This window comes from Mobula hypostoma, chromosome 4, assembly GCF_963921235.1.
Source record: "Mobula hypostoma chromosome 4, sMobHyp1.1, whole genome shotgun sequence".
Lineage (NCBI taxonomy): Eukaryota > Metazoa > Chordata > Chondrichthyes > Myliobatiformes > Myliobatidae > Mobula > Mobula hypostoma.
The window spans coordinates 200,278,193-200,422,371 of NC_086100.1; the positions used below are offsets into that span (position 1 = coordinate 200,278,193).

The 144,179-nt window shown below is 44.3% G+C and overlaps 1 protein-coding gene and 2 pseudogenes across 11 annotated transcripts; 2 read left to right on the plus strand and 1 right to left on the minus strand.

Moving 5' to 3' along the window:
* The first annotated feature begins 2,320 nt into the window (after positions 1–2,320).
* LOC134346009 (interferon-induced very large GTPase 1-like) lies at positions 2,321–10,447 on the plus strand (annotated as a pseudogene).
* Positions 10,448–35,133: 24,686 nt separating this feature from the next.
* Positions 35,134–60,169, minus strand: LOC134345885 (interferon-induced very large GTPase 1-like; annotated as a pseudogene).
* A 5,942-nt stretch (positions 60,170–66,111) lies between these two features.
* On the plus strand, positions 66,112–97,437 carry LOC134345886 (up-regulator of cell proliferation-like). 11 transcript variants are annotated; one of them, XM_063047208.1, is made up of 7 exons: positions 70,503–70,559; positions 74,154–74,215; positions 78,867–79,004; positions 84,915–85,004; positions 85,676–85,779; positions 86,440–86,593; positions 87,887–97,437. In XM_063047208.1, exon 7 carries the CDS (start codon positions 88,416–88,418, stop codon positions 93,237–93,239), a length of 4,824 nt encoding a protein of 1,607 aa, XP_062903278.1. In that variant the 5' UTR covers positions 70,503–70,559; positions 74,154–74,215; positions 78,867–79,004; positions 84,915–85,004; positions 85,676–85,779; positions 86,440–86,593; positions 87,887–88,415; the 3' UTR covers positions 93,240–97,437. The 11 variants fall into 11 exon arrangements, with proteins under 11 accessions (XP_062903280.1, XP_062903281.1, XP_062903285.1 ...); XM_063047209.1 differs by having other exon boundaries at positions 85,738–85,779; XM_063047206.1 differs by lacking the exon at positions 85,676–85,779.
* Positions 97,438–144,179: the final 46,742 nt, after the last annotated feature.

The window sequence follows — 144,179 nt, forward strand, 5'->3', positions numbered from 1 at the left end:
ATTTACCTAACACTACTTCCCTACTAACATGTATTTCGTTCAGTTCCTCCATCTCACTGGACCCTCTGTCTCCTACTATTTCTGGAAGATTATTTATGTCCTCCTTAGTGAAGACAGAACCAAAGTAATTATTCAATTGGTCTGCCATGTCCTTGCTCCCCATAATCAATTCACCTGTTTCTGTCTGTAGGGGACCTACATTTGTCTTTACCAGTCTTTTCCTTTTTACATATCTATAAATGCTTTTACAGTCAGTTTTTATGTTCCCTGCCAGTTTTCTCTCATAATCTTTTTTCCCCTTCCTAATTAAGCCCTTTGTCCTCCTCTGCTGGACTCTGAATTTCTCCCAGTCCTCAGGTGAGCCACTTTTTCTGGCTAATTTGTATGCTTCTTCTTTGGAATTGATACTATCCCTAATTTCTCTTGACAGCCACGGGTGCACTACCTTCCTTGATTTATTCTTTTGCCAAACTGGGATGAACAATTGTTGTAGTTCATCCATGCAACCTTTAAATGCTTGCGATTGCATATCCACCGTCAATCCTTTAAATGTCATTTGCCAGTCTATCTTAGCTAATTCCCGTCTCATATCTTCAAAGTTACCCCACTTTAAGTTCAGAACCTTTGTTTCTGAATTAACTATGTCACTCTCCATCTTAATGAAGAATTCCACCATATTATGGTCACTCTTACCCAAGGGGCCTCTCGTGACAAGATTGCTAATTAACCCTTCCTCATTGCTCAAAACCCAGTCCAGAATAGCCTGCTCTCTAGTTGGTTCCTCGACATGTTGGTTCAAAAAACCATCCCGCATACATTCCAAGAAATCCTCTTCCTCAGCACCTGCCTGTAGGGGCAGGTGTGGCACTTGTTCCGTTTGCAAGGATAAATGCCAGGAGGGAGATCAGTGGGGTGAGACGAGTGGACAAGAGCATTCTCTGTGGACAGCAGAACGTGGGGTGGGGGGAAAGGTGTGCTTGCTGGTGGTATCATGTTGGAGATGGCAGAAATTACTGAGAATTATGTGCTGGACATGGAGGCTGGTGGGGTGAGAATGAGGGAAACCCTATCACTCGTAGGATGGTGGCAGGATGGGGTGAGAGCAGGCTTGTGTGAAATGGAATAGATGCGGTTGAGGGTAACATTGATGGTGGAGGAAGGGAAGCCCCTTCCTTTCAAGAGCAGTGAGGTATCTTGGTAGCTCTGTAAAACTCTAGTTAGACCACACTTGGAATATTGTGTTCTGTTCTGGTCACCTCATTATAAAAAGGATATGAAAGTTTAGAGAGGGTGCAGAAGAACACACTGCCAGAGTTTGAGATCATTAATGTGGACAGTTTGAGTGAGCCAGGGCTTCTCTCTTTGGAGTGAAGGAGGATGGGACTATAGTGAGAGTGACAGCCAGCACTTCCTTCCCATGGCAGCAATGGCCAATACCAGCAGACATCCGTTTAAGGTGAGTGAAGAGTTTAGGGGAGATGTCAGTGATAGGATTTTTTTCTACATAGAGAGTGACAGGTGTCCCAAGCACACTGCCTGGGGTGATAGCTGGGGCAAATTTATCACACTCTTTGATAGATACAAGTTACCAGGAATTCATCGGGTTCTCAGCCCAAAATGTTGGTTGTTTATTCCCCTCCATAGGTGCTGCCTGACTTGCTGACAATCCATGTTTGCAACTCACCAGTTAGCTGCTGAATTGTGGCATCACTTCGTGAATCGTGACATCACCTCAAGCTCTGTCACTGTTCTCTGTGCACGGACAGGCTCGATTGACATTCTGGCTTTTATTTATTCACAGATGCTGCCTGAGCTGCAGACTATTTCAAGGATTCTCCGACCTTATCCAGGACACCATCAGTACGATCTCTGTTACACTCCCTCCAAAGAAAGTGCATCATTCAAGAGGTAAAGGCACCAAGTTTGTACACAATTCCCCTGGTGTGCTCTCAAATAGATTAGGTACAATTGTAGTCACCAATTTGCAGGTTTCCCATGGTGACCCCCTGCTGACTGTACACAGTAAACACACTGTCAGGGCAACAAGGCCTAACAGAGGCTCACCAGCCAGAGACACAGAAACAACCAGCCCAGAGATCCAGGGACAGGAACTCGGGTGCTCCAGAGGGAGTTCCGGCACAGAGAAATATCTCGGACAAGAATCCGGGAAATGTAACAGATCCAGGAAATAGAACCCAGGGCAGATGAAAAATCCCACCACTCTAAAACACCAGTGTATCTGAGAAATTCAGGAGAAAACAAGGCCCCTTTAAGAAACAGGAACACAGAACACAGGAGTACATTCAGATTCTCAGAGCAAATGGCGAGAGTTTCACCGGCTGGAAATTATATATCTGATAATCTTAGCACCCCACAAATTGTAAAGGATTTGGGCTTACAGAATCATTATCCGCACAAACCGTCACTAATGTCCGTGCGGAAGGTATCCCGGGATCAACTAGACAACAACAAACTAACCCGACCAGAAAATCTTCCTTGGCGATTTGTCCTCAGGATCCTCACAGGCAATTCACTGGCGGGGAATAGTGAATGGCCACCTGCTCAGTACTCAGACGGTGAGGACGATGATGATAATGAACTTAAAGATTTCTTTGAAGTTACAACAGTAGGGGCCCCTGGGATGAATCCTCTGGATATCATTGCTGCCATTTTCCTCTGTGCTGACCACTTTCTCCAGCAGGAACTGATGCTGAAGATGTCTCTGTGCCAGTTTGCATTACCCTTTCTGATGCCAGACACACACAGTCACCCCATGGACAAGGTGAGTGGACACACAGAGGGGTCTGGTGCCACCCTTCTCCTCTGGGCCATGAGACCCATTGTTAAAACATGGTGCCCACATTCTCCTACAGACAGCAGCCCCATTGTGGAGGTGCCCATCATGACAGCAGCCATGCCAATGGTGTCCTTCCTCAGACTGGGAAGGTGCACAGTGTCCAAATCCCGAATCCTCAATCTCACCCTGAGTCAGGCACAGCTGCAGCAGAACATCTTCCTGCACTCCGAGATGGAATGTGGGAATGTGCCCCGCAGGATATCCGATGGAATGGCTGAGATCAGCTGGTATCTCCCTTCTGGGAAGAGTAACACGGATATTTTCCCAGAGGCTGCTGCATTCATTAACCTCCGAGGTGATGCTGAATCTTTCCAGGGAAATGCTCGGTTTCTGGCGAAAGTATCTGCTGCTCTCTTTATTTTCATTGACGTTATCGGTGAGAAGGAAAGAGAATTCCTCACCTCTCTCACACAGTCACCAGCAAAACTCTTTCTCATAGTCAATCAGCAACACATAACTCGTGAACAGGTAAAGAAACTGTTCAAAGATCTGAAGTTAAAACGTCATCAATGCATTCTTCGGGCAAATGTAAATGAGGCTAAACTTGTGGAAAAGCTCCGTTCTCAGATCAAACAAGTAATTCCAATGAGGGACAGGGACCAGACCTTGCTGAGCCTGGAGCAAATGGCTGATATTGGGATGGAAAGTGGGATTGAGGTCGATGAACGTCAACCTGAAATACAACGAGCCAAGGAACTGATTTTGAAAGTACAGAGAAATCCTAACACTGGACACCAGTGGGAATCAGAGGATCTAACTAATCCCAATCTCTGCAACAACTTACATGGAATGGAGAATGTTTTCTCAGTTGGAAATAACCAATGTGATAATCTTAGCATCCCACAAGTAGTGAAAGTTTTTGGTTCAAAGGATCATTGTACCCACAAATCAACACCAACATCGAAACAGAATGTTTCCTGGGATAAACTGGAGGACAGCAAACCAGCTCAAACAGAAAACCTCCCTTGTTCCCTTCTCCAACCGATCCCATCAGCCAGTTCAATGGTGATGAATCCTGGACAGACATGTGCTCAGTCCTCAGAAAGTGACAATGATGAGGATGAGGATGAGGATTCTCTGGATGTGAAAGGACCAAAAGTTGAAAAACATCATCTTGGAATACAAGACATAAAGGACCTGACCTCAGAAGAAAAGAGAAAAGCTGACTCTGGAGACCAGGAGGAGCCAGAGGATGCATTTCATCATAATGTATACAATATGTCAAAGGGAAGGGGAAGAGTTTTAACAGATGGAAATAACAGGTCTAAGAAACTCAGAACAACACAACTGCTAAAGGAGTTGGGATTACAGGATGATTATCCTCACAAACTGTCTCTTCAGACTGTGCAGGAGGTGTCTCAGGATAAACTGAAGGACAGCAAACCAACACGAACAGAAGATCTTCCTTGGCGATTTCTTCAAAGGATCCTCGCAACCAATTCACTGGCAAGGAATCCCGACTGGCCATCTGATCTGTCCTCAGATGGTGAGGACAATCATGATGAAGAACTAAATGACATTCTGGAAGAGAGAGGGACAATGGTTTCTGGGATGAATCCTCTGGATATCATTGCTGCCATTTTCCTCTGTGCTGACCACTTTCTCCAGCAGGAACTGATGCTGAAGATGTCTCTGTGCCAGTTTGCATTACCCTTTCTGATGCCAGACACACACAGTCACCCCATGGACAAGGTGAGTGGACACACAGAAGGGTCTGGTGCCACCCTTCTCCTCTGGGCCATGAGGCCCATTGTTAAAACATGGTGCCCACATTCTCCTACAGACAGCAGGCCCATTGTGGAGGCGCCCATCGTGACAGCAGCCATGCCAACAGTGTCCTTCCTCAGACTGGGAAGGTGCACAGTGTCCAAATCCCGAATCCTCAATCTCACCCTGAGTCAGGCACAGCTGCAGCAGAACATCTTCCTGCACTCCGAGATGGAATGTGGGAATGTGCCCCGCAGGATATCCGATGGAATGGCTGAGATCAGCTGGTATCTCCCTTCTGGGAAGAGTAACACAGATATTTTCCCAGAGGCTGCTGCATTCATTAACCTCCAAGGTGATGCTGAAACTTTCCAGGGAAACGCTTGGTTTCTGGCGAAAGTATCTGCTGCTCTCTTTATTTTCATTGACGTTATCGGTGAGAAGGAAAGAGAATTCCTCACCTCTCTCACACAGTCACCAGCAAAACTCTTTCTCATAGTCAATCAGCAACACATAACTCGTGAACGGGTAAAGAAACTGTTCAAAGCTCTAAAGTTAAAACGTCATCAATGCCTTCTTTAGGCAAATGTAAATGAGGCTAAACTTGTGGAAAAGCTCCGTTCTCAGATCAAACAAGTAATTCTAAAGAGGGACAGGGACCAGACCTTGCTGAGCCTGGAGCAAATGGCTGACATTGCGATGGAAAGTGGGATTGGGGTCGATGAACGTCAACCTGAAATACAACGAGCCAAGCAGCTGACCAAAATACTGGACGGACTTGATTCGGGAGACATTACTGGGTATAAAAGGAGAGTGTTGCCCTTTCATGGAGAGCCCTGGCAAGCATTGTCTAAAGTTGAAAAAGAGAAATCTCGGATGAAACTCCGTGGGGACAGAACCACAGAAGTGTATAACCAGGAACTGGACCGGGAGGAGAACAGAATCCGGGAATCTCAGCTCAGACAGAGTCTGTCGGAAGAGATTTGGCTGTTCGTTGAACACCTCACCCATCATGGTGGGGATGACAGAGCCATTTCCCTACAGTGGCTGAAGCTGGAGCTGGTCAGTAAATCACGGGAAGTTATGGCAGGATTGCGTAGAATTTATAAAGAACTGTGCAAAGACTCAAACCAGAAGGTGAAGGAACTGAAGGAGTTGGATCAGAAGATGTCTGATAGTTCCCTGGGACTCGAGCGTTTCATGAGGGAACTTGGCCAGATTTATGAACTTTCAGTGACTCGACACAAAGTCACCCGAAGGACACAGATCCACCCAAAGGTGTCGCAGTTCCCAGGTGTTGCTGCTGAACTGTTGCTGGAAGGGTTCCCATTGGAACTCATCGATGGAGATGTTTCCAACGTTCCCATTCCATGGATCACTGCCGTACTCACAGAAGTGGCCAACAAAGTGGGAAGAGCTTGCCGAGTGTTTGTGCTGACGGTGATTGGAGTTCAGAGCACGGGCAAGTCCACACTCCTCAACACAATGTTCTGTTTGCGGTTCGCTGTGAGCAGCGGCCGATGTACACGAGGTGCCTACATGCAGTTGATCAAAGTCACAGGGAGCCTGGCCAAGGAGCTGGACTGTGAGTTCATCCTGGTCATTGACACAGAGGGGCTGAGAGTCCCAGAACTCGCAACACTGACAGACAGCTACGAGCACGACAATGAGCTGGCAACGTTCGTGGTTGGATTAAGCAACTTAACATTGGTAAACATCGGGATGGAAAATCTGTCAGAGATGAAGGATATTTTACAGATTGTTGTCCATTCCTTAATCTGCATGAAGGAGACAGGAAAAGGGCCAAAGTGCATATTTGTGCACCAGAACGTCGGCGATGTGAGTGTGCACGATCAGAATCTGAGAGGCCGTCAGAAACTCCTGGAACAGCTGGATAAGATGACAGAGGCTGCAGCAAAGCTGGAGAAGGTAGACCGAGTAACGTTCCGTGATGTGATGGACTATGATGCTGACAAGGACAACTGGTACATCCCTGGTCTGTGGCATGGTACACCCCCAATGGCTGCAGTCAACACCGGCTACAGTGAACACGTCTCCCAACTGAAGAACAACCTAATTCAGTGTCTACTCCAACAGAGCCAATGTCAAGGAGCTTTCACTATCCTGGACTTTATCAAATGGATGGCTGGGCTTTGGGAGCAGGTGAAACATGAAAATTTCATTTTCAGCTTCCAGAACAGTCTGGTCGCAGAGGCTTACAACCACCTGTCCGTGAAGTACAAGGACTGGGAGTGGGAACTCCACAAATTCACTCACTCCTGGGGAAATGGGGCTGAAAACAGAATCAGCAATGCCAAAGGAGATCTCACCGAACTGCTCCATAATCTGGAGGGGGAGATCAGGACAGAGATGAACAAAAGGGAGGGTGACACTCTGGATAAACTACAAGCTCTGTATGAAAGTGGGGCTGATAACGTGCATCTGATGGAGAAATACAGAGAGGAATTTAAGCTCAGCATCTCCAGTTTATGCAGCCGACTTCAGCACGATTCAATGCAGAGATGTAGAGATGCCGTGAATAGACGGGTGGGGCTGCAGAGAGTGGATAATATTTGGAATAACTTTCACAAGAAGATTGGAGAACTGGTCAAGGAGCTTTTACGGAAGTGTAAAGCAGCAAATTGGGTGTTGGGTGAATAGGAATTGCAAAATGAATTTGACAGGATGTGGGAAGTTACACTCTCTCAGCTGGAGTATCAGCCCTGTAGAGAAATAAATATCGAACTAGAGATTGAAAATCTTCTCAGAGAGGAAACAAAAACTCAAGGGAGAGTCATTAATGAAAGACTGAAACGTGAAAATCTCTGTAAACTGGGGACCCAGTACTTTCAGATTGAAGAGAAACACATCAACGTGTCATATTGGAGACAGGGTGCAGGTAAAGTCATTCCATCCAGATTGAAATCAGATCTCGAAGAAGCAGCAATGATTACAAAGCTCATCGAGGATGAATGCAGAGATTGGATCACAAATATCACAAACAAGGACATGGATTATGACAATAAATATTGCATTGAACTTTTGAATATGATAGAGGGAAAAGTTGACAATATCTCACATCAACACTTGTCAATGTCTGAGGTTTTCAAGGCCAAGTTTAAACTTCACCTGTGTGGTTACGCTGTACCAAGATTCCAGCAGATGCACAGGGGGTTCATCCACAAATACGACCCACGGAGAAGACTGGAAAACATGAAGAGTAAATACTTTGATCTCTTCTACGATATTTACACAGAGCAGGATGTGAACCAGAGACAAGCAGATCGATTTGCACAATCTTGTTTCTTGCCAACTCTCCGAAATGAACAAGACGTATAATACAAACATTCAGTCTTGGTAAAGTCCCTTTAAATGGCGTTACTCAGTGAAAGACAGACAAAGGGAAACTCTCTGTCTCGGGACTGGGCAGAGTAAATCACAACATGTTCAAATCCAAATCCAGTCACAAATCAGGCCGGAGAGTGGGGTTGAGGAAGGGAGAAAAGGATCAGCCATGATTAAATGGCGGAACAGACTCGATGGGTCCAATGGCCTCATTCTGCTCCTCTGTCTTATGATCTTTTGGTCTCATAAAATGTTCTCTTTATTCCAGACAGCATCCTGCTTCGTCTCTGCACCCTCTCGAAAGCTTCCATACCTTCCCTATAGTGAGCAGCCAGTATCTCATGGCTATTGAACTCATTGTCCCGACTAAGCAAAGATTGAAGAATTATCCGTTAAACCCAGAGAGGAGTTGCTCAAAGGGTTATTCAATTGTACAAAGAAATGTCCTTTCTGTGGGGTTTTCTGTGACTCAGAGACCCCGGTACACTCACAACACTCCTGTAAACGGCACAGACCTGAAGGAGTCAACAAACGTCAATGGAGCGAAAATGGACATCTTGTCATGGAAATCTGCACAGCTTCAGTCGCTGGTGATCAGTGCTGGATCCATTGTTATTTGTCATCTATATCAATGTTCTGGATGATAATGTGGTAAATTGGATCAGCAAATTTGCTGATGATACAAAGATTGGAGGTGTAGTAGACAGTGAGGAAGGTTTTCAGAGCCTGCAGAGGGACTTGGTCCAGCTGGAAAAATGGGCTGTAAAATGGCAGATGGAGTTTAATACAGACAAGTGTGAGGTATTGCACTTTGGAAGGACAAACCAAGGTAGAACATACAGGGTTAATGGTAAGGCACTGAGGAGTGTAGTAGAACAGAGGGATCTGGGAATACAGATACAAAATTCCCTAAAAGTGGCGTCACAGGTAGATAGGGTCATAAAGAGAGCTTCTGGTACGTTGGCCTTTATTAATCGAAGTATTGAGTATAAGAGCTGGAATGTTATGATGAGGTTGTATAAGGCATTGGTGAGGCCGAATCTGGAGTATTGTGTTCAGTTTTGGTCACCAAATTACAGGAAGGATATAAATAAGGTTGAAAGAGTGCAGAGAAGGTTTACAAGGTTGTTGCCGGGACTTGAGAAACTCAGTTACAGAGAAAGGTTGAATAGGTTAGGACTTTATTCCCTGGAGCGTAGAAGAATGAGGGGAGATTTGATAGAGGTATATAAAATTATGATGGGTATAAATAAAGTGAATGCAAGCAGGCTTTTTCCACTGAGACAAGGGGAGAAAAAAACCCAGAGGACATGGGTTAAGGGTGAGGGGGGAAAAGTTTAAAGGTAACATTAGGGGGGACTTCTTCACGCAGAGAGTGGTGGGAGTATGGAATGAGCTGCCAGACGAGGTGGTAAATGCGGGTTCTTTTTTAACATTTAAGAATAAATTGGACAGATACATGGATGGGAGGTGTATGGAGGGATATGGTCCATGTGCAGGTCAGTGGGACTAGGCAGAAAATAGTACAGCACAGCCAAGAAGGGCCAAAAGGCCTGTTTCTGTGCTGTAGTTTTTTTTTTCTATGGTTTCTATGGTTTCTTTTCTATGAAGGTCAACATACCATACGGCTTCTTTTCCGAATGGCAGGTGGTGACCAGTGGGGTACCGCAAGACTCGGTGCTGGGACCGCAGCTATTTACAATATACATTAATGATTTTGATGAAGGGATTAAAAGTAACATTAGCAAATTTGCAGATGACAAAGCTGGGTGGCAGTGTGAAATGTGAGGAGGATGTTATGAGAATGCAGGGTGACTTGGACAGGTTGGGTGAGTGGGCAGATGCATGACAGATGCAGTTTAATGTGGATAAATGTGAGGTTATCCACTTTGGTAGCAAGAACAGGAAGGCAGATTACTATCTGAATGGTGTCGAATTGGGAAAAGGGGAAGTACAACAGGATCTAGGTATCCGTGTTCATCAGTCACTGAAAGTAAGCATGCAGGTACAGCAGGCAGTGAAGAAAGCTAATGGCATGCTGGCCTTCATAACAAGGGGAATTGAGGGGAGCAAAGAGGTCCTTCTGCAGTTGTACAGGGCCCTGTTGAGACCACACCTGGAATATTGTGCACAGTTTTGGTCTCCAAATTTGAGGAAGGACATTCTGGCTATTGAGGGAGTGCAAGGTAGGTTCACGAGGTTAATTCCCGGGAAGGAGGGACTGGCATATGTTGAAAGATTGGAGCGACTGGGGTTGTATACACTGGAATTTAGAAGGATGAGAGGGGATCTGATTGAAACATATAAGATTATTAAGGGATTAGACACGCTAGAGGCAGGAAACTTGTTCCTGATGTTGGGGGAGTCCAGAACCAGGCAGCATCCTATTGGGAGAAGGTTTTCTACACTTTCAATCAGCAGTTTGCTGATGAATACAGAGCAAAGCCTGCAGAGCTCGATGGAAACTGGAACATTGACTGGGATGTGGTGAGGGAAGAAATGAACAAGACATACAAAACAAACATTCAGTCTTGGTAATGTCCCTTTAAATGGTGTTACTCAGTGAGAGGCAGACAAAGGGAAACTCTCTGTCTCGGAAGGATTGGGCAGAGTAAATCACAGTGTGTTCAAATCCAAATCGCATCACAAATCATCAAAAGGATCAGCAGAGCAGATGGAATGTTTTTGATTGATAGTTTATCAAATCAGGGAATAATTGATGAATCAGATCAGAGATCAATGAGAAGTATTTCTGGAGGGAGTAACAGGTATCCAGAGGCTAGGGACTAAATGTGAGGGTGGAGGATGGGAAATGAGGATCTAGTGCTGGAATTGAGGTGCTTTCAGGGATGGGATCAGGGGAACTCCAAAGGGGGACTGACAGGTTGACGAGGGATTGAAGAATAGTGCGAGGAAGGATCAAGGGATATGTTGGGGAAATTGAGGGATAGAATGAGGTGGAATTGAAGGAGAGTGTGAAGAGGTGTTAAGGGATGGAGTGATGAGGGATGGGACGATAGAGTGAGGAGGGTTTGGAGGGATAGAGTGACCAGGAAGTGATTTTAAAAAAACATTTCAGAAGGTAGAGGAGATTTTGAGGGACAAAGCAACACTCACAAAACGCTGGAGGAACTCAGCAGGTCGGGCAGCATCCGTGGAAACGATCAGTCAATGTTTCGGGCCGGAACCCTTCGTCAGGACTGAAGAAGGAAGGGGCAGAGGCCCTATAAAGAAGGTGGGGGGAGGGTGGGAAGGAGAAGGCTGGTAGGTTCCAGGTGAAAAACCAGTAAGGGGAAAGATGGAGGGGAAGCAGGGAAGCACAGTTGAAGTGGGTGGCTACTGGGAGATCCTGTCTGCTTCCCATTCCCATTCAGATATGTCCATACATGGCCTCCTCTACTGCCATAATGAGGCTAAACTCAGGTTGGAGGAGCAACACCTCATATACCGTCTAGTTAGTCTCCAGCCCCTTGGTATGAACATAGAGTTCTCCAACTTCCGGTAATTCCCTCCCCCTCCCTTCCTTCATCCCTATTTCACTCTGCCCCCTCCCCCAGCTGCCTATCACCTCCCTCATTTTTCTGCCTCGTTCTACTACCCATTGTGTTTTCCCCTATTCCTCCTTCACCTTTCCTGCCTATCACCTCCCCCACCCCTTTATCTTTCCCCTTACTGGTTTTTCACCTGGAACTGACCGGCCTTCTCCTTCCCACCCTCCCCCCCACCTTCTTTATAGGGCCTCTGCCCCTTCCCTCTACAGTCCTGACGAAGGGTTCCAGCCCAAAACGTCGACCGATCGTTTCCACGGACGCTGCCCGACCTGCTGAGTTCCTCCAGTGTTCTGTGAGTATTGCTTTGACCCCAGCATCTGCAGAGTATTTTGTGTTTATATTGAGGGACAGTTGGAAAGTGGGATGTTCAATGTGATTTTAAAGATATATGAAGGAGCAGCAGGCTGTTCAGCCCATCAAACCGATGCTGTCATTCATTGAGGACATGGCTGATCTACATAGAGCACGTGAGAGCAAAAACAGACCCTTTGGCCCATCTAGTCCATGCCATCTACTTGCAACTGAAACATATCCCTCCAAACGGCTCCCATTCATTGTCCTCTGCAAACATCCGTTAAAAGTTACGATTAAACCCACATCTACCACTTCCACTGGCAGCTTGTTCCACACTTGCATCACTTTCTGAGTGAAAAAGTTCTCCCTCATGCTCCCCTTAAATATTTTACATTTCACCCAAAACCTAATATCAAGACACCGAGTTTCCTGCTTTCTACCTCTGTCCTTTCTGAAATGGGATCCTTACATTTGTAAACACAAAATACTCTGCAGATGCTGGGTCAAAGCAACACTCACAACATGCTGGAGGAACTCAGCAGGTTGAGCAGCATCTGTGGATCCAGGGTTCTGGCCCGAAACGTTGACTGATCATTTCCACGGATGCTGCCCGACCTGCTGAGTTCCTCCAGCGTGTTGTGAGTGTTCCTTACATTTGTAGTTTTCCAATCAGCTGGGCCCATTCCAGACTCTGGGAAATCCTGGGACATCCCAGCAAACTGGAACTCCAACACTGGAACATGGAACAGTGTGTCACAGTACAGGCCTTTCCCCCATGAGATTGTGCCAACACTTTAAATAACTCCATGATCAATCTAACCCCTGCCTCCATTTTTATGTCACCCATGAGCCTATCTAAGAGTCTATTAAATGCCCCTAACCTATTTGCCCCTACCAAGTCCCCGGGGAGTGTTCCACACACCCACCACTTACCTCTCCTCTATTTCCTCCCAAGACTTTAGACTTACGCCCCCTCGTATTACCCATTTCTGCCCTGAGAAAGTCTCTAACATTTACCTTGTACACCTTCATCAAATCACCTGTCATCCTCATTGTCTCCAAAGAGAAAAGCCCTAATTCATTCAGACCTGTCCTCATAAAATATGTTCTCTAATCCAGACAACATCCTGGTTAGTCTCCTCAGTACCCTCTCTAAGTCTTCCACATCTTTCCTATAATGAGATACCAGAACCAATCATGATATTCCGAGTTTACTGAGCTGCAACATGATCTTGTGGCTATTCAACTCAATATCCTGATGAATAAAAGCCAACCCACCATAAATGTTCCCTCTAATTTTTAGTAGTCAGTGCGTGCAAAAATCTTACGTTGTGCTATTTTTGTTTCCTGTGACCAAAATATGTGTGCACTGAATGCACACATGGCACAGTTTATGTAGGTTGACAAAATATTTGACATAAAACTGCACAGAATAACAACAAAATAACATACCTATTTAAGTCACTCAGTTAGTTCTTCTTTCTCCTGTCTTTGGCATTTACTGATTCTTTGTAAACTCTATCTAGACTAATAGAACTTCCATCCAATTGATAGCTTTTGATTCTCATTAATATACCCAAATGACATTCACCTAAACGGTTTCTCAGCTCGTTTTTGAGTTGATTCATTAGGCTAAATCCTCGCTCACAGTCCGCACTAGACACAAGAACGGTTCCCCCAATGTCCATCAACTGTGCAAGGTCGCAAAACTGTTCATTTTGAAGTACAAATGCCACCATTTGTGCAAAGTTCGAAATTGGTTTGGATTTAATTTTTTTCTTGCTTGGAAAATTTGAAATCATTAAACTGTCTAACCATTAAAGTATTTTCAGCTAGAAAATCATGATATTTGTTCATCGCCAAATGTGAAGTCACAATCTGCAATTGTGGAGAAATCAAAGGCTGACCATTCTTGTACCTCAGCTTTGATCTCCTCTGGGTTTGATCGTTTTCGCTCTCGCTCACCTGCACTCAACCGTAACATGTGTAGCACTCCTGTAACGGGTAATGACGGGTTCTGTTGCCTGAGTTTTTGTACACCGTCCAAATGTGATTTATTTGCCAAATGATGCTTCAAAAAGTCAACTTTCCGAATCATACATAAATATTTCCCGTAGCTGAACATTCATGATCTCAGGAGCTTTCAGTGCAACAGTTTCTACTATTTTGTTAAGCCATTCAACTTTAAACAAACTTGCAGTTCTTTTGTGCTTCACGCCCTTCACTTCTTTTGAATTCAACATAGTGAATCAATAACTTTTTCCAATAAAAACTTAGTAAGCTATCTACAGGATTTGAAACAGATCTTTGTAAACTTTACGATATGACCACTGTCGCCAAAGGTGGCTGCCGCCGTGATGCAGCTGTACAAACTGGAACAGGATAGGTGAGGTGACGTGAATTAGTGACGTGCATTGTGGAATTTGAAAAACCAACTAACTAGTTAACAGAAACAGTTAGCTAAAAGATTATTTTCAATAAGTGTATTATTAATTACTACATTATTTTAGGTAACTAACCTTTTGTGTGCAAATTAATTTCCTTTGTGCGCTGGTTGAAAAAACGTGTGTGTGTGCACACACTCACAGCTTAGAGGGAAGTATGCCCACCATACAGCTTCTAAAGAACCCAGTTAACTAACGGCACCTTTGGATATGGACCCCGAGATTCCTCCGTTCCTTGACACTGCTCTGAATCCTGCCATTACCTCTGCATTCTGCCTTGAAGTTCGACCTTCCAGAATGAATCACTTGACACTTTTCTGGACTGAAGTCCATCTGCCTCTTCTCAGTCCTGCTCTGCGTCCTGTCAATGTCCCATTGTAAGTTACAGCAACCTTCTGCACTATTCATCCATCCAACAAACTTCATGTCATCTGCAAAATTACTAACCCAGCCATTCACTTCCTCATCCAAGTTCTTTACAAAAATGACAAAGAGCAGGGTTCCCACAACACCACTGGTCACAGATCTCCAGGCAGATTACGCTCCCTCTACTCCCACCCTTTGCCTTCTGTGGGCAAGCCAATTCTGAATTCAAGCAGCCATGTTTCAGTTCCCCTAACTCCTGGCCTTGTGAATGAGTCTACATGGGGAGAGGGAGGGGAACAGGGAGAAGCAGGAGGGAGGTGGAGGGGGAGTGGGGCAGTGGAGGGTGGAGTGTGGAGACGGAGGGGAGAGGGTGAAGGGTAGAGGTTGGAGGGGGTAGGAGGTGTGTGAGAGAAAAAGTTTGGGATCTGGATGCTGGGAAGATTTCAAGAAACATTCTCCTGAGGAGAGGGACGGGATCTCTCACCAGTCAAATGGCGCTGAGCTGTGATCTCTGTCGAGGTCATGGCTCAGACGTAGATGATTTTGCTTTGCTTCTTGGATTTCTTTAGTGTTTGTTTTTTTGGGGGTCAGATGGGGATTTGGGGTTAGGGTTTAGGGACACGGAGCCGGTGTTGAGAGTCCAGGTCAGAGCACTCCACAGTCAAAGGTCAGTTTGGCAGGCAGCGAGGATGGAGGTTAGTAATCCCAGTCAGTGAGTCTTGGGTTGTAGTCCATCATGGCAGAGGAGACCCACAGGTCAAAAGTCTTGTGATAAATGAGTCGTGGGGTCAATACCCAGAGGATGGAAACACCAGTGGGCATGGCCCAAGGATGAAGTTCAAATATCAGAAAGTCCGTAGAGTGATGTCTAAAGGTCAAACACCAAAGCTGGTGGGTCTGGAGGTCAAGGTCTGAAGGTAGAAGCCCCAGGGTTGCCCTGTCTGGCGATCAAGGACAATATCTGTGAGTCCATGCCAGGGACTGGAGGCTGGAGGACCAATATCTGTAAGTCAGAGTCTGGGACCAAAGAAAAGCTGCCTCTGTGTGTGAAGGGGAGGGGTCGGGTGTGGAAAAGGGGCTTGTTTTGCTGTTATTGTTGTTGCTGCCGGTTGTATTTTCCTGCTGAACATTGGGTTTGCTCTCTTGGCACCGGAAAGTCTGGTGACGCTGGTGAGCTGCCTTCAGCACATCCTTCAGTGTGTTGGCTGTGAATGTAAACACACATTTCACTGTATGTTTCAATATAGATCTGATAAATAAATGTGAATGTCTGAGAGCTTTGGGAAGAAATGTATAAAAAGGTGCCGGACAAGATCACCGACAGCACTGACTCTGGAGACAACCAGTGAAGAAGACCCTGATCCAGGGACTCGGAGAAGAACTCACGGTGAACCCTGGCCAGGTTCATCTGGGGTGGGGAACACCTGAACAGGGGCGCTGGGTCTTGGGAGTTGTGAAAGTAAACTAAAGAGATGTGTAACTAAATAGTTAACGTTTGAATTGTGTAATTACTCCTTGAACAAATCCTGATCAATAAAGACAACAGTTATTGGGCAGTCATCGTCTGGTATGTTCTATCATGTGTTTAACTGGGAATAGGGTTCACCAGTGAAGTTCACTTTGTGATCAGAGAGCAGTGGAAATGTCGAGCTAAATGTGAGTCAAAATACAATAGTCCAATCCTACAGGACGTGCATTCAGGTGGGGTGGGGGTGGAGTTTAAAGGAGATGAGTCTGAGATTCAGTATTTGGGAGAGATGACAAACAATAACGGACCCAGCAGTGATCCCTGTGACACTCCACTAGTCGCAGGGCTCCAGTCAGAGAGTAACCATCCACTACCACAAAGCCAATGTCCAATCCAATTTACTACCTCATCCTGAATGCTGAGTGACTGAACTTCCCTGACCACCTTGTCAAATGCCTTGCTAAAGTCCACGTGGACAATATCCTCTGCCTTGCTTTCATCAACTTTCCTGGTATCTCCCTCGAAAAACCCCATAAGATTGGGTAGACATGACCTACCACACATGAGGTCATGCTGACTCCCTCTAATCAGTCCATGTCTATCGTAATACTCACATCCGGTCCCTCAGAATACCTTCCAATAACTGTCCTATTACTGATGTCAGGATCACCAGACTGTAATTGCCTGCTTTAATTTTAGAGCCTTTTTAAATGTGGAACAACATTAGCTATCGTCCATTAGCACCTCACCTGTCACTAAGGATGATTTAAATAGCTCTGCTAGGGTCCCTGCAATTTCCGCACTTGCCTCACACAGGGTCTGCAGGAACACCTTGTCAGGTCTTGGGAATTTATCCATCCTAATTTGCCTCAAGTTCAAATGTTCAAAGTTCACAGGTACATTTTGTTATCGAAGTACGTACATTATACACCCTTGAGATTCGTCTCCTGACAGGCAGCCGCAAGCAAGACAGCAAACACCCTCTCCACTGTAATCTGTTGTGGGTTCATGAAGTTGATGCTGCTTTGTCTCACTTCCGGACTCTGTGTCCATCTCCTGAGTAAATACAGACACAAAAAATGCATTAAAAATCTCCCCATCTCTTTTGGCTCCACGTTTGGATTACCATTCTGATCTTCCAGAGGTTCAATTTGTCCCTTGCAATCATTTTGCTCTCAACATGTCTGTGGAATCCAAAAAGACCATAGATATAGGAGCAGAATTAGGCCATTTGGCCCATCGAGTCTGCTCCAACATTTAATCATGGCTGACCCTTTTTCCATCTCAGCCCCAATCTCCTGCCTTCTTATCAGAGTAGTCTTGAGACAGGGTGGTAAGGCTTTGGTGAGAACATGTGGAGGCAAGGTAAGTAGGTAAGTTCATTCCTTATTTCTTATTCAACACTAGAGAGAATAGGGGGTATGTCCACAGAGCAAGTGTTCTCTTCTGGGTGTCAAATGTGGGATTTCCAGGAGACTTCCAGAGTCACCAGGATGACAGTTGTGGGATTTCGAGGAGACTACCAGCCTCTCTCATGGCCACACTTGTGCCAGGTGCATCGAGATGCAGATAGGGACCGAGTTAGGGAACTGGAGCTGCAGCTCGATGACCTTTGTCTTGTTCGGGAAGTGGGGCAGTGTTATACAGGAATTACAGGGAGGTAGTCGCCCCGGGGCCACAGGAGACAGATAAATGGGTGACTTTCAGGAGAGAGAAGGGAGAACGTCAGATAGTGGAGAGCACCCCTGTGGCTGTCCTCCTCAACAATAAGGCCTCCATTTTGAGTACAGTTGGGGGGGATGCTCTAAGTCGGGGAAGCAACAGTGGCCATGCCTCTGGCACTGAGTCTGGCCCTGTGGCTCAGAAGGGAAGGGAAAGGAAGAGGAAGGCAACAGTAATCAGAGACTCTATAGTCAGGGGGACGGATAGGCGATTCTGTGAACACGAAAAGGAAACACGGATGGGTGTTTGCTTCCCAGGTGCAGGGTCCGAGATGTTTCTGGACGCATCCACAATATCCTGAAAAGGGAGGGTGGACGGCCAGAAGCCGTGGTACATATTGGTACCAGTGATAGAGGAACAAGAAGAGAGCTCCTGAAAAACGAATACAGGGAGTTAGGAAGGAAGCTAAGAAGCAGGACTTCAAAGGTAGTAATCTCGGGACTGCTGCCTGTGCCATGAAACAGTGAGGATAGGAATAGAGTGAAGTGGCAGATAAACGCGTGGCTGAAGAATTGGAGCAGGAGGCAGGGATTCAGATTTTTGGATAATTGGGACCTCTTCTGGGGCAGTTGGGACCTGTACAAAAGAGACATGATGGAATGGCGGAGCTGACTCGATGGGCTGAATGGCCTAATTATGCTCCTATTTCTTATGATCTTATGGTCTTCTTCCTATGCTCCTTTATGCCCTGATGGATCAAGAATCTATCATCCTCTGTGTGAAATATATGTAAAGTATTGACCTCCACGCTATCAGTGGCAATGACTTCCACAGTTCCACCACTTTCTGGCTAAGGAAAGTCTTCCTCATCTCTGTTCTAAGAGAATGTTCTATGCTCTGAGGCTGTGCGCTCTAGTCTTAGACTCTCCCACCATGGGAAACACCTTCTCCACATCCACTCTATCAAGGCTTTTCACCATTCAGTAGGTTTCAATTAGGTCATCCCTCATTCTTCTGAATTCCAGTGAATACAGGTCCAGAGCCATCAAACACTCTACATATGACAATCCATTCAATCCTGGAATCAATTCTGAGAACCTCCTTTGAACCCTCTCCAACGTCAGCACTAGGGGATCAGCTATTCTAGATTTGGTGTTGTGCAATGAACCAGAATTGATTTGGAGAGTTTATGGTAAAATAACCTGTAACGCACTGTAAGGATTCACTGCTAATGTAATGGTTTCTCTGTAATGTTCAATGCTAGGGTATTGCTTTCTCTGTAGCAGCAAAGTTAGGTTTGTGGCTGGAGACAACAGAACTGTGGTATGCATGTTAGCCAATTGGAGATTGTTGCTTTGTCTTGTGTATCTGGAAGGATGTTTTCTCACTGTCTTTTGTTGAGGAGAGATGAAGAGGGAAGACGTGTGTGGAGAGAGTTGGTAGATGACCGGACGGAGTGGACGGGGATCTGAGGGTCTGAGGATCGGCGATGCTCGGAGGAGACTGGTGGTGGAAGAATGACTACTGAGTGAGCTCCAGCATGAAATGTTGACTTGAATTGGGCCCTTTTTTTATTTTCATTACTCACCCTATATTCAGGTTAAGATTCATAAAGTTCCATCAGTTAATTATATTTGGTGTACTGCTAGATATTTTGCGTTGTGGGTTTGTAACTGCGGGTACATTACACAGCACCCACACAAACATGATTTCCCAGTTTGACGGGGCCGAAGGCTGTTTCCCCTCGATGAACATGAGCTGGGCTAGCCTGAGGGTTACAAACCATTAGGGTAAAGTGATCATAATATGATTAAATTCACCCTGAAATTTGAGAAGGAGAAGCTAAAGTTAGATGCATCAGTATTACAGCGGAGTAAAGGAAATTACAGAGACATAAGAGAAGAGCTGGTCAGAATTAAGTGGAAAAGAACACTGGCAGGGATGATGGCAGAGCAGCAACGGCTGGAATTTATGGAAGCAATTCGGAAGGCACAGGATATTTTCATCCCAAACAAAAAGACGTATTCTAAAGGCAATATGACACGACCATGGCTAACAAGGGAAGTCAAAGCCAACGTAAAAGCCAAAGAGAGGCCATATAATAGAACAAAAATTAGTGGCATGTTCGATTATTGGGAAGCTTCTAAATACCAACAGAAAGCAACTAAAAAGGTCATTATGAGGTAAAGATGGAATACGAAAGTAAGCAGACAATAACATTAAAGAGGATGCTGGTAGTTTCTTCAGATACATAAAGTGTAAAAGAAAGGTGAGAGTGGACGCTGGAAAATGATGCTGGAGGATAGTAATAGGGGACAAGGAAATGGTGGATGAACTGAATGAGTATTTTGCATCAGTCTTCACTGTGGAAGACACTTGCAGTACGGTGAAAGTTTCAGGTGTCAGGGGGCATGAAGTGTGTGGACTTACCATTTCTAGATTGTAGGTTCTTGGGAAACTAAAAGGTCTGAAAGTAGATAAGTCATCTGTAACAGATGGTGTACATCCCAGAGTTCTGAAAGAGGTGGCTGAAGAGATCGTGGATGCATTAGTAATGATCTTTCAAGAATCATTAGCTTCTGGAATGGTTCCGGAAGACTGGAAAATTGCAAATGTCACTCCACTCTTCAAGAAGGGAGAGAGACAGAAGGAAAGAAATGATCAGCTATGTTAGTCTGAGCTCAGTGGTTGGGAAGGTGTTGGAGCCAATTGCTAAGGATGTGATTTTGGAGTATTTCGAGGCACGTGATAAAATAGGCTGTAGTCAGCATGGCTTTTCCAAGGGAAAATCTTGCCTGACAAATTGGTTGGAATTCTTTGAAGAAGTAACAAGCACGATAGGTAAACCAGAACGGGTTGATGTTGTGTACCTAGGTTTTTAGAAGGTCTTTGACAAGGTGCCACACATGAAGCTGCTTAACATGCTATGAGCCCATGGTATTAAAGGGAAGATTCTAGCGAGGATTAGGCAGTGGCTGATTGGCAGGAGACAAAGAGTGACAATAAAGTAGCATTTTCTGGTTGGCTGCCATTGACTGAGGAAGTACTGAGGGGTCGTTGTTAGGACCAATTGCTTTTATGTTATATGTCAATGATTTTGATGATGGAATTGATGGCTTTGTTGCAAAGTTTCCAGATGCTATGAAGTTTGGTGGAGGGGCAGGTAGTTTTGAGGAAATAGGAAAGCTACAGAAAGTCTTGGACTGGTGTGTGGATATTGGGAAGTAGTGTAGTTTCAGGTAGTGAGGGATATCTGGGACTGGTGTGGGGATGTTGGGAAGTAGTGTAGTTTCAGGTAGTGAGGGGAATCTGGGAACAGCTCTGAGGATATTGGGAAGTAGTGTAGGTTCAGGTAGTGAGGGGAACCTGGGACTGGTGTGGGGATATTGGGAAGTAGTGTAGTTTCAGGTAGTGAGGGGAATCTGGGACTTGTGTGGGGATATTGGGAAGTAGTGTAGGTTCAGCTAGTGAGGGGGTTCTGGGACTGCTGTGGGGATATTGTGAGGTCGTTGTCCTAAGGTGGGCATTGATGGTGGACCCAAATGCAAGACACAGACACTGACGTACTAGGAACAGGACTGGGATAGTGGAACCAGGACATGGAACTGGGAATTAGGAGCCGGGGCTTGGACTAGACTAGGAAAGCGGGACCTGGATGAGGAACAGGGAACTCGGAACCTGGAACCTGGACAAGGACTCCGAGCCAGATACTGGTCAGGGACCTGGAACCTGGGTCTTGACTCGGGCTCGGACCCCGGGTCTGGGCGAGGACAGGACGAGGAGTGGCAACAGGAATGCACAAGAGACTACAGGACAGGACGAGGAATCTCCAGCCCAGGACGAGGAATCTCCAGCACCGGGCTGGGGGAGGTACTCCTGGGTTGGGCGAGTCACAAGGACAGAACAAGAGACTCCAGCACTGGGCTGGGCAAGGTATTCCTGGGCTGGACGAGAACATGAAGCCTTGATTCAGTCGAGAGAGAGACAGGAACGCAGAGCTTTGGTCGAGGGGGCGACAGGAGTGCAGAGCCTTGGTTGAGGGAGAGACAGGAATGCAGAGCCTAGAGCCTTGGTAATCTTGGGAGACAGAAATGCATGACACAGAGCCTTGCTCTTGAGAGACAGGAACACAGAACACAGAGCCAGGACCCCTCCTTGGGAACAAGACGTAGGGCCGGGACTCATTACACAGAATGCAGAATACGACGAGATGGATCCCAACACTAGGTAGTGGCAAACGGCTGGACCTACTTAGTGAAGGCGTGGACACAGAGACAGTTCAAAACAATGATAGACAGTTTCTTATCTTGCTCCAGCAATAGAACTTGACAGCAGTGAAGGCAAGGGTTACAGGTCAGGCCAGGCGATGCAAGGCGAGGCGAGGCGAGGCGAGTTAAGGCATCGCATCATATTGCATCAGACGGTGTTCCGGGAGGAAGGTGAATGCAAGGGAAGGGATTCAGACGTGGGGTTTGGACAGGAACAATCCAGCAGCCAAAGGCTGAATCCTGAAGCTATTTATGGAGCCAACCTAATCGAGAATCAGCTGCCTCAACAGAAACGGGAAAACCGGAAAACCTGGGATACAGAACATAGACCGTACCATGAACCGGAATGCAGATTTCACGGACGGGACCATGACAGTAGTGTAGGTTTCAGGTAGTGAGGGGAATCTGGGACTGATGTGGGGATATTGGGAAGTAGTGTAGTTTCAGGTAGTGAGGGGGATCTGGAAAAGGAGATTGGGGTAAGTGTACATATTGGTGGGTGGAGGTTGGAATGAAGTTGAATCTAAATCTGTAAAACAAAAAAATATTGAAATAACTTATTGTGTTGGAGAGGAAGGGTTGGATTTTTTTGAAAAAAAGGGAGGAAACATTAAGCGACATACACACACAAAATGCTGGATAAAATCAGCAGGCCAGGCAGCAACAGATTGCAAGTAGTTAGGAAAGGGGAGAGATGGATAGTTTATCTGTATTGATTTATTTTGATGAGGTGTACCTCCTTGATAACATTATTTCTGGGCATGTTAATTATAATGTGTGAGCTTAGATTCTATTTCAGATGTTTTAAATGTCAGAGAGTTGGGTAAGTTGCAGCAGTACATCGTGGGGAACTAAGGTGTTGGAAATGTTGGGGGCAGCATAAGCATGAAGATTGTGGAGAAGGTGTAAAGTTAAATGGTTGTAATTGTGGAGGAGAACACTGCAGCTCATAGATGATGTGAAGTGTTTAAGAAGGCAGCTGCAGTTTAACAGGTTAAAGTACAGTTAGGTGGGTCTTATGCAGAGGCCTCGCAAAAAGTTAAACTGAACGTTGATAAAGTATTTCCAGTCTGAGAAGTTGATGGATGTATGTCGACATCACAGTTCTTTTACTAAAGACACTTTACTGATGGATAAAATGCAGTCTGTGATGTTTATAACAGATGTGCTGAATTGTAGAGCTCGGGCATCTTGTTGTACTGAGAAAATTAATATTATTGTGAAAGCTGCAGAAAATATCTTGGTATAACTGGTGTTACGTAGGAAGCTGTGAATGAAACTCTGATGGGCTGGGTATCTGTATCCCAGTTTCCTTGTGAAGGTAAGTAATGGGATTAAGAATATTGCACAGGAATGTCAGAATGTGATCACAATTCTATCTCCATTGCCATAGCACTGGAGAGGGAAACGTTTAACTGGAGTAAGGGGAAATATGAGGCTATCAGGCAGGAACTTGGAAGCATAAACTGGAAACACATTTTCTCAGGGAAACGTACGGTAGAAATGTGGCAAATGTTCAGGGGATATTTACGTTGGGATCTGTGTAGGTACGTTCCAATGAGAGAGGTAAAGGATAGTAGGGTACAGGAACCGTAGTGTACAAAGACTGTTGTAAATCTAGTCAGGAAGAAAAGAGTTTACGAAAGGTTCAAAAAAACTAGGTAATGATAGCGATCTTGAAGATTATAAGACTAGCAGAAAGGAGCATATGAATGAAATCAGGAGAGCCAGAAGGGGCCATGAGAAGGCCTTGGCAGGCAGGATTAAGGAATACCCCAAGGCATTCTACAAGTTTGAGAAGAGCAGGAAGATAAGATGTGAGAGAATAGGACCAATCAAGAGTGACAGTGGAAAAGTGTGTATGGAACCGGAGGAGATAGCAAAGGTACTTAATGAATATTTTGAATATTTAATGAAGACTTTGCTTCAGTATTCACTGTGGAATAGGATCGTGGTGATTGTAGGGATGACTTATAGCAGACTGAAAAGCTTGAGCATGTAGATATTAAGGAAGCGGATGTGCTGGAGCTTTTGGAAACCATAAAATTGGTTAAGTCACTGGGACGGGATGGGATGTACCCCAGGCTACTGTGGGAAGCGAGGGAGGAGATTGCTGAGCCTCTGATGATGATCTTTGCATCATCAATAAGGACGGGATAAGTTCCAGAGGACTGGAGGGCTGCAAATGTTGTTTACTTATTCAGGAAAGGGAGTAGAGATAGCCCAGGAAATTATAGACCAGTGAGTCTTACTTCAGTGGTTGGTAAGTTGATGGAGCAGGATTTATGAACATTTGGAGAGGCATAACATGATTATGAATAGTCAGCATGGCTTTGTCAAAGGCAGGTCGTGCCTTATGAGTCTGACTGAATTTTCTGAGGATGTGGCTGAACACATTGAAGGTAGAGCAGTAGATGTCGTGTTTATAGATTTCAGCAAGACATTTGATAAGGTATCCCATGCAAGGCTTACTGAGAAAGCAAGGAGGCATGGGATCCAAGGGAACCTTGCTTTGTGGATCCAGAACTGGCTTGCCCACAGAAGGCAAAGTGTGGTTGTAGACAGGTCATAATCTGCATGTTGGTCGGTGACCAGTAGTGTGCCTCAGGGATCTGTTCTGGGACCCCTACTCTTTGTGATTTTTAGAAATGACCTGTATGAGGAAGTGGAGGGGTGGGTTAGTAAATTTGCTGATGACACAAAGGTTGGAGATGTTGTGGATAGTGTGGAGGGCTGTCAGAGGTTACAGAAGGACATTGATAGGATGAAAAACTGGACTGAAAAGTGCCAGACGGAGTTCAACCCAGATAAGTGTGAGGTGGTTCATTTTGGTAGATTAAATATGAAGGCAGAATATTTTATTAATGGTAAGACGCTTGGCAGTGTGGGGGATCAGAGGGATCTAGCGGTACAAGTCCATAGGACACTCAAAGCTGCTGTGCAGGTTGGCTCTGTGGTTAAGAAGGCATACGGTGCATTGGCCTTAATCAATTGTGGGATTGGGTTTAAAAGCCGAGAGGTAATGTTGCAGCTATATAGGATCCTGGTCAGACCCCACTTGGAGTACTGTTCTCAACTCTGGTCACCTCTCTGCAGGAATGATGTGGAAACCGTAGAAAGGGTGCAGAGGAGATTTACAAGGATGTTTCCTGGATTGGGGAGCTTGCCTTATGAGAATAGGTTGAGTGAACTCGGCCTTTTTTCCTTGGAGCGACTGAGAATGAGATGTGACCTGAAAGAGGTGTATGAGATGATGACAGGCATTAAGAACATAAGAAATAGGAGCAGGAGTAGGCCATCCAGCCCATCGAGCCTGTCCCGCCATTCAATAAGATCATGGCTGATCTGTCTGTAAGCTCAGCTCCATCTACCTGCCTTTCCCCCAAAATTCCCTTACTATGTAAAAAGCTATTGAACTGTTTCTTAAATATGACCATAAGACCATAAGACAAAGGAGCAGAAGTAGGCCATTCGGCCCATCGAGTCTGCTCCGCCATTTTATCATGAGCTGATCCATTTTCTCCTATTTAGTCCCACTCCCCCGCCTTCTCACCATAACCTTTGATGCCCTGGCTACTCAAATACCTATCAATCTCTACCTTAAATACACCCAATGACTTGGCCTCCACTGCTGCCCGTGGCAACAAATTCCATAGATTCACCACCCTCTGACTAAAAAAATTTCTTCGCATTTCTGTCCTGAAAGGGAGCCCTTCAATCCTTAAGTCATGCCCTCTCGTACTAGACTCCCCCATCATGGGAAACAACTTGCCACATCAATTCTGTCCATGCCTCTTAACATTCGAAATGTTTCTATGAGGTCTCCCCTCATTCTTCTAAACTCCAAGGAATACAGTCCAAGAGCGGACAAACGTTCCTCATATGTTAACCCTCTCATTCCCGGAATCATTCTACAGAATCTTCTCTGTACCCTCTCCAACGTCAGCACATCCTTTCTTAAATAAGGAGACCAAATCTGCCCACAGTACTCCAAGTGAGGTCTCACCAGCGCCTTATAGAGCCTCAACATCACATCCCTGCTCCTATACTCTATTCCTCTAGAAATGAATGCCAACATTGCATTCGCCTTCTTCACTACTGACTCAGCCTGGAGGTTAACTTTAAGGGTATCCTGTACGACGACTCCCAAGTCCCGTTGCATCTCAGAACTTTGAATTCTTTCCCCATTTAAATAATAGTCTGCCCATTTATTTTTTCTGCCAAAGTGCATAACCATACACTTTCTAACATTGTACATCATTTGCCACTTCTCTGCCCATTCTTCCAATCTATCCAAGTCTCTCTGCAGACTCTCCGTTTCCTCAGCACCACTGGCCCCTCCACCTATCTTCGTATCGTCAGCAAACTTAGCCACAAAGCCAACTATTCCATAATCTAAATCGTTGATGTACAATGTAAAAAGAAGTGGCCCCAACACTGATCCCTGCGGAACACCACTGGTAACCGGCAGCCAACCAGAATAGGATCCCTTTATTCCCACTCTCTGGTTCCTGCCAATCAGCCAACGCTCTATCCACGTATGTAACTTTCCCGTAATTCCATGGGCTCTTATCTTGTTAAGTAGCGTTATGTGTGGCACCTTGTCAAAGGCCTTCTGAAAATCCAAATATACAACATCCACTGCATTTCCCTTGTCTATCCTACTGGTAATTTCCTCAAAAAATTGTAATAGGTTTGTCAGGCAGGATTTTCCTTTAAGGAATCCATGCTGAGTTCTGCCTATCTTGTCATATGCCTCCAGGTACTCTGTAACCTCGTCCTTGACAATCGACTCCAACAACTTCCCAACCACGGATGTCAAGCTAACAGGTCTATTATTTCCTTTTTGCTTCCTTGCCCCCTTCTTAAATAGCAGAGTGACATTTGCAATCTTCCAGTCCTCCGGAACCATGCCAGAATCTATCAACTTTTGAAAGATCATCGCTAATGCCTCCGCAATCTCCACAGCTACTTCCTTCAGAACACGAGGGTGCATTCCATCTGGTCCAGGAGATTTATCTACCTTTAGACTATTCAGCTTCCTGAGTACTTTCTCTGTCGTAATTGTGACTGCGCACACTTCTCTTCCCTGCCACCCTTGAGTGTCCGGTATACTGCTGTCTTCCTCAGTGAAGACTGATGCAAAATACTTGTTCAGTTCCTCTGCCATCTCCTCATCTCCCATTACAATTTGTCCAGCATCATTTTCTATCGGTCCTATATCTACTCTCACCTGTCTTTTACTCTTTATATACTTGAAAAAGCTTTTAGTATCCTCTTCGATATTATTTGCTAGCTTCCTTTCATAGTTAATCTTTTCTCTCTTAATGACCTTCTTGGTTTCCTTTTGTAAGGTTTTAAAAACTTCCCAATCCTCTTTCTTCCCACTATTTTTTGCTTCCTTGTATGCCCTCTCTTTTGCTTTAAGTTTGGCTTTGACTTCTCTTGTCAACCACAGTTGCATCCTTTTTCCACTCGAAAATTTCTTCCTTTTTGGAATATACCTGTCTTGCACATTCCTCATTTCTCGCATAAACTCCAGCCACTGCTGCTCTGCTGTCTTTCCCGCCAGTGTCTCTTTCCAGTCAACTTTGGCCAGTTCCTCTCTCATGCCACTGAAATTTCCTTTACTCCACTGAAATACCGACACATCAGATTTCGGCTTCTCTTTTTCTAATTTCACAGTGAACTCAATCATGTTATGATCACTGCCTCCTAAGGGTTCCTTCACCTCAATCTCTCCAATCACCTCCGGTTCATTACACAATACCCAATCCAGTACAGCCGATCCCCTAGTAGGCTCAATAACAAGCTGTTCTAAAAAGCCATCTCACAGACATTCTACAAATTCTCTCTCTTGAGATCCAGTGCTGACCTGATTTTCCCAATCTACTCGCATGTTAAAATCCCCCACAATTATCATAACACTGCCCTTCTGACAAGCCTTTTCTATTTCCAGTTGTAATTTGTAGTCCACATCCCTGCAGCTGTTTGGAGGCCTATAAATAACTGCCATCAGGGTCCTTTTACCCCTGTGGTTTCTTAGCTCAACCCATAAAGATTCTGCACCTTCCGATCCTATATCACCTCTTTCTAATGATTTAATATCATTTCTTACCAATAAAGCCACGCCTCCCCCTCTGCCTACCTTCCTATCCTTCCGATACACCGTGTATCCTTGGACGTTCAGCTCCCAGAGACATGCGTCCTTTAGCCAGGTCTCGGTGATGGCCACAATATCATACCTGCCAATCTGTAGCTGTACAACAAGATCATCCACCTTATTCCTTATGCTGCGTGCATTTAAGTACAACACCTTAAGACCAGTATTTGAAACTTTTTGCTTTGATTTCACTGCAACTTTATTGCACTGCAACTCATCCCAATGGCTACAAATTTGCCCCATCACCTGCCTGTCTTTCCTGACATCTTTACTGCTCACTATCTTAGATTTATTTCTGTTTTCCCCTTCCTCCGCTCTATCATTCCCGTTCCCATCCCCCTGCCAAATTAGTTTAAACCTTCCCTAACAGCTCTATTAATCTTTCCCGCCAGGATATTGGTCCCCTTCGGGTTCAGGTGTAACCTGTCCTTTTTGAACAGGTCATACTTCCCCCAGAAGAGATCCCAATTATCCAAGAATCTGAAGCCCTGCCCCCTACACCAGTCTCTCAGCCACGCATTCATCTGCCTGATCCGACTACTCTTGCCCTCGCTAGCATGTGGCACAGGTAGCAATCCCGAGATTACTACCCTGGAGGTCCTGCTTCTCAGCTTCCTTCCTAAATCCTTGAAATCTCTCTTCAGGACCTCCTCCTTTGTCCTATCTATATCATTGGTACCAACATGTACCAAGACAACTGGCTGCTCACCCTCCCCCTTTAGAATATTCAGGACCCGATCCGAGACATCCCGTACCCTGGCACCTGGGAGGCAACACACCATGCGGGTATCTCTATCAGGCTCACAGAATCTCCTGTCTGTTCCCCTGACTATGGAATCCCCTATGACTACTGCATTTCTCTTCTCCCTCCTTCTCTCCTGCACAACAGTGCCAGGCTCAGTGCCAGAGACCCGGTCACCGTGGGCGTCCCCTGTCAGGTCATCCCCCTCAGCAGCATCCAGAACAAGATATTTGTTGCTGAGGGGGACAGCCACAGGGGTGCTCTCCACTATCCGGGCATTTCCCTTCCCTCTCTCGACAGTGACCCCTGTAGCCTAGGGATGACTACCTCCCTGTAGCTCCTGTCTATCACCTCTTCACTTTCCCTGATAAGCAGTAGGTCATCAAGCTGCAGCTCCAGATCCCTAACACGGTCTCTGAGGAGCTGCATCTCGGTGCACCTGGCACAGATGTGGCCATCAGGGAGGCTGGAGGTCTCCCAGGGTTCCCACATCTGACACCCTGAACAAAGCACTAACCCTGCAGGCATGCTACCTAATTCTACAGGAATGAAACAGGAAAAATAAGTGTACTCACCTACTTACCTCGCCAAACAGACGAACTTTTTAAATCTGTTTAGTGAGGAAACCTCAACTGCTTCCCTGGGCAGAGAGTTCACCACAGATTCACCACTGTCTGGAAGAAACAGTTTCTCCTCATCTCCGTCCTAAATCTTCTCCCCTGAATCGTGAGGCAATGTCCCCTAGTTAATCATGTGGATAGTCAGAGGCTTTTTTCCAGGGCTGAAATGGCTAGCACGAGAGGGCATAGTTTTAAGGTGCTTGGAAGTAGGTACAGAGGAGATGTCAGGGGTAAGTTTTTTACACAGAGAGTGCTGAGTACGTGGAAAGGGCTGCCGGCGGTGGTGGTGGAGGCGGAAATGGTAGCATCTTTTAAGAGACTTCTGGATAGCTAGATGGAGGTTGGAAAAATATAGGGCTCTGGGCAAGCCGAGGTAATTTCTAAGATAAGGACATGTTCGACACAACTTTGTGAGCCTGAGGGCTTGTATTGTGCTGTAGGTTTTCTATGTTTCTATGTTTCTAAACTTATTGAACAACCCATCGATATTTGTGTCCAAGTCATTATATATGTTGCAAACAACAGAGATCCCAGCACAGATCCCTGTGGAACACCCCTGGTCATAGACCACCAGCCAGAAAAACACCCTTCCACCACTGCCCTCTGTCTATCATGTGGTTCTTTACACGGTGAAGTGTTTTGATAAGATATCCCTGATAAGAGATACAAGCTTGGCCACATGAGTGGAAGGGAGGAGACACTTCTCCATCCTTCTCCTACTCAGTCCTCTGGACTTTACCAACGCCAGGACCCAGACTCTCTCAAGAACCTTTTTAGAAATTGACAGATGTCCCCATAGAGTTTCAATGTATCCTCCATCTTCTGAGCTTCTTCTCATATCTTTTTTTTAGATTATGAAAACACTCAGCCCTTGTTTACTGTCATTTAGAAATGCATACGTGCATTAAGAAATGTTCCTCCAGAGTGATATCACAGAAAAACAGGGCAAACCAAAGACTAACACTGACAGAACCACAGAATTATAACATTTAGTTACAGCAGTGCAAAGCAATACCATAATTTGATGAAGAGCAAACCATGGGCATGGTAAAAAAAAAAGTCTCAAAGTCCCGATCGACTCCAGAGTCCCCAGTAGCAGGCAGCAAAAAGGAGAAACTCCCTGCCATAAACCTCCAGACAATGACAACTGCCGATACATTGGAAGCACCTGAAAACAGCCAATACTGAGCCCGAAAACATCGTGCCTCCGACCAGCCCCTCTGATACAGCCTCCTGAGCGCCACCCTCTGCTGAGCGCCTTCGACCTCGTCCCGGCGGCCGAAACAAGCAAAGCCAAGGATTCGGGGCCTTCTCCTCCGGAGATTCCGGTTACCACACAGTAGCAGCGGCAGCGAAGTGGGTACTTCAGAAGTTTCTCCAGATGTTCCTCCGTACTCTCAGGTCTGTCTCCATCAAATCAGAATTGTGCACGGTACCCTACTTGACAGATTACAGATATCATTCACCGGAGTGGCCGCGCGCTACGTCGCGCCACCATCTTCTCATCCTCTTTTTAGCTACTTCAGATTTACATCCCTTGCTGAGCTCAATGAAGTCATTTGCAATCGAGTAGAAACATAGAAACATAGAAAACGTACAGATCAATACAGGCCCTTCGGCCCACAGAGTTGTGCTGAACACGTTCTAACATTAGAAATGACTAGACTTCCCCATAGCCCTCTATTTTCCTAAGCTCCATGTACCTATCTAAAAGTCTGTTAAAAGACGCTATCGTATCCGCCTTCACCACCGTTGCCGGCAGCCCATTCCACACACTCACCACTCTCTGAGTAAAAAACTTACCCCTGACATCTCCTCTGTACCTACTCCCCAGCACCTTAAAACTATGCCCTCTTGTGGCAACCATTTCAGCCCCGGGAAAAAGCCTCTGACTATCCACATGATCAATGCCTCTCATCATCTTATACACCTCTATCAGGTCACCTCTCATCCTCCGTCGCTCCAAGGAGAAAAGGCCGAGTTCACTCAACCTATTCTCATAAAGCATGTTCTCCAATCCAGGCAACATCCTTGTAAACCTCCTCTTCACCCTTTCTATGGTTTCCACATCTTTCCTGTAGTGAGACGACCACAACTGAGCACAGTACTCCAAGTGGGGTCTGACCAGGGTCCTACGTATATAGTTGAAACATTACCTCTTGGCTCCTAAATTCATTTCCATTATTAATGAAGGCCAATACACCGTACGCCTTCTTAACCACAGCGGCAACCTGCGCAGCTGCTTTGAGCGTCCTATGGACTTGGACCCCCCAGATCCCTCTGATCCTCCACACTGTCAAGCGTCTTACCATTAATACTATATTCTGCCATCACATGTTATATATTATACATTATTGAGCAGATATCCCATGCTATAAAGCAGTGGTCCCCAACCACCGGGCCGCGGACCGGTATCGGGTCGCAAAGCATGCGCTACCGAGCCGCGAGGAAACGATATGATTTGCCGATATGAGTCAGCTGCACCTTTCCTCATTCCCTGTCATGCACTGTTGAGCTATTACGCATGTGAGGTCATTACCCGCGCGTCATCCATGTCAGCGCGGGAAGGAGATCAACTCCTCGAGCTTGCAAATGACAGGGGGCTGAAAAGTATGTTTGACATAACATCTCTGCCGGCATTCTGGATCAAAGTCAAGGCTAAATATCCTGAGATAGCCACGAAAGCACTGAAAACGTTGCTTCCATTTCTAACATTTTTCTGCGAAGCGGAGTTTTCTGCAATGAATGCAACGAAAAATAAATTGCGGACTAGACTGGACATAAGGAACCCCCTTCAAGTATCGCTGTCTCTCCCATCACCCCTCGATGGGACCGTCTTGTTGCAGGGAAACAACCCCTGGGCTCCCACTGATTCAGCAATATTGGTGTGTTGCAATGATTTTATATGTTCATATGGGGAAAATATGTGCTGTGTGTTTAATACCCAAACGTTACTTAAAATGTTATGATGCTATTGACTTATAAGTGACTAATACTGTATAACTATATAACAACTACAGCACTGAAACAGGCCATCTCGGCCCTTCTAGTCCATGCAGAACGCTACTCTCACCTAGTCCCGCCGACCTGCACTCAGCCCATAACCCTCCATTCCTTTCCTGTCCATATACCTATCCAATTTTTCTTTAAATGATAATATTGAACCTACCTCTACCACATCTACTGGAAGTTCGTTCAATACTTACTTCAAGCTCCCCTGTCCTCCCCTGATAATTGACTGATCACTGTATTCATGCGAGGAAAATATGCGCTGTGTGTTTAATATTAAATTCGTTAGATAAACCCTTTTAGAAATTGAGTGTATTAACCACTTATCACCGATATTCTGGTCATGATTAACAGTGCCCCCCACAACACCGAACAGAATCGCCAAAAATGATTTGCAGAAAAAAAACATCAGCAGGTACACGCCTGCGTAGGTCACGCATGTGACCTGGTGCCCATGCAAGGCTTCATGGTCATTGTAGTCTTTCTCAGGGTAAACCCAACGTATTGTCCGTTGGCAACCTACTTGCCCCCCTGGGTCGGCCGGTCCGCAAGAATATTGTCAATATTAAACTGGTCCGCAGTGCAAAAAAGGTTGGGGACCCCTGCTCTAGAATGGTACTTTTGACTCACATTTAGATTGACAATTCCTTGGCTTTCTAATCATAAAGTGAACTTCACTGGTGAACCTTATTCCCAGTTAAACACAAAACATGATAGAACATACCAGACGATGACTGCCCAATAATTTGACTTCCCTTACTCACTCTTCCTTCAGTTAGTCCAGACGAAGGGTCTCGGCCTGAAACGTCGACTGTACCTCTTCCTGCAGATGCTGCCTGGCCTGCTGCGTTCACCAGCAACTTTGATGCGTGTTGCTTGAATTTCCAGCATCTGCAGAATTCCTGTTGACTGCCCAATAATTGTTGTCTTTATTGATCAGGATTTGTTCAAGGAGTAATTACACAGTTCAAACGTTAACTATTTAGTTACACATCTCTTTAGTTTACTTTCACAACTCCCAAAACCCACCTCCCCTGTTCAGGTGTTCCCCACCCCAGATGAACCTGGCCAGGGTTCACCGTGAGTTCTTCTCCGAGTCCCTGGATCAGGGTCTTCTTCACTGGTTGTCTCCAGAGTCAGTGCTGTCGGTGATCTTGTCCGGCACCTTTTTATACATTTCTTCCCAAAGCTCCCAGACATTCACATTTATTTATCAGATCTATATTGAAACATACAGTGAAATGTGTGTTTACATTCACAGCCAACACACTGAAGGATGTGCTGAAGGCAGCTCACCAGCGTCACCAGACTTTCCGGTGCCAAGAGAGCAAACCCAATGTTCAGCAGGAAAATACAACCGGCAGCAACAACAATAACAGCAAAACAAGCCCCTTTTCCACACCCGACCCCTCCCCTTCACACACACAGGCAGCTTTTCTTTGGTCCCAGACTTTGATTTACAGATATTGGTCCTCCAGCCTCCAGTCCCTGGCATGGACTCACAGATATTGTCCTTGATCGCCAGACAGGACAACCCTGGGGATTCTACCTTCAGGCCTTGATCTACAGACTCGCCAAATTTGGTGTCTGATCTTTGGACTTCACCCTATGGACTTGCTGACACCTGGCCTTCAACCTTGGGCTATGCTCTTCTGGTTGTTCCATCCTCTGGGTACTGACCCCAGGACTCGCTGAGTGGGATTACTAACCTCCATCCTTTCCACCTGCTGAACTGACCTTCGACTGTGGAGTGCTCTGACCTGAACTCTCAACACCGGCTCCTGCTCTGTGATCTGAACACTAACCCCTAACTCCCCAAGTGTCCCCCAACACAAAGAAATGCTAAAAAAGACAAAAAGCTGGAAAAAAAAATCAAAGTCTGAGCCACAACCTCGTCAGAGATCACAGCTCGGTGCCATCTTGACTGGTGAGAGATCCCGTCCCTCTCCTCAGGAGAATGTTTCTTGAACTATTCCCAGCATCCACATCTCAAACTTTCTCTCTCACACCTCCCTCCTCTACTCCTCTCCATCCCCCTCCCCCTCCGACACCCACCATCCCCTATAATTAATGATCCCTCTCCCCCAGTATCATCCACCCTCCACCACCCATCTCCTATCATTAATGATCCCTCTCCCCCAGTATCATCCACTCTCCGCCACCCACCATCCCCTATCATTAATGATCCCTCTCCCCCCGTGTCATCCACCCTCCACCACTCACCATCCTCTATCATTAATGATCCCTCTCCCCCACTATCATCCACCCTCCACCACCCCTCCCCTCTGCCACCCACCATCCCCTATCATTAATGATCCCTCTCCCCCAGTACCATCCACCCTCCACCACCCATCTCCTATCATTAATGATCCCTCTCCCCCAGTACCATCCACCCTCCACCACCCCTCCCCCTCTGCCACCCACCATCCCCTATCATTAATGATCCCTCTCCCCCAGTACCATCCACCCTCCACCACCCATCTCCTATCATTAATGATCCCTCTCCCCCACTATCATCCACCCTCCACCACCCCTCCCCCTCACCACCCACCATCCCCTATCATTAATGATCCCTCTCCCCCACTATCATCCACCCTCCACCACCCCCTCACCATCCATCATCCCCTACCTCCTCCAGCATCCCTCATCCTCAACCCTACCCTTGTTCCTCCCCCTAACTCCTCCCCTCCTCATCCTCCTCCTTCTTCTTCCACTTCCTCTCCCCAGGTAGACTCATTCACAAAGCCAGGAGGCATGGGATCTGAAACATGGCTGCATGTATTCAGAAATGGCTTGCCCATCGAAGGCAGAGGGTGGGAGGTGAGGGAGGGTATTCTGCCTGGAGATCCGTGACCAAGGTGTTCCATGGGAATCTGTTCTTGGGTCCCAGCTCTTTGTGGATTTTACAAAGGACTTGGATGAGGAAGTGGAAGTGGGGGTTAGTAACTTTGCAGATGACATGAAGATTGGTGGAGTGATGGATAGTGCAGAAGGCTGTCGTAGGTTACAATGGGACATTGACAGGGTGCAGAGCTGGGCTGAGAAGAGGCAGATGGACTTCAATCCAGAAACATGTCAAGTGATTCATTCTGGAAGGTGAAATGTCAAGGATTCATTAATGAATTCGTCAAGGATACAGGATTCATAGCAGTGTCGAGGAACAGCGGGATCTTGGGGCCCAAATCCACAGAACCCTCAAAGTTGCTGTTACTTGACAGGGTGGTTAATAGACAATAGACAATAGGTGCAGGAGCAGGTAATTCAGCCCTTCGAGCCAGCACTGCCACTTACTGTGATCATGGCTGATCATCCACAATTAGTACCCTTTACCTGCCTTCTCTTCATATCCCTTCACTCCGCTATCTTTAAGAGCTCTATCTAACTCTTTTCTGAAAGAATCCAGAGAATTGGCCTCCACTACCTTCTGAGGCAGAGCATTCCACAGAACCACAACCCTCTGTATGAAAAAGTATTTCCTCAACTCTGTTCTAAATTGTCTACCCCTTATTCTTAAACTGTGGCCTCTGGTTCTGGACTCCCCCAACATCAGGAACAAGTTTCCTGCCTCTAGCGTGTCCAATCCCTTAATAATCTTATATGTTTCAATCAGATCCCCTCTCATCCTTCTAAATTCCAGTGTATACAACCCCAGTCGCTCCAATCTTTCAACATATGCCAGTCCCTCCTTCCCGGGAATTAACCTCGTGAACCTACCTTGCACTCCCTCAATAGCCAGAATGTCCTTCCTCAAATTTGGAGACCAAAACTGTGCACAATATTCCAGGTGTGGTCTCAACAGGGCCCTGTACAACTGCAGAAGGACCTCTTTGCTCCCCTCAATTCCCCTTGTTATGAAGGCCAGCATGCCATTAGCTTTCTTCACTGCCTGCTGTACCTGCATGCTTACTTTCAGTGACTGATGAACACGGATACCTAGATCCTGTTGTACTTCCCCTTTTCCCAATTCGACACCATTCAGATAGTAATCTGCCTTCCTGTTCTTGCTACCAAAGTGGATAACCTCACATTTATCCACATTAAACTGCATCTGTCATGCATCTGCCCACTCACCCAACCTGTCCAAGTCACCCTGCATTCTCATAACATCCTCCTCACATTTCACACTGCCACCCAGCTTTGTGTCATCTGCAAATTTGCTAATGTTACTTTTAATCCCTTCATCAAAATCATTAATGTATATTGTAAATAGCTGCGGTCCCAGCACCGAGTCTTGCGGTACCCCACTAGTCACCGCCTGCCATTCGGAAAAGAAGCCGTATGGTATGTTGACCTTCATAGAAAAGAAACCATAGAAACCATAGAAAAAAAAAACTACAGCACAGAAACAGGCCTTTTGGCCCTTCTTGGCTGTGCTGTACTATTTTCTGCCGAGTCCTACTGACCTGCACACGGACCATATCCCTCCATACACCTCCCATCCATGTATCTGTCCAATTTATTCTTAAATGTTAAAAAAGAACCCGCATTTACCACCTCGTCTGGCAGCTCATTCCATACTCCCACCACTCTCTGCGTGAAGAAGTCCCCCCTAATGTTCCCTTTAAACTTTTCCCCCCTCACCCTTAACCCATGTCCTCTGGGTTTTTTTCTCTCCTTGTCTCAGTGGAAAAAGCCTGCTTGCATTCACTCTATCTATACCCATCATAACTTTATATACCTCTATCAAATCTCCCCTCATTCTTCTACGCTCCAGGGAATAACGTCCTAACCTATTCAACCTTTCTCTGTAACTGAGTTTCTCAAGTCCTGGCAACATCCTTGTAAACCTTCTCTGCACTCTTTCAACCTTATTTATATCCTTCCTGTAATTTGGTGACCAAAACTGAACACAATACTCCAGATTCGACCTCACCAATGCCTTATACAACCTCATCATAAAATTCCAGCTCTTATACTCAATACTTCGATTAATAAAGGCCAACATACCAAAAGCTCTCTTTATGACCCTATCTACCTGTGACGCCACTTTTAGGGAATTTTGTATCTGTATTCCCAGATCCCTCTGTTCTACTACACTCCTCACTGCCTTACCATTAACCCTGTATGTTCTACCTTGGTTTGTCCTTCCAAAGTGCAATACCTCACACTTGTCTGTATTAAACTCCATCTGCCATTTTACAGCCCATTTTTCCAGCTGGACCAAGTCCCTCTGCAGGCTCTGAAAACCTTCCTCACTGTCTACTACACCTCCAATCTTTGTATCATCAGCAAATTTGCTGATCCAATTTACCACATTATCATCCAGAACATTGATATAGATGACAAATAACAATGGATCCAGCACTGATCACCAGCGACTGAAGCTGTGCAGATTTCCATGACAAGACGTCCATTTTCGCTCCATTGACGTTTGTTGACTCCTTCAGGTCTGTGCCGTTTACAGGAGTGTTGTGAGTGTACCGGGGTCTCTGAGTCACAGAAAACCCCGCAGGAAGGACATTTCTTTGTACAATTGAATAACCCTTTGAGCAACTCCTTTCTGGGTTTAATGGATAATTCTTCAATCTTTGCTTAGTCGGGACAATGAGTTCAATAGCCATGAGATACTGGCTGCTCATTATCGGGAAGGTATGGAAGCTTTCGAGAGGGTGCAGAGACGAAGCAGGATGCTGTCTGGAATAAAGAGAACATTTTATGAGACCAAAAGATCATAAGACAGAGGAGCAGAATGAGGCCATTGGACCCATCGAGTCTGTTCCGCCATTTAATCATGGCTGATCCTTTTCTCCCTTCCTCAACCCCACTCTCCGGCCTGATTTGTGACTGGATTTGGATTTGAACATGTTGTGATTTACTCTGCCCAGTCCCGAGACAGAGAGTTTCCCTTTGTCTGTCTTTCACTGAGTAACGCCATTTAAAGGGACTTTACCAAGACTGAATGTTTGTATTATACGTCTTGTTCATTTCTTCCCTCACCACATCCCAGTCAATGTTCCAGCTTCCATCGATCGCTGCAGGCTTTGCTCTGTATTCATCAGCAAACTGCTGATTGAAAGTGTAGAAAACCTTCTTCCAATAGGATGCTGCCTGTGTGGAAATTTCCCGTTGGATAATCCAGGATTTGTAGTAATCATTCACTGTTTGATAATCCTTGTAGGGATGGTATTTCCCATTTACGTCTTTATTTTGGAATGATGTATCACTTGAGACTGAAGCTGTGCAGATTTCCATTACGAGACGTTCACTGTTTTTCTATTGACGGTTGTTGAGTCCTTCAGGTCTGTGCTGTTTACAGGAGTGTTATGAGTGTACCGGGGTCTCTGAGTCACAGAAAACCCCACAGAAAGGACATTGCTTTGTACAATTGAATAACCCTTTGAACAACTCCTCCCTGGGTTTCATGGATAATTCTTCAATCTTTGCTTCGACATCCCAGCCTTTTACCTCACGGAGGAGATCCTGCTCCACCTCTTCAATACATGGCAGAATGGCTTCTGCACATTTCTTGCCATCACTGCCACTCCGAAACAGAACGAGTTTCATCTCATCTTTGGGCATCGAGATTCTTGTGTTTAACTTTTCAACAAACGTGTTTAGGAAGCTCTGAGCATTTCCAGCAAAATTCTGCTTCACTGCATCCTGAACAATGTCCTTAGCTTGCCCAGTGATCTCTGTGAGGATTTCTTTAGCCAGATGGGTAAATGTGCTCTCTCCATCGCGTTCTGTCTTGCAGTGTTTAATAACTTGCTGATGGAGCCAGTCTTTGGTGCAATTCTCAAAGTCTCAGATATACCGAAGATCTTTATCAAATTGATGTGTTTGTTTCAGTTGGACCAGGAGGGCCACAATGAAGTTGTTGCGGAGACTGTACTTTCACTCAGGGTCGTGTTTTTTCATATCATCCACGATTTTCACACTGAGACTCTTGAGGGTGGCGTCTCGGAGGGCTGGCAAGAAACAAGAATGTGCAAATCGATCTGCTTGTCTCTGGTTCACATCCTGCTCTGTGTAAATATTGATGAAGAGATCAAAGTATTTACTCTTCATGTTTTCCAGTCTTCTCCGTGGGTCGTATTTGTGGATGAACCCCCTGTGCATCTGCTGGAATCTTGGTACAGCGTAACCACACAGGTGAAGTTTAAACTCGGCCTTGAAAACCTCAGACATTGACAAGTGTTGATGTGAGATATTGTCAACTTTTCCCTCTATCATATTCAAAAGTTCAATGCAATATTTATTGTCATAATCCATGTCCTTGTTTGTGATATTTGTGATCCAATCTCTGCATTCATCCTCGATGAGCTTTGTAATCATTGCTGCTTCTTCGAGATCTGATTTCAATCTGGATGGAATGACTTTACCTGCACCCTGTCTCCAATATGACACGTTGATGTGTTTCTCTTCAATCTGAAAGTACTGGGTCCCCAGTTTACAGAGATTTTCACGTTTCAGTCTTTCATTAATGACTCTCCCTTGAGTTTTTGTTTCCTCTCTGAGAAGATTTTCAATCTCTAGTTCGATGTTTATTTCTCTACAGGGCTGATACTCCAGCTGAGAGAGTGTAACTTCCCACATCCTGTCAAATTCATTTTGCAATTCCTGTTCACCCAACACCCGATTTGCTGCTTTACACTTCCGTAAAAGCTCCTTGACCAGTTCTCCAATCTTCTTGTGAAAGTTATTACAAATATTATCCACTCCCTGCAGCCCCACCCGTCTATTCACAGCATCTCTACATCTCTGCATTGAATCGTGCTGAAGTCGGCTGCATAAACTGGAGATGCTGAGCTTAAATTCCTCTCTGTATTTCTCCATCAGATGCACGTTATCAGCCCCACTTTCATACAGAGCTTGTAGTTTATCCAGAGTGTCACCCTCCCTTTTGTTCATCTCTGTCCTGATCTCCCTCTCCAGATTATGGAGCAGTTCAGTGAGATCTCCCTTGGCATTGCTGACTCTATTTTCAGCCCCATTTCTCCAGGAGTGAGTGAATTTGCGGAGTTCCCACTCCCATTCCTTGTACTTCACGGACAGGTGGTTGTAAGCCTCTGCGACCAGACTGTTCTGGAAGCTGAAAATTAAATTTTCATGTTTCACCTGCTCCCAAAGCCCAGCTATCCATTTGATAAAGTCCGGGATAGTGAAAGCTCCTTGGGATTTTCTCTGTTGGAGTAGACACTGAATTAGGTTGTTCTTCAGTTGGGAGACATGTTCACTGTAGCCGGTGTTGACTGCAGCCATTGGGGGTGTACCATGCCACAGACCAGGGATGTACCAGTTGTCCTTGTCAGCATCATAGTCCATCACATCACGGAACGTTACTCGGTCTACCTTCTCCAGCTTTGCTGCAGCCTCTGTCATCTTATCCAGCTGTTCCAGGAGTTTCTGACGGCCTCTCAGATTCTGATCGTGCACACTCACATCGCCGATGTTCTGGTGCACAAATATGCACTTTGGCCCTTTTCCTGTCTCCTTCATGCAGATTAAGGAATGGACAACAATCTGTAAAATATCCTTCATCTCTGACAGATTTTCCATCCTGACGTTTACCAATGTTAAGTTGCTTAATCCAACCACGAACGTTGCCAGCTCATTGTCGTGCTCGTAGCTGTCTGTCAGTGTTGCGAGTTCTGGGACTCTCAGCCCCTCTGTGTCAATGACCAGGATGAACTCACAGCCCAGCTCCTTGGCCAGGCTCCCTGTGACTTTGATCAACTGCATGTAGGCACCTCGTGTACATCGGCCGCTGCTCACAGCGAACCGCAAACAGAACATTGTGTTGAGGAGTGTGGACTTGCCCGTGCTCTGAACTCCAATCACCGTCAGCACAAACACTCGGCAAGCTCTTCCCACTTTGTCAGCAACTTCTGTGAGAACGGCAGTGATCCATGGAATGGGAACGTTGGAAACATCTCCGTCGATGAGTTCCAATGGGAACCCTTCCAGCAACAGTTCAGCAGCAACACCTGGGAACTGCGACACCTTTGGGTGGATCTGTGTCCTTTGGTTGACGTTGTGTCCTGTCACTGAAAGTTCATAAATCTGGCCAAGTTCCCTCATGAAATGCTCGAGTCCCAGGGAACTATCAGACATCTTCTGATCCAACTCCTTCAGTTCCTTCACCCTCTGTTTTGAGTCTTTGCACAGTTCTTTATAAATTCTACGCAATCCTGCCATAATTTCCCGTGATTTACTGTCCAGGTCCAGCTTCAGCCACTGTAGGGAAATGGCTCTGTCAACCCCACCATGATGGGTGAGGTGTTCAATGAACAGCCGCATCTCTTCCGACAGACTCTGTCTGAGCTGAGATTCCCGGATTCTGTTCTTCTCCCGGTCCAGTTCCTGGTTATACACTTCTGTGGTTCTGTCCCCACGGAGTTTCATCCGAGATTTCTCTTTTTCAACTTTAGACAACCGTTGCCAGGGCTCTCCATGAAAGGGCAACACTCTCCTTTTATACCCAGTAATGTCTCCTGAGTCAAGTCTGTCCAGTATTTTGGTCAGTTCCTTGGCTCGTTGTATTTCAGTTTGACGTTCATCGACCCCAATCCCACTTTCCATCGCAATGTCAGCCATTTGCTCCAGGCTCAGCAAGGTCTGGTCCCTGTCCCTCTTTAGAATTACTTGTTTGATCTGAGAACGGAGCTTTTCCACAAGTTTAGCTTCATTTGCATTTCTCTGAACAATCCACTGTTGAGATTGTAACTTTAGATTTTTGAAAAGTTTCTTCCCCTGCTCAGGGGTTATGTGTTGCTGATTGATGTGGGTGTTGACTATGAGAAAGAGTTTTGCTGGTGACTGTGTGAGAGAGGTGAGGAATTCTCTTTCCTTCTCACCGATAATGTCAATGAAAATAAAGAGAGCAGCAGATACTTTTGCCAGAAACCGAGCGTTTCTCTGGAAGATTTCAGCATCACCTCGGAGGTTAATGAATGCAGCAGCCTCTGGGAAAATATCCGTGTTACCCTTCCCAGAAGGGAGATACCAGCTGATCTCAGCCATTCCATCGGATATCCTGCGGGGCACATTCCCACATTCCATCTCGGAGTGCAGGAAGATGTTCTGCTGCAGCTGTGCCTGACTCAGGGTGAGATTGAGGATTCGGGATTTGGACACTGTGCACCTTCCCAGTCTGAGGAAGGACACCATTGGCATGGCTGCTGTCACGATGGGCACCTCCACAATGGGGCTGCTGCCTGTAGGAGAATGTGGGCACCATGTTTTAACAATGGGCCTCATGGCCCAGAGGAGAAGGGTGGCACCAGACCCTTCTGTGTGTACCCTCACCTTGTCCATGGGGTGACTGTGTGTGTCTGGCATCAGAAAGGGTAATGCAAACTGGTACAGAGACGTCTTCAGCATCAGTTCCTGCTGGAGAAAATGGTCAGCACTGAGAAAAATGGCAGCAATGATATCCAGAGGATTCATCCCAGAAATCCCTGGTCCTTTTACCTGAAACAGTCGGCTGAATTCTTCATCATCAATGTCCTCACATTCCTAGAACTGAACAGGTGACCAGTTGGGATTCCTTGCCAGTGAATTGGCTGAGAGGATTCTTTGGAGAAATCACCAAGGAAGATCTTCTGCTTTGGTTAGATTCCTGTCCTTCAGTTTATCCTGGGACACGTCCCGCTCGGTCTTAGGGGAATGATCCTGTATTCCCAAATCCTTTGCAATTTGACAAGGAGTATCATTTAGGGGATTGTTATTTCCATCTGGTAAACCACTGTGTATTCCCTCTGAGATACCCTCTGTTCCTTCTGAGATGTGAAATGAATTCTGATGAGATCGTTCCTCTGATGCCTGGAAGTCTTCAGCGTCCATTTTTCTCTGCACTTCTGAGGTGAGTTCTCTGGTTTGTTGTATTTCAGTTTGACGTTCATCAACCCCAATCCCACTTTCCATCGCAATATCAGCCATTTGCTCCAGGCTCAGCAAGGTCTGGTCCCTGTCCCTCATTAGAATTACTTGTTTGATCTGAGAACGGAGCTTTGCCACAAGTTTAGCCTCATTTATTTTTATCAGAACAATGCATTGTTGACGTTTTAACTTTAGATCTTTGAAAAGTTTCTTCACCTGCTCAGGGGTTAGATGTTGCCGATTGATGTGGGTGTTGACTATGAGAAAGAGTTTTGCTGGTGACTGTGTGAGAGAGGTGAGGAATTCTCTTTCCTTCTCACCGATAATGTCAATGAAAATAAAGAGAGCAGCAGATACTTTTGCCAGAAACCGAGCGTTTCCCTGGAAGATTTCAGCATCACCTCGGAGGTTAATGAACGCAACAGCCTCTGGGAAAATATCCGTGTTACTCTTCCCAGAAGGGAGATACCAGCTGATCTCAGCCATTCCATCGGATATCCTGCGGGGCACATTCCCACATTCCATCTCGGAGTGCAGGAAGATGTTCTGCTGCAGCTGTGCCTGACTCAGGGTGAGATTGAGGATTCGGGATTTGGACACTGTGCACCTTCCCAGTCTGAGGAAGGACAGAGTTGGCATGGCTGCTGTCACGATGGGCACCTCCACAATGGGGCTGCTGTCTGTAGGAGAATGTGGGCACCATGTTTTAACAATGGGCCTCATGGCCCAGAGGAGAAGGGTGGCACCAGACCCTTCTGTGTGTCCCCTCACCCTGTCCATGGGGTGACTGTGAGTGTCTGGCATCAGAAAGGGTAATGCAAACTGGCACAGAGACATCTTCAGCATCAGTTCCTGCTGGAGAAAGTGGTCAGCACAGAGGAAAATGGCAGCAATGATATCCAGAGGATTCATCCCATCATCCTCTGGTCCCCTAACTTCAAAGAAATCACTGAAGTCTTCATCATCATCATCCTCACCGTCTGAGGACAGATGAGGTGGCCATTCGGGATTCCTCGCCAGTGAATTGGCTGAGAGGATCCTTCGGAGAAATCGCCAAGGAAGATCTTCTGGTTTGGTTGGTTTCCTGTTCTTCAGTTTATCCTGGGACACGTCCCGCACGGTTTTTAGAGACAGTTTATGAGGATAATGATCCTGTAATCCCAAATCCTTTACAATTTGACAATGAGTATCATTTAGGGAACGGTTATTTCCATCTGGTAAACCACTGTTTGTTCCCTCTGAGACTCGCTCAGTTCTCTCTGAGATGTGGAATGAATTCTGATGAGATCGTTCCTCTGGTACCTGGAAGTCTTCAGCATTCATTTTTCTCTGCACTTCTTAGGCAAGTTCTTTGGCTCGTTGTATTTGAGGTTGACATTCATCGACCTCAATCCTACTTTCCAAAGCAATATCAGCCATTTTCTCCAGGCTCAGCAAGGGCTGGTCCCTGTCCCTCGTTAGAATTACTTGTTTGATCTGAGAACGGAGCTTTTCCACAAGTTTAGCCTCATTTATTTTTGTCAGAACAATGCATTGTTGATGTTTTATCTTTAGAACTTTGAACAGTTTCTCTACCTGCTCAGGGGTTATGTGTTGCTGATTGATGTGTGTGTTGACGATGAGAAAGAGTTTAGCTGGTGACTGTGTGAGAGAGGTGAGGAATTCTCTTTCCTCCTCACCGATAACGTCAATGAAAATAAAGAGAGCAGCAGATACTTTCGCCAGAAACCGAGCGTTTCCCTGGAAGATTTCAGCATCACCTCGGAGGTTAATGAATGCAGCAGCCTCTGGGAAAATATCCGTGTTACTCTTCCCAGAAGGGAGATACCAGCTGATCTCAGCCATTCCATCGGATATCCTGCGGGGCACATTCCCACGTTCCATCTCGGAGTGCAGGAAGATGTTCTGCTGCAGCTGTGCCTGACTCAGGGTGAGATTGAGGATTTGGGATTTGGACACTGTGCACCTTCCCAGTCTGAGGAAGGACAGAGTTGGCATGGCTGCTGTCACGATGGGCACCTCCACAATGGGGCTGCTGCCTGTAGGAGAATGTGGGTACCATGTTTTAACAATGGGCCTCATGGCCCAGAGGAGAAGGGTGGCACCAGACCCTTCTGTGTGTCCCCTCACCCTGTCCATGGGGTGACTGTGTGTGTCTGGCATCAGAAAGGGTAATGCAAACTGGCACAGAGACATCTTCAGCATCAGTTCCTGCTGGAGAAAGTGGTCAGCACAGAGGAAAATGGCAGCAATGATATCCAGAGGATTCATCCCAGGGGCCCCTGGTGCTGTAACTTCAAAGAAATCATTGAAGTCTTCATCATCATCATCCTCAGCGTCCGAGGACAGATCAGGTGGCCAGTCAGGATTCCTCACCAGTGAATTGGCTGAGAGGATCCTTTGGAGAAATCGCCAAGGAAGATCTTCTGCTCGAGTTGGTTTGCTGTCCTCCAGTTTATCCTGGAACACCTCCCGCATGGTCTTTAAGGACAGTTTGTGAGGATAATGATCCTGCAATCCCAAATCCTTTACAATTTGTGGGACGCTGAGATTTTCGGACTCATTATTTTCAGCTGGTAAAATGCTCGTCATCGTCTCTGATACGCTCTGTGTTCTCCTGGAATCTGTGTTTTCTTTCTCAGGGTTGGGGCTGGTTTGGGTCTTGGCGTGTTGATCCGGGTATTTTGGGAATAGGTGTACTGTTCTGATCCTTAAATTCCCACAAATGTAAAACTAGTCTCCAAAGATTTATCATTTTGACTCTATTCCTGTCCAGGACATTTGCTGTACCTGATGTCCTACTGGAACACACAGTTCCTGTCCCAGGATCACAGGGCTGAATGGTTCCGTGCCTCTGGCTGGTGATCCTCTGTCAGGTCTCGTTGTCCTGGCACCGTGTGTACTGAGTACAGTCAGTAGGAGATCACCATGGCAACCTGGAACTGGCCATAGAATTATACCTGGCTTTGGTGACACCACACCAGGAGGTCTGGGTACAAACTTGTTACTCTTAGTAGGTGAATGATGGACTTTCTCTCGAGGGAGTGTAATGAAGATCCTGCAGGTTTTTTTCCCCAGAGCAAAATCAGGGAATCATTGAAATACTCAGCAGGTCAGACAGCGCCTGTGGAGAGAGAAACAGGGTCAGTGTTTCAGGTCCATGTGTTGGTGAGTCTGTCACATCAGGAGAAGTTGAGTAGACCATCCCTCTGTTCACTGGGGGTTAGAAGAATGAGTTGTGATCTCACTGAAATGAGTACAGAGTTTAACATTGCTGGATACAGGGAGGATGTTCCCACTGGCTAATGAGTCTAGGACCAGGGCACAGGCCAAATGTAAGGGGTGGGCTGTTCATGACCGTGATGCGGTAAATGTTCAAGTCTTCACAAAAGGGCCCACACAATTAGAACCTAGAACACAGGATGGGAAACAGTATGATGGAGCTGAGGATGAGCCAGCAGGTTTACAAGTAGGTGATGGGTGTAACATGAATGTAAGGAAGGACAGGCCAATGTCTGGGTACAAACGCAGACAGAGCAAAGAGTTAAATTTTACCACAGAGGCAACATTGAAAAGGCAAAGAATACAGGACTAAAGGTTCTGTATTTAGATGCGTGTAGCATTCGGAATAGGGTGGATGAACTCATGGCACAATTAGAGATTGGTCGGTATGACATGTGGGCATCACTGAGTTGTGACTGAAAGAAGGCCTTAGTTGGGAGCTTGACGTCAAGTGATAAGCTTTGTATCGAAACAACAGCAGGAAGGCACAGGCGGTGGTGTGGCTCTGTTGGTAAGAGATGGAATTACATCTTTAGAAAGAGGTGACATAGGATCAGAGAATGTTGAGTCTTTGTGGATGGAGTGAAGAAACTAAAAGGGTAAAAAAAACATTCTGGGGATCATACAAACAGTACCCAAGATGTGGGGTTGAGATTGCAAGGGGAGCTAGAAAAGGCATGTAACAAGAGTAATGACACAATTATGATGGGGGACTTCAATATGCAAGGGGATTGAGAAACTCAGGTTGGTGTTGGATTGCAAGACAGGGGATTTGTTGAGTGCCTACGAGATGTTTAATTTAGAATACCTTGTGCTTGAGCCTGCTTGGGGAAAGTTTATCCTAGACTGGGTGTTGTGTAATAACCCAGATCTGATGAGGGACCTTAATAGAACATAAAACATAGAAATTTACAGCACATTACAGGCCCTTCGGCCCACAATGTTGTGCTGACCATGTAACCTACTCTAGAGACTGCCCAGAATTTCCCTAGCATATAGCCCACTATTTTTCTAAGCTCCATGTACCTATCTAAGAGTCTCTTAAATGATCCTATTGTATCCACCTCTACCCTCTTCGCCAGCAGTACATTCCATGCACCCACCACTCTCAGTGTGAAAAACTTACCCCTGACATCCCCTCGGTACCTATTTCCAAGCACCTTAAAACTATGCTCCTTCGTGTTAGCCATTTCAGCCCTGGGAAAAAGCCTCTGGCTATCCAGATGATCAATGTGAAGGAACCCCAAGGAGGCCGTAATCATGATGTGATTGAATTCATACTGCAGTTTGAGAGGGAGAAGCATAAGTATCACAATGGACTAAAGGGAATTACAGAGGCACGAGAGAGAAGCTTGTCCAGGTGGATTGGAGGAGGATACCGGCGGGGATGACAGCAGAGCAGAGACAGGAATAGTTCACAAGGTGTAGGGTAGATATGTCCCACAGAAGAAGAAGCTCTCTAATGGCAGGGGTAGGGAACCGTGGCTGACGAAGGAAGCTAAGGACTACATGAAAGCCAAGGAAAGGGCATATAATGTTGTAAAAGTGAGTGAGAAGTTGGATTATTGGGAAACTTTTAAAATCCAACAAAATGCAATTTAAAAAGCTAAAAGAAGGGAAAAGATGAAATGGGGGCAGACTAGCCAATAATATAAAGTAGGATACTAAAAGATTTTTCAGTTACATAAGGAATAAAAGGGAAGTGAGTGTTGATATTGGACCACTAGAAAATGGTGTTGGTTAGGTAGGAATGGGGGACAATAAATGGCAGATGAACTTAATGGGTACTTTGCATCAGACTTCACTGTGGAAGACACGAGCAGTGTGCCAGAGGTCCGTGAGTGTCAGGGAGCAGCAGTGAGTGCCATTGCTATTACAAAGGAAAAAGTGCTTGGCAAACTGAAATGCCTTAAGATGGATAAGTTACCTGAACCAGATGGACAACATCCCAGAGTCCTGAGAGAGGCTGCTGAAGAGATAATGGATACATTGATCATGATCATTCAAGAATCACTTGATTCTGGCATGGTCCTGGAGGACTAGAAGATTGCAAATGTCACTCCACTCTTTAAGAAGGGATGAAGGCACAAGAGAGGAAATTATCGGCAGTTAGCCTAACCTCAGTAGTTGGGAAAGTGTTGGAGTCTGTTATTAAAGACAAGGTTTCAAGCTACTTGGACACTAATGATAAAATCAGTCAAAGTCAGCATGGTTTCTGTAAAGGGAAATCTTGCCTGACAAATCTGTTCGAGTTGTTTGAGAAAGTAACAAGCAGGGTAGACAAAGGAGAGGCTGTGGATGTCATGTAAGGATTTTCAGAAGGCATTTGATAAGGTGCCACACATGAGGAAGCTTAACAGGATAAAATCCTATGGTGTTATAGGAAAGATACAGGTATGGATAGAGGAATGGCTGACAGGCTGTGAATGCAAATAACCTTTTCTGGTTGTCTGCCGGCGTTCCTCAGGCGTCAGAATTGAAACAAATACTTTTCATATTGTTTGTCAATAATAATGGAATCGATGACTTTGTGGCAAAATTGCGGATGATATGAAGATAGGTGGAGGGGTAGGTAGTGCTGAGGAAGCAATGTGATTGTAGCAAGACTTAGACAAATTGGAAGAATGGACAAAAATTGTCAGATGGAATACACTGTTGAGAAATGTATGATAATGCATTTTGGTAAAAGGAACCATAGTGTGGACTATTATTTAAATGGGGAGAAAGTTTAAACATCAGAGATGCAGAGGGACTTACGAGTCCTTGTGCAAGACTCCCAGAAGGTTAATTTACAGATTGAGTCTATGGTAAAGAAGGCAAATGCAAAGTTGGCATTTTTTTCAAGGGGAATAAAATATAAAAGCAAGGAGATAATGCTGAGCCTTTATAAGACACTAGTCAGGCCGCACTTGGAGTATTGATGGCATGAACATCAATTTCTCAAACTTCTGGCAATGCCCCCAGCCACCCCGTCCCCTTTCCCTCTCTCACCTTATCTCCTTTCCCACCCGTCACCTCCTCTGGTGCTCCTTCCCCCTTTTTCTTTCTTCTGTCGCCTTCTGTCCCTTTCACCAATCAACTTCCCAGCTCTTTACTTTGACCCTCCCCTCCAGGTTTCACCTATCACCTTGTGTTTCTCTCTCCTCTCCCCCGACATTTTAAATCTACTCCTCAGCCATTTTTTCTCCAGTCCTGCCGAAGGGTCTCGGCCCAGAATGTCAACCATACATTTTTCCATAGACACTGCCTGGCCAGCTGAGTTCCTCCAGCATTGTGTGTGTTGCTCGGATTTCCAGCATCTGCAGATTTTCTCTTGTTGGTGACCCTGCATTGATTATTGGAATCTTAACAAGATTACCAATAAAAATCATTACTGCTTATCATTAATGAACTCAGCCTTTGATTTACTGCAAGGGTCAAATTCCTCACTAAATTGGATCTTGGATTTAATTGGATTTGGATTTGTCAGTGTGATGAATGGAAGGTGATACTCAATACCCCCACTGGGCATTATGAATACCTAGTCATGCCCTTTGGACATGTTAATTCATTAATGATCGTAGGAAGCATCGTCGGAAAGTCGGATGGTAGTGCTGAGGATGAGCTGGTTGGTTTACAAACAGAGGCACTATGTAGTGAGAAGCTGTTGATAGGGCAAAATTGTAGTCAACAGGATGAGTTGCAATGTAAAAGGCGGACAAAATTGAAAAGGGTGAACACGGGACAGAAAGTTTTATATTTGAATACGTGCAGTGTGGAATAGGGCTGATGAACTTACAGCACAGTTGTAGATTGGTGGGCATTTTGTTGCAGGCATCACTGAATCATGGCTGAAAGAAGATTATAGCTGGGAGACTAATCCAAAGTTTCACATTTTTATTGAAAGGACAAACTAGAAGGCCGGTGGTGTGGGGGTTAGTGTTTCTCTATTGGTAAAAAATGAAATCAAATCATTAGAAATAAGTGACACAAGGCCAGAATGTTTTAGAAACCTAGAAAACCTACAGCACAATACAGGCCCTTTGGCCCACAAAGTTGTGCCAAACATGTCCTTACCTTAGAAATTACTAGGGTTACCCAGAGCCCTCAGTTTTTCTAAGCTCCATGTACCTATCCAAAAGTCTCTAAAAAAAAGACCCTATCATACCTGCCTCCACCACCGTTGCCGGCAGCCCATTCCACGCACTCACCACTCTCTGCGTAAAAAAAACTTACCCCTGACATCTCCTCTGTACCTACTTCCAAGCACCTTAAACCTGTGCCCTCTTGCGGCAGCCATTTCAGCCCTGGGAAAAAGCCTCTGACTATCCACACAATCAATGCCTGTCATCATCTTATACACTTCTATCAGGTCACCTCACATCCTCCGTCGCTCCAAGGAGAAAAGACCGAGTTCACTCAACCTATTCTCATAAGGCATGCTCCCCAATCCAGGCAACATCCTTGTAAATCTCCTCTGCACCCTTTCTATGGTTTCCACATCATTCCTGTAGTGAGATGACCAGAACTGAGCACAGTACTCCAAGTGGGGTCTGACCAGGGTCCTATATAGCTGCAACATTACCTCTTGGCTCCTAAATTCAATTCCATGATTGATGAAGGCCAAGACACCGTAAGCCTTCTTAACCACAGAGTCAACCCACGCAGCTGCTTTGAGCGTCCTATGGACTCGGACCCTATGATCCCTCTGATCCTCCACACTGCCAAGACCATTAATACTATATTTTGCCATCATATTTGAACTACCAAAATGAACCACTTCACACTTAGCTGGGCTGAACTCCATCTGCCACTTCTCAGCCCAGTTCTACATCCTATCAATGTCCTGCTGTAACCTCTGACAACCCTCCACACTATTCACAACATCCCCAACCTTTGTGTTATCAGCAAATTTACTAACCCATCCCTCTACTTCCTCATCCAGGTTATTAATAAAAATCATGAAGAGAAGGGGTCCCAGAACAGATCTCTGAGGCACACCACTGGTCACCGACCTTCATGCAGAATATGACCCATCTACAACCACTCTTTACCTTCTGCGGGCAAGCCAATTCTGGATCCACAAAGCAATGCCCCCTTCGATCCCATGCCTCCTTACTTTCTCAATAAGCCTTGCATGGGGGACCTTATCAAATGCCTTGCTGAAATCCATATACATTACATCTACTGCCCTACCTTCATCAATGTGTTTAGTCACAACCTCAAAATAGGGCAGATGTGGAGAGGATGTTTCCTACGGTGGGTGTATCCAGAACTAGAGGGCATAGCCTCAAAATTGAAGGGGGGCCCTTTTAGAACAGAGGTAAAGAGGAATTTTTTTAGCCAAAGGGTAGTGAATCTGTCAAAAGCTCTGTCGCAGACTGCAGTGGAGGGCAAGTCTGTGAGTATATTTAAGGCGGAAGTTGATAGTTTCCTGATCGGACAGGGTATGGCAAGGCAGCCGGTGTATGGGGTTGAGTGAGATCTGGTACAGCCATATGGAGTGGCGGAGAAGACTCGATGGGTTGAATGACCTAATTCTGCTCCTAAATCTTATGGTCTTCTGGTCTTTTGGTCATGCATCTTGGGTGCAACTACCTCTCTTTCTGTCCTATCTATCACCACCTCAGGCTCCCAAATGATCTGGAGTTCATCCAGTTCCAGCTCCAGCTCCTGAATGCAGAGTCAGAAGCTGCAGCTGGATGCACTTCTCACAGTTGTAGTCATGAGGGACACTGGAGGTCTCCCTGCCTTCCCACATCCCACAAGAGGAGAATTCAACTATCCTGCCTAGCATCTTTGCTGTTTCTAACTGAGCAAATAAGAACAATAAACAGTTGGGGGAGAAAAAGGGTCTACCTGCAGTCCTGACGAAGGATCTTGGCCTGAAATGTCCACTGTACCTCTTCCTATAGATGCTGCCTGGCCTGCTGAGTTCACCAGCATTTTGTGTGCTGCAGCTTTTTTTTGCCTTCTCTCCCTGAAGCCTTGAAGAGCTAAAACCCCAAAATCTCCACTCTGTCTCTGACCAATCCAATGATGGCCGCTCTGCTTGTCCCTACCTTACTTTAATTTGTTCTTCACAGTCAATCGCAAAAGCTGATTTGCTGCTACTCAAAACTCCAAACTGTCTCAAGTCATTGCATTTTCCACTCAATCCGTAAATTTGAGTGAACTTTGTCTTCTCAGTTTCCGGAACTCCAAGTGGGCGCTACTCAAAACTCCAAACTGCCGCGAGTTGCTGCCTTTTCTACTCAATTGGTGAACCAGAGTGAACTACCTCTCCTCAGTCTCCTGAACACCAAGTGCCGCTGCTCAAAGCTCATTATTTATTATTATCTAGTTTTATTTTTCTTTTTGTATTGGCGCAATTCCTTGTCTTTTACACATTGGTTGTTTGTTTTTATTTTTTGTGCTGTTTTTCATTGATCCTACTGTATTTACTGTGAATGTCCACAAGATATGTACTTTGAATATTTATGTACTTTGAACTTTCCCATGTGAGACAGGATTGACCCCAGGACGCTCCTGCAGTACCAGACCATCTGCCCCTCCTGTCTCTGCGCTGTGACCACCTCACTAAGCGTCTCCCACATTTCCCCATCCCGGAAATCCCACAGTGATCCAACCACAACCCCACCTGTTCTCATCGTTTGAGTCTCTCTCTCGTCTCTCGTCACACCATCTCACCAATCACACTCTATCCAACATAACATTTGGAAGGTGGGTGAACTGAATTCCAGAGAGAGCAATGTATCAGTCTAATCCAAACTGTAAAACAGTAAAAGGCAGAGTGAGCGATGAACCAGTGACCCGGCCAGTGACTGACTGCCTCAGACTCTGTAATGATACCCTAGGTTACAAAGAGATTCAGTTACAACCCCATCCAGACCACATACCACATCCTTGGCTTTTAGTGAATCCATGTGACTGTTTGTAAAGAGTTAAGCAGATCTTCAGCCCAACATATTTGTGTTACCTGTCTGTACTGATCCCAATTAACAGCACAAATCCTTGAGATGTCTGACTCCCCACCCATCTCTCTCTCCCGTCCCCATCCACTGACCTCAATCCCCACCCTCCACCCACTCACCTCACTCTCCCCACTCCCCACCCACCCAACTCTCTTTCTCTCCACTCCCCACCACCCTCTCACCTCTTTCTCTACCCTCCAACCACCCACCTCTCTCTCCTCATTCCTCACCCACTCTCCTCTTCCCCTCACTCCATCCATTCACCTCACGCTCCCCACTCACAACCCTCCACCCTCCTACCTCTCACCCCCCTCCTCCCATTCACCTCTCTCTCACCACTCCCCACTCACTCACTTCTCTCTCCCAACTTCCCACCCACCCACCTCTCTCCCCCACCCTGTACCAACTCCATTCAGTGGACATTTCTCTCCCCAGCCCCTCACTACCCCCCTAACTCACCCATCCCTCTCAACCAGCCTCTGCCCCACTCCCATTACACACCACACCCCAGCCCTCTCTCACTATCTCTTTCTTACTCACTCCTTATCCCCGTCTCCCCACGTCTGTTCCCTGATTCAATCCTCTCCATCTCCAGCACTGACTGAGAGTCACTGACTTGAATCACAATCTTTGTTTCTCTCTCTGCAGATGCTGCCCGACCTGGTGAATCTGAGCAGCAGTTTCCAATTTTACCTCAGATTTCCAGTATCTGCAGTTTCCTGTCGAGCTGCTGTTAGCTGAAGGTTCGTGGTGTGGGACACACAGGTTGAAGTGATCCCAATGGAGAATTGAAGTAAACTTTATACAGAGTGGAGCTCAAAGTTCAAAGTAAATTTATTATTGAAGGAAATTATGTGATCGTTTACAACCCTGGGATTTGTTTTATTATAGGCAATCACAGTAAATACAAGGAACACAATAAAATCAAGGAAAGATCGCACCCAGTAGGGCAGAGAGCAACCAACATGATAAATAACCAACAAACTGCAAATACAAATACAGAGAAAAATAGTAACTAAATAAATAAACAATAAATATTGAGAACATGAGGTGAATGATTCTTGAAAGTGAGTCCTTAGGTGATGATTCAAGTGAAGTTGAATGAAACTTATCCCCACTGGTTCAAGAGCCAGATTATTGTGGGGTAATAACTGTTCCTGAACCTCGTGGTGAGTCCCCATGCTCCTTTATCTACTTAAGGTCATAGAGTCATATTAAAATACAACAAAGAAACAGGCCCTTTGGCTATCTAGTCCACAACAAATCATTTAAACTGTCTACCACTATCGACCTGCACCGGGACCACAGCCTCCATATCCCTATCATTGATGTACTTCTTCAAATTTCCCTCAAGCATTAAAATCCTGTTCACATCCACCACTTGCTCTAGCAGCTCATTCCACACTCTCAAGAACCTCTGAGTGAAGAAGTTTCCCCTCACGTTCTCTTTAAACTTTACATCTTTCACCTTTAACCCATGACCTCTAGTTATATTCCCACCCAACCTCAGCGGAAAAAGCCTGGTTACATTTACCCTATCTACATCCCTCATAATTTTGTATACCTCTATCAAATCTCCTCTCAATCTTCTATGTTCTAAAGAAAACACTAACCTTTTCAATCTTTTCTTATAACTCAGGTCATCCAGACCCAGCAACATCCTTGTAAATTTTGTCTGTACTCTTTCAACCTTATTCACATCTTTCCTGTAGGTAGGTGACCAGACCTGCACACAATGTTCCAAATTAAGTTTCACCAACATCTTATACAACTTCACATAACATCCTATCGTCTGCATTCAATATTGATTTATGAAAACCCATGTGCCAAAAGCTTTCTTTACAACCATATTAACCTGTGACATCACTTTCAATGAATTTTGGCCCTGTATTCCTAGATCCCTTTGTTCTACCACGCTCCTCAATGCCCTACTGTTCTCTGTGTAAGACCTCCCCTGCTTGGTAATACTGAAGAGCAGCACCCCACACTTATCTACACTAAATTCCATCTGCCTTGTTTCAACCCATTTTTCCAGCTGATACAGATCCTGTTGCAAGTCATGATAATGTTCCTCACTGTCCTTTACACTCCCAGTCTTGATGTCATCTGCAAATTTGGGGGGTGGGGGGGGAAGGGAGCAGAGAGAGGGAAGGGGAGGGAAAGAAGGAGGAAGGGAGGGGGAAAGAAGCAGGGAGTGGGAGGGGGAAGAAGGAGGCAGGGGAAAGGGAGATGGAAAGGATGAGAAAGAACCCAGACTACATCATGTGACTGTTTGTATGGGAGTTAAACAAACCTTCCACCCAACATATTTGTTCTGATCGGCAACGACCTGTCTATATTGATCCCGATTAACAGCAACCCTCCTCTTGACATCTCTGACTCCCCATCCTCCACCCACCTGTCCTTTAGGCAAGCATTTTCTATCTCACATTGTAATTTGTAAGCCACCTCCTTACTACTGTTTGGGGGTCAGTATACAACTCTCACCAGGGTCCTTTTACCCTTGCAGTTCCTTCACAATGATTCAACAACTTTCGACCATATGTCATCTCTTTCTCATAATTTGATTTCACTTTTTTACCAACAGGGCAGTGCTGCCCCCTGTCCTTTTGAGACAATGTGTATCCTTGGACGTTAAGCTCCCAGTTATAACCTTCTTTCAATCATGATTCAGTGATGCTTCCAACATCAATCATACATTCCAATCTGCAACTGTGCTGCAAATTCATCTGTCTTATTGCATATGCTACCTTAATCCCCTGCCATTGCTGGGGTCAAAGCAACACTCACAACACGCTGGAGGAACTCAGCAGGTCGGGCAGCATCCGTGGAAAAGATCGGTCAGACCTGTCTCCAGTTGGCACCTCCATTCACAACGTAAAAAGCTACTACCACCAAAAAGACATAACAAAGAATACATAAAGAAGTAAACAAATTCCAAATGTTTTCACATTATGTCTGACAGTAGTTAAGACCGAATTAATGACAGCCATCTTAAATCCATTTAATATATGCAGCCATGATTTCAAAAAAACTTACAAATATAAGAAAAAAAGTAAATATATAAGTGTTAAATTCAGAACTATATTAACTGTTATATTAACTATATTCACTGAGGAAGACAGCAGTATACCGGACACTCAAGGGTGTCAGGGAAGAGAAGTGTGCGCAGTCACAATTACGACAGAGAAAGTACTCAGGAAGCTGAATAGGCTAAAGGTAGATAAATCTCCTGGACCAGATGGAATGCACCCTTTGTGTTCTGAAGGAAGTAGCTGTGGAGATTGCGGAGGCATTAGCAATGATCTTTCAAAAGTCGATAGATTCTGGCATGGTTCCGGAAGACTGGAAGACTGCAAATGTCACTCCACTATTTAAGAAGGGGGCAAGGAAGCAAAAAGGAAATTATAGACCTGTTAGCTTGACGTCGGTGGTTGGGAAGTTGTTGGAGTCGATTGTCAAGGATGAGGTTACAGAGTACCTGGAGGCATATGACAAGATAGCAGAACTCAGCATGGATTCCTTAAAGGAAAATCCTGCCTGACAAACCTATTACAATTTTTTGAGGAAATTACCAGTAGGCTAGACAAGGGAGATGCAGTGGATGTTGTATATTTGGATTTTCAGAAGGCCTTTGACAAGGTGCCACACATGAGGCTACTTAACAAGATAAGAGCCCATGGAATTACGGGAAGGTTGCATACGTGGATAGAGCGTTGGCTGATTGGCAGGAAACAGAGTGGGAATAAAGGGATCCTATTCTGGTTGGCTGCCGGTTACCAGTGGTGTTCCACAGGGGTCAGTGTTGGGCCCGCTTCTTTTTACATTGTACATCAATGATTTGGATTATGGAATAGATGGCTTTGTGGCTAAGTTTGCTGATGATACGAAGATAGGTGGAGGGTCCGGTAGTGCTGAGGAAATGGAGAGTCTGCAGAGAGACTTGGATAGATTGGAAGAATGGGCAGAGAAGTGGCAAATGAAGTACAATGTTGGAAAGTGTATGGTTATGCACTTTGGCAGAAAAAATAAACGGGCAGACTATTATTTAAATGGGGAAAGAATTCAAAGTTCTGAGATGCAACGGGACTTGGGAGTCGTCGTACAGGATACCCTTAAAGTTAACCTCCAGGTTGAGTCGGTGGTGAAGAAGGCGAATGCAATGTTGGCATTCATTTCTAGAGGAATAGAGTATAGGAGCAGGGATGTGATGTTGAGGCTCTATAAGGCGCTGGTGAGACCTCACTTGGAGTCCTGACGAAGGGTCTCGGCCTGAAACGTCGACTGTGCCTCTTCCTATAGATGCTGCTTGGCCTGCTGCGTTCACCAGCAACTTTGATGTGTGTTGCTTGGAGTACTGTGGGCAGTTTTGGTCTCCTTATTTAAGAAAGGATGTGCTGACGTTGGAGAGGGTACAGAGAAGATTCACTAGAATGATTCCGGGAATGAGAGGGTTAACATATGAGGAACGTTTGTCCGCTCTTGGACTGTATTCCTTGGAGTTTAGAAGAATGAGGGGAGACCTCATAGAAACATTTTGAATGTTAAAAGGCATGGACAGAGTGGATGTGGCAAAGTTGTTTCCCATGATGGGGGAGTCTAGTAGGAGAGGGCATGACTTAAGGATTGAAGGGCACCCTTTCAGAACAGAAATGCGAAGAAATTTTTTTAATCAGAGGGTGGTGAATCTATGGAATTTGTTGCCACGGGCAGCAGTGGAGGCCAAGTCATTGGGTGTATTTAAGGCAGAGATTGATAGGTATCTGAGTAGCCAGGGCATCAAAGGTTATGGTGAGAAGGCGGGGGAGTGGGACTAAATGGGAGAATGGATCAGCTCATAATAAAATGGCGGAGCAGACACGATGGACCGAATGGCCTACTTCTGCTCCTTTGTCTTATGGTCTTAAAGCAAACAACAACATTTCGAAGTAAGTTAACCAAGTCTGTATCTGAACATTGATAAAACGAAGAGTGGACTTTCATCAACGGTGTTACAAACCACTCCCAGCTAAGGATCAACTTTTCAAATTGCTTACGAAGTGGACTGAAACTCTTTTATAAATTTCCATCCATCTTCTGGAGAGTCAATCCGTTTTGGACGAGTATCGGGTGGAGTAATCATCAGACGAGCCGGATAACGCGGCAACGGGCGACAGCTCATTAAAAAAAAATCCGCTTTTCACTTCCCGATATTTAATTCTTTTGGCATAAATCTCTGGGGCAAAATCTTCCACTATACGACTCTGAACTTCATTATAGATTAATAGATTTTTTTCTCCTTGCATTCCGAAGAATAGCTTCTTTGGTTGTAAAATAATGGAAACAGAGAATTACAGGATGTGGTTTAATTTCGGCTGATGGGTTAAGACGCAGAATTCAGTGGGCTCTGTCCAATGTCGGACAGACTTCGAGAATGTCACTGAAAGATGTTCAACAAAAACTTGAGTGGCTCACTGCTTTCCGTATTTTCAGGCAAATTCAGTATACGTAGATTTCTGCTTTCCAAATCAATGGTTTTCTTCTTAATTCTTGACAATTCCGAACTATTCTCATTAATTTTCTTTTCCATAAAAGACATCTTCAAAACCTGTTCCTGATTGAAACGTATAAAATTCTAAAGGGATTGGACAGGCTAGATGCAGGAAGATTGTTCCCGATGTTGGGGAAGTCCAGGACGAGGGGTCACAGTTTGAGGATAAAGGGGAAGCCTTTTAGGACCGAGATGAGGAAAAACTTCTTCACACAGAGAGTGGTGAATCTGTGGAATTCTCTGCCACAGGAAACAGTTGAGGCCAGTTCATTAGCTATATTTAAGAGGGAGTTAGATATGACCCTTGTGGCTACGGGGGTCAGGGGGTATGGAGGGAAGGCTGGTGCAGGGTTCTGAGTTGGATGATCAGCCATGATCATAATAAATGGCGGTGCAGGCTCGAAGGGCCGAATGGCCTACTCCTGCACCTATTTTGTATGTTAATAGATTGACCCATTAATTCAAATTCCCGATCAATTCTGTGAGTATTCTGCTTAAGCGTCTGATATCGATCTTCCAAATTCTTCAAAGACTCCTGAATAGCGATGTTGGTTTTTTCAAACAATTGATTAGCTTTTGTCAATTTATCCATTTTGGTATCCACTGTACTGATCTTCACATTAATAGCTTCTATTAAAGACAGCATTCTTTCTGAAGTAGAAACTTCCTCTGGTTTCTCTGTTTGTTGCGGCTCAGGAAGAGTTTTGCCACTCCGTAATTCGGTTCCAGCCATCGTAATTAAACCGTAAAATCCTTCAGCAAATATAATAAATCCTCAAACTTGTAACGGATCTAGCAGTGAAAAGTAAGTTGTGAAACAAAAAACGTCTTACTCCATACGCTGCCAAATGGAGACTCCTAATTTACTCTGGCTAATCAATCGCAGACGCCGACTGTTCGCAGGTCGGAGCTCAGTTTTGCTGACAGTGGACCTGAGTGAAATCCCCTGCTCGCAAACTTCAGGTGTTCGGAGTGGTCGCTGCTCAGAGCTCACTGTGAGTGATCTGTAGATCAGAGACCCCAGGCTCCTTTATAGCAGAATGAGGAGGCTGCGGCGACAACACTTTCTACACAAGCGAACCGGCTCACCGGCCCGCGAGCGGGGGGGACCTTTGTACCGAACCTCGACGTCACCGCGAAGTTTCAATGAACGAGTCTCCAGTGCGACTTACAGACTGTGTCTCGGTAGTTTCAGCTGTGTGTGTGGCACATCGCTACGTGGGGACTGGGGACTGGTGGTGGGGGGAGTGGGGGGAGTAGGGGGTGGGGACTGGGAGGTCGGGGGAGTGGGGGCCGGTTCAGCTCACTGTTCCGTGAGGTTTACTCATCTTCACACTGAACTGAGGCTGTAGCTGCAACTAACAGGCTTCTGTAGACTCACCTTCAGCAACTTAATTTCTCAATGCTATTGCTTACTTTTATTTGTTTTTTTTTTCTGCACATTCAGGTCATTGGGCATTTTCTTTTGTTTTGATGGATTCTTTGTGTTTCTTTTTCTGTGGCTGCCTGTAAGGAGACGAATCTCAAGGTTGTATAAAGTACAACCACCACTCCCTCCCTGTTCAGGATGTCCTGCAGACATCGGAAACATCCCTGCCCCTGGCACCAGGGAGACAACAGCTTTATAGAGACAGAAGAGACAGCAGATACTGGAAACTGGAGTGACAACAAACTGCTGGAGGATCTGAACAAGTCAGGCTGTATCTGTGTTGGGGGGGGGAGAGAGTGGGGATCAATTGTTGACATTTTGGGTCTTGACACTGACAATTCCTTTCCCTCACAGATGCTGCTTGACCTGCTGAGTTCCTACAGCAGATTGTTTGTTATCCCATTTGAGAGGCTTGTTTACACCCAGTGAAAACCCTGTCTACACCCGTTACAGCCGAGTCCCCTGTCACAACAGCTGTGCCTGTCTTTTCCCTCTCCGGCTGTGGTCCCACAAACGTTCCTGTTGCTCCTTTCCCCGGTTTCCACCTATTGCAGCAGGAACATTCCACTGGGCTGAGTTCTCCTGCCATGGACACCCTTGCACTGGGCCCTCTCTTCCTCCTGGACAGTGAACATACATCTCACATTCATTGAATGTATTGATTACACCAGCAAGATTCTTCATCGATAAACACTGCCTGTTACAATGTAACATCCCTGCCTTTATCTTTATTTCAGTGAACAGCCCACCCTTGCTGCTCACCAATCAGCTGTTTCCACTGACACACATCACTTCCTGAATGGTGACACCACCTCCAGCTCCTCCAATGGTCTCGACAAGGTAGGTGGGCTCTAAACATGCAATGGTCTGTCCCACGTCTCTCCCCCAGGTCCTCCTCACTCACCTCTGCTGCCTTCTTAATTCCCCAAATCTGCACAGCATCATATTGTTATAGAACCTCCGGACCAACTTGTCCATCCCGAACAAGATTCCCATCTGAGCCTGTCCTATTTCCCTGCATTTTTCCTGGAGGTTAATAGGCTCTGGATTATTTTATTTATTTACTTTGATATACAGCAAGGAAGAGGCTCTTCCAGTCTTCTGAACTATGTCAGTCAGGAAACATCTGACAACTCCCCAATTTATTCTTAACCTCATCACAGGACAATTTACAATGACCAATTAATCTACCCAGTATGGGTTTGGACTGTGGGAGGAAATGGGGGCACCTGGAGAACACTCACATATTCCACAGGAAGGATGTACAGCGAATCCTTACAGAACGGTGACAGAATGTCATCGTGCTGTCCCCTATGCTACCATGGCACCCAGTAAGGTGTCAGCGGTTACAGGGAGAGGCAGGAGAATGGGGTTGAGAGGGAAACATAAATCAGCCATGATGGAATGGCAGATCAGAAATGAGGGGCCAAATGGCCTAATTCTGCTCATATGTCATCTGGTCTTACGGTCAAATTGTTTGTATAAATCATGAACAAAGGTCCCAGCACCAGTCTGTCTGATACACCCTTATTACAGGTCTCCAGTCTCAGAAACAGCTTCCTCTGGTTTCTCTCCTCACCCTCTGCTTCTTCCCATAAAGCCAATTATGAATTGGTTGACTTTTGGATCTCTCATGACCTCACCTTCTAGACTAGTCCTGCATGCATCTCATTCTTTCAATCAGGACAGTCAATATAACATAGAAATACAATTGTGTCAGCATGAATTAATCAGTCTGATGGCCTGGTAGAAGAAGCTGTTGGTCCTGGCTTTTATGCTGTGGTACCGTTTCCCAGATGGTAGCAGCTGGAACAGTTTGTGGTTGGGGTGATTGGTGTGTGCTGACACCATAAGACCTTAAGACAGAAGAACAGAATTAGCCCATCTGGCCCATCGAGACTGCCCAACCATTCCATCACAGCTGATTTATTAACCCTATCAACCCCATTCTCCTGCCTTCTCCCCGTAACCTTTGATGCCCCAACTAATCAAGAACCTCCATTTTGCAATGAATTCCACTGATTCACCACCATCTGGCTGAAGAAATTCCTCCTCATTTCTATTCTGAGGCTGTGTACTCTAGTTCTAGACTCCCCCACGATAGGAAAATCCTCTCTACATAAACCCCTTTCAATATTTGATAGGCTTCAGTGAGATCCCCCCTCATTCTTCTGAACTCCAGCAAGTGCAGGCTAAGAACCATCAAACACTCCTCACGCATTAATGTTTTCATTCCTGGATACATTCTTGACCCTTTGCACTGAGGTTTTTGAATTTTCCCCCAGGTTAGAAAATAGTCCATGCCTTTATTCCATCTGCTAAAGTGAATGGCCATAAACTTCCCTAAGCTATATCCCATCTGTCACTTCTTTTCCCATGCTTCTAACCTATTTAAGTTCTTCTGCAGACTCCCTGCCTCCTCGACACTACCTGCACCTCCACCTATCTTCATATCATCTGCAAACTTGGCCACAAAGCCATCAATTCCATCATCCAAATCATTAACATATAACGCAAAAAGAAGTGGTCCCAAAACCAACCCCTGTGAAACACCACTAGTCACCGGCAACCAACCAGAAAAAGCCCCCTTTATTTCCACTCTTTGCCTCCTGCCAATCAGCCAATCTTCTATCCATGCTAGTATATTTCCTGTAATATGCTGGCTTCTATCTTGTTAAGCAGCCTCATGTGTGGCACTTTGTCAAAGGCCTTCTGAAAATTCAAATAAACAACATCTACTGACTCTTCTTTGTCTGTCCTGCTTGTTGTTTCCTCGTAGAATTCCAACAGATTTGTGAGGCAAGATCTTCCCTTGAGGAATCCATGTTGACTGTGGCCCATTGTATCATGTGCCCTCAAGTACCCCAAAAGCACATCCTTAACAATCGACTGCAACATCTTCACAATCACTGAGGTCAGACTAACTGGCCTATAATTTCATTTCTCCTGCCTCTCCCCCTTCTTGAAGAATGGAGTGATATTTGCGGTTTTCCCTTCCTCTGGAAGCATGCCAGAATCAAATGATTGTTGGCAGATCACTACTCATGCCCCCACAATCTCTTTAAAATCTTTTTTCAGAACCCTGGGATGTACACAATCCCTACTCCTTGAGAAAACCATTGACCCAACCTGAGACATCCCTGATCCTGGCACACGGGAGGCAACATATCATCCGGGTGTCTCGATCACACCCACAGAATCTCATCTCTGTTCTCTGATTATGGAATCTCCTATCACCACTGCAGTTCTTTTCACCTCTCTGCTCTTCTGAGCCGCAGCATCAGACTCAATGCCAGAGACCTGGTCAGTGCGACTCCCCCTTAGCAGCTCGACCTCTCAGCCATGTCCAAAGTGGCTACTTGAGGTTACAGCCACAGGGATACTCTGCTACGGCTTCCCTACCTTCTTCTGACTGCCACCCTGGTACCTGCTTCCTGCAACTCAGGGGTCACGGCCTCCCTGTAGCTCCTGCCTATCACCACCTCATTCTCCCATATGAGCTGAAAGTGATCGAGCTGCAGCTCCATTTCCTTAACACCGTTTCTGAGGAGCTGCAGCTCAGTGCACTTGGTGCAGATGTGGTTATCTGGGAGAATGGAGGTCTCCCATATCTCACACACAGAACAAAACACTGTCTCTGGAGCCATTCTCTCTGCACTACTGTTCCCTAACAGATGAGGAATGAAGAATTAAGACGAAAAGGAGAAACTTACCAGATACTCACCTCACCCAAGCCTGACCTTGCTGACGCCTGATGAGCCAAAGCCACTCTAAACACTGGCCCACTCACAACAACGTCCACTTCGCTTGTGCTTGCGTTTCTTCCTTATGAAACCTGCTCAGCAATTGGTCACAGTCCACCTCCGAGAAACTGCCACAAAGTTCTGCCTTGTTACTTTTGAGTGTGGACCTGATTTAAAAAGGTAGCTCTCCTCATCCTACCACTCAGTAGTTTCTTAGAAGTTTGCGAAGTTTCGGCCTGTCATCTAAAACTTTGACACACTTCCATTGATTTGTCGTGGAGAGTATATTGATTGGTTGAATTATGTCTTGGTCTGGTGTGAGGGGATCCAGGAGAGCCCCTATTAACTGCTTGAAGAGAGACAGAGACATTCATCATTGATGGTTTGTTTGGAAAAGAGAGAGAGACGAAGATTAACAGTTGGACTGTCACTTTAAGGCATTGGAAGTAACTTTGGATTTCTACTGAGTTTGGAGTTGGAGACAGCACCGAGCAGCTCGAAGGTTGCTATGGTGACCAAAGGCAGGTTGTTGATGTTACTTCCAAGGACGTGTTGCCTGCTTGTGCTCCTTTACAGACAAAGAAAGGAAGGAGGGACTCTTTGAGTGACAGGTGATGCTCAGCCTGGTGGGATAAATGGGAGGTCAGATGATACAGACCTCAGACACATGTTCTGGACACTGAATGAGCATTGCTGTGCCCGCAGAGAAAGTGGGTTTTGGAGGATCGATCAGGCGGATCGATCCAAATTGCTATTCCAGTGGTGAAGAAGGGGTTGACTAGTGGGGAGTTGTCTATGTGTCCACCCTGGCCTGGGTGATAGTTCCACCACAGGAAAACCGGTCCCCCTGGTTAAAGTCACAGTCGGTGACTTGTAAAGGATTTCGGAGGACGACGAGAAGATCGACAGCAACAGCTCACCTCTCTCTCTTATATATATATCTCTGTCCCTCCCTCCCCATCGCTATTCAACTAAATACCACAAACTGAACTTTACTCAACATCGTAAGACTGTATCTTTTTACCCCTAGACTTAAAGAAGCTTGGTTATCATACATATATATTCCACACTTACTTTTATATATAATCATTGCTAACCTGTTTGATTTATCTACATTTATATTACTGTATTGCATAGTTACTAATAAATATTAGTAGTTTATAGCAATACGAGACTCCAAAGTGTTTTCCATCTCTGCTGGTTCTTTATCCCCGTCACAGGGTCCGTGACAGTGGAAACACCAAAGCCTTTGAATGGAAAGGCACACAAAATCCATTACAATATATGCCCAATCATTACTGGTAACGTCCTCCCCACCACTGAACACATCTACATCGGGCTCTGTTGTAGGGAAGCAGCCTCCATCATCGAGGATCCCCACCATCCAAGCCATCTTCTCTTCTCACTGCTGTCATCAGGAAGAAGGTATAGGAGCCTCTGGACCACATCACCTGGTTCAGGAACAGTAATTACCCTTCAACCATCAGACTCCTGAACCAGTGGAGGCAGCTCATTCAACTTCACTCGAACCATCATCTACGACTTTCAAGGATTCTTCATCTCATGTTCTCCCTATTGATTGCTGATCTATTTATTATTATTATTTCTTTTCTCTCTTTTTGTACTCAGTTTGTTTTTAAATCACATTGGTTGCTGTTTGTCCTGTTGGGTATGAGCTTTCATTGATCCTATTGTGTTTCTCATATTTACTGTGATTGCCCACAATAAAATGAATCTCAGGGTTGTATATGATGACACACATGTACTTCGACAATAAGTTTACTTTAAACTTTGAGCTCCACACTGTATTAAGTTTACTTCATTTCTCCGGTGGTATCACTTTAACCTGTCTGTCCTACACCATGAACCTTCGGCTAACAGCAGCATCGAAAGAAGACTGAAGATACTGGAAATCTGAGGTAAAATTGGAAACTGCTGGAAAGACTCACCAGGTCAGGCAGCATCTGTAGTGAGAGAAATAAAGATAGTGATTCAAGTGAATGATGGTGTGTCAGTGTCAGTGATCCAGAGGATTGAGGTGGTATGTGCAATAAGATAGATGAACTTGCAGCACAGTTGCAGATTGGAATGTATGATTGATGTTGGCGGCATCATTGAATCATGGATGAAAGAAGATTATAACTGGGAGCTTAACATCCAAGGATACACATTGTCTCAAAAGTTCAGGGGGGCGGCATTGCCCTGTTGGTAAAAAAAAATGAAATCAAATTATTAGAAAGAGATGACATATGGTCGAAAAGTGTTGAATCATTGTGTAGGAACTGCAAGGGTAAAAAGACCCTAGTGGGAGTTGTACACTGACCCCCAAACAGTAGTAAGGAGGTGGCCTACAAATTACAATGTGAGATAGAAAATGCATGCCTAAGGGACAGGTGGGTGGAGGACGGGGAGTCAGAGATGTCTTGAGGAGGGTTGCTGTTAACTTGGATCAGTACGGACAGGTAGTTTCTGGTCAGCATGAATATGTCGGGCTGAAGGTTTGTTTAACTCTGTAGAAACAGTCACATGATGCAGTCTGGGTTCTCTCTCGTCCTTTCCATCTCCCCTCCCTCCTTCTTCCCCCTCCCCCCTCCTCCTTTCCCTTCCCTTTCCTATCTCTGCTCTCTTCCCCTCTCTCCCCCACAAATTTGCAGATGACACCAAGACTGGGGGTGTAAAGGACAGTGATGAACACTATCATGACTTGCAACAGGATCTGTATCAGCTGGAAAAATGGGCTGAAACAAGGCAGATGGAATTTAGTGTAGATAAGTGTGGGGTGCTGCTCTTCAGTATTACCAAGCAGGGGAGGTCTTATACAAAGAACGGTAGGGCACTGAGGAGTGTGGTAGAACAAAGGGATCTGAGAAGACAGGGCCAAAATTCATTGAAAGTGATGTCACAGGTTGATAGGGTTTGGCACATGGGTCTTCATAAATCAATATTGAATACAGAAGATAGGATGTTAAACAGGGTTTATCTCTAAAAGGAATTATTTCCTTAACATCAGGTACCTTCTGAATATAATGCATTCCCCAAGACATCCTGAGGAAGACCTTATTGTATTAAGTTTAGATGGTGAGAAAGCATTCAACCAAGTGGAATGGCAATACCTCTGTGAGGTTTTGAAAAGATTTGGAATGGGAGACAAATTTATAACTTGGATTAAGCAGTAACCCTAGTGCTAAAATACTAACTAATCAGACCCTCTCGGAACCATTCAGTTAGCACAGGGGCACAAGACAGGGCTGTGCATTGCGTTGGCCCTGGAACCACTGGCGGAGACTATATGTTCTCAACCCGAAATTTATGGGTACAATACAGAGTATACTATCAACAAAATTTCCCTTTAGCGGACGATGTTTTGTTGTTTGTAACGAAACCATATATTACTATTCCAGTTTTGCTGGAAATAGTCAATTTATTTGGCACTTTCTCAGGGTATAAGATTAACTGGGGGAAAAGTGAATTATTCCCGGTCCGAGTAGAAGAACCGGAGGGGCTTAAACAATTTCCATTCAAAATAACCCTTGAGAAGTTTACTTACCTTGCAATTGCAATAACCAAAAAGTATAGTTCTCTATTTGAAGCAAATTTTATCTCTCTAATTGAAAAGATTAAAAAGAAAATGGAATCTTGGAAGGCACTCCCAATTTCTGTAGTGGGCAGAGTAAATGCAGCCAAGATGATCTTTCTCCCCCAACTGCTCTATCTATTTCAGAACCTGCCACTCTATCTTACCAAAACCTTCTTTAAAGAATTAGATTCGATAATTCTACCTTTTATATGGAATTATAAAGCACGTGGAATTTGGAAAGAACATCTCTGCAAGAATAAGACTAGTGGGGAGATGGCACTACCCAACTTTATTTTTTACTACTGGGCTGCTAACGTTAGCCATGGAGCATACTGGATAGATGATACAGTTGTACTTCCCGGACGGTTGGAGATGGAGCATGAGGATTTCCTACCATATTCCATAGGGGCAATCATTATGTCTCCTATTCGGTTAAATAAACCCTGTTATAGAGGCAATCCCGTTATACATAGCACCACACAGATGTGGAGACAAAGGGGGAAGCATTTGAAACTCAGAACATTATCTTTTCTTGTACCTATATCAGCGAAGCCCTCTTTTATCCCCTCATATATAGATAGGGCCTTTGCTGCATGGCGAGAATTAGGGATACGCAGCATTGGAGATTTATGCATACAACGGATTTTTGCGTCATTTCGGCAGCTCCAGGACAAATTCAGATTGCAAAAGAGTTATTTTTTCTGGTATCTCCAGCTAAGACACTATATAAGATCACATCCTTCTGGTTTTGAGACGGCAAACCTCATAAATCAGATAATCATTTAAGATCATGTTTAGGGACAGAGCACACCATCGCCTATCTGTATGATGCCATACAAAACAAGTGTCATACAACAATGGATAATATTAAAAAGGAGTGGGAAAAGGAGTTGGGTACAGAGATAGAGGAGGTTATATGGAATGAGGCTTTGGAGTATGTTAACTCCTGTTCCATCAATGTCAGGCATTGCTTAATACAATTTAAAATCCTACATAGGTTACATTATTCAAAAGGAAGCATTCATAAAATATTCCCAGAGGTGCCCCAATATGTGAGAAATGCAAGTGCTCGGAGGCAAATTTGTTACATAGTTATGCTTTATGTCCCAGGATACACGAGTATTGGAAGCAAATATTTGAGGTCCTATCGAAGGTACTAAAGGTTCAGATAATACCAGACCCCATTTTAGTAATTTCTGGAACTTCTGCAAGGTCAAATAAATTCCAGGCTACCCAGCAACAACTCCTGATGTATGGCATACTTAATGGAAAGAAACACACTGATGTTCTGGAAAAAGGAGGACTAAGAAGGTGGATCACTAAGACATGGCTGGCTGCATTAATGGATACTCAGCATCTAGAGAGGAAAAAATATGTTATCAAGGAAAGACTGAAGGAATTTGAAAAAATCTGGCAACCATTACTGTTGTATTTAGAAGTGACCGACAGCTGAACTAAGTGTGGGGGGCGCTAGGACCTAAACAGCACATACGCGAGGGTGAGGGGAGGGCTGGGAAGGGAAAGGAGATGGGTGGTAGGGTTTCCTTTGCTTTTTGCTGGTTTACTATACATACATTCATTTGATTTTCATTGTGTTGTTATGAGAAAGAAAAGAAAAAAAGAAGCATTATACTTTAGGACATTGTCAGTTGTAGTTGAGCTAATATTGCTTCACAATAAAAAAACATTTGAAACAAGAAGATAGGATGTTATGTAAAGTCGTATAAGACATTGGTGAGACTTAATTTGGAGCATTGTGTGCAGGTCTGGTCGCCTACCTACAGGAAAGATGAGAATAAGTTTGAAAGAGTACAGAGGATGTTGCCAAGTCTGGAGGACAAGAGTTATATGAAAAGATTGAAAAGGTTAGTGTTTTCTTTGGAACATAGAATATTGAGGGGCGATTTGATAGAGGTATACAAAATTATAAGGGATATAGATAGGGTAAGTGGCTTTTTCCGCTGAGGTTGGGTGGGACTATAACTGGAGGTCATGAGTTAAAGGTGAAAGATGAAAAGTTTAAAGAGAACATGAGGGGAAACTTCTTCACTCAAGTGGTGGATGTGAACTGGATTTTAATGCTTGAGGGAAGTTTGAAGAAGTACATCAATGGTAGGTTTATGGAGGCTGTGGTCCCGGTGCAGGTCGATAGTGGTAGACAGTTTAAATGATTTGTTGTGGACTAGATAGCCAAAGGGCCTGTTTCTTTGTTGTACTTTACTATGAGTCTATGACCTTAAGTAGATACAGGAGCATGGGGACTCACCATGAGGTTCAGGAACAGTTATTACCCCACAATAATCTGGCTCTTGAACCAGTGGGGATAAGTTTCATTCAACTTCACTTGAATCATCACCTAAGGACTCACTTTCAAGAATCATTCACCTCATGTTCTCAATATTTATTGTTTATTTATTTAGTTACTATTTTTCTCTGTATTTGTATTTGCAGTTTGTTGGTTATTTATCATGTTGGTTGCTCTCTGCCCTACTGGGTGCGGTCTTTCCTTGATTTTATTGTGTTCTTGTATTTACTGTGATTGCCCAGAATAAAACAAATCTCAGGGTTGTAAGTGATCAGATAATTTCCTTCGATAATAAATTTACTTTGAACTTTGAGCTCCATACTGTATAAATTTTACTTCAATTCTCCATTGGGATCACTTCCACACCACGAACCTTCGGCTAACAGCAGCTCGACAGGAAACTGCAGATACTGGAAATCTGAGGTAAAATTGGAAACTGCTGCTCAGACTCACCAGGTCGGGCAGCATCTGCAGAGAGAGAAACAAAGATAGTCATTCAAGTCAGTGACTCTCAGTCAGTGCTGGAGATGGAGAGGATTGAATCAGGGAACAGACGTGGGAAGACTTATGAAAACAGGTTGTGAACTCGGACTTTTCTCCTTGGAGCGATGGAGGATGAGAGGTGACCTGATGGAGGTGTTTAAGATGATGACAGGCATGTGGATAGTCAGGGGATTTTTCCCAGGGCTGAAATGGTTGCCACAAGAGGGCACAGGTGTAAGGTGCTGGGGAGTAGTTACAGAGGAGATGTCAGGGGTAAGTTTTTTACTCAGAGAGTGGTGAGTGCATGGAATGGGCTGCCGGCAATGGTGGTGGAGGTGGATATGACAGGGTCTTTGAAGAGACTTTTGGATAGGTACATGGAGCTTAGAAAAATAGAGGGCTGTGGGGAAGTCTAGTAATTTCTAAGGTAAGGACATGTTCGGCACAACTCTGTGGGCCAAAGGGCCTGTATTGTGCTGTAGGTTTTCTATGTTTCTGAGACAGGGATCAGGAGTGAGTAAGAAAAAGGTGGTCAGAGAGGGCTGGGGTGTGGTGTAATGGGAATGGGGCAGAGGCTGGTCAAGAGGGATGGGTGAGTTAGGGGGTTAGAGAGGGTGTGGGGAGAGGAATGTCCACCGGGTGGATGGGGAAGGTACAGAGTTGCTACAGGGTGTGGAGAGAGAGGTGGGTGGGTGTGGAGTGGGGAAAGAGAGGTGGGGAGTGGGGAGAATGAGGTGAATGGGTGGAGTGAGGGAAGAGAGCTTTGAGGGTGGAGTGTAGTGAATGGGGAGAGTGAGATGAGTGGGTGGAGAGAGGGGAAAGAGGTGAGTGGGTGACGGGTGGGGAGAGAGAGGTGAGTGGATGGAGGGTAGGGAAAGAGGAGGGAGGGTGGTAGGGAGTGGAGAGAAAGACAGTTGGGTGGGTGGGAGGGGAGAGTGAGGTGAGTGGGTGGAGGGTGAGGAGTGAGGTCAGTGGATGGGGACGGGAGAGAGAGGAAGGTGGGGACTCGGGAGTCAGACATCTCAAGGATTTGTGCTGTTAATTGGGATCAGTACAGACAGGTCAGCACGAATATGTTGGGCTGAAGATCTGCTTAACTCTTTACAAACAGTCACATGGATTCACTGGAAGCCAAGGACGTGGTATGTGGTCTGGATGGGGTTGTAACTGAACATCTTTGTAACCTAGGGTATCATTACAGAGTGTGAAGCAGTCAGTCACTGGCCGGGTCACTGGTTCATCGCTCACTCTGACTTTTACTGTTTTACAGTTTGGTTTAGACTGATACATTGCTCTCTCTGGAACTCAGTTCACCCATCTTCCAAATGTTATGTTGCACAGCGTGTGATTGGTGAGATGGTGTGACGAGAGACGAGAGAGAGAGAGACTCAAACGATGAGAACAGGTGAAGCTGTGGTTGGACTCGCTGTGGGATATCCGGGATGGGGGAATGTGGGAGACGTTTAGTGAGGTGGTTACAGCGCAGAGATGGAGAGAGGGGAGATGGGTGAGCACTAGGAGGGGCAGGTATTGTCCATAAACTTTGCCATAAAGCCATCAATTCCATTATCCTTATCATTGACAAACAATGTCAAAAGTAGTGGTCCCAATACTGATCCCCGAGGAACACCACTGGCAGCCAACCAGAAAAGGCCCTCTTTACTCCCACTCACTGCCTCCTGCTGTCAGCCATTCCTCTATCCATGTCAGTATCTTTCCTGTAACACCATAATATTTAATCTTGTTAAGCAGCCTCATGTGTGGCACTTTATCAAATGCCTTCTGAAAATCCAAGTAAATAACATCCACTGCTTCTCTTTTGTCCATCCTGCTTGTTACTTGCTCAAAGAATTCTAACAGATTTCTCTGGCAAGATTTTCCTTCATAGAAACCATGCTGACTTGGACTTATTTTATCATTAGTCTCCAAGTACCCCAAAACCTTGTCCTTAATAACAGACTCCAACACTTTCCCAACCATTGAGGTTAGGTTAACTGGCCTATAATTTCCTCTCTTTTGCCCTCCTCCCCTCTTAAAGAGTGAGGTGACATTTGCAATCTTCCAGTCCTCCGGGACCATGCCAGAATCAAGTAATTCTTGAAAGATCATGACCAATGCATCATTTTCTCTTCAGCAACCTCTCTCAGGACTCTGGGATGTAGTCTATCTGGTCCAGGTGAATTATCGACCTTGAGACCTTTGAGTTTGCCTGGCACTTTTTCCTTTCTAATAGCAATGGCACTCACTCCTGCTCCCTGACACTCAAGGACCTCTGGCATGCTGCTGGTGTCTTCCATAGTGAAAGCAGATGCAAAGTATCCATTAAGTTCACCTGCCATTTCTTTGTCCCCCATTACTACCTCACCAGCATCATTTTCCAGTGGTCCAATATCAGCTCTCACCTCCCTTTTACTCTTTATGTTACTAAAAAAAAACTTTTAGTATCCTGCTTTATATTATTGGCTTGTTTGCCCTCATATTTCATCTTTTCCCTTTTTATGTCTTTTTTAGTTGCCTTTTGTTAGATTTTAAAAGTTTTCCAATCACCCAACTTCTCACTCACTTTTGCTACCTTATATGCCCTTTCCTTGGCTTTTATGCAGTCCTCAGCTTCCCTTGTCAGCCACAGATGCCTACCCCTGCCATTTGAGAACAACTTCATCTGTGGGACATATCTATCCTGCACCTTGCGAACTATTCCCACAAACTTTAAGCACCTCTGCTCTGCCATCATCCCTGCCAGTATCCTCTTCCAACCCACCTGGGCAAACTCCTCTCTCATGCCTCTGTAATTCCCTTTATTCTATTATAATACTGATACATGTGAGTTATGCTTTTCCCTCTCAAGTTGGAGTATGAATTCAATCATTTTATGATCACTGCTTCCTAAGGGTTCCTTTACGTCAAGCTCCCTAATAAGATCTGCGTTATTACACAACACCCGATCTAGGATGGCCTTTCCGCAAGTAGACTCAAGCACAAGCTGCTCGAAAAAGAACATTGTGTAGGCATTCAACAAATTCCCTCTCTTGTGATCAGACACCAACATGATTTTCCCAATTCCCTTGCATCTTGATATCCCCCATTACAATTTTTGCATTATCCCTTACTACATGCCTTTTCCAGATCCCTTTGCAATCTCAACCTCACATCTTGGATACTGTTTAGAAGCCTATTATGATTCCCATATTTTTTTTTGCCCGTGCAGTTTCTTAACTCCACCCAGAAAGATTGAACATTCTCTGACCCTATGTCACCTCTTTCTAAAGATGTAATTCCATCTCTTACCAACAGAGCCACACCACCGCCTGTGCCTTCCAGCTTGTCCTTTCGATACAAAGTATATCCTTTGATGTTAAGCTCCCAACTATGACCTTCTTTCAGCCATGACTCAGTGATGCCCACAACATCATACCGATCAATCTCTAGTTGCACCATGCATTCATCCACCTTATTCTGAATACTACGTGCATTTAATATATCACCTTCAGTCCTACATTTTTTGCCTTTTTAAATTTTGCCTTCCTTCCACAGGAAGGCGAAATGGTTAACAAGCCAGTGCAGAATACCCCGGTGGCCATCCCCCTCAACAGCAGGTATATCACTTTGGATATTGCTGGGGGGGAGGGGGAGAACGCCTAACAGGGGAAAGTGACAGTGGTTGGGTCTCCAGCACTGTGTCTGGCTCTGTGACTCAGAAGGGAAGTGGCATGTTGTGGGGATAAGAGATTCATTATTTCAGGAACAGAATGAAGGTTCTGTGGGCGAGAATAAGATTCGCAGTTGGTATGGTGCGTCCTGGGGGCCAGGGTCCAGGATGTCTTGGATCAAGACCTCAGCAATCTTAAGTGGGAGGGTGAACAGCCAGAGGTTGTGGTCCATGTAGATAGCAGTGACATGGGAAGGACGAATGACGAGGTTCTGCAGAGGGAGTTCAGGGAGTTAGGTGCTAAGTTAAAGGGCAGGGCCTCCAGGGTTGTGATCTCAGGATTACTACACATCCCACATGCCAGTGAGCCCAGAACTAGGAAGATCAAACAGTTTAACACATGACTAAGGAGATGGTGTAGGAGGGAGGGCATAAAATTTTTGGATCATTGGGCTCTCCTCCAGGGAAGGTGGGACCTGTACAGAAGAGACGGTTGCCACGTGAACTGGAGGAGGACTAATATCCGAGTGGGAGGGTTTGTTAATACTGCACGGTGGGGTTTAGACTAGAGTTACAGGTGAACTGGAGGAGGACTAATATCCGAGTGGGAGGGTTTGTTAATACTGCACGGTGGGGTTTAGACTAGAGTTACAGGTGAACTGGAGGAGGACTAATATCCGAGTGGGAGGGTTTGTTAATACTGCACGGTGGGGTTTAGACTAGAGTTACAGGGGGATGGGAAACAAAGTGCCAGAACAGGTAGTGGAGAGGGCATGGAGACAGGTGTTGTTTCGACCTCAGACAAAGTCAGGAATCATAACGTTGAGCAGGGTGTGACTAATGCCCTGAGCTGCATATTTATCAATGCAAGAATTATCGTAGGAAAGGCGGATCGGCCATGATGTAATGGTGGATCAGGCTCAATGAGCCAAATCGTCTAATTCTGCTCCTATATCTTATAGGCTTATTGTCTTAGAATTCCTTCCAATACCCTTTCCACTGCTGATGACAGGCTCAACGTCCTATGATTTCCTGGTTTATTTTTAGAGCTTTTCTTAAACAGCAGAACAACATTAGCTATCCTCCAATCCTACGGTACCTCACCTGTCACTAAGGATGATTTAAATGTCTCTGCTCGGACCCCGGCACTTTCTGCTCTTGCATCTCTCAGGGTCCAAGGGATCACCTTCTCAGGCACTGGGGGTTTATACACCCTGATTTGCCTCAGGACAGCAAACACCTCCTCCTCTGTAATCAGTATTGGGTGCATTACCTTGCTACTGCTTTGCCTCATTTCTATAGACTCCGTGAATGTCTTCTGAGTAAATACAGATGCAAAAAATCCATTTAAGATCTCCCCTGTCTCTTTTCACGTCATGAGTAGATCACCATTCTGATCTTCCAGAGGACCAGTTTTGTCCCTTGCAATCCTTTTGCTCTGAATATATCTGTAGAATGTGATGGGACCTTCCTTCACCTTGTCTGTAAGGCAACCTCATTCTTCTTTCAGCCCTGATTTTGTTCTTAAGTGTTCTCTTGCCTTTCATTTTCTCCATAAATACCTCATTTCTTCCTACCTGCCTACACATGCTCTGCACCTCTTTTGTTTTAACCAGGGCCTCAGTATCTTTTGAAAACCAAGGTTCCCTAAATCTGTTATCTCTACATTTTATTCTGACAGTCACACACAAACTTTGATCTCTCAAAATTTCACCTTTGAAGGCCTCCCACTTACCAAGCACACCTTTGCCAGAAAGCAGCCTGTCCCAATCCACACTTCCCAGATAATTTTTGACCGTTCAAAAATTGACCATTCTCCAATTTAGAATCTCATCCCACAAACCAGACTTAACTTTTTCCATATTTACTTTGAACTAATGACACTGTGATCACTAAATGTAAAGTGTTCCCCGACACAAAGTAATGTCACCTGCCCTGTCTCATTCCCCAACAGCAGATCAAGTATCACACTCTCTTGTTGGGACTTCTACGTACTTATTATGAAAGCTTTCCAGAACACTTTTAACAAACTCTATAACATCTAGTCCTTTTACAGTACGGGAGTTCCAGTGGATACGTGGAAAGTTAAAATCACCTACTATAACAACCTAACTTTTTTTGCAACAGTCTGTGATGTCATGACAATTTTTTCCTCTAATTCCCTCAGACTGGTGGGTGGTCTGTAATGTAGCCCCACTAACATGGTCACATGTTTCTTATTTCTCAGTTCCACTCAGAACGCTTCACTGGGGAGTTTTCCAGTCTATCCTGACTGAGCACTGCCATGACATTTTCCTTGACTAGTAATGCCCCCTTCCTTTAACCCCTCCCAATCTGTTCTGTATAAACCAACGGAACACCTGAATATTGGACCATAAGACATAGGAGCAGAAGTAGTCCATCTGGCCCATCGAGTGTTCTCTACCATTCAAACATGGCTGATCCTTTTTTTATCTCCTCCTCAACACCAGCTCCCAGCCTTCTCCCCATAACCTTTGATGCCATGTCCAATCAAGAACCTATCAATCTCTGCCTTAAATACACCCAACAACCTGGCCTCCACAGCTGCATGTGACAACAAATTCCACAAATTCACCACCCTTTGGCTAAAGAAATTTCTCTGCAGCTCTATTTTGAATAGACGCCCCTTTATCCCGAGGCCGAGCCCTCTTGTTCTAGACTCTACCACATCCTTTCCACATCTATTCTGTCTAGGCTCTTCAACATTCGAAGGGTTTCAGTGAGATCCCCCCCCCCATCCTTCTGAACTCCAGCGAGTACAGACCCAGAGCCATCAAACATTCCTCGTATCATAATCCTTTCATTCCTGGAATCATCCTTGTGAACCTCCTCTGGACCCTCTCCAATGCCAGCACATCTTTTCTAAGATGAGGGGCCCAAAACTGTTCACAATACTCAAGGTGAGGCCTCACCAGTGCCTTATAAAGCTTCAGCATCACATCCCTGCTCTTGTATTCTAGACCTCTTGAAATGAATGCTAACATTGCATTTGCCTTCCTCACCACCGACTCAACCTGCAAGTTAACCATCAGGGTGTTCTGCACAAGAACTCCCAAGTCCGTCTGCATCTCAGATTCCTGGATTTTCTCCCCATTTAGAAAATAGTCCGCACATTTATTTCTACTACCAAAGTGCATGACCATGCATTTTCCAACATTGTATTTCATTTGCCACTCTCTTGCTCATTTTCCTAATCTGTCTAAGTCCTTCTGCATCCTACCTGTTTCCTCAACACTACCAGCCCCTCCACCAGTCTTTGTATCATCTGCAAGCTTGGCAACAAAGCCATCTATTCCATCATCTAAATCATTTATATACAGCATAAAAGAAGTGGTCCCAACACCAACCCCTACGGAACACCACCGGTCACTGGCAGCCAACCAGAAAGGGATCCTTTTATTCCCAGTCAATACCTCCTACCAATGCTCTACCATGTTAGTAACTTTCCTGTGATACCATGGGCTCTGAACTTGGTAAGCAGCCTCATGTGTGGCACCTATCAAAGGCCTTCTGAAAGTCCAAATATACAACATCCACTGCATCTCCTTTATCTATCCGACCTGTAATCTCCCCAAAGAATTACAACGGGTTCGTCTGGCAGGATTTTCCCTGAAGGAAACCATGCTGACTTTGTCCTATCTTGTCCTGTGTCAGCTAGTACTCCATCACCTCATCCTTAACAATTGACTCTAACATCTTCCCAACCACTGAGCTCAGGTTAACTGGTCTATAATTTCCGTTCTGCTGCCTTCTTCCTTTCTTAATGAATGGTGTGACATTTGCAATTTTCCAGTCCTCTGGCACCATGCCAGAGTCCAATGATTTCTGAAAGATCATTTCTAATGCCACCACAATCTCTAACGCTACGTCTTTCAGAACCCTAGGGTGCAATTTCTCTGGTCCGGGTGACTTATGTACCTTTAGGTCTTTCAGTTTTTTGAGCACCTTCTCTCTTGGAACAGTAACTGCACCCACTTCCTTCACACACGACAACATCAGGACTACTGCTGGTGTCTTCCACAGTGAAGACTGATGCAAAATACTCACTTAGTTCATCAGCCAACTCCTTGTCCCCAATTATTATTTCTCCTGTCTCATTTTCAAGCAGTCCTATATCCACTCTCATTTCTTTTTTATTTTTAACATACTTGAAAAAGCTTTTACTATCCACTTTGATATTGTTTGCTAGAATGCTTTCATATTTCATCTTTCCCTTCTAATGATTCTTCTAGCTGCTCTCTGTAGATGTTTAAAACCTTCCCAGTCCTTTATCTTGCACTAATTTTTGCTTTGTTGTATGCCCTCTCTTCTGTTTTTACATTAGCTTTGACTTCCCTTGTCAGCCATGGTTGTACTATTTTACCATTTGAGTAAATCTTCATTTTTGGAATACACATGTCCTGCACCTTCCTCATTTTCCCCAGAAATGCATGCCATTGCTGCTCTGCTGACATCCCTGCCAGTAGCTCCTTCCAGTTTACTTTGACCAACTCCTCTCATACCACTGTAATTCTCCTGCTATGACAGACTCACCAACACATGAACCTGAAACACTGACCCTGTTTCTCTCTCCACAGATGCTGCCTCACATGCTGGGTATTTCAAGGATTCTCTGATTTCAACCCAGGGGAAAAAAATCCAGTGCAGAATCTTCATTACATTTCCTCAGAGAAAGTGCATCATTCATTTACTAGGACAGCATTCCCCTAAACTATGTAAGTCTCTCTGCAGGCTCTCTGTTTCCTCAACACTACGCACTCCCCCACCTATCTTTGTATCATAGGCAAATTTAGACACAAATCCATTAATCCTATAGTTCACATCTTTGACATACATCAAAAAAGCAGTGGTCCAAACAGCGACCCCTGTGGAACTCCACTGGTAACCGGCAGTCAGCCAGAATAGGTTCCCTTTATTCTCACTCTCTGTTTTCTGCTGATCAGCCAATACTCCACCCATGCTAGTAACTTCCCTGTAATTTCATAGGCTCTTATCTTGCTAAGCAGCCTCATGTGCGGCACCTTGTCAAAGGCCTTCTGAAAATCCAAGTACACCACGTCGACTGCATCTCCTTTGTCTGCCCTGCTTGTCATTTCCTCAAATAATTGCAGTAGGTTTTTCAGGCAGGATTTTCCTTTCAGGAAACCTTGCTGGCTTTGGCCTATCTTGTCATGTGCCTGCAGATATTCCATAACCTGATCCCTAACAATTGATTTGAACAATTTCCCAACCACTGATGTCAGGTTAACAGGTCTATAGTTTCCTTTTTGCTGCCTCCCACCTTTCTTAAATAGCGGAGTAACATTTGCAATTTTCCAGTCATCCAGTACAATACCAGAATCTACTGATTCTTGAAAGATCATTGTTAATGCCTCCGCAATCTCTCCAGCTACTTCCTTCAGAACCCAAGGCTGCAAGGTTGAATAATTACTTTGGTTCTGTCTTCACTAAGGAGGACATAAATAATCTTCCAGAAATAGTAAGGGACAGAGGGTCCAGTGAGATGGAGGAACTGAGCGAAATACATGTTAGTAGGGAAGTGGTGTTAGGTAAATTGAAGGGATTGAAGGCAGATAAATCCCCAGGGCCAGATGGTCTGCATCCCAGAGTGCTTAAGGAAGTGGCCCAAGAAATAGTGGATGCATTAGTGATAATTTTTCAAAACTCGTTAGATTCTGGACTAGTTCCTGAGGATTTGAGGGTGGCTAATGTAACCCCACTTTTTAAAAAAGGAGGGAGAGAGAAACCGGGGAATTATAGGCCGGTTAGCCTAACGTCGGTGGTGGGGAAACTGCTGGAGTCAGTTATCAAGGATGTGATAACAGCACATTTGGAAAGCGGTGAAATGATCGGACGAAGTCAGCATGGATTTGTGAAAGGAAAATCATGTCTGACGAATCTCATAGAATTTTTTGAGGATGTAACTAGTAGAGTGGATAGGGGAGAACCAGTGGATGTGGTATATTTGGATTTTCAAAAGGCTTTTGACAAGGTCCCACACAGGAGATTAGTGTGCAAACTTAAAGCACATGGTATTGGGGGTAAGGTATTGGTGTGGGTGGAGAATTGGTTAGCAGACAGGAAGCAAAGAGTGGGAATAAACGGGACCTTTTCAGAATGGCAGGCGGTGACTAGTGGGGTACCGCAAGGCTCAGTGCTGGGACCCCAGTTGTTTACAATATATATTAATGACTTGGATGAGGGAATTAAATGCAGCATCTCCAAGTTTGCGGATGACACGAAGCTGGGTGGCAGTGTTAGCAGTGAGGAGGATGCTAAGAGGATGCAGGGTGACTTGGATAGGTTGGGTGAGTGGGCAAACTCATGGCAGATGCAATTTAATGTGGATAAATGTGAAGTTATCCACTTTGGTGGCAAAAATAGGAAAACAGATTATTATCTGAATGGTGGCCGATTAGGAAAAGGGGAGGTGCAACGAGACCTGGGTGTCATTATACACCAGTCATTGAAAGTGGGCATGCAGGTACAGCAGGCGGTGAAAAAGGCGAACGGTATGCTGGCATTTATAGCGAGAGGATTCGAGTACAGGAGCAGGGAGGTACTACTGCAGTTGTACAAGGCCTTGGTGAGACCACACCTGGAGTATTGTGTGCAGTTTTGGTCCCCTAATCTGAGGAAAGACATCCTTGCCATAGAGGGAGTACAAAGAAGGTTCACCAGATTGATTCCTGGGATGGCAGGTCTTTCATATGAAGAAAGACTGGATGAACTGGGCTTGTACTCGTTGGAATTTAGAAGATTGAGGGGGGATCTGATTGAAACGTATAAGATCCTAAAGGGATTGGACAGGCTAGATGCGGGAAGATTGTTCCCGATGTTGGGGAGGTCTAGAACGAGGGGTCACAGTTTGAGGATAGAGGGGAAGCCTTTTAGGACCGAGGTTAGGAAAAACTTCTTCACACAGAGAGTGGTGAATCTGTGGAATTCTCTGCCACAGCAAACTGTTGAGGCCAGTTCATTAGCTATGTTTAAAAGGAAGTTAGATATGGCCCTTGTGGCTACAGGGGTCACGGGGTATGGAGGGAAGGCTGGGTTCTGAGTTGGATGATCAGCCATGATCATAATAAATGGCGGTGCAGGCTCGAAGGGCCGAATGGCCTACTCCTGCACCTATTTTCTATGTTTCTATGTTTCTATTCCATCAGGTCCAGGAGATTTATCCACCCTCAGACCGTTAAGTTTCCTGAGCATCTTCTCAGTCGTAATTTTCTCTGCACATACTTCACTTCCCTGACACTCTTGAATGTCCAGTATACTGCAGATGTCTTCCACTGTGAAGATTGATGCAAAATACGCATTCAGTTCCTCTGTCATCTCTGCATCTCTCATTACAATATCTCCAGCATCATTTTCTATTGGTCCTATATCTACCATCAACTCTCTTTTACCCTTTATACACTTAAAAAAGCTTTTAGTATCTTCTTTGATATTAGTCACCAGCTTCCTCTCATAATTCAACTTTTCCCTCCTAATGACCTTCTTAGTTTCCTTCTGCAAGTTTTTAAAAGCTCCCCAATCCTCTATCTTCCCACTAACTTTGGCTTCCTTGTATGCCCTCTCTTTTGCTTTTACTTTGGTTCTGACTTCACTTGTCAGCCATGGTAGTGTCCTTCTTCCCTTTGAAAATTTCTTCTTAATTTGGAATCCAGCCATTGCTGCTCTGTTGTCCTTCCTGCAAATGTCCCTTTCCAGTCAATTTCGGCCCGTTCCCCTCTCATGCCATTGTAACTTCCTTTACTCCACTGAAATACCGACACATTGGATTTTAGTTTCTCCTTCTCAAATTTCAAAGTGAACTCGATCATATTGTGATCACTGTTCCCTAAACGTTCCTTAACCATAAGCTCTGTTATCACGTCCGGATCGTTGCACAACACCCAATCCAGCACAGCCAATTCCCTAGTGGGCTCAACAACAAGCTGTTCTAAAAAGCCATCCCTTAGACATTCTACAAATTCTCTCTTGAGGTCCAGTACTGGCCTGGTTTTCCCAATCCACTTTCATGTTAAAATCCCCAACGATTATCATGACTTCGCCCTTCTGACACGCCTTTTCTATCTCCTGCTGTAATTTGTAATCCACATCCTGGATGCTGTTTGGAGGCCTGTATACAACTGCCATTAGGGTCCTTTTACCCTTGTCATTTTTTAACTCAACCCATAGAAACTCTACACCTTCCGATCCTATGTCATCCCTTTCTCATGATTTAATATTATTTCTAATACATAGGGCCATACCACCCCCTCTGCCTACCAACCTAACTTTCCAATACACCGTATATCCTTGGATGTTCAGCTCCCAATGGCAGCCATCCTTTTGCCAAGTCTCAGAGACGGCCACAACGTCATACTTGCCAATCTGTAGCTTAACTTTAAGATCGTCCATTTTATTTCTTATGCTTACTGCATTCAGATTTAACACTCTCAGTCCAGAATTTGTTGCTTTCGATTGCAAATCATCTCACTGGCTGTGATTATGCCTCATCTCCTGCCTGTCCTTCCTATCATCTCTGTTGCACGCTACCTTTGATTTATTTATGTTTTCCCCTTTCTCAGCCCTATCACTCCAGCTCCTATCCCCCTGCCAAATTAGTTTCAACCCTCCGTACCAGCTCTGCTCGGGTATTGGACCCCTTTGGGTTCAGGTGTAACCTGTTCTTTTTGTACAGGTCATACACCCCCCCCCCCCAGAAGAGGCCCCAATGATCCAGGAATCCGAAGCCCTGCCCCCTCAGCCATGCATTAATATTCCTGATCGTGCTATTCTTGTACTCGTTAGCACGTGGCACAGGCAGCAATCCTGAGATTACTACCCTGGAGGTCCTGCTTTTCAGCTTCCTACCCAACTCCCTGAATTCCCTCTTCAGGACCTCCTCCCTATTTCTACCAATGTCATTGGTACAACGTGTATCAGGACTTCTGGCTTTCCACTAGAACACTTCTTTCTCTTTGAGATGTAAATATCCAATGCCTTCTGAATTGCTTCCAGAAATTCCAGTCAATGCTGCTCTGTCATCAATCTGCCAGTGTTCTTCTCCAATCAATTCTGGCCAACTGCTCTTCTCATGCCTCTGCAACTTCCTTTACTCCACTGTAATACTGATACATCTGACTTTAGCTTCTCCTTCTCAAATTTTAGGGTGCATTTGACCCGAAAGGTTCTTTTACCTTAAACACGCTGATCAATTCTGGTTCATTGCACCACACCCGATCCAGAATCCCCTAGTGGGCTCAATCATGAGCTGCTCCAAAAAGCCATCTCATAGGCATGCTAGAAATTCCCCTCTTGGAATCCATTACCAACCTGATTTTACCAGTCTACCTGCATATTGAAGTCCCCCATGACTATTGTAACATTGCCATTTTGGCATGTATTTTTTTTAACTTCCATTGTAATTTGTAGACCACATCCTTACTGCTGATTAGGGGTCTGTATACAACTTCCATCAGGGTCTTTCTAACCTGACAGACCCTTTGCTCTACCCACAATAATTCGAAACATTCCGGCCCTGTGTCACCTCCTTCTAATGATTTGATTTCATTTTTTGCCAATAGAGCAACACCACCCACCCTTCTTTCAGCCATGATTCAGTGATGCCTACAACATTACACCTGCCAATCAACAACTGTGCTGCAAGTTCATCTGCCTTATTACATATACTGCACACATTCAAATATAAATCTTATAGTCGTGTATTCACCCTTTTCAATTTTGTCCGCCTTTTACATTGCAACTCATCCTGTTGACTACAATTTTGCCCTATCAACAGCTTCTCACTACACAATGCCTCTGTTTGTAAACCAACCAGCTCATCCTCAGCACTACCATCCGACTTTCCGACGATGCTTCCTACGATCATTAATGAATTAACATGTCCAAAGGGCATGACTAGGTATTCATAATGCCCAGTGGGGGTATTGAGTATCACCTTCCATTCATCACACTGACAAATCCAAATCCAATTAAATCCAAGATCCAACTTAGTGAGGAATTTGACCCTTGCAGTAAATCAAGGGCTGAGTTCATTAATGATAAGCAGTAATGATTTTTATTGGTAATCTTGTTAAGATTTCAATAATCAATACAGGGTCACAAACAGGAGAAAATCTGCAGATGCTGGAAATCTGAGCAACACACACAATGCTGGAGGAACTCAGCTGGCCAGGCAGTGTCTATGGAAAAATGTATGGTTGACATTCTGGGCCGAGACCCTTCGGCAGGACTGGAGAAAAAATGGCTGAGGAGTAGATTTAAAATGTCGGGGGAGAGGAGAGAGAAACACAAGGTGATAGGTGAAACCTGGAGGGGAGGGTCAAAGTAAAGAGCTGGGAAGTTGATTGGTGAAAGGGACAGAAGGCAACAGAAGAAAGAAAAAGGGGGAAGGAGCACCGGAGGAGGTGACGGGTGGGAAAGGAGATAAGGTGAGAGAGGGAAAGGGGACGGGGTGGCTGGGGGCATTGCCAGAAGTTTGAGAAATTGATGTTCATGCCATCAATACTCCAAGTGCGGCCTGACTAGTGTCTTATAAAGGCTCAGCATTATCATCTTGCTTTCATATTCTGCTCCTCTCAAAAAAAATTTGCATTTGTCTTTTTTTATCACAGACTCAACTTCTAAATTAGCCTTCTGGGAGTCTTGCACAAGCAGTCCTGAAGTCCTCTGCAGCTTTGATGTTTGAACCTTCTCCCATTTAGGTAATAGTCTGCACCATTATTCCTTTTACCAAAATGCATTATCATACATTTCTCAACAGTGTATTCCATCTGACAATTTTTGTCCATTCTTCCAATTTGTCTAAGTCTTGCTACAATCACATTGCTTCCTCAGCACTACCTACCCCTCCACCTATCTTCATATCATCCGCAAATTTTGCCACAAAGCCATCGATTCCATTATTATTGACAAACAATATGAAAAGTAATTGTTCCAATTCTGACACCTGAGGAACGCCAGCAGACAACCAGAAAAGGTTACTTGCATTCACAGCCTGTCAGCCATTCCTCTATCCATACCTGTATCTTTCCTATAACACCATAGGATTTTATCCTGTTAAGCTTCCTCATGTGTGGCATCTTATCAAATGCCTTCTGAAAATCCTAGTAAATGACATCGACAGCCTCTCCTTTGTCTACCCTGCTTGTGACTTTCTCAAACAACTCAAAAAGATTTGTCAGGCAAGATTTCCCTTCACAGAAACCATGTTGACTTTGACTTATTTTATCATTAGTCTCCAAGTAGCCTGAAACCTTATCCATAATAACAGACTCCAACACTTTCCCAACCACTGAGGCCTATAATTTCCTCTCTTTTGCCTTCATCCCTTCTTAAAGAGTGGAGTGACATTTGCAATCTTCCATACCTCCAGGACCATGCCAGAATCAAGTGATTCTTGAATGATCATGATCAATGTATCCATTATCTCTTCAGCAGCCTCTCTCAGGACTCTGGGATGTTGTCCATCTGGTTCAGGTAACTTACCCATCTTAAGGCATTTCAGTTTGCCAAGCACTTTTTCCTTTGTAATAGCAATGGCACTCACTGCTGCTCCCTGACACTCACGGACCTCTGGCACACTCCTAGTGTCTTCCACAGTGAAGTCTGATGCAAAGTACCCATTAAGTTCATCTGTCATTTCTTTGTCCCCCATTACTACCTCACCAGCATCATTTTCCACTGGTCCAATATCGGCTCTCACCTCCCTTTTACTCTTTTATAACTGAAAAATCTTTTAGTATCCTACTTTATACTATTGGCCAGTCTGCCCTCATTTCATCTTTTCCCTTCTTATAGGTTTTTAAAATGCATTTTGTTGGATTTTAAAAGCTTTCCAATCATCCAACTTCTCACTCACTTTTACAACATTATATGCACTTTCCTTGGCTTTCATGTAGTCCTTAGCTTCCTTCGTCAGCCACGGTTCCCTATCCCTGCCATTAGAGAGCTTCTTCTTCTGTGGGACATATCTACCCTACACCTTGTGAACTATTCCTGTCTCTGCTCTGCTGTCATCCCCGCCGGTATCCTCCTCCAATCCACCTGGACAAGCTTCTCTCTCGTGCCTCTGTAATTCCCTTTATTCCATTGCGATTCTGATTGATATGACTTATGCTTCTCCCTCTCAAATTGCAGTCTGAATTCAATCATATCATGATCACCGCCTCCTTGGGGTTCCTTCACATTGATCATCTGGATAGCCAGAGGCTTTTTCCCAGGGCTGCAACGGCTAACACGAAGGAGCATAGTTTTAAGGTGCTTGGAAATAGGTACCGAGGGGATGTCAGGGGTAAGTTTTTCACACTGAGAGTGGTGGGTGCATGGAATGCACTGCTGGCGGTGGTGGTGGTAGGAGTGGATACAATAGGGTCTTTTAAGAGACTCTTAGATAGGTACATGGAGCTTAGAAAAATAGTTGGCTATGTGCGAGGGAAATTCCAGGCAGTCTCTGGAGTGGGTTACATGGTCAGCACAACATTGTGGGCCAAAGGGCCTGTAATGTGCTGTAAATTTCTATGTTCTATGTTCTATTAAGCTCCCTCATCAGATCTGGGTTATTACATAACACCCAATCCAGGATAAACTTTCCCCAAGTAAGCACAAGCACAAGGTGTTCTAAAATAAACGTCTCGTAGGCACTCAAACAAATTCCCTGTCTTGCGATCCAACACCAACCTGAGTTTCTCAATCCTCTTGCATATTGAAGTCCCTCATTACAATTGTGTCATTACTCTCATTACATGCCTTTTCTAGCTCCCCTTGCAATCTCAACCCCACATCTTGGGTACTGTTTGCAGGCCTATGTATGATCCCCAGAATGTTTTTTACCCTTGCAGTTTCTTCACTCCACCCACAAAGATTCAACATTCTCCGATCCTATGTCACCTCTTTCTAAAGTTGCAATTCCATCTCTTACCAACAGAGCCACACCACCGCCTGCGCCTTCCTGCCTGTCCTTTCGATACGAAGTATATCACTTGATGTTAAGAACCCAACTAAGACCTTCTTTCAGTCACGACTCAGTGATGCCCACAATGTCATACCGACCAATCTCTAATTGTGCCAGGAGTTCATCCACCTTATTCCAAATGCTACACGCATTTAAATACAAAACCTTTAGTCCTGTATTCTTTGCCCTTTGCAATTTTGCCTCTGAGGTACAATTTAACTCTTTGCTCTGTCTGCACTCAATCATTGGCCTGTCCTTCTTTACATTCACGTCACACCCATCATCTACTTGTAAACCTGCTGGCTCATCCTCAACTCTATCATACTGGTTCCCATCCTGTGTTCTAGGTTCTAATTGTGTGGCCCCTTCTGTGGAGACTTGAACATTCCCCTCATCACAGTCATGAACAGCCCACCCCTTACAGTCAGCCTGTGCCCTGGTCCTAGACTCATTAGCCAGTGGGAACATCCTCCCTGTATCCAGCAATGTTAAACTCTGTACTCATTTCAGTGAGATCACAACTCATTCTTCTAACCCCCAGTGAACAGAGGGCTGGCCTACTCAACTTCTACTGATATGACAGAGTCACCAACACATGGACCTGAAACACTGACCCTGTTTCTCTCTCCACAGACGCTGTCTGACCTGCTGAGTATTTCAACGATTCTCTGATTTCACTCCGGAAAAAGATCTGCATAGTCTTCATTACACTCCCTCAAGAGAAAGTCCATTGTTCACTTAGTAAGAATAACAAGTTTGTACCCAGTCCTCCTGGTGTGGTGTCACCAAGGCCAGGTATAATTCTGTGACCAATTCCAGGTTGCCATGGTGATCACCTACTGACAGTACTCAGTACACACGGTGCCAGGACAACGAGACCTGACAGAGGATCACCAGCCAGAGGCACGGAACCATTCAGCCCTGTGATCCTGGGACAGGAACTGTGTGTTCCAGTAGGACATCAGGCACAGCAAATATCCTGGACAGCAATCGAATCAAAACAATAAATCTTTGGAGACTAGTTTTACATTGTGGGAATTTAAGGATCAGAACAGTACACCTATTCCCAGAACATCCCGATCAACACGCCGAGCTCCGAACCAGCCCCACCACTGAGAAAGAAAACACAGATTCCAGGAGAACACAGAGCATATCAGAGACGATGACGAGCATTTTACCAGCTGAAAATAATGAGTCTGAAAATCTCAGCCTCCCACAAATTGTAAAGGATTTGGGATTGCAGGATCATTACCCTCACAAACTGTCCTTAAAGACCATGCGGGAGGTGTCCCAGGATAAACTGGAAGACAGCAAACCAACTCGTGCAGAAGATCTTCCTTGGCAATTTCTCAGAAGGATCCTCGCAGCCAATTCACTGGCGAGGAATCCCGAATGGCCACCTGATCTGTCCTCGGACGCTGAGGATGCTCATGATGAAGACTTCAGTGATTCCTTTGAAGTTACAGCACCAGGGGATCGTGAGATAAATCCTCTTGATATCATTGCTGCCATTTTCCTCTGTGCTGACCACTTTCTCCAGCAGGAACTGATGCTGAAGATGTCTCTGTGCCAGTTTGCATTACCCTTTCTGATGCCAGACACACACAGTCACCCCATGAACAAGGTGAGGGGACCCACAGAAGGGTCTGGTGCCACCCTTCTCCTCTGGGCCATGAGGCCCATTGTTAAAACATGGTGCCCACATTCTCCTACAGACAGTAGCCCCATTGTGGAGGTGCCCATCGTGACAGCAGCCATGCCAACGGTGTCCTTCCTCAGACTGGGAAGGTGCACAGTGTCCAAATCCCGAATCCTCAATCTCACCCTGAGTCAGGCACAGCTGCAGCAGAACATCTTCCTGCACTCCGAGATGGAATGTGGGAATGTGCCCCGCAGGATATCCGATGGAATGGCTGAGATCAGCTGGTATCTCCCTTCTGGGAAGAGTAACACGGATATTTTCCCAGAGGCTGCTGCATTCATTAACCTCCGAGGTGATGCTGAAACTTCCCAGAGAAACGCTCAGTTTCTCGTGAAAGTATCTGCTGCTCTCTTTATTTTCATTGACGTTATCGGTGAGAAAGAAAGAGAATTCCTCACCTCTCTCACACAGTCACCAGCAAAACTTTTTCTCATAGTCAACACCCACATCAATCAGCAACACAAAACCCCTGAGCAGGTGAAGAAACTTTTCAAAGATCTAAAGTTAGAACGTCCACAGTGGATTGTTCGGACAAATGTAAATGAGGCTAAACTTGTGGAAAAGCTCCGTTCTCAGATCAAACAAGTAATTCTAATGAGGGACAGGGACCAGACCTTGCTGAGCTTGGAGCAAATGGCTGACATTGCGATGGAAAGTGGGATTGGGGTCGATGAACGTCAAACTGAAATACAACGAGCCAAGGAACTGACCAAAATACTGGACAGACTTGACTCAGGAGGCATTACTGGGTATAAAAGGAGAGTGTTGCCCTTTCATGGAGAGCCCTGGCAAGGGTTGTCTAAAGTTGAAAAAGAGAAATCTCGGATGAAACACCGTGGGGACAGAACCACAGAAGTGTATAACCAGGAACTGGACCGGGAGAAGAACAGAATCCGGGAATCTCAGCTCAGACAGAGTCTGTCGGAAGAGATGTGGCTGTTCATTGAACACCTCACCCGTCATGGTGGGGTTGACAGAGCCATTTCCCTACAGTGGCTGAAGCTGGAGCTGGACAGTAAATCACAGGAAATTATGGCAGGATTGCGTAGAATTTATAAAGAACTGTGCAAAGACTCAAAGCAGAAGGTGATGGAACTGAAGGATTTGGATCAGAAGATGTCTGATAGTTCCCTGGGACTCGAGCATTTCATGAGGGAACTTGGCCAGGTTTATGAACTTTCAGTGACTCGACACAACATCACCCGAAGGACACAGCTCCACCCAAAGGTGTCGCAGTTCCCAGGTGTTGCTGCTGAACTGTTGCTGGAAGGGTTCCCATTGGAACTCATCGATGGAGATGTTTCCAACGTTCCCGTTCCATGGATCACTGCCGTACTCACGGAAGTTGCTGACAAAGTGGGAAGAGCTTGCCGAGTGTTTGTGCTGACGGTGATTGGAGTTCAGAGCACGGGCAAGTCCACACTCCTCAACACAATGTTCTGTTTGCGGTTCGCTGTGAGCAGCGGCCGATGTACTCGAGGGGCCTACATGCAGTTGATCAAAGTCACAGGGAGCCTGGCCAAGGAGCTGGACTGTGAGTTCATCCTCGTCATTGACACAGAGGGGCTGAGAGTCCCAGAACTCGCAACACTGACAGACAGCTACGAGCACGACAATGAGCTGGCAACGTTCGTGGTTGGATTAAGCAACTTAACATTGGTAAACATCGGGATGGAAAATCTGTCAGAGATGAAAGATATTTTACAGATTGTTGTTCATTCCTTAATCCGCATGAGGGAGACAGGAAAAGGGAAAAGGTGCATATTTGTGCACCAGAACGTCGGCGATGTGAGTGCGCACGATCAGAATCTGAGAGGCCGTCAGAAACTCCTGGAACAGCTGGATAAGATGACAGAGGTTGCAGCAAAGCTGGAGAAGGTAGACCGAGTAACGTTCCGTGATGTGATGGACTATGATGCTGACAAGGACAACTGGTACATCCCTGGTCTGTGGCATGGTACACCCCCAATGGCTGCAGTCAACACCGGCTACAGTGAACACGTCTCCCAACTGAAGAACAACCTAATTCAGTGTCTAATCCAACAGAGAAAATCCCAAGGAGCTTTCACTATCCCGGACTTTATCAAATGGATGGCTGGGCTTTGGGAGCAGGTGAAACATGAAAATTTCATTTTCAACTTCCAGAACAGTCTGTTCGCAGAGGCTTACAACCACCTGTCCGTGAAGTACAAGGACTGGGAGTGGGAACTCCACAAATTCACTCACTCCTGGGGATATGAGGCTGAAAACAGAATCAGCAATGTCAAAGGAGATCTCACCGAACTGCTCCATAATCTGGAGAGGGAGATCAGGACAGAGATGAACAAAAGGGAGGGTGACACTCTGGATAAACTACAAGCTCTGTATGAAAGTGGGGCTGATAACGTGCATCTGATGGAGAAATACAGAGAGGAATTTAAGCTCAGCATCTCCAGTTTATGCAGCCGGCTTCAGCACGATTCAATGCAGAGATGTAGAGATGCCGTGAATAGACGGGTGGGGCTGCAGAGAGTGGATAATATTTGGAATAACTTTCACAAGAAGATTGGAGAACAGGTGGAGAAGCTTTTACAGAAGTGTAAAGCAGCAAATCGGGTGTTGGGTGAATGGGAATTGCAAACTGAATTTGTAAGAATGTGGAAAAGTACACTCTCTCAGCTGGAGTATCAGCCCTGCAGAGAAAGATACATTGAACTGGAGATTGAAAATCTTCTCAGACAGGAAACAAAAACTCAAGGGAGAGTCATTAATCAAAAGCTGAAAGGTAAAAATCTCTGTGAACTGGGAACCCAGTACTTTCAGATTGAAGAGAAACATATCAACGTGTCATATTGGAGACAGGGTGCAGGTAAACTCATTCCATTCGGATTGAAATCAGATCTCAATCAAGCAGCAATGATTACAAAGCCCATCGAGGATGAATGCAGACATTGGATCACCGATATCATAAAAAAGGACATGGATTATGACAATAAATATTGCATTGAATTTTTGAATGGTATAGAGGGAAAAGTTGACAATATTTCACATCAACACTTCTCAATGTCTGAGGTTTTCAAGGCTGAGTTTAAACTTCACCTGTGTGGTTACGCCGCAACAAGATTCCAGGAGATGCACAGGAGGTTCATTCACAAACACGACCCACGGAGAAGACTGGAAAACATGAAAAGTAAATACTTTGATCTCTTCATGGATATTTACACAAAGCAAGATGAGAACCAGAGACAAGCAGATCGATTTGTGAAATCTTGTTTCTTGCCAGCTCTCCGAGACGCCACCCTCAAGAGTCTCAGTGTGAAAATCGTGGATGATATGAGAAAACATGACCCTGAACGAAAGTACAGTCTCCGCAACAACTTCACTGTGGCCCTCCTGGTCCACCTGAAACAAACACATCAATTTGATAAATATCTCCAGTATATCAGAGACTTTGAGAATTTCGCCAAAGACTGGCTCCATCAGCAAGTTATTAAACACTGCAAGACAGAACGTGATGGAGAGAGCACATTTACCCATCTGGCTAAAGAAATCCTCACAGAGATCACTGGGCAAGCTAAGGACATTGTTCGGGATGCAGTGAAACAGAACTTTGCTGGAAATGCTCAGAGCTTCCTAAACACGTTTGTTGAAAAGTTAAACACAAGAATCTCAATGCCCAAAGATGAGATGAAACTCGTTCTGTTTCGGAGTGGCAATGATGGGAAGAAATGTGCGGAAGCCATTCTGCCATGTATTGAAAAGGTGGAGCAGGATCTCCTCCGTGAGGTAAAAGGCTGGGATGTCAAAGCAAAGATTGAAGAATTATCCATGAAACCCAGGGAGGAGTTGTTCAAAGGGTTATTCAATTGTACAAAGCAATGTCCTTTCTGTGGGGTTTTCTGTGACTCAGAGACCCCGGTACACTCACAACACTCTTGTAAACAGCACAGACCTGAAGGACTCAACAACCGTCAATGGAAAAACAGTGAATGTCTTGTAACGGATATCTGCACAGCTTCAGTTGCAAGTGATGCAAGATTCCGAAATAAAGACACAAATGGGAAATTCTATCCCTACAAGAATTATCGAACAGTCAATGATTACTACAAATCCTGGATTATCCAACGGGAAATTTCCGCACAGGCAGCATCCTATTGGAAGAAGGTTTTCTACACTTTCAATCAGCAGTTTGCTGATGAATACAGAGCAAAGCCTGCAGAGATCGATGGAAGCTGGAACATTGACTGGGATGTGGTGAGGGAAGAAATGAATAAGACATATAATACAACCATTCAGTCTTGGTAATGTCACTTTAAATATCGTTACTCTCTGTCTCGGAAGGATTGGGCAGAGTAAATCACAGTGTGTTCAAATCCAAATCGCATCACAAATCATCAAAAGAATCAGCAGAGCAGAAGGAATGTTTTTGATTGATAGTTTATCAAATCAGGGAATAATTGATGAATCAGATCAGGGATCAATGAGAAGTATTTCTGGAGAGAGGTAACAGGTATCCAGAGGGTAGGGACAAAATGTGAGGGTGGAGGGTAGGAAATGAGGACCTAGTGCCGGAATTGAGGTGCTTTGAGTGATGGGGTCAGGGGAACTCCAAAGAGGGACTGACATACTGTATAGGTTGACGAGGGGAAGAGGGATATTGTGAGGGTGGATTGAAGTATAGGGTGGGGGAATTAAGGGAGATGGTGAAGAGGGATTGAGGAATATAGTGAGGAGGGAAGTGATTAAAAGCCATTTCAGAAGGTAGAGGAGGATTGATGGATAGGGTGAGGTGGGGTTGAGGGGATGGAGTGAGGAGAGATTGAGGGATGCGTGAGGCAGGATTGAGGGATAGGGTGAGGCAGTATTCATAGTCATAGTCATACTTTATTGATCCCGGGGGAAATTGGTTTTCGTTACAGTTGCACCATAAATAATAAATAGTAATAGAACCATAAATAGTTAAATAGTAATATGTAAATTATGCCAGTAAATTATGAAATAAGTCCAGGACCGGCCTATCGGCACAGGGTGTCTGACCCTCCAAGGGAGGAGTTGTAAAGTTTGATGGCCACAGGCAGGAATGACTTCCTATGACGCTCTGTGCTGCATCTCGGAGGAATGAGTCTCTGGCTGAATGTACTCCTGTGCCCACCCAGTACATTATGTAGTGGATGGGAGACATTGACCAAGATGGCATTCAATTTAGACAGCATCCTCTTTTCAGACACCACCGTGAGAGAGTCCAGTTCCATCCAGTATTGAGGAATAGGGTGAGAAGAGAAGTGATTAAAAACCATTTCAGAAGGTAGAGGAGGATTGAGAGACAGTCAGAAAGTGTGATGCTCGAAGAGATTCTAAAGATATATCAGAGAGCAGCAGGCTGTTCAGCCCATCAAGTCTATAATGTTGTTCATCAACGACATGGCTGGTCTTCTACATCGAGCATAATAGCACAGAAACAAACCCTTTGGCCCATCTAGTCCATGCTGACTCAATCTTCTCCCTGGTCTCATCTACCTGCAACTGAAACGTCTCCTTCCAAACCCCTCCTATTCATGTAAGTATGCAAACTACCCTGAAATTTTATAATTAAACCCACATCTACCACTTCCACTGGCATCTCATTCCACACTTGTACCACCTTCTGAGTGAAAAAGTCTCCCTCATGTTCCCCTTAAATATTTTACCTATCACCCAAAATCTATGAACTAATCTCACCCAACCTCAGGGAGAAATCCTGCTGGCATGCAGCTCAATTGTGTACACCTCACATTCTCCTACATTCATGGTCAATAAAGTCCTCACCTACTCACCCTTTCCCCATAACCCAGGTCCTCAAGTCCTGGCAACATCCTTGTAAATTGTCTCTGCTCTCTTTCAAGCTTATTAATATCTTTCCTGTGGGGAGATGACCAGAACTGCACACAATACTCAAAATTAGCCTCTCCAAAGTGTTGTCCAACTTCCAAATCCCAACTCCTGTCCTGATTTATGAAGGACAACGTGCCAAACACTCTCTTTGTGACCCTATCTACCTGTGATGGCCACTTTCAATGATGGCTCTCTATTTCCATGTCCCTTTGTTCTACATCAACACAATTCCCTCCCTTCTCACGATATCCCTGATCCCTTTCATTCCAAGAAATCTGTTGATCTTGTGTTGAGCCCAGCCAGTCCCTGAGCCTGTCTCTACAGCTCCAGGGTGGAGAATCCCAATGATTCATCATCCCCAGTGAAGATGTCTATCCTCACTTCAGTCCCTGATGGCCTCCCCCTTAGTCTGCCCTCTCACTCTGGACCCCTCTGTCACAGAGACCATCCTCTTTGCCTCTGCCCTGTGAAGCCCCTCAGGATTTTACGTCCCCCAGGTCCTGCCTCATTCTTCCAAACTGCCAGGAGTCCGTGACCAGCCGACTCAGTCTCTCCTCATGTGTCAGAGCTGCCGTCCCAGGAACCGGTCAGGTGAAGCTTTGATGCTCTACCCCTGTGCTGGGTACATCTTTTACAGACAAGGACACTAACCCTTTCCCCAGTACCCTGGGTGCAGTCACACCGAGACTCTCTATAGTCACAGTGGGTCATCCTTCCTCAAATCTCCTTGCATTAAAGGCCAACGTTTCCATCTTACCTGCCTGCAGTCTGTGCATGTTGGCTGCCAGTGACCGGTGTACAAGGTCACCCAGGTTCCTGTGAACGTGAACATTCCCCAGTCCCTCACCATTTAAACAATGGTCAGTGTTTCTGTTTCTCTCCCCATTTTCTACACTGGCTCCATCTGCCCCGCCGGTGCCCTTTCACTTATTGTCTTTATCCCCTTGTAACCTCTTTGCCCCTCATCTCCACTCACTTCCCATTTCAGCAAACCTGCAAATGTTACTTTTGGTCTCCTCAGGCAAATAACTGACTGTGAATAACTGGGGCCCAAGCATTGATCCCTGTCTGAAACACCGCACGGATCACAGACCAGTCATGTGAGAAGGACCCATTCCTTCCTACCATTTCCTTTCTCTGCATTAACCAATGTTCAGTCCATGCTGGAATTCTCTCCCAGTTCCAAGTGCTCTTGTCTTCTCTCCCCAACTCCATGTGCTCTAAACTTGTTCACCAATCTCCAGTGAGAGACCTTCTCAGTAACCTTCTGAAAATCCAAATACATCGCATCTACTGGTTCCCCCCAATGACTTCACTCGATACTTCCCCAAAGACCAGTCAAATGTGACTTCCATTTCATTAATCCACGCTGACTCGACTCACTCATAATATTTTCAACGACCTTGATATAACATCCTTCGTTATAGATTCCACCATTTCTCCGAATGCCAGTGACAGGCTAACAGTTTGGTAGCTCACTGTTTTCTCTCTGCCTCCACTCTGGAGGAGTTCAGAGAGTCTGTGGTCTGGTGACCTGACCCACTGAGTTCCAGCAGCTCGTTTTTCATCCCAGATTCCAGTCGCTGCAGTCCCGTGTGTTCCCAGCAGACATCACTGAGTAGTTTCAGCAGGCAGCTCATTCCCTTCAGCACATTGAATAAAGCACTCTGCCCACACACTGTTTCTCCTCCTTCAGATGCTGCCTGACCTGCTGAGCATTTCCAGATTTCCAGCCTCTGCAGTTCTTTCATTGTCACTGACTCTGTTTGACCGTGTGAGATTTTCTAAATACCTTGTCATCGTTCCTTTAGTGTGTGTTCAGCATTTTCCCAGTGACAGAAATCAAGACACTGAGTTTCCTGCTTTCTACCTCCGTCCTTTCTGAAATGGGATCCTTACATTTGTAGTTTTCCAATCAGCTGGGCCCATCCCAACTCTGGGAAATCCTGGAACATCCCAACAAAGTGGAACTCCAACATTGGAACATGGAACAGTGTGTCACAGTACAGGCCTTTTCCCCATGAGATTGTGCCAACACTTTAAACAACTCCAAGATCAATCTAACCCCTCCCTCCCACATAGCCCTCCACTGTCCTATCACCCATTGCCTGTCTAAGAGACTATTAAATGCCCCCAATGTGTCTGCCTCTACCACCACCCCAGGAGTGTGTTCCACACACCCACCACTCTCTGTGTAAAAATAACTTACATCTGAAATCTCTCCTGTACTTTCCTCCCAACACTTTAAAGTTATGCCCCTCGTATTAGCCACTTCACCCTGAGGAAAAGTCTTTTACAAAGATGCTCAATGTAGATCTGATAAATAAATGTGAATGTCTGGGAGCTTTGGGAAGAAATGTATAAAAAGGTGCCGGACAAGATCACCGACAGCACTGACTCCGGAGACAACCAGTGAAGAAGACCCTGAGTCAGGGACTCGGAAAAGAACTCACGGTGAACCTTGGCCAGGTTCATCTGGGGTGGGGAACACCTGAACGGGGCGCTGGGTTTTGGGAGTTGTGAAAGTAAACTAAAGAGTTAACGTTTGAATTGTGTAATTACCCCTTGAACAAATCCTGATCAATAAAGACAACAGTTATTGGGCAGTCATCGTCTGGTATGTTCTATCATGTGTTGTCTTTAACTGGGAATAGGGTTCACCAGTGAAGTTCACTTTGTGATCAGAAAGCCGTGGAAATGTCGAGCTAAATGTGAGACAAAAGACAACAGTCCAATCCTAGAGGATGTACATTCAAGTGGGGTGGGGGTAGAGTTTAAAGGAGATGTGTCCGAGATTCAGTATGTGGGAGAGAGGCCAGAAGCAGGGAGTGAACAAGATTCTCGTCACTCGGGACCAGTTGGAATTTTTACATTCCCATTATCTAATGATTCACGGCTGGAGGTACAACTGGCGGCTGTGACCTTGCTGAGTTCAAAAAGGTCAACGTTTCAGAACTTGTTCCTGTGGAAATACAGACATACTCCAGAATATCAGAGTACGCTTCTGATAACATTCCACCATCCATACCCTCCCTGATCTATACCAATGAGTAATATTTATTTAGGATCTCTCTCAGACTGCTGTGACCTTGCTGTGTTCACAAAAGGTCAACGTTTCAGAACTTGTACCTGTGGAAATGACTCTTTGTTGTTCTGGGCCCAGATATCACTGTGACTCTGTAACTGCGCTCAAGTCTGGAATGCTGAATGGGTCGACTGGAATTAAATCTACCTCGTTACGATCTTGCCCTTTATTTATCTACAATGCACTTTCTCTGTAGCTGTTACACTTTATTCTGCATTCAGTGACAAACAAGAGAAAATCTGCAGATGCTGGAAATACAATCAAATGTGTGTTCTGCATTCAGTTATTGTTTTACATTGATCTACCTCAATGCACTGTGAAAAAGTGTTATACAAACTCTAAGGTCTTCGGGTGGATACGTCACCTGGGCCACATTGTTTGTCAATGATTTAGATAATGGCATTCGCAAACACGAGGAAATCTGCAGATGCTGGAATTTCAAGCAACACACATAAAAGTTGCTGGTGAACGCAGCAGGCCAGGCAGCATCTCTTGGAAGAGGTATAGTCAATCTTTCAGGTTGAGACCCTTCGTCTCTTCCTAGAGATGCTGCCTCCTCCTGCGTTCACCAGCAACTTTTATCTGGAAAATGGAATTGATAGCTTTGTGGCAAAGTTTGCAGGTGATATGAAGATAGGTGGAGGGGTAGGTAGTACTAAGGAAGCAATGCGATTGCAGCAGGACTTAGACAAATTGAAAGGATGGGCAAAAAAAGTGGCAGGTGGAATACAGTGTTAGGAAATGTATGATAATGCATTTTGGTAAAAAGAACAATAGTGCAGACCATTATCTAAATGGGGAGAAGGTTCAAACATCAGGGGTGCAGAGGGACTTGGGAGTCCTCGTGCAAGACTCCCAGAAGGTTAATTTACAGGTTGAGTCTGTGGTAAAGAAGGCAAATGCAATGTTGGCATTTATTTCAAGGGGAATAAAATGCAAAATCTAGGAGATAATGCTGAGCCTTTATAACCATATAACAATTACAGCGTGGAAACAGACCATCTCGGCCCTTCTAGTCTGTGCTGAATGCTTACTCTCACCTAGTACCACCAATCTGCACTCAGTCCATAACCCTTCATTCCTTTCCTGTCCATATAGCTGTCCAATTTTACTGTAAATGACAATATCGAGCCTGCCTCAACCACTTCTGAAAGCTCGTTCCACACAGCTACCACTCTCTGAGTAAAGAAGTTCCCCTCATGTTATCCCTAAACTTTTGCCCACTGACTCTCAACTCATGTCCTCTTGTTTGAATCTCCCCCACTCTCAATGAAAGAAGCCTATCCACGTCAACTCTATCTGTCCCCCTCATAATTTTAAATACCTCTATCAAGTCCCCCCTCAACCTTCTATGCTCCAAAGAATAAAGACCCAACTTATTCAACCTTTCTCTGTAACTTAGGTGCTGAAACACAGGTAACATTCTCGTAAATCTTCTCTGTACTCTCTCTATTTTGTTGACATCTTTCCTATAATTTGGTGATCAGAACTGTACACAATATTCCAAATTTGGCCTTACCAATGCCTTGTACACTTTTAACATTACATCACAACTCATATACTCAATGCTCTGATTTATAAGGGCTAGCATACCAAAAGCTTTCATCACCACCCTATCCACATGATATTCCACCTTTAGGGAACTATGCACCATTATTCCTAGATCCCTCTGTTCTGCTGCATTCTTCAATGCCCCACCATTTACCATGTATGTCCTATTTTGATTAGTCCTACCAAAATGTAGCACTTCACACTTATCAGCATTAAACTCCATCTGCCATCTTTCAGCCCACTCTTCTAACTGGCCTAAATCTCTCTGCAAGCTTTGAAAACCTACTTCATTATCCACAACACCACCTATCTTAGTATCATTTGCATACTTACTAATCCAATTTACCATCCTATCATCCAGATCATTAATGTATATGACAAACAACATTGGACCCAGTACAGATCCCTGAGGCACACCACTAGTCACCGGCCTCCAACCTGACAAACAGTTATCCTCCACTACTCTCTGGTGTCTCCCATCCAGCCACTGTTGAATCCATTTTACTACTTCAATATTAATACCTAATGACTTAACTTCCTAACTAATCTTCCATGTGGAACCTTGTCAAATGCCTCACTGAAGTCCATATAGGCAACATCCACCGCTTTACCCTCGTCAACTTTCCTAGTAACCTCTTCAAAAAATCCAATAAGATTTGTCAAACATAACCTTCCATGCACAAATCCATGTTGACTGTTCTTAATCAGACCCTGGCTATCCAGATAATTATATATACCATCTCTAAGAATACTTTCTATTAATTTACCCACACTGACGTCAAACTTACAGGCCAATAATTTCTAGGTTTACTCTTAGAACCCTTTTTAAACAATGGAAGAACATGAGCAATACGCCAATCCTCCAGCACCATCCCCGTTTCTAATGACATTTGAAATATTTCTGTCAGAGCCCCTGCTATTTCTACACTAACTTCCCTCAAGGTCCTAGGGAATATCCTGTCAGGACCTGGAGACTTATCCACTTTTATATTCCTTAAAAGTGCCAATACTTCCTCTTCTTTAATCATCATAGTTTCCATAACTTCCCTACCTGTTTCCCTTACCTTACACAATTCAATATCCTTCTCCTTAGTGAATACCGAAGAAAAGAAATAGTTCAAAATCTCCCCCATCTCTTTTGATTCCACATATAGCTGTCCACTCTGACTCTCTAAGGGACCAATTTTATCCCTCACTATCCTTTTGCTATTAATATAACTGTAGAAACCCTTCGGAATTATTTTCACCTTACTTGCCAAAGCAACCTCACATCTTCTTTTAGCTTTTCTAATTTCTTTCTTAAGATTCCTTTAACATTCTTTATATTCCTCGAGCACCTTATTTACTCCATGCTGCCTATATTTATTGTAGATATCTCTCTTTTTCCAAACTAAGTTTCCAATATCCCTTGAAAACCGTGGCTCTCTCAAATTTTTAACCTTTCCTTTCAAACTAACAGGAACATAGAGATTCTGTACCCTCAAAATTTCACCTTTAAATGACCTCCATTTCTCTATTACATCCTTCCCATAAAACAATTTGTCCCAATCCACTTGTTCTAAATCCTTTTGCATCTCCTCAAAGGTAGACTTTCTCCAATCAAAAATCTCAACCCTGGGTCCAGACCTATCCTTCTCCATAATTATATTGAAACTAATAGCATTGTGATCACTGGACCCGAAGTGCTCCCCAACACAAACCTCCGTCAACTGACCTATCTCATTCCCTAACAGGAGATCCAACACTGCCCCTTCTCTAGTTGGTACCTCTATGTATTGCTGCAAAAAACTATCCTACACACATTTTACAAACTCCAAACCATCCAGCCCTTTTACAGTATGGACTTCCCAGTCTATGTGTGGAAAATTAAAATCTCCTACAATTAAAACCTTGTGCTTACTACAAATATCTGCTATCTCCTTACAAATTTGCCCCTCAAATTCTCTCTCCCCATTAGGTGGCTATAATACAGCCCTATAAGTGTTACTACACCTTCCCCATTCCTCAATTCCACCCAAATAGCCTCCCTGGATGAGCCCTCTAATCCATCCTGCCAGAGCACCGCTGTAATATTTTCTCTGACAAGCAATGCAACACCTCCCCCTTTCGTCCCTCTGATTCTATCACACCTGAAGCAACGAAATCCAGGAATATTTAGTTGCCAATCACACCCCTCCTGCAACCATGTTTCACTAATAGCTACAACATCATACTTCCAGGTATCAATCCATGCTCTAAGCTCATCCACCTTTCTTACAATGCTCCTAGCATTAAAATCAATGAATTTAAGAAATTTTCCACCTCTTACTCTCTGTTTATCACTGACGGTGCAAACAATTTTACTATCTCCTTTTTCTTCCTTCTCCCCTACATCTGTTCCTACACTCTGGTTCCCCTCCCCCCTTCTATCTCGTTTAAATCCGCTGGAGCCTCTCTAGCAAACCTACCTGCAAGAATATTTGTCCCCTGCAGTTCAGATGTAAACCGTCCTGCCGGAACAGGTCCCACTTTCCCTGGAAAACTGCCCAATTATCAATAAATCTGAAGCCCTCCCTCCTGCACCATGTCTGCAGCCACGTGTTGATCTGCACTGTCTTACTATTTCTAAACCCGCCTGCACGTGGCACTGGTAGCAATCCTGAGATTGCTATCCTGGAGGTCCTGTACTTTAACTTGGCGTCTGACTTCCTGAACTCACCTTTCAGGACCTCCTCGCTCTTCCTACCCATGTCATTGGTCCCTATAGGGACCACTACATCTGGCTGCTCACCTTCCCTCTTGAGAATACTGAGAACTCGATCCAAGATATCATGAACCTTGGCACCAGGGAGGCAACAGACCACCGGGAATCTTGATCTCTTCCACAGAACCTCTTATCTGTCCACCTATCGAATCCCCTATCACTACTGCTCTCCTCTTTTCCCTCCTTCCCTTCTGAGCTGAGGGTCCCGTCTCAGTGCCAGAGACACAACCACTGCAACTTGTCCCTGTAGGTCGTCCCCACCAACAGTATCCAAAACGATATACTTATTGTTGATGGGAATGGCCACAGGGGTGCTCTGCTCTTTCTGTCTGTTCTCCTTCCCTCTCCTGACAGTCACCCAGCTACCTGCCTCCTGACCTTTAGGAGTGACTGTCCCCCTGAAACTCCTGTCTATTTCTGCCTTTGCCTCATGAATGATCAGAAGTTCATCCAGCTCCAGTTCCATAACTCGGTTTGTCAGGAGCTGCAGCTGGATGCACCTTTTACAGGTGTAGTCACCAGGGACGATTGTGTGTCCCCGACTTCCCACATCCTGCAAACGGAGCACTCGACTGCCCTAACTGCTGCCTCCATTACCTACTCTTAAGGTAATTAAATTAATTAAAGGTACTTACCCGGCCTTACCCTCACACTGGGAGCAAGCTCGTCCTCAGCCTCTCGAGCCAAAGCCTTCCTACTCTATCTCCCACTACTACGTCACCCGTAAAACCATCACCCGCTCTGTTAATCTACTCACTTTTTAACTCTCCCGCTGCCTCACAAGACAAGAGTCAGGCTGCACTTATTATTGCAACATATCCCAGAAAGGATGTGTAACACTCACTTCGCCTAGCGGCTTAAAATAGGGGGTGATATCCCCCTGCCCGGCAAAACTTAAGAAATCTCGTTTGGGTGGATGCTGCGTGATGTGTCCCCTATTACAAATCAGTACCCCGGAATAACAAATAGTACACAATAAGCGATTAAACAATGAAGCTTTATAACTCTTACTTTGACTGTATGGTTAGTAGAGAAACAGGGCGCCAATCTTATTAAACAGTCTGTGCACACAAAGTTGGAGCTCACGCAGTTCAGCAGTTCTTCTTCCACCATCGATCTCCGAGCGTCACCGACCTTCGGACCCCTGCTCCCAGTCCACCCCATCTGGCGGTCCACCAAATTTCTCCATTCGCGTCTTCTCTCTTAATCTCTCTTTCTCTCCTTCTGGCAAAAAACCCACAAAGACAACTGCTTCCAGAATCACAAGACACAGCAACAATCTCTTATTGGCGAGCCACTAAGTCATAACCCAGACATTGCTGCTGCAGAGAAACCATTACCTTAACGGTGAAACATTACATAGAAGCCATTACATTAGCCTTAGCAGTGAAACCTTACAGTGTGTTACAGATGTTTTTCATTGGAGAGAGTCCAGAAGACGTTCAGGAGGATGATTCCGAGAATGAAGAGGTAAACAGATGAGGGACATTTGGCAGTTTTGGGCCAAGAGTCACTGGAATTTAGAAGAATGCGGGGAGATCTCATTGAAGCCTACCGAATGTTGAAAGGACTAGATAGGTTGGATGTGGAGAGAGTGTTTCCTATGGTGGGGGTATCCAGAACTGGAGGGCACAGCCTCAAAACTGAGGGGCGACCCTTTATAACAGAGGTAAGGAGGAATTTTTTTAGCCAGAAAGGAGCAAATCTGTTGAATGCTGTGCCATGGTCTGCAACGGGGGCCAAGTCCATGGATATCTTTAAGGTAGAAGTTGATAATTTCCTGGTTGGTCAGGGCATCAAAGGATATAGTGAGAAGGAAGGTGTATGGAGTTCAGTGGGATCCGGGATCAGCCATGATGGAATGGCAGAGCAGACTCGATGGGCTGAATGGCCTAATTCTGCTCCTATGTTTTATGGTCTTAAGTGGTGCACACAAGCTCAATTTCAGCATTTAATAGAAGTTTGGACATGTACCTGGATGGTAGGGGTATAGAGGGCTATGGTCCAGGTGCAGGTCACTGGAAATAGGCCGTTTGAATCATTTGACACAGACTAGATGGGCCTGTGCCTTTCTCTGTGTGTCTTTTTTTCCTGTGACTTTATGCCCAATGTCTTTGGTCCTAGACTTATTTCTTGGCATAATTTACATATTACTATTTAACTATTTATGGTTTTATTACTTTTAAGTTATTTATGGTGCAACTGTAACGAAAACCATTTTCCCCCGGGATCAATAAAGTATGACTATGACTATGACTATGACTAAATAAAATCAGGTAACCAGCCAGTACAAGCAATGTCCAGCAGGACAAAAATGCAATTCAGATGCATGACGGCCATAAAACCAGTATTAAAGTAGCAATATAACAAATTTATGGACGATGCTTGATCGATTGGTTCAGAGCAATTATAGCTCTGGGGAAAAAGCTATTTTTCAGTCTGGAAGTGCAGGCATAGAAAATCTTATAACGTCTGCCAGATGGAAGAAGTTCAAACAGATGATTGCATGGGTGTGTATTGTCCTTACAGATGCTTGTAGCTTTCCGTAGGCAGTGAGAGCTGTCGGTCTCCTCCAGGGCTGGGAGCTGTGTCCCGATGATCTTCTGTGCGCTAGAGACGACCCGCTGAAGTGCTTTCCTGTCAGCGGATGTACAACTGAGATACCACACAGAGATGCAGTATGTTAAGCTGCTCTCTATAGTGCAACGGTAAAAAGTCACCGGCATCTGTTCAGGCAGACCAGATTTCTTCAGCGTCCTGAGGAAAAACAAGCGTTGCTGTGCTTTCTTAACTATTGTTGTGGTGTTAGTGGACCATGTAAGGTCTTCTGAGATATGTATTCCCAGAAACCTGAAACTGGACACTCTGTCCACTATGTCTCCATTAATGTGGACTGGAGCGTACTCGTCATCCCGTGACTTTCCAAAATTGATGGACTTGATGCATATGGGACCAGTTTCAATTGAAGTGTGAGAAATTACTTAAAGAGAAAAGTAAACGAGAGGAAGCAGCTGTACTGGTGAAGGATGAAGTGGAAGGATTAAGGAAACAGTGCAGTGATTTAAAGATGGCTATGAATGTGATTCAGAAATCAGCACAGGAAAAGATGAGTAACACAGGAGATCATGCAAAGTGTTTAAAGCACATTCAAAAGCTGCAGGACCAACTTGTGGCACAGCGAGGTATAATATGTGCTTTTGGATCAGAAGAAGGGGGGAAGGTGAATATGGAGACATTGATTGGCATGACTTAGCAGATGAAGCTACTAGATACGGTTATGATAATTATGAAGCACCATTTCCCAAGGAACTTCCACCGACACCCTACCAACGACACTGGTGCTGCCGTCTGCACGATTGGCACCCCTAGTTACTATCAGAGAGCCGGGGAGCCAGGGGAGAAAATAAAAATCAGAATGTAACTCACACCACACCGTTCGGGGTACAGCACCTTAGAGGTATTGCTAAAGATATCGGGACATGTGTGCTCGGAGACGATCCTCGAGAGCTTTCCCAAGCAACTAGTCATCAGAGAATAATATGTGGCCCAGACGACTCTGAGGAAAGGAAATTGATTACAATGTGTTTACACCCAAATATACACCCAGCTTTGCCAGATATACAATGACATGGTGGGGGAACGAGTGAGGAACTGAAAAACGCAGTAATGACTGTTATGGGAGTTAACAGAGGGAACTGGGTAGACGCGTTAGGCAAATGTTACCAGAGGAGAGGTGAACATCCCACTGCACTTGCATCCCGTTTATGGACTGTGTTCCAAGGGGTTTATGGGACAGCATTAGAGTGGGACCTTTTAGGACCAGAGGCATCAAATAGACGATTGAGAACACTGGTCGCCCCCTGTACCGATGAATCTAAAAAGGCATGGAAATATTTGATCCTCCTGAGCCCACACAGACTGAGGCATGGGTACTGAGGAAAATGTGTAGAGCGTGGGAAAAGGAGACGCAAAGATCATCTAAACTCTCTAATGGGAAGGTGATGCCTGGTAAAAGTCAGGCACCTGCCTGGAGAAATGAGGGTAGGGGACGCACCCTGAGGGTCTCCCTGCCATACCATCAAGGGGCAAGGAAGGGCAGAGGAAACGGAACAGGGCCAGGAACAGGGAGAACTGAAGATGGAGTAATCAAATGTTATAACTGTGGTCAAGAGGGGCACATTAAGAGAGAATGTCCAAACCTGAGACGAGTAAGAACAGAGCAAAATAGTTTGCCCTTGCAGGGGCCAGAACGATGGAGCCCACAAATAACGTGGTGAAGACACCACCATCCAGGGAATTGAACCTGAGCTTCAGTGATGGTGTCAGGCCTCACCAACATGGCTGTGTGACACAAGGTGGGATGAAGCCGGGAGACCTCCAGTGAGTGGTAGGGTCAGAGGCTGCCCTGTTACCTTCTTATGGGACACTGGAGGATCAAGAACCACCATCAACACCACTAATATAAATAAGGTAAATTGGGAGACACAAGGTAAAATGATCCCTAGTGGATTCACAGGATATTCGCAAGTGGGACATGTGAGTGTACCATTGGAAGTAAGGATAGGACACGTAGCACTGGAACATTCAGTAGTGTTGGTGGACTTACCCAGGGAGCAGGAACACATACTGGGGAGTGACTATATGGCCAAACCGGGGCTTTGTTTAGACCAGTTAATTGTATGAATTAGGGATGCCAACTGGCATGAGTAACATCCACCAGCTGCAGATCCCAGCGGGAGAATATCAGGATAGAATCTGCACAATGGGTGAGATGTGGATCAAACCGGAGATGAGCAATGATCAGATGCTGCAGCAAATGATCGCACAGAACTCAGGGGCATTTGCACGGTACATGCATGACTGCAGAAAGATGGCTGGCAGTGTGTGCATACAAGGTCCAGACCCCAAACCACAGAAGCAATATGGGTTTCCCAAAAAAGTGAGGAAGGTGTTGGTAAGGTAATACAGAGTTTGGGACAACAAGGGGTACTGAGGCCAGTAGCCTCCACTGACAACTCACCCAAATGGCCAGTGAGGAAACCAGATGGTAGTTGGAGGTTGACAATAGACTATTGTGAGCTGAATAAAGTAACTCCATTAACACCCCCAACTGTAGCAACTAACCCGGAGACAGTGGTCAAACAGAATGAAAGAGCAGACTGGTTCACAGTTTTAGACATAAATAATGGATTTTGGTCTATCCCACCAGAAAGAGAGTGTCAATACAAGTTGACAGTTTCAGGGACAGCAGTATACATGGACTGCCCTACCACAGAATTCCCCATCTATATTTCACCAGCATTTAGCAGAAGGGTTACAATGGTTCTCAAAACCCGAGTGCTTGGTACAATATGTAGATGATCTACTCCTGCAGACCGAAAACAAGCAGGAACATTATCAGCTATTGACAGAGCTGCTGTAATTATTACTTGCATTGGGACTAAAGGTAAACCATAAAAAAACACAGGTGATGAAACAAGAAGTTAGTTATTTGGGAATGATCTTGACACTGGGGAAAAGAGAAATTGATAAGCGAAGAGTAGAATTGGTTATGAAACTGCCTATTCCCCGAGACCTGAAAGTGCTGTGGTCCTTTCTGGGGCTGGTAGGATACTGTAGATATCACATTGATGGATTTTTCACTAAGGCACCTCCTTTAATAGTGTTACTGAAAAAGAATGTAGTGTGGGGATGGAAATCAGAGCACACCCAGGCCATCACAGCTCTGAATCAAGCATTGGCCACTGCGCCTGCTTTAAAAACTCCAAATCCGAATGAGCAATTCTCATTGGAGGTGGTCACAACTGAAACCACTCTCTCAGCAGTCCTGTCACAGGAGACGCATGGGAAGTTAAGACCAGTAGCGTATGCATCACGCATGGTCTCACCAGTAGAATGGGTAAAACTCTTCTTAGTGTTTTTCTGGGCGGCATGACATTTCGCCTACATAGTGGAACTTAATCCATTTACAATACTGACAGAACACACTTGATAGCAAATGATCCCAAGGGCCCAATTGTACTGAAACAAAAAGGAGGGCGTGGAAGCAGATCAGATAAGGTAATGACTGAGAACAAAGACACAAAGAAAAAAGAAAAAGCCTACTTTAAAATTTTTGTAGATGGGTCTTCATCAGTACAGGAGGGTGAGAGGAGAGCTGGGTGTGGCATGTATGTCGAGGATGGACATGGCCAGGAAAGGCATAGTGTAGCTTTAAAGTTACCATCAGTGCACAGGCAGCAGAATTGGCAGCTGTGGTATTTGTGGTCAGCCACACAGAACGTTTTCTGCCTGGGTCAGTCATACACTGATAGTATGTACGTTTGTAACAGCCTTACTGAACATTTCCCTCTGTGGGAAGCCGGGGGGTTTGTTTCAGCTGACGGAAAGCCCCTCCCATCTGCTGCTTTATTGCAATATATATTTGAAGAGGCAAAAGGAAAAGAATATGGAGTCGTAAATGTGAAAGTCCACTCTAAATTATCTCCTGAGGGAAATAGAAAGGCCGGCGAATTGGCAAAGCGAGGTGCTTTATCCGGGCAGGAATGGCAGCCACAGATTGGGGAGATTGGGAGGCAGAAAGAACAAGAGATTAAGGTTATGGATTTAACAGAGGAGCAGAAGAAAGATAAAGAATTTTAAAAATTGATAGAAGGCGCAGGGTCTGAAATATACAAAGAGCACGAGGGAGTGTTTGTCAAAGTTGGAGTTGTCCTTCATGAAGAAAAGTTTGTGATTCCAAAGGGAGGAAGAAAGCAGATGATCCATTGGTTCCATGATTTACGGGGACACCAGGGGTGTGGAAGCTCCCTGGAAAAGATCAAGGAAGTCGGCTGGTGGCCCAAGAGGAAGGATGATGTGGATCATTATGTCAAAAATTGCTTGATTCGTGCACAATATAATCCTGATAGAAATGTAAAGAAAGGAGCCCTTCGACACACCAGACCAATGGAAGAGCCTTGGTCTAATTTGCCGATAGATTATGTTGGTTTCGAGGTCGCTTCCGGGTCATCAAGGGAATGGCGGCGTAAGGAAAAGGTCTCTCGACAAAAAAGAAGTTAAACTGCCCCAAAATCGAATTTAGACAAATACTTAATATTTTATAACTATATTAATAAAAGGGGCAAGGATGATGTCTAAGAACAAGATTAAAAAGTCCGCTCAGAAGGCTGATAAACACAAAGAGATGCAGCAAGGCGACGGGCCTAGCTCCCACACAGCAAGCCAGGACGGAGATAATGAGGGGGAATCGGTGACTCTGTCTTTGATTCTCGGAGAGATTCGCGAGTTCCGACAAGATAACAGCAAACAGCTGGAAGATATTAAAGGAGAAATAGTAAAAACTAACTCGTGGATAGATGAAGCTGAAGCGAGGATTGTTGGAATTGAAGAGAAGCTACAAAACGCCGAGCAAGTGATAGCAGAAATGCTGAAGCTACAAGACCAGCTCCAGTGGAAACTAATAGATTAAGAAGGCCGCTCGAGAAGGGAAAATGTGAGGATCTACGGAGTTCCCGAAGGAACCGAAGGTAAACCCGGATTGATGATTCCCTTCGTGGAGAAGCTGCCTAGAGAGAACCTTGATATACCGGCCGCAAAAGACCTACAGGTAGAAAGGGCTCACCGCGCGTTGGCACCACAGCCTCCGGCAGGCGCCCAGCCCAGATCGATTCTGGTCAGATTTCTCAGTTACAGAACGAACGAAGAGGTGCTTAAAAGAGCATGGCAAAAGAAAGGTTTCATGTGGAACAACTGCAAAATCAGTTTAGACCACGACTACGCACCGGGGATTCTTGCCAGACGGAAGGAATATACGGAAACACGGAGAGTCCTGAAGGAAAACAACATCAGATTCCAGACCCTGTATCCAGCTCGGCTGAGAGTCTTTTACGACGAAGGGACAAAAACTTACGCTACGGTGGAGGAGGCAACGTTGGACCTGGCGGACCGGGGACTACCTATTAAAGTTGTCACCCAACCGGAGTTGCTACTGGAGAGGATTCGGCAGAAGTCGTGGCAGTTAGTGGGGCGAGGACGCTCCACTCGAACCAGAGTGTCAAACTACAAGGAAAAGCTGCAAATATTCAGACGCGAATGTACAGAGAATACAGATTAATTAAGAGAAATGACTGAAAAGAGTAAATCGGACTTAAAAGTAAAATGAAAACTGGTAACTGAAAATAATCTAGGCGGAATAACTTGAATGATAGCAATATGGTCGAGACATAAATAGGAGAAAATTCTCTATGATTATTCAAACTGCTGAGGGCCCTCTAACACAGGGTGAAGATAGAGGTTATCCCTCTGAACTGAGGCGGGTCAGTGCTCAGGCCTCACTGTGGGAAGTCGGGGAAAATTTTCAAATGTTATACGTTCAGAAATGTCTAGGGTGTGGTTATATGTCTTGGTTTACTGTTGAGAAGGGATTGCTTACTGTTTGGTTAGAAAAGGAGAGTGCTTTTTTTCTACTAGAGAAAAATGCAAACTGAATTGGTAAAAATAATTTCCTATAATGTTAATGGGGTTTTGAATCCAATTAAAAGAAATAAGATTATGTCTAAATTGAAAAAAGAGAGGGCACAAATAGCTTTCCTCCAGGAAACACATATGAGCCAATCTGAACATGGAAAATTAACAAGAATGGGCTTTAAGCATGTATTTTATTCATCATATAAATTGAGTCACAAAAGAGGGGTAGCTACTTTAATATCAAGTACTCTTAATTATGAACATATTTCAGAGACTAGAGACAAAGAAGGACGGTTTGTAAAAATCACAGGAAGAATAGAAGGTACAGAAATAACATTGCTGAATGTTTATGCTCCTCCAGGTAGTGAATGGTCATTTTATAGACACATTTTTGACCTAATGGTCAGTTCTCGAGGGGTAGTAATTTGTGGAGGGGATTTTAATATTAGATTAAATCCTATATTAGATTCTTCAAGAATTGTTACTCAGAATAAACCTCTGACTCGGAAAGTGAATTCATTGATGGAGGAGTTGGGAATTATAGATGTCTGGAGGGAATTACACCCTACTAGTAAAGATTATACATACTACTCTTTCCCTCATTCAGCCTATTCAAGGATAGACTATTTCTTTATCTTTAATACAGATAGACTCAGGATAAAAAACTGTAATATTGCAACAATTGATCTGTCGGATCATAGCCCAGTCTCTATGTCTCTAATCCTGGAAAGGAAAATGAGGAAAACACTATGGAGGCTAAACTCACATATACTCAATAACCCGAAAGTAATGGAGAGATTAAGGGGAGAAATCAAAGAATATCTAGACCTTAATGACACGGGAGAAACATCACCAGTGATTTTATGGGATACATTGAAAGCTGTACTGAGAGGGAAAATTATTTCCATTACTACTCACATGAAAAAAATCAATGCACAAAAATTAGCAGACCTTCAAGGAAAATTAAAACAACTTCAAGTTGTAGATAGCAACAAAAGTAATTCAAATCGAAAACAGGAAATTAGGAAATTGCAAAGTGAAATTGATGATATTTATACGTTGGAAACTCAAAGAAATTTTCTTTACCTGAGACAAAAGAATTATGAAGTAAGTAAATCAGCTAGATTATTAGCATATAAATTACGAAAACAACAAGCAGACAATACAATTCATAAAATAAAGAATCCAAAGACAAAGCTTGTGGAGAGTACAATAGGGAAAATTCAAGAGAGTTTTGAAACATATTATCGAGAGCTGTACTCCCAACCCTGGGCCCCCAATGTGCCCTATATAGACAGTGTATTGAATTTTTTAGATCTACCTAAACTTACAGATTTACAAAATGAAAGTTTATTAGAACCAGTAACTGTCAAAGAACTGAATGTGGCCATCTCTAGGTTAAAGGCTGGAAAGTCCCCGGGTTCTGATGGGTTTACCTCAGAGTGGTACAAGTCCCTGAAGACACAGTTAGCCCCATTACTACTTAACACCTTTAATTGGATCTTGCAGAGAGGAGAAACTCCACCTTCCTGGAGAGAAGCGATTATTTCGGTTATTCCTAAAGAGGGTAAAGATAAACTAGAATGTGGCAATTATTGGCCAATTAGTGTTCTTAATTTAGATTACAAACTATTTACATCTATATTAGCGCGCAGATTGGAAAAGCTTTTACCTGGCCTAATCCATTTAGACCAGACTGGATTTATTCAACAAAGACAAACACAGGACAACATAAGGAGAACTCTGCACATATTAGAACAGGTTAATAAGAACGAGACAGAGACAATGGTAGTAGGATTGGACGCTGAGAAAGCTTTTGATTCGGTTAGTTGGGCATTCCTATACAGAGTGTTAGGAAGATTCGGCTTTCAAGAAAGGTTTATTAAAGTAATTCAGACTCTATATGACAGCCCTACAGCCCGAATTAAGATAAATGGGGACCTCTCTGACTCCTTCATTTTAGAGAGAGGCACTAGACAGGGATGCCCAATTTCTCCTCTCCTTTTTGCGCTATATATTGAACCACTTGCCCAACTAATAAGACAGAGCGAAATCGTAAAAGGTATCAAGGTGGCAGGGATTGAACAGAAAGTGGCGTTATTCGCAGATGATGTTTTGGTCTATCTGAGTGAACCAGAAAAATCATTTATAGGATTGTTTACACTGTTGGATGACTTTGGGAAAATATCAGGTTATAAAATAAATGTAAAGAAAACGCAGGTTATGTCCTTAAATTATACACCATCCAAAAAATTGCAGGATACATACGATCTTAAGTGGGAAGCTAAATCATTAAAATATTTAGGAATAACCCTGCCGAAGGATCTTTCAACACTGTCACAGGTAAATTATGGGCCATTAATCTCAGAGATAAAAGCAGATATGCATAGATGGAATCTTATCCCCTTTTTAAGTTTAAATTCAAGGATAAATACTATAAAGATGAATATTCTTCCTCGGTTATTATATCTTTTCCGTACTTTACCAGTGGAGGTGGATGATAATCAATTCAGGGAATGGGACAAATGGATTTCCCGCTTCATTTGGCAAGGAAGGAAACCTAGAATTCGATATAACACCTTACAGTTAGGGAAGGAAAGAGGAGGTATGGTTCTTCCTTGCCTGAGAAATTATTTTTATGCCTCACAGATAACCCCTCTGTTATATTGGTGTAATAGGGACTATAAGGCTAGATGGAAGGAAATAGAATTTGGATTAGTTGACAGTTTTCCTCTTCAGGCCTCAATAGCTGACAAAGGATTGATGGCCAGTTGGAAAAATTTAATAATGCTTGGATAAATCTTACATTAAAAGTATGGCAGAAGGTGGTTAATTCATGTGGAATTAATAACATGTTAAAACTCTTTAGATGATGTGCATATGATACCGAATTCCTTCCCAACAGAGGAGATAAAAGATTTGAGCTATGGATAAAGAAAGGTCTTACAACCTACCTCTCATTTATAGATAAAAGAGTATTACAAAGTTTCCAAATCCTGCAGGACAAACATGGCCTAGAACATAATGACTTTTTTAGGTACCTTCAAATACAAAACTATGTTAACCAGAGTTGTAGATATACAGACCTATCAACAGTAGAATTAGAATTTTTCAAGATTCTGAATTCGGCTTGCAGTTCAATACCTAGTAAATCAGTTTCTCGCCTATATAATGCACTCTCCCATGCTAAAAATGTAAATACACTGTATATTAAAGAGAAGTGGGAGAAAGAAGCGGGGTTGGTACTTTCAGAGGAGGCTTGGGGGAAAATCTGCTGCTTTCAATGGTCCTCGACTAATTCTTTGACTTGGAGAGAACATTGTTGGAAAAACATTATAAGATACTTCAAGACCCCATATCAGGAAAAATATAAAGATACAAATGTGATGTGTTGGAGAAGGTGCGGCTCCAAGGAGGCAAATTATTTTCATATTTTCTGGGATTGCCCTAAATTAAGTCTATTTTGGGAAGGTATTCATAGAACATTAGTTAAGGTACTTAGGTCCCAGATACCTCTGAACTTTGAGACGCTCTATTTGGGGCATGTATTGTTCCTTGAACAGAAGGAAGATATAAAGTTGCTGCAGGCCCTCTTAGCGGCAAGTAAGAAATCAATCACTAGAAAATGGCTAAATCCAATACCACCTACATTAGAAGATTGGTACGAAATTATCTTGGAAATATTTAAAATGGAAAAGTTGACCTACTCCCTGAGAACTCAAAAAGAAACATTTTATCAAATCTGGAATAAATGGATTGAATATATAACCCCAATGCGAGCAGACTTTAGATGACTCTCCTAATGATTTATATTGCTCTTCTCATCAACACAGTAATATTGCTAACGTAAGCACCCCTCGTCTAAATGTTTGTTTTTTTTTTGGAAAATAGAGAATTAACACAAGTAAAGGGAAAGATTTGGGAAAGGGATAAAAAAAAATGAAAAAATTAAGTAAATAAGTACATAGGGATTGGATAATTATGTCTGCGGGCAGGAACAAGCACGAACAAATTTGGATATAAACACCTACAATGGTTGGTATATAGGCTTGTATGCAACATTTTGGACCAGTGGAAATGGTCCAGAAGGGTTGTATGGAAACTATTATTACCATTTTTCTTAACAACTAATTTCATTACTTAGCCTAATAGGTTAGATTTACCACAGTACATAATTATCTATTTAAATGTTTATTTTCCTTTTATATCATCTCAATGTGTACTTAAGAATGTATAAATAATTGTAGTTTTATACATATAAAAAAATGGAAAAGGTGATATGTGTGAAAAAAGTACATCATAATTGTGAATTCCTTATCCAAATAAAAATAAAATTAAAAAAAAAGATTATGTTGGTCTCTTACCGTTCACCCCTGGAGGGTAAAAATATATTCTGGTAGTAATAGATAACTTTACGAAGTAGGTGGAAGCTTTCCCGGCTAAGACAAACACCGCAAAGGCCACTGCAAAAATCTTACTGGAAAGGATATTTACTCACTGAGGATTACCCCAGAGTATCGAATCGGATCAAGGCACACATTTCACGGCCCAGATAATGCAAGGCGTCATGGCACTTTTAGGGATCAAGCAGAGATTTCATATACCCTATAGACCACAGTCCAGTGGAATTGTGGAAAGGATGAATTGAACACTGAAAAATATGATTGCAAAAATGGTGCAACAACATGGCAAGTAGTTTTGCCTCATGCCTTGATGATTATAAGGAATACAGTGACATCTTCAAATGGTTACACCCCTGATAAACTCATGACCGGAAGGGACATGAGAGGATTGGAGGAGTTGTTAGGATTAGATATCTCAGAACCCGAAATCGATGGGATTGTGTCAGAAAAGTGGGTATAACAATTGGTAGAGACAGTGAAAGAGGCCAATTATGTTGCAGCCCACCAAAGGGAAAGAAAAGGCAAAAGAGTAAAGCCTACTTTGACTCAAAAGTCAGTCCCATAGAAATAAGCCCAGGACAAAGAGTGATGATTAGAATACACCAACCCACCTCATTTTTAAATCCAAGATTTGCAGGGCCTGATGAAATTATAGGCAAAGCAAATCCTTCAGTGCACTAAAGTGCTGACTTCTCCAGATAAAAGTGGGTGGTACCATAGCAACCAGCTGAAATTGGTGGGGGAGAGACAGAATGTTATCACCATTGGCACATAACAATTGACGTACTTGATAGTCCTGATTTGGGATACTTGAGGATGGAACAACTGTTCCAAGAAGATGGGGACAGATCCTATCAAGGGAATGATTTTCAGTCCCCTCATCCTGAGAATCAGGGAAGTTTTGTCAAAAAAAATCAAAGGAAAAGGAAGATAAGACAGTGCTTGTCCCTCCCATGCTGAAATGGAACTGGGTGAGAAAAGACGAACAGCTTGAGTCCAAAGAAATTTGGGAGCCTAGACTGGACGCGTTAGAAAAATAGATAGAAAATATGGATTTAAAATAATTTAAGATGTAAACTGGAGATAAGAGCAGATATTACCCTTGTGCGTTACAGGTATACTTCAACAAGAAGAGAATAATGTATCTTGTTGGATGGAGAGGAGGATAATGATCCTAAAATATTTATCTTTGGATCAAGAGGAGGGAGATGTTGGCCAGAAGAAACTACAGTCTGATCAAGGACAGGGGAAGCAGACAAGCCAGTTGTCTGTTTCCCCCATTTTGTGGACTCTGAACAGTTTCTTGCTCTTGGATAATCTAATCTGAGCAACTGAATGTGGACACAGGAAGCTTCAGGTAATGATCTGCTAATTCTGAGACCATTCTCAAACAAGTAGCCATTTGTGATGTAAAGAGAATGCACTCTGAATTGCTCTGGGTCAATCTAATCAGAGTAATAAACCTGAGACCATTCTCTGAGGAGTAGTGACTTGTTATGTAAAATGCCAGACCTGCAATTGGTAATCTCATTGGACTCTGTCTGGGCTGCCTCATTTAACTGGTGTGGACCAGTCAGAGTGTAAGGACACAAATACACAAGGCTGGGGTGGGCAGAGCCACGAAACAATGTTGGCTGTAGCCCTGTACAATGACCAGTAAGCGGGTGACCCAGGTAGGTCAGGTGAGATTGAGCCAATGAGATGGAGATTCAATGGTTCAATTGATCAGGAACAGTACAAGACTCAGGAGCTCAAATACACAGGGGCGATAACTCTCCAGCAGCCAGAGACCAACCATTGCGGATAAGGAGGACCCCACGGACACGTGGAGACCGGGACCATGAGGAACCTGGCCAGCGTAGACTACTTTCCTGGGTAATATCCTTTTCTCTTCATTGATTGTTCCTGGAGGGTCAGGAATTCTAGTAGGTTGCACACGGAGACTGTTTGTGAAGCCATGTGTTTTTAGTTGAAATGATAATGGTTACTTGTCAATAAATACAGATTCTCTCTGCCTTATTACAAGGGGCAATTCTTGTAACACCATGGTTTCCACATCCTTCCTGTAGTGAGGCGACCAGAACTGAGCACAGTACTCCAAGTGGGGTCTGACCAGGGTCCTATATAGCTGCAACATTACCTCTCGGGTCCTAAACTCAATCCCACGATTGACGAAGGCCAATATACTGTATGCCTTCTTAACCACAGAGTCAACCTACATAGCTGCATTGAGTGTCCTATGGACTTGGACCCCAAGATCCCTCTGATCCTCCACACTGCCAAGAGTCTTACTGTTAATACTATATTCTGCCGTCATATTTGACGTACCAAAATGAACCACTTCACACTTATCTGGGTTGAACTTCATCTGCCACCTCTCAGTCCAGTTTTCCATCCTATCAATGTCCTGTTGTAACCTCTGACAGCCCTCCACACCATCCACAACGGCCCAACCTTTGTGTCATCAGCAAATTTACTAACCCATCCCTCCACATCCTCATCCAGGTCATTTATAAAATTCACAAAGAGTAGGGGTCCCAGAACAGATCCCTGAGGCACACTACTGGTCACCGGCCTCCATGCAGAATATGACTCATCTCCAACCACTCTATGCTTTCTGTGGGCAAGCCTTTTCTGGATCCACAAAGCAATGTCCCCTTGGATCCCATGCCTCCTTACTTTCTCAATAAGCCTGGCATGGGGGACCTTGTCAAATGCCTTGCTGAAATCCATATCTACTGCTTCTATGGCTTTACCTTTATCAATGTGTTTAGTCACATCCTCAAAAAATTCAATCAGGCTCGTAAGGCACGACCTGCCCTTGACAAAGCCATGCTGACTATTCCTAATCATATTATACCTCTCCAAATGTTCATAAATCCTGCCTCTCAGGATCTTCTCCATCAACTTACCAACCACTGAAGTAAGACTCACTGGTCTATAAATTTCTGGGCTATCTCTATTCCCTTTCTTGAATAATGGAACAACATCCGTAACTGTCTAATCCTCCGGAACCTCCCCCCGTCCCCATTGATGATGCAAAGATCATCGCCAGAGACTCATCACTTCCTACAGTAGCCTGGGGTACATCCCATCCGGTCCTGGTGACTTATCCAACTTGATGCTTTTCAAAAGCTCCAACACATCCTCTTTCTTAATATCTACATGCTCAAGTTTTTCAGTCCACCGTAAGTCATCCCTACAGATGCCAAGATTCCTTTCCATATCAATTACTGAAGCAAAGTATTCATTAGGTAAACATAGAAACATAGAAAATAGGTGCAGGAGTAGGCCATTCAGCCCTTCGAGCCTGCACCGCCATTCAGTACGATCATGGCTGATCATCCAACTCAGAACCCTGTACCTGCCTTCTCTCCATACCCCCTGATCCCTTTAGCCACAAGGGCCATATCTAACTCCCTCTTAAATATAGCCAATGAACTGGCCTCAACTGTTTCCTGTGGCAGAGAATTCCACAGATTCACCACTCTCTGTGTGAAGAAGTTTTTCCTCATCTTGGTCCTGAAAGGCTTCCCCTTTATCCTCAAACTGTGACCCCTCGTTCTGGACTTCCCCAACATCGGGAACAATCTTCCTACATCTAGCCTGTCCAATCCCTTTAGGATTTTATACGTTTCAATAAGATCCCCCCTCAATCTTCTAAATTCAAGTACTTATGCTGTCTCCTCTGGTTCCATACACACTTTTCCACTGTCAAACTTGATCGGTCCTATTCCCTCACGCCTTATCCTCTTGCCCTTCACATACTTGTAGAATGCCTTGAGGTTTTCCTTAATCCTGTCCACCAAGGCCTTCTCACAGTCCCTTCTGGCTCTCCTAATTTCATACTTAAACTCCTTCCTGCTAGCCTTATAATCTTCTGGATCTCTATTATTACCTAGTCTTTTGAACCTTTCGTACGCTCTTCTTTTCTTCTTGACTAGATTTACAACAGCCTTTGTACACCATGGTGCGTGGAATACACTGCCTGAGTCAGTGGTGGAGGCAGATACACTAGTGAAGTTTAAGAGACTACTAGACAGGTATATGGAGGAATTTAAGGTGGGGGCTTATATGGGAGGCAGAGTTTGATGATTGGCACAACAATGTGGGCCAAAGGGCCTGTACTCTGCTGTACTATTCTATGTTCTATGTTTATCCTCTTTTGTTCAAGAGTGATGTTTGAGTGGCAATATCTGTTCTTGAACCTGGTGGTGTGAGTCATGAGGCTCCTGTACCTTCTACCTAATGGCAGCAGTGAGAAAAGAACGCGGCCTGGGTGGTGAGGATCTCTGATGATGGATGCTGTTTCTCTACAGCATTATTTCATGTAGATGTAAGTGCTTCTGGGTGATAGTCATTTAGACAGGTTACCATGCTCTTCTTGGGCGCTGGTACAGTTGAAGCCCGTTTGAAGCAGGCGGGTACGACGCACTGCCAGAGCAGGAGATCGAAGATATCCAGGAATTCGCCAGGCAGTTGGTCAGCACGGGTCTTCAGTACTTGGCCTGGTACTCCATCCAGACCGGATGCTTTCCTTGGGTTCACTCTCTTGAAGGCAGCCCACATGTCATCTTCAGATACTGAGGCCAAAGGATCATGGGGAGACATGGGGGTGTGCGATGGTTCCTCCCTGTTCTGGTGGTCAAAGAATGCATAGAAGGCATTGAGCTCATTTGGAAGTGAAGTTCTGCTGTTCCCTATGTTGCAAAATTTAATTTTGTACGAGGTTATGGCTTTCAAAACCTGCCACAGCTGTCGAGCATCCCTCGTTGATTCCAGTCTAGTCTGGAATCTCCAGCTGCCAGAGAAAGTGGTGGATGTGGAGTCAATTTTGGATGGGAGTGGTAAGGAGATCTATGGTGCATATGTGGGTTGATAGGATGAGGCTCAACACAGACTCAAAGGGCTGAAGGGCCTGTTTCTGTGCTCTAACGTACAATGACTCTCAGAGAAACGTACCGAAAAAATGTGGCAAATGTTCAGGGGAACTTTTTGTGGGGTTATGAGTAGGTACATTCCAATGAGACATGGGAAAGGTGGTAGGGTACAGGAACTGGTACCTGATGAGGAACTGACCTGGACGAGGAAGTGGAGGGATGGGTTAGTAAATTTGCTGATGACACAAAGCTTGGGGGTGTTGTGGATAGTGTGGAGGCTGTCAGAGCTTACAACGGGGCATTGATAGGATGCAAAACTGGGCTGAAAAGTGGTAGGTGGAGTTCAACCCAGATACAGTTAAGTGTGAGTTGGTTCATTTTGGTCTGTCAAAAATGATAGCAGAATATAGTATTAATGGTAAGACTCCTGGCAGTGTAGGGGATCAGAGGGATCTTGGGGTCCGAGTCCACAGGACACTCAAAGCTGCTGTGCAGGTTGACTCTGTGGTTAAGAAGGCATACGGCGTATTGGCCTTCATCAGTCGTGGGATTGAGTTTAAGAGCTGAGAGGTAATGTTGCAGCTATATAGGACCCTGGTCAGACCCCACTTTGAGTACTGTGCTCAGTTCTGGTCACCTCACGACAGGAAGGATGTGGAAGCCGTAAAAAGGGTGCGAGGAGATTTCCAAGAATTCTGCCTGGATTGGGGAGCATGCCTTATGAGAATAGGTTGAGTGAACTCGGCCTTTTCTCCTTGGATCAACGGAGGATAAGAGGTGACCTGATAGAGGTGTATAAGATGATGAGAGGTATTGATCGTGTGGATAGTCAGAGGCTTTTCCCCAGAGCTGAAATGGCTAACATGAGAGGACATTTTTAAGGTCCTTGGAAGTAGGTACAGAGGAGATGTCAGGGGTAAAGTTATGCCCCTCGTATTAGCCACTTCACCCTGAGGAAAAGTCTTTTACAAAGATGCTCAATGTAGATCTGATAAATAAATGTGAATGTCTGGGAGCTTTGGGAAGAAATGTATAAAAAGGTGCCGGACAAGATCACCGACAGCACTGACTCCGGAGACAACCAGTGAAGAAGACCCTGAGTCAGGGACTCGGAAAAGAACTCACGGTGAACCTTGGCCAGGTTCATCTGGGGTGGGGAACACCTGAACGGGGCGCTGGGTTTTGGGAGTTGTGAAAGTAAACTAAAGAGTTAACGTTTGAATTGTGTAATTACCCCTTGAACAAATCCTGATCAATAAAGACAACAGTTATTGGGCAGTCATCGTCTGGTATGTTCTATCATGTGTTGTCTTTAACTGGGAATAGGGTTCACCAGTGAAGTTCACTTTGTGATCAGAAAGCCGTGGAAATGTCGAGCTAAATGTGAGACAAAAGACAACAGTCCAATCCTAGAGGATGTACATTCAAGTGGGGTGGGGGTAGAGTTTAAAGGAGATGTGTCCGAGATTCAGTATGTGGGAGAGAGGCCAGAAGCAGGGAGTGAACAAGATTCTCGTCACTCGGGACCAGTTGGAATTTTTACATTCCCATTATCTAATGATTCACGGCTGGAGGTACAACTGGCGGCTGTGACCTTGCTGAGTTCAAAAAGGTCAACGTTTCAGAACTTGTTCCTGTGGAAATACAGACATACTCCAGAATATCAGAGTACGCTTCTGATAACATTCCACCATCCATACCCTCCCTGATCTATACCAATGAGTAATATTTATTTAGGATCTCTCTCAGACTGCTGTGACCTTGCTGTGTTCACAAAAGGTCAACGTTTCAGAACTTGTACCTGTGGAAATGACTCTTTGTTGTTCTGGGCCCAGATATCACTGTGACTCTGTAACTGCGCTCAAGTCTGGAATGCTGAATGGGTCGACTGGAATTAAATCTACCTCGTTACGATCTTGCCCTTTATTTATCTACAATGCACTTTCTCTGTAGCTGTTACACTTTATTCTGCATTCAGTGACAAACAAGAGAAAATCTGCAGATGCTGGAAATACAATCAAATGTGTGTTCTGCATTCAGTTATTGTTTTACATTGATCTACCTCAATGCACTGTGAAAAAGTGTTATACAAACTCTAAGGTCTTCGGGTGGATACGTCACCTGGGCCACATTGTTTGTCAATGATTTAGATAATGGCATTCGCAAACACGAGGAAATCTGCAGATGCTGGAATTTCAAGCAACACACATAAAAGTTGCTGGTGAACGCAGCAGGCCAGGCAGCATCTCTTGGAAGAGGTATAGTCAATCTTTCAGGTTGAGACCCTTCGTCTCTTCCTAGAGATGCTGCCTCCTCCTGCGTTCACCAGCAACTTTTATCTGGAAAATGGAATTGATAGCTTTGTGGCAAAGTTTGCAGGTGATATGAAGATAGGTGGAGGGGTAGGTAGTACTAAGGAAGCAATGCGATTGCAGCAGGACTTAGACAAATTGAAAGGATGGGCAAAAAAAGTGGCAGGTGGAATACAGTGTTAGGAAATGTATGATAATGCATTTTGGTAAAAAGAACAATAGTGCAGACCATTATCTAAATGGGGAGAAGGTTCAAACATCAGGGGTGCAGAGGGACTTGGGAGTCCTCGTGCAAGACTCCCAGAAGGTTAATTTACAGGTTGAGTCTGTGGTAAAGAAGGCAAATGCAATGTTGGCATTTATTTCAAGGGGAATAAAATGCAAAATCTAGGAGATAATGCTGAGCCTTTATAACCATATAACAATTACAGCGTGGAAACAGACCATCTCGGCCCTTCTAGTCTGTGCTGAATGCTTACTCTCACCTAGTACCACCAATCTGCACTCAGTCCATAACCCTTCATTCCTTTCCTGTCCATATAGCTGTCCAATTTTACTGTAAATGACAATATCGAGCCTGCCTCAACCACTTCTGAAAGCTCGTTCCACACAGCTACCACTCTCTGAGTAAAGAAGTTCCCCTCATGTTATCCCTAAACTTTTGCCCACTGACTCTCAACTCATGTCCTCTTGTTTGAATCTCCCCCACTCTCAATGAAAGAAGCCTATCCACGTCAACTCTATCTGTCCCCCTCATAATTTTAAATACCTCTATCAAGTCCCCCCTCAACCTTCTATGCTCCAAAGAATAAAGACCCAACTTATTCAACCTTTCTCTGTAACTTAGGTGCTGAAACACAGGTAACATTCTCGTAAATCTTCTCTGTACTCTCTCTATTTTGTTGACATCTTTCCTATAATTTGGTGATCAGAACTGTACACAATATTCCAAATTTGGCCTTACCAATGCCTTGTACACTTTTAACATTACATCACAACTCATATACTCAATGCTCTGATTTATAAGGGCTAGCATACCAAAAGCTTTCATCACCACCCTATCCACATGATATTCCACCTTTAGGGAACTATGCACCATTATTCCTAGATCCCTCTGTTCTGCTGCATTCTTCAATGCCCCACCATTTACCATGTATGTCCTATTTTGATTAGTCCTACCAAAATGTAGCACTTCACACTTATCAGCATTAAACTCCATCTGCCATCTTTCAGCCCACTCTTCTAACTGGCCTAAATCTCTCTGCAAGCTTTGAAAACCTACTTCATTATCCACAACACCACCTATCTTAGTATCATTTGCATACTTACTAATCCAATTTACCATCCTATCATCCAGATCATTAATGTATATGACAAACAACATTGGACCCAGTACAGATCCCTGAGGCACACCACTAGTCACCGGCCTCCAACCTGACAAACAGTTATCCTCCACTACTCTCTGGTGTCTCCCATCCAGCCACTGTTGAATCCATTTTACTACTTCAATATTAATACCTAATGACTTAACTTCCTAACTAATCTTCCATGTGGAACCTTGTCAAATGCCTCACTGAAGTCCATATAGGCAACATCCACCGCTTTACCCTCGTCAACTTTCCTAGTAACCTCTTCAAAAAATCCAATAAGATTTGTCAAACATAACCTTCCATGCACAAATCCATGTTGACTGTTCTTAATCAGACCCTGGCTATCCAGATAATTATATATACCATCTCTAAGAATACTTTCTATTAATTTACCCACACTGACGTCAAACTTACAGGCCAATAATTTCTAGGTTTACTCTTAGAACCCTTTTTAAACAATGGAAGAACATGAGCAATACGCCAATCCTCCAGCACCATCCCCGTTTCTAATGACATTTGAAATATTTCTGTCAGAGCCCCTGCTATTTCTACACTAACTTCCCTCAAGGTCCTAGGGAATATCCTGTCAGGACCTGGAGACTTATCCACTTTTATATTCCTTAAAAGTGCCAATACTTCCTCTTCTTTAATCATCATAGTTTCCATAACTTCCCTACCTGTTTCCCTTACCTTACACAATTCAATATCCTTCTCCTTAGTGAATACCGAAGAAAAGAAATAGTTCAAAATCTCCCCCATCTCTTTTGATTCCACATATAGCTGTCCACTCTGACTCTCTAAGGGACCAATTTTATCCCTCACTATCCTTTTGCTATTAATATAACTGTAGAAACCCTTCGGAATTATTTTCACCTTACTTGCCAAAGCAACCTCACATCTTCTTTTAGCTTTTCTAATTTCTTTCTTAAGATTCCTTTAACATTCTTTATATTCCTCGAGCACCTTATTTACTCCATGCTGCCTATATTTATTGTAGATATCTCTCTTTTTCCAAACTAAGTTTCCAATATCCCTTGAAAACCGTGGCTCTCTCAAATTTTTAACCTTTCCTTTCAAACTAACAGGAACATAGAGATTCTGTACCCTCAAAATTTCACCTTTAAATGACCTCCATTTCTCTATTACATCCTTCCCATAAAACAATTTGTCCCAATCCACTTGTTCTAAATCCTTTTGCATCTCCTCAAAGGTAGACTTTCTCCAATCAAAAATCTCAACCCTGGGTCCAGACCTATCCTTCTCCATAATTATATTGAAACTAATAGCATTGTGATCACTGGACCCGAAGTGCTCCCCAACACAAACCTCCGTCAACTGACCTATCTCATTCCCTAACAGGAGATCCAACACTGCCCCTTCTCTAGTTGGTACCTCTATGTATTGCTGCAAAAAACTATCCTACACACATTTTACAAACTCCAAACCATCCAGCCCTTTTACAGTATGGACTTCCCAGTCTATGTGTGGAAAATTAAAATCTCCTACAATTAAAACCTTGTGCTTACTACAAATATCTGCTATCTCCTTACAAATTTGCCCCTCAAATTCTCTCTCCCCATTAGGTGGCTATAATACAGCCCTATAAGTGTTACTACACCTTCCCCATTCCTCAATTCCACCCAAATAGCCTCCCTGGATGAGCCCTCTAATCCATCCTGCCAGAGCACCGCTGTAATATTTTCTCTGACAAGCAATGCAACACCTCCCCCTTTCGTCCCTCTGATTCTATCACACCTGAAGCAACGAAATCCAGGAATATTTAGTTGCCAATCACACCCCTCCTGCAACCATGTTTCACTAATAGCTACAACATCATACTTCCAGGTATCAATCCATGCTCTAAGCTCATCCACCTTTCTTACAATGCTCCTAGCATTAAAATCAATGAATTTAAGAAATTTTCCACCTCTTACTCTCTGTTTATCACTGACGGTGCAAACAATTTTACTATCTCCTTTTTCTTCCTTCTCCCCTACATCTGTTCCTACACTCTGGTTCCCCTCCCCCCTTCTATCTCGTTTAAATCCGCTGGAGCCTCTCTAGCAAACCTACCTGCAAGAATATTTGTCCCCTGCAGTTCAGATGTAAACCGTCCTGCCGGAACAGGTCCCACTTTCCCTGGAAAACTGCCCAATTATCAATAAATCTGAAGCCCTCCCTCCTGCACCATGTCTGCAGCCACGTGTTGATCTGCACTGTCTTACTATTTCTAAACCCGCCTGCACGTGGCACTGGTAGCAATCCTGAGATTGCTATCCTGGAGGTCCTGTACTTTAACTTGGCGTCTGACTTCCTGAACTCACCTTTCAGGACCTCCTCGCTCTTCCTACCCATGTCATTGGTCCCTATAGGGACCACTACATCTGGCTGCTCACCTTCCCTCTTGAGAATACTGAGAACTCGATCCAAGATATCATGAACCTTGGCACCAGGGAGGCAACAGACCACCGGGAATCTTGATCTCTTCCACAGAACCTCTTATCTGTCCACCTATCGAATCCCCTATCACTACTGCTCTCCTCTTTTCCCTCCTTCCCTTCTGAGCTGAGGGTCCCGTCTCAGTGCCAGAGACACAACCACTGCAACTTGTCCCTGTAGGTCGTCCCCACCAACAGTATCCAAAACGATATACTTATTGTTGATGGGAATGGCCACAGGGGTGCTCTGCTCTTTCTGTCTGTTCTCCTTCCCTCTCCTGACAGTCACCCAGCTACCTGCCTCCTGACCTTTAGGAGTGACTGTCCCCCTGAAACTCCTGTCTATTTCTGCCTTTGCCTCATGAATGATCAGAAGTTCATCCAGCTCCAGTTCCATAACTCGGTTTGTCAGGAGCTGCAGCTGGATGCACCTTTTACAGGTGTAGTCACCAGGGACGATTGTGTGTCCCCGACTTCCCACATCCTGCAAACGGAGCACTCGACTGCCCTAACTGCTGCCTCCATTACCTACTCTTAAGGTAATTAAATTAATTAAAGGTACTTACCCGGCCTTACCTCACTGGGAGCAAGCTCGTCCTCAGCCTCTCGAGCCAAAGCCTTCCTACTCTATCTCCCACTACTACGTCACCCGTAAAACCATCACCCGCTCTGTTAATCTACTCACTTTTTAACTCTCCCGCTGCCTCACAAGACAAGAGTCAGGCTGCACTTATTATTGCAACATATCCCAGAAAGGATGTGTAACACTCACTTCGCCTAGCGGCTTAAAATAGGGGGTGATATCCCCCTGCCCGGCAAAACTTAAGAAATCTCGTTTGGGTGGATGCTGCGTGATGTGTCCCCTATTACAAATCAGTACCCCGGAATAACAAATAGTACACAATAAGCGATTAAACAATGAAGCTTTATAACTCTTACTTTGACTGTATGGTTAGTAGAGAAACAGGGCGCCAATCTTATTAAACAGTCTGTGCACACAAAGTTGGAGCTCACGCAGTTCAGCAGTTCTTCTTCCACCATCGATCTCCGAGCGTCACCGACCTTCGGACCCCTGCTCCCAGTCCACCCCATCTGGCGGTCCACCAAATTTCTCCATTCGCGTCTTCTCTCTTAATCTCTCTTTCTCTCCTTCTGGCAAAAAACCCACAAAGACAACTGCTTCCAGAATCACAAGACACAGCAACAATCTCTTATTGGCGAGCCACTAAGTCATAACCCAGACATTGCTGCTGCAGAGAAACCATTACCTTAACGGTGAAACATTACATAGAAGCCATTACATTAGCCTTAGCAGTGAAACCTTACAGTGTGTTACAGATGTTTTTCATTGGAGAGAGTCCAGAAGACGTTCAGGAGGATGATTCCGAGAATGAAGAGGTAAACAGATGAGGGACATTTGGCAGTTTTGGGCCAAGAGTCACTGGAATTTAGAAGAATGCGGGGAGATCTCATTGAAGCCTACCGAATGTTGAAAGGACTAGATAGGTTGGATGTGGAGAGAGTGTTTCCTATGGTGGGGGTATCCAGAACTGGAGGGCACAGCCTCAAAACTGAGGGGCGACCCTTTATAACAGAGGTAAGGAGGAATTTTTTTAGCCAGAAAGGAGCAAATCTGTTGAATGCTGTGCCATGGTCTGCAACGGGGGCCAAGTCCATGGATATCTTTAAGGTAGAAGTTGATAATTTCCTGGTTGGTCAGGGCATCAAAGGATATAGTGAGAAGGAAGGTGTATGGAGTTCAGTGGGATCCGGGATCAGCCATGATGGAATGGCAGAGCAGACTCGATGGGCTGAATGGCCTAATTCTGCTCCTATGTTTTATGGTCTTAAGTGGTGCACACAAGCTCAATTTCAGCATTTAATAGAAGTTTGGACATGTACCTGGATGGTAGGGGTATAGAGGGCTATGGTCCAGGTGCAGGTCACTGGAAATAGGCCGTTTGAATCATTTGACACAGACTAGATGGGCCTGTGCCTTTCTCTGTGTGTCTTTTTTTCCTGTGACTTTATGCCCAATGTCTTTGGTCCTAGACTTATTTCTTGGCATAATTTACATATTACTATTTAACTATTTATGGTTTTATTACTTTTAAGTTATTTATGGTGCAACTGTAACGAAAACCATTTTCCCCCGGGATCAATAAAGTATGACTATGACTATGACTATGACTAAATAAAATCAGGTAACCAGCCAGTACAAGCAATGTCCAGCAGGACAAAAATGCAATTCAGATGCATGACGGCCATAAAACCAGTATTAAAGTAGCAATATAACAAATTTATGGACGATGCTTGATCGATTGGTTCAGAGCAATTATAGCTCTGGGGAAAAAGCTATTTTTCAGTCTGGAAGTGCAGGCATAGAAAATCTTATAACGTCTGCCAGATGGAAGAAGTTCAAACAGATGATTGCATGGGTGTGTATTGTCCTTACAGATGCTTGTAGCTTTCCGTAGGCAGTGAGAGCTGTCGGTCTCCTCCAGGGCTGGGAGCTGTGTCCCGATGATCTTCTGTGCGCTAGAGACGACCCGCTGAAGTGCTTTCCTGTCAGCGGATGTACAACTGAGATACCACACAGAGATGCAGTATGTTAAGCTGCTCTCTATAGTGCAACGGTAAAAAGTCACCGGCATCTGTTCAGGCAGACCAGATTTCTTCAGCGTCCTGAGGAAAAACAAGCGTTGCTGTGCTTTCTTAACTATTGTTGTGGTGTTAGTGGACCATGTAAGGTCTTCTGAGATATGTATTCCCAGAAACCTGAAACTGGACACTCTGTCCACTATGTCTCCATTAATGTGGACTGGAGCGTACTCGTCATCCCGTGACTTTCCAAAATTGATGGACTTGATGCATATGGGACCAGTTTCAATTGAAGTGTGAGAAATTACTTAAAGAGAAAAGTAAACGAGAGGAAGCAGCTGTACTGGTGAAGGATGAAGTGGAAGGATTAAGGAAACAGTGCAGTGATTTAAAGATGGCTATGAATGTGATTCAGAAATCAGCACAGGAAAAGATGAGTAACACAGGAGATCATGCAAAGTGTTTAAAGCACATTCAAAAGCTGCAGGACCAACTTGTGGCACAGCGAGGTATAATATGTGCTTTTGGATCAGAAGAAGGGGGGGAAGGTGAATATGGAGACATTGATTGGCATGACTTAGCAGATGAAGCTACTAGATACGGTTATGATAATTATGAAGCACCATTTCCCAAGGAACTTCCACCGACACCCTACCAACGACACTGGTGCTGCCGTCTGCACGATTGGCACCCCTAGTTACTATCAGAGAGCCGGGGAGCCAGGGGAGAAAATAAAAATCAGAATGTAACTCACACCACACCGTTCGGGGTACAGCACCTTAGAGGTATTGCTAAAGATATCGGGACATGTGTGCTCGGAGACGATCCTCGAGAGCTTTCCCAAGCAACTAGTCATCAGAGAATAATATGTGGCCCAGACGACTCTGAGGAAAGGAAATTGATTACAATGTGTTTACACCCAAATATACACCCAGCTTTGCCAGATATACAATGACATGGTGGGGGAACGAGTGAGGAACTGAAAAACGCAGTAATGACTGTTATGGGAGTTAACAGAGGGAACTGGGTAGACGCGTTAGGCAAATGTTACCAGAGGAGAGGTGAACATCCCACTGCACTTGCATCCCGTTTATGGACTGTGTTCCAAGGGGTTTATGGGACAGCATTAGAGTGGGACCTTTTAGGACCAGAGGCATCAAATAGACGATTGAGAACACTGGTCGCCCCCTGTACCGATGAATCTAAAAAGGCATGGAAATATTTGATCCTCCTGAGCCCACACAGACTGAGGCATGGGTACTGAGGAAAATGTGTAGAGCGTGGGAAAAGGAGACGCAAAGATCATCTAAACTCTCTAATGGGAAGGTGATGCCTGGTAAAAGTCAGGCACCTGCCTGGAGAAATGAGGGTAGGGGACGCACCCTGAGGGTCTCCCTGCCATACCATCAAGGGGCAAGGAAGGGCAGAGGAAACGGAACAGGGCCAGGAACAGGGAGAACTGAAGATGGAGTAATCAAATGTTATAACTGTGGTCAAGAGGGGCACATTAAGAGAGAATGTCCAAACCTGAGACGAGTAAGAACAGAGCAAAATAGTTTGCCCTTGCAGGGGCCAGAACGATGGAGCCCACAAATAACGTGGTGAAGACACCACCATCCAGGGAATTGAACCTGAGCTTCAGTGATGGTGTCAGGCCTCACCAACATGGCTGTGTGACACAAGGTGGGATGAAGCCGGGAGACCTCCAGTGAGTGGTAGGGTCAGAGGCTGCCCTGTTACCTTCTTATGGGACACTGGAGGATCAAGAACCACCATCAACACCACTAATATAAATAAGGTAAATTGGGAGACACAAGGTAAAATGATCCCTAGTGGATTCACAGGATATTCGCAAGTGGGACATGTGAGTGTACCATTGGAAGTAAGGATAGGACACGTAGCACTGGAACATTCAGTAGTGTTGGTGGACTTACCCAGGGAGCAGGAACACATACTGGGGAGTGACTATATGGCCAAACCGGGGCTTTGTTTAGACCAGTTAATTGTATGAATTAGGGATGCCAACTGGCATGAGTAACATCCACCAGCTGCAGATCCCAGCGGGAGAATATCAGGATAGAATCTGCACAATGGGTGAGATGTGGATCAAACCGGAGATGAGCAATGATCAGATGCTGCAGCAAATGATCGCACAGAACTCAGGGGCATTTGCACGGTACATGCATGACTGCAGAAAGATGGCTGGCAGTGTGTGCATACAAGGTCCAGACCCCAAACCACAGAAGCAATATGGGTTTCCCAAAAAAGTGAGGAAGGTGTTGGTAAGGTAATACAGAGTTTGGGACAACAAGGGGTACTGAGGCCAGTAGCCTCCACTGACAACTCACCCAAATGGCCAGTGAGGAAACCAGATGGTAGTTGGAGGTTGACAATAGACTATTGTGAGCTGAATAAAGTAACTCCATTAACACCCCCAACTGTAGCAACTAACCCGGAGACAGTGGTCAAACAGAATGAAAGAGCAGACTGGTTCACAGTTTTAGACATAAATAATGGATTTTGGTCTATCCCACCAGAAAGAGAGTGTCAATACAAGTTGACAGTTTCAGGGACAGCAGTATACATGGACTGCCCTACCACAGAATTCCCCATCTATATTTCACCAGCATTTAGCAGAAGGGTTACAATGGTTCTCAAAACCCGAGTGCTTGGTACAATATGTAGATGATCTACTCCTGCAGACCGAAAACAAGCAGGAACATTATCAGCTATTGACAGAGCTGCTGTAATTATTACTTGCATTGGGACTAAAGGTAAACCATAAAAAAACACAGGTGATGAAACAAGAAGTTAGTTATTTGGGAATGATCTTGACACTGGGGAAAAGAGAAATTGATAAGCGAAGAGTAGAATTGGTTATGAAACTGCCTATTCCCCGAGACCTGAAAGTGCTGTGGTCCTTTCTGGGGCTGGTAGGATACTGTAGATATCACATTGATGGATTTTTCACTAAGGCACCTCCTTTAATAGTGTTACTGAAAAAGAATGTAGTGTGGGGATGGAAATCAGAGCACACCCAGGCCATCACAGCTCTGAATCAAGCATTGGCCACTGCGCCTGCTTTAAAAACTCCAAATCCGAATGAGCAATTCTCATTGGAGGTGGTCACAACTGAAACCACTCTCTCAGCAGTCCTGTCACAGGAGACGCATGGGAAGTTAAGACCAGTAGCGTATGCATCACGCATGGTCTCACCAGTAGAATGGGTAAAACTCTTCTTAGTGTTTTTCTGGGCGGCATGACATTTCGCCTACATAGTGGAACTTAATCCATTTACAATACTGACAGAACACACTTGATAGCAAATGATCCCAAGGGCCCAATTGTACTGAAACAAAAAGGAGGGCGTGGAAGCAGATCAGATAAGGTAATGACTGAGAACAAAGACACAAAGAAAAAAGAAAAAGCCTACTTTAAAATTTTTGTAGATGGGTCTTCATCAGTACAGGAGGGTGAGAGGAGAGCTGGGTGTGGCATGTATGTCGAGGATGGACATGGCCAGGAAAGGCATAGTGTAGCTTTAAAGTTACCATCAGTGCACAGGCAGCAGAATTGGCAGCTGTGGTATTTGTGGTCAGCCACACAGAACGTTTTCTGCCTGGGTCAGTCATACACTGATAGTATGTACGTTTGTAACAGCCTTACTGAACATTTCCCTCTGTGGGAAGCCGGGGGGTTTGTTTCAGCTGACGGAAAGCCCCTCCCATCTGCTGCTTTATTGCAATATATATTTGAAGAGGCAAAAGGAAAAGAATATGGAGTCGTAAATGTGAAAGTCCACTCTAAATTATCTCCTGAGGGAAATAGAAAGGCCGGCGAATTGGCAAAGCGAGGTGCTTTATCCGGGCAGGAATGGCAGCCACAGATTGGGGAGATTGGGAGGCAGAAAGAACAAGAGATTAAGGTTATGGATTTAACAGAGGAGCAGAAGAAAGATAAAGAATTTTAAAAATTGATAGAAGGCGCAGGGTCTGAAATATACAAAGAGCACGAGGGAGTGTTTGTCAAAGTTGGAGTTGTCCTTCATGAAGAAAAGTTTGTGATTCCAAAGGGAGGAAGAAAGCAGATGATCCATTGGTTCCATGATTTACGGGGACACCAGGGGTGTGGAAGCTCCCTGGAAAAGATCAAGGAAGTCGGCTGGTGGCCCAAGAGGAAGGATGATGTGGATCATTATGTCAAAAATTGCTTGATTCGTGCACAATATAATCCTGATAGAAATGTAAAGAAAGGAGCCCTTCGACACACCAGACCAATGGAAGAGCCTTGGTCTAATTTGCCGATAGATTATGTTGGTTTCGAGGTCGCTTCCGGGTCATCAAGGGAATGGCGGCGTAAGGAAAAGGTCTCTCGACAAAAAAGAAGTTAAACTGCCCCAAAATCGAATTTAGACAAATACTTAATATTTTATAACTATATTAATAAAAGGGGCAAGGATGATGTCTAAGAACAAGATTAAAAAGTCCGCTCAGAAGGCTGATAAACACAAAGAGATGCAGCAAGGCGACGGGCCTAGCTCCCACACAGCAAGCCAGGACGGAGATAATGAGGGGGAATCGGTGACTCTGTCTTTGATTCTCGGAGAGATTCGCGAGTTCCGACAAGATAACAGCAAACAGCTGGAAGATATTAAAGGAGAAATAGTAAAAACTAACTCGTGGATAGATGAAGCTGAAGCGAGGATTGTTGGAATTGAAGAGAAGCTACAAAACGCCGAGCAAGTGATAGCAGAAATGCTGAAGCTACAAGACCAGCTCCAGTGGAAACTAATAGATTAAGAAGGCCGCTCGAGAAGGGAAAATGTGAGGATCTACGGAGTTCCCGAAGGAACCGAAGGTAAACCCGGATTGATGATTCCCTTCGTGGAGAAGCTGCCTAGAGAGAACCTTGATATACCGGCCGCAAAAGACCTACAGGTAGAAAGGGCTCACCGCGCGTTGGCACCACAGCCTCCGGCAGGCGCCCAGCCCAGATCGATTCTGGTCAGATTTCTCAGTTACAGAACGAACGAAGAGGTGCTTAAAAGAGCATGGCAAAAGAAAGGTTTCATGTGGAACAACTGCAAAATCAGTTTAGACCACGACTACGCACCGGGGATTCTTGCCAGACGGAAGGAATATACGGAAACACGGAGAGTCCTGAAGGAAAACAACATCAGATTCCAGACCCTGTATCCAGCTCGGCTGAGAGTCTTTTACGACGAAGGGACAAAAACTTACGCTACGGTGGAGGAGGCAACGTTGGACCTGGCGGACCGGGGACTACCTATTAAAGTTGTCACCCAACCGGAGTTGCTACTGGAGAGGATTCGGCAGAAGTCGTGGCAGTTAGTGGGGCGAGGACGCTCCACTCGAACCAGAGTGTCAAACTACAAGGAAAAGCTGCAAATATTCAGACGCGAATGTACAGAGAATACAGATTAATTAAGAGAAATGACTGAAAAGAGTAAATCGGACTTAAAAGTAAAATGAAAACTGGTAACTGAAAATAATCTAGGCGGAATAACTTGAATGATAGCAATATGGTCGAGACATAAATAGGAGAAAATTCTCTATGATTATTCAAACTGCTGAGGGCCCTCTAACACAGGGTGAAGATAGAGGTTATCCCTCTGAACTGAGGCGGGTCAGTGCTCAGGCCTCACTGTGGGAAGTCGGGGAAAATTTTCAAATGTTATACGTTCAGAAATGTCTAGGGTGTGGTTATATGTCTTGGTTTACTGTTGAGAAGGGATTGCTTACTGTTTGGTTAGAAAAGGAGAGTGCTTTTTTTCTACTAGAGAAAAATGCAAACTGAATTGGTAAAAATAATTTCCTATAATGTTAATGGGGTTTTGAATCCAATTAAAAGAAATAAGATTATGTCTAAATTGAAAAAAGAGAGGGCACAAATAGCTTTCCTCCAGGAAACACATATGAGCCAATCTGAACATGGAAAATTAACAAGAATGGGCTTTAAGCATGTATTTTATTCATCATATAAATTGAGTCACAAAAGAGGGGTAGCTACTTTAATATCAAGTACTCTTAATTATGAACATATTTCAGAGACTAGAGACAAAGAAGGACGGTTTGTAAAAATCACAGGAAGAATAGAAGGTACAGAAATAACATTGCTGAATGTTTATGCTCCTCCAGGTAGTGAATGGTCATTTTATAGACACATTTTTGACCTAATGGTCAGTTCTCGAGGGGTAGTAATTTGTGGAGGGGATTTTAATATTAGATTAAATCCTATATTAGATTCTTCAAGAATTGTTACTCAGAATAAACCTCTGACTCGGAAAGTGAATTCATTGATGGAGGAGTTGGGAATTATAGATGTCTGGAGGGAATTACACCCTACTAGTAAAGATTATACATACTACTCTTTCCCTCATTCAGCCTATTCAAGGATAGACTATTTCTTTATCTTTAATACAGATAGACTCAGGATAAAAAACTGTAATATTGCAACAATTGATCTGTCGGATCATAGCCCAGTCTCTATGTCTCTAATCCTGGAAAGGAAAATGAGGAAAACACTATGGAGGCTAAACTCACATATACTCAATAACCCGAAAGTAATGGAGAGATTAAGGGGAGAAATCAAAGAATATCTAGACCTTAATGACACGGGAGAAACATCACCAGTGATTTTATGGGATACATTGAAAGCTGTACTGAGAGGGAAAATTATTTCCATTACTACTCACATGAAAAAAATCAATGCACAAAAATTAGCAGACCTTCAAGGAAAATTAAAACAACTTCAAGTTGTAGATAGCAACAAAAGTAATTCAAATCGAAAACAGGAAATTAGGAAATTGCAAAGTGAAATTGATGATATTTATACGTTGGAAACTCAAAGAAATTTTCTTTACCTGAGACAAAAGAATTATGAAGTAAGTAAATCAGCTAGATTATTAGCATATAAATTACGAAAACAACAAGCAGACAATACAATTCATAAAATAAAGAATCCAAAGACAAAGCTTGTGGAGAGTACAATAGGGAAAATTCAAGAGAGTTTTGAAACATATTATCGAGAGCTGTACTCCCAACCCCGGGCCCCCAATGTGCCCTATATAGACAGTGTATTGAATTTTTTAGATCTACCTAAACTTACAGATTTACAAAATGAAAGTTTATTAGAACCAGTAACTGTCAAAGAACTGAATGTGGCCATCTCTAGGTTAAAGGCTGGAAAGTCCCCGGGTTCTGATGGGTTTACCTCAGAGTGGTACAAGTCCCTGAAGACACAGTTAGCCCCATTACTACTTAACACCTTTAATTGGATCTTGCAGAGAGGAGAAACTCCACCTTCCTGGAGAGAAGCGATTATTTCGGTTATTCCTAAAGAGGGTAAAGATAAACTAGAATGTGGCAATTATTGGCCAATTAGTGTTCTTAATTTAGATTACAAACTATTTACATCTATATTAGCGCGCAGATTGGAAAAGCTTTTACCTGGCCTAATCCATTTAGACCAGACTGGATTTATTCAACAAAGACAAACACAGGACAACATAAGGAGAACTCTGCACATATTAGAACAGGTTAATAAGAACGAGACAGAGACAATGGTAGTAGGATTGGACGTTGAGAAAGCTTTTGATTTGATTAGTTGGGCATTCCTATACAGAGTGTTAGGAAGATTCGGCTTTCAAGAAAGGTTTATTAAAGTAATTCAGACTCTATATGACAGCCCTACAGCCCGAATTAAGATAAATGGGGACCTCTCTGACTCCTTCATTTTAGAGAGAGGCACTAGACAGGGATGCCCAATTTCTCCTCTCCTTTTTGCGCTATATATTGAACCACTTGCCCAACTAATAAGACAGAGCGAAATCGTAAAAGGTATCAAGGTGGCAGGGATTGAACAGAAAGTGGCGTTATTCGCAGATGATGTTTTGGTCTATCTGAGTGAACCAGAAAAATCATTTATAGGATTGTTTACACTGTTGGATGACTTTGGGAAAATATCAGGTTATAAAATAAATGTAAAGAAAATGCAGGTTATGTCCTTAAATTATACACCATCCAAAAAATTGCAGGATACATACGATCTTAAGTGGGAAGCTAAATCATTAAAATATTTAGGAATAACCCTGCCGAAGGATCTTTCAACACTGTCACAGGTAAATTATGGGCCATTAATCTCAGAGATAAAAGCAGATATGCATAGATGGAATCTTATCCCCTTTTTAAGTTTAAATTCAAGGATAAATACTATAAAGATGAATATTCTTCCTCGGTTATTATATCTTTTCCGTACTTTACCAGTGGAGGTGGATGATAATCAATTCAGGGAATGGGACAAATGGATTTCCCGCTTCATTTGGCAAGGAAGGAAACCTAGAATTCGATATAACACCTTACAGTTAGGGAAGGAAGGAGGAGGTATGGTTCTTCCTTGCCTGAGAAATTATTTTTATGCCTCACAGATAACCCCTCTGTTATATTGGTGTAATAGGGAATATAAGGCTAGATGGAAGGAAATAGAATTTGGATTAGTTGACAGTTTTCCTCTTCAGGCCTCAATAGCTGACAAAGGATTGATGGCCAGTTGGAAAAATTTAATAATGCTTGGATAAATCTTACATTAAAAGTATGGCAGAAGGTGGTTAATTCATGTGGAATTAATAACATGTTAAAACTCTTTAGATGATGTGCATATGATACCGAATTCCTTCCCAACAGAGGAGATAAAAGATTTGAGCTATGGATAAAGAAAGGTCTTACAACCTACCTCTCATTTATAGATAAAAGAGTATTACAAAGTTTCCAAATCCTGCAGGACAAACATGGCCTAGAACATAATGACTTTTTTAGGTACCTTCAAATACAAAACTATGTTAACCAGAGTTGTAGATATACAGACCTATCAACAGTAGAATTAGAATTTTTCAAGATTCTGAATTCGGCTTGCAGTTCAATACCTAGTAAATCAGTTTCTCGCCTATATAATGCACTCTCCCATGCTAAAAATGTAAATACACTGTATATTAAAGAGAAGTGGGAGAAAGAAGCGGGGTTGGTACTTTCAGAGGAGGCTTGGGGGAAAATCTGCTGCTTTCAATGGTCCTCGACTAATTCTTTGACTTGGAGAGAACATTGTTGGAAAAACATTATAAGATACTTCAAGACCCCATATCAGGAAAAATATAAAGATACAAATGTGATGTGTTGGAGAAGGTGCGGCTCCAAGGAGGCAAATTATTTTCATATTTTCTGGGATTGCCCTAAATTAAGTCTATTTTGGGAAGGTATTCATAGAACATTAGTTAAGGTACTTAGGTCCCAGATACCTCTGAACTTTGAGACGCTCTATTTGGGGCATGTATTGTTCCTTGAACAGAAGGAAGATATAAAGTTGCTGCAGGCCCTCTTAGCGGCAAGTAAGAAATCAATCACTAGAAAATGGCTAAATCCAATACCACCTACATTAGAAGATTGGTACGAAATTATCTTGGAAATATTTAAAATGGAAAAGTTGACCTACTCCCTGAGAACTCAAAAAGAAACATTTTATCAAATCTGGAATAAATGGATTGAATATATAACCCCAATGCGAGCAGACTTTAGATGACTCTCCTAATGATTTATATTGCTCTTCTCATCAACACAGTAATATTGCTAACGTAAGCACCCCTCGTCTAAATGTTTGTTTTTTTTTTGGAAAATAGAGAATTAACACAAGTAAAGGGAAAGATTTGGGAAAGGGATAAAAAAAAATGAAAAAATTAAGTAAATAAGTACATAGGGATTGGATAATTATGTCTGCGGGCAGGAACAAGCACGAACAAATTTGGATATAAACACCTACAATGGTTGGTATATAGGCTTGTATGCAACATTTTGGACCAGTGGAAATGGTCCAGAAGGGTTGTATGGAAACTATTATTACCATTTTTCTTAACAACTAATTTCATTACTTAGCCTAATAGGTTAGATTTACCACAGTACATAATTATCTATTTAAATGTTTATTTTCCTTTTATATCATCTCAATGTGTACTTAAGAATGTATAAATAATTGTAGTTTTATACATATAAAAAAATGGAAAAGGTGATATGTGTGAAAAAAGTACATCATAATTGTGAATTCCTTATCCAAATAAAAATAAAATTAAAAAAAAAGATTATGTTGGTCTCTTACCGTTCACCCCTGGAGGGTAAAAATATATTCTGGTAGTAATAGATAACTTTACGAAGTAGGTGGAAGCTTTCCCGGCTAAGACAAACACCGCAAAGGCCACTGCAAAAATCTTACTGGAAAGGATATTTACTCACTGAGGATTACCCCAGAGTATCGAATCGGATCAAGGCACACATTTCACGGCCCAGATAATGCAAGGCGTCATGGCACTTTTAGGGATCAAGCAGAGATTTCATATACCCTATAGACCACAGTCCAGTGGAATTGTGGAAAGGATGAATTGAACACTGAAAAATATGATTGCAAAAATGGTGCAACAACATGGCAAGTAGTTTTGCCTCATGCCTTGATGATTATAAGGAATACAGTGACATCTTCAAATGGTTACACCCCTGATAAACTCATGACCGGAAGGGACATGAGAGGATTGGAGGAGTTGTTAGGATTAGATATCTCAGAACCCGAAATCGATGGGATTGTGTCAGAAAAGTGGGTATAACAATTGGTAGAGACAGTGAAAGAGGCCAATTATGTTGCAGCCCACCAAAGGGAAAGAAAAGGCAAAAGAGTAAAGCCTACTTTGACTCAAAAGTCAGTCCCATAGAAATAAGCCCAGGACAAAGAGTGATGATTAGAATACACCAACCCACCTCATTTTTAAATCCAAGATTTGCAGGGCCTGATGAAATTATAGGCAAAGCAAATCCTTCAGTGCACTAAAGTGCTGACTTCTCCAGATAAAAGTGGGTGGTACCATAGCAACCAGCTGAAATTGGTGGGGGAGAGACAGAATGTTATCACCATTGGCACATAACAATTGACGTACTTGATAGTCCTGATTTGGGATACTTGAGGATGGAACAACTGTTCCAAGAAGATGGGGACAGATCCTATCAAGGGAATGATTTTCAGTCCCCTCATCCTGAGAATCAGGGAAGTTTTGTCAAAAAAAATCAAAGGAAAAGGAAGATAAGACAGTGCTTGTCCCTCCCATGCTGAAATGGAACTGGGTGAGAAAAGACGAACAGCTTGAGTCCAAAGAAATTTGGGAGCCTAGACTGGACGCGTTAGAAAAATAGATAGAAAATATGGATTTAAAATAATTTAAGATGTAAACTGGAGATAAGAGCAGATATTACCCTTGTGCGTTACAGGTATACTTCAACAAGAAGAGAATAATGTATCTTGTTGGATGGAGAGGAGGATAATGATCCTAAAATATTTATCTTTGGATCAAGAGGAGGGAGATGTTGGCCAGAAGAAACTACAGTCTGATCAAGGACAGGGGAAGCAGACAAGCCAGTTGTCTGTTTCCCCCATTCTGTGGACTCTGAACAGTTTCTTGCTCTTGGATAATCTAATCTGAGCAACTGAATGTGGACACAGGAAGCTTCAGGTAATGATCTGCTAATTCTGAGACCATTCTCAAACAAGTAGCCATTTGTGATGTAAAGAGAATGCACTCTGAATTGCTCTGGGTCAATCTAATCAGAGTAATAAACCTGAGACCATTCTCTGAGGAGTAGTGACTTGTTATGTAAAATGCCAGACCTGCAATTGGTAATCTCATTGGACTCTGTCTGGGCTGCCTCATTTAACTGGTGTGGACCAGTCAGAGTGTAAGGACACAAATACACAAGGCTGGGGTGGGCAGAGCCACGAAACAATGTTGGCTGTAGCCCTGTACAATGACCAGTAAGCGGGTGACCCAGGTAGGTCAGGTGAGATTGAGCCAATGAGATGGAGATTCAATGGTTCAATTGATCAGGAACAGTACAAGACTCAGGAGCTCAAATACACAGGGGCGATAACTCTCCAGCAGCCAGAGACCAACCATTGCGGATAAGGAGGACCCCACGGACACGTGGAGACCGGGACCATGAGGAACCTGGCCAGCGTAGACTACTTTCCTGGGTAATATCCTTTTCTCTTCATTGATTGTTCCTGGAGGGTCAGGAATTCTAGTAGGTTGCACACGGAGACTGTTTGTGAAGCCATGTGTTTTTAGTTGAAATGATAATGGTTACTTGTCAATAAATACAGATTCTCTCTGCCTTATTACAAGGGGCAATTCTTGTAACACCATGGTTTCCACATCCTTCCTGTAGTGAGGCGACCAGAACTGAGCACAGTACTCCAAGTGGGGTCTGACCAGGGTCCTATATAGCTGCAACATTACCTCTCGGGTCCTAAACTCAATCCCACGATTGACGAAGGCCAATATACTGTATGCCTTCTTAACCACAGAGTCAACCTACATAGCTGCATTGAGTGTCCTATGGACTTGGACCCCAAGATCCCTCTGATCCTCCACACTGCCAAGAGTCTTACTGTTAATACTATATTCTGCCGTCATATTTGACGTACCAAAATGAACCACTTCACACTTATCTGGGTTGAACTTCATCTGCCACCTCTCAGTCCAGTTTTCCATCCTATCAATGTCCTGTTGTAACCTCTGACAGCCCTCCACACCATCCACAACGGCCCAACCTTTGTGTCATCAGCAAATTTACTAACCCATCCCTCCACATCCTCATCCAGGTCATTTATAAAATTCACAAAGAGTAGGGGTCCCAGAACAGATCCCTGAGGCACACTACTGGTCACCGGCCTCCATGCAGAATATGACTCATCTCCAACCACTCTATGCTTTCTGTGGGCAAGCCTTTTCTGGATCCACAAAGCAATGTCCCCTTGGATCCCATGCCTCCTTACTTTCTCAATAAGCCTGGCATGGGGGACCTTGTCAAATGCCTTGCTGAAATCCATATCTACTGCTTCTATGGCTTTACCTTTATCAATGTGTTTAGTCACATCCTCAAAAAATTCAATCAGGCTCGTAAGGCACGACCTGCCCTTGACAAAGCCATGCTGACTATTCCTAATCATATTATACCTCTCCAAATGTTCATAAATCCTGCCTCTCAGGATCTTCTCCATCAACTTACCAACCACTGAAGTAAGACTCACTGGTCTATAAATTTCTGGGCTATCTCTATTCCCTTTCTTGAATAATGGAACAACATCCGTAACTGTCTAATCCTCCGGAACCTCCCCCCGTCCCCATTGATGATGCAAAGATCATCGCCAGAGACTCATCACTTCCTACAGTAGCCTGGGGTACATCCCATCCGGTCCTGGTGACTTATCCAACTTGATGCTTTTCAAAAGCTCCAACACATCCTCTTTCTTAATATCTACATGCTCAAGTTTTTCAGTCCACCGTAAGTCATCCCTACAGATGCCAAGATTCCTTTCCATATCAATTACTGAAGCAAAGTATTCATTAGGTAAACATAGAAACATAGAAAATAGGTGCAGGAGTAGGCCATTCAGCCCTTCGAGCCTGCACCGCCATTCAGTACGATCATGGCTGATCATCCAACTCAGAACCCTGTACCTGCCTTCTCTCCATACCCCCTGATCCCTTTAGCCACAAGGGCCATATCTAACTCCCTCTTAAATATAGCCAATGAACTGGCCTCAACTGTTTCCTGTGGCAGAGAATTCCACAGATTCACCACTCTCTGTGTGAAGAAGTTTTTCCTCATCTTGGTCCTGAAAGGCTTCCCCTTTATCCTCAAACTGTGACCCCTCGTTCTGGACTTCCCCAACATCGGGAACAATCTTCCTACATCTAGCCTGTCCAATCCCTTTAGGATTTTATACGTTTCAATAAGATCCCCCCTCAATCTTCTAAATTCAAGTACTTATGCTGTCTCCTCTGGTTCCATACACACTTTTCCACTGTCAAACTTGATCGGTCCTATTCCCTCACGCCTTATCCTCTTGCCCTTCACATACTTGTAGAATGCCTTGAGGTTTTCCTTAATCCTGTCCACCAAGGCCTTCTCACAGTCCCTTCTGGCTCTCCTAATTTCATACTTAAACTCCTTCCTGCTAGCCTTATAATCTTCTGGATCTCTATTATTACCTAGTCTTTTGAACCTTTCGTACGCTCTTCTTTTCTTCTTGACTAGATTTACAACAGCCTTTGTACACCATGGTGCGTGGAATACACTGCCTGAGTCAGTGGTGGAGGCAGATACACTAGTGAAGTTTAAGAGACTACTAGACAGGTATATGGAGGAATTTAAGGTGGGGGCTTATATGGGAGGCAGAGTTTGATGATTGGCACAACAATGTGGGCCAAAGGGCCTGTACTCTGCTGTACTATTCTATGTTCTATGTTTATCCTCTTTTGTTCAAGAGTGATGTTTGAGTGGCAATATCTGTTCTTGAACCTGGTGGTGTGAGTCATGAGGCTCCTGTACCTTCTACCTAATGGCAGCAGTGAGAAAAGAACGCGGCCTGGGTGGTGAGGATCTCTGATGATGGATGCTGTTTCTCTACAGCATTATTTCATGTAGATGTAAGTGCTTCTGGGTGATAGTCATTTAGACAGGTTACCATGCTCTTCTTGGGCGCTGGTACAGTTGAAGCCCGTTTGAAGCAGGCGGGTACGACGCACTGCCAGAGCAGGAGGTCGAAGATATCCAGGAATTCGCCAGGCAGTTGGTCAGCACGGGTCTTCAGTACTTGGCCTGGTACTCCATCCAGACCGGATGCTTTCCTTGGGTTCACTCTCTTGAAGGCAGCCCACATGTCATCTTCAGATACTGAGGCCAAAGGATCATGGGGAGACATGGGGGTGTGCGATGGTTCCTCCCTGTTCTGGTGGTCAAAGAATGCATAGAAGGCATTGAGCTCATTTGGAAGTGAAGTTCTGCTGTTCCCTATGTTGCAAAATTTAATTTTGTACGAGGTTATGGCTTTCAAAACCTGCCACAGCTGTCGAGCATCCCTCGTTGATTCCAGTCTAGTCTGGAATCTCCAGCTGCCAGAGAAAGTGGTGGATGTGGAGTCAATTTTGGATGGGAGTGGTAAGGAGATCTATGGTGCATATGTGGGTTGATAGGATGAGGCTCAACACAGACTCAAAGGGCTGAAGGGCCTGTTTCTGTGCTCTAACGTACAATGACTCTCAGAGAAACGTACCGAAAAAATGTGGCAAATGTTCAGGGGAACTTTTTGTGGGGTTATGAGTAGGTACATTCCAATGAGACATGGGAAAGGTGGTAGGGTACAGGAACTGGTACCTGATGAGGAACTGACCTGGACGAGGAAGTGGAGGGATGGGTTAGTAAATTTGCTGATGACACAAAGCTTGGGGGTGTTGTGGATAGTGTGGAGGCTGTCAGAGCTTACAACGGGGCATTGATAGGATGCAAAACTGGGCTGAAAAGTGGTAGGTGGAGTTCAACCCAGATACAGTTAAGTGTGAGTTGGTTCATTTTGGTCTGTCAAAAATGATAGCAGAATATAGTATTAATGGTAAGACTCCTGGCAGTGTAGGGG

Excerpts from the sequence above, each read along its gene's own strand:
- LOC134345886 (XM_063047210.1), top strand. The coding sequence starts at position 88,416 with ATGACGAGCATTTTACCAGCTGAAAATAATGAGTCTGAAAATCTCAGC.